The 144179-nt window shown below is 37.5% G+C and overlaps 1 protein-coding gene, 1 non-coding gene and 1 pseudogene across 2 annotated transcripts; 2 read left to right on the top strand and 1 right to left on the bottom strand.

Moving 5' to 3' along the window:
• Positions 1 to 25047: 25047 nt before the first annotated feature.
• CATSPERB (cation channel sperm associated auxiliary subunit beta) lies at positions 25048 to 139215 on the bottom strand. The gene is given in 26 exon segments (XM_036882176.2): positions 25048 to 25275; positions 29259 to 29333; positions 30341 to 30441; positions 31838 to 31973; positions 35391 to 35501; positions 42198 to 42308; positions 43056 to 43253; positions 45363 to 45502; positions 50134 to 50472; positions 52492 to 52682; positions 65518 to 65672; positions 67843 to 67997; positions 78656 to 78800; positions 88828 to 88977; positions 90292 to 90444; positions 90841 to 90887; positions 91158 to 91224; positions 92394 to 92426; positions 101665 to 101783; positions 101922 to 102017; positions 111791 to 111934; positions 113832 to 113927; positions 123838 to 123898; positions 126872 to 127012; positions 128952 to 129040; positions 134115 to 139215. Coding segments are annotated over 26 exon segments (3360 nt in total). The 5' UTR covers positions 134194 to 139215.
• On the top strand, positions 54752 to 54860 carry LOC118910985 (U6 spliceosomal RNA). Its single transcript, XR_005024295.2, has one exon. It is a non-coding gene; the product is annotated as a U6 spliceosomal RNA (small nuclear RNA).
• On the top strand, positions 114759 to 115675 carry LOC118910729 (pyruvate dehydrogenase (acetyl-transferring) kinase isozyme 3, mitochondrial-like; annotated as a pseudogene).
• Positions 139216 to 144179: the final 4964 nt, after the last annotated feature.

Here is a 144179-nt window from a genome sequence, read left to right as displayed (position 1 = left end):
TGTTGATAAGTTGTATGTGAAAATGCTTGGCAGAGAATTGCATTTTTTAAAGGACGCTTGAAATTGAGAATACCTTTACATTTCTAAATGAAGAAGGGGCTGAAGAGCAGAGTCTGTGGTCTAAGACACTGTTGGACCACCAGCGTCAGTCAAGATTCAAATAATCAAGATGCTTCTGATTCCTGCAATTTTTAATCAAGCTTAAGTCCTTCACCAGGAGAACCATTTTATCCTCTGGTTAGAGGTTACAAACTACTAATTTGAAGGATCAAATCCAGTTCACTGACCTATTAAGTTTCCTGCAGTGGGAAACTTTCCATACAAATCTGGATTGCTGACTCTTCTTGAGGAACTGGGAACCTTGGCCACATTGCTCACTTTCCCCCGGGACAACAGTGGGTGGGGATACACTGTGGAAACTAGCTTTGGAGAGGGCATGCCACGCCTGTCAGCTTTCACTTGTCCTGTTTCCTTATTGATGCCTGGCCCATGTAAGCCCTTAAGTTTCTGACTATTCTTAGAAGAATCAGTAGGTGCCATGCTGCCAAGACAGGTGTGCTAAATGGGCTGGCAGAACAGTTGAAAGAAATTCTTTCCCTGTTATAACAGCAAGAAAATTAGGTCCCCAAAATTCAGCAGAAATAAAAAGGGCAAATAATTCTTCTAAGGTTGTATGATTTTATATCACTTTCAAAGTTCCTTAATTTTTTATTAGTTAATTCAGACACCTATCTGTATTTCATTTGCTAAGAACATTAGAAAATTTAACTGAAACTAAAAATTAATCTAAAATCTAGGCAGGCATGTTATCTGATGGTAGAGTTTACTAGAAGCTATTATTTACACAACTGTGGAGTTGTCAGTATCACCCAAATAATTTTTTATTTTTATATAACCACATTTAGATTTCCCACTAACACTCGAATAAATGGCACATGCAACATACCAGCAGCTACTATAGAATCAAGAACAATATTAAGATTCACTTGGTAAGTAATGAAAAAAAAAAGTTAAAAAAAATCAACATTTTACTCAGTGGCAAAATTCTAGACTAGAGACCATAAGCGGCAGTCCTGCCACTTATATCTGGCCTACACACTGTATTAAAAATTCTGAATTAGTTGCAAACAGTGAAAATTGCAATGCTTGTAATAGTTTCCACAAAGGGCCACTTCCAAAACACTCAACTGGGTTAAGTGGCGAGCCTGGCCCCACAGGCATTTGAGTTTGTGACCTATGCTCTATCTTTTCCAAAGTTACTCTTTTTCAGCTCAGAAAGGAGTCTCATTTTCACCACTTTCCCTACTGTTTAAAAAGTACTGATAATATGAAAAAATACAAAAAGTAGCTGTTGGAAATGATGAAACTAAAATATAACATCATTGTATGAGCATAAAAATCCAAAGAAATCAGCAAACTACCAGAATTAATCAGAAGATTTCATAAGATGATTATGAACACGATAAATACAGCTGTTAATAATGCTCAAGTATTTCAGCTTGGAAAACATAAGATAATTTCTCTCTCACCTCATCTTTTAAAAAATATGTATTAAACATAGTCAATTCTCATTATGTATGGTAGTTACATTCTGTAATGCTGCCACAAACACTGAACAGTGAATAGGAAATCATTGCTTCTAAGGAAAACACAGGGCTAGGTTCCTGTGAGCCTCTGGTCACAACATTGTCATCAACTGATCAATCCATAACCTGGTTTTATGTGTGTTTTTGTTTAAGGGTTTTCTAGTGTTCCCAAGTGCAAGGCTGTGATGTACCTTATGGAGGAAACAGCTGTGCTTAAGAGTGCAAAAATCACCAAGAAAAGGCACACAGAAGCCGAAATCATGGCACTAAACAGACCCCAAAAAGGATACTTGTTTACAGTTTGAGAAAAGAAAGAAGGCAGAAACAGGAAGGCAGAGGATCACCTTGTTCTACCTCAGCTGGGAAGTACACATCAGGGCAACTCAAAAATTTACTCTAGTCTGAGCATCTGTATTCGTAAATGACCATAAATGTGCCACACATACTGATTTTTGGAATTACAAATAAACTTAAGTCAGTAGGAAAACTGGAAAATGCAGTTTCTCTAGTTCCTAACCCCACACCATTCTGGCCCCTCACTCTATAGTCATTGACTTATATTCTGCTTTTTTCAGTATACTATTCACCCCAATGCACAATGTCTTCCTGCATTCACATGTACAAATCAACAATATGCATGGACTGTCATGCTCAGTGGTTTACTGAGGCTCTGCCTTATTTCTCTAGGACCCTATGGAAAAATCCATTACCTTTTTCCCTCAGTAAACATAAAAGGGAAGGACATGCTTAACACATTCTCACTTAAGAACACAACAAGCCATCAGTCTTTTTGGTACTTTTAACCTCATTTTAGAAGGCTCAGGCCCTTTCCTCTTATTTGTGAGTGAGGGAAATGCACTCACTGGTCCAAACTTAGTCAAAGAGAACAGCAGAGCGAGGCTTTATGACTGTCTTGCAAGATCAGGTGTTTGATGAGCAGGCTCACTCGGGGCGGTTACAACAGGCAATTTATTCCTTAGCCCGCGAGTCCCTCCTCTAGCTCCTCATTGGCTGAGTACGACAGGGTTCACATTCTTTCCCGGACGTTGCCTAGGAAAATAACATCTATATTAGTCTTTCTTTACATTTGTCTTAGTTTCATTGGCTGGTTTAAAACTTTTCTGCTTTTTTTTTTTACAAAGAGATGCACAGCCCTCACTTTCTTATCTTACTCTCCTTCCCCCTCCCAACCAGAGTGACTCTCTGGTACATGTTCTGACATGTAGGCTTCTTGTTAATACCCTTTTTTTAAACATTTATTCCTCTGGGAATAAATCACATTTAGTTTTATGCCATTTCTAACAGTAAGCAGTCACCAAATTAGTCCACAGCCTCTATAATATTACATGTCATTATAGAGGAAATCTTCAAGGTCTCTTCTGCAAATATTGGTGGGATGTTTCAGCCTCATATTGAACAGGTAGCCTCCATATGTCCCACCTGCCAGAAATACAATCCCAGTAAAACTGTAGAGGCGGAGCAAACACCAGCAAACAGCCAGCTCCCTCTGTTTCCTTTCTCCACTGGCAAATGGATTTGATTAAACTCCCAATGTCTCATGGGTACAAATATGTTCTAAGCATAGTCTACACTCAGAATACAATGGCTAGAAGCTTCTCCCTGAAAACAGGCTACTGCCACAACTCTAGCTAAGCTGCTGCTAGAAAGAATGCTCCTCACATGGAGAATCCCTTTGTTCCTCTCCAATGACAGAGGAACTCACATCATGGCTCAGGTTTTCAAGATATTCAGTGAGTTCTCCCACTCTCATGAAAACTGCCGTGAACTTCCCACCCTATTCCTCAAAGAAGAGATCGGGCCAGTGGTGCTCTTACACTCCAACTAGTCAGACTCTGAGGAACTCAGCCTGACTTGGCCTAAGGTCTTGCCATTAGCTCTGATGACCCTTTGATCCTCACTCTTCTCTTGGCATTGATTGATTATCCCCTTGTGAAATAATTACTAGCAGGCCACTGAAGATTCCTTACTCTTGCTGTACCATGGGAAATTCCAGTTTGACCCAAGCTGATATTATGAAGTACTGCCAAGGTCTTATTCAGTACATTCATATTTATTAGCAACAGTTCAAGTCTGTCTTCCCCCCAGACATCCCACCTCAGCCCTGACCTTCGGGTTGAAGACCTAGCCTTCTGGAAAAGATGCCACCAAAAGACCAATCTTGAACCCACTTAGAAGGAACCTTACACTAACTTCCTAATCACTCATGCTGCTGCTAAACTATAAGGAATGCAAACTTGGTTCCCACTTCACAATTGAAAAAATACAAGTCTTATTTGGAAGTTGGGGACATTCACCCCAACAGGAGACCTTAAACTGAGGTTCTTTAGAGAGCTCCCAGAAGCAGATCATGCCATGAGACACACTGGGTTTTGGAACAAGCAGATGTTATCAGAAGGGGGTCAGTATCCATCCATGCCACCAGAATATAATTCCCTATGATATTCCTATCTAGTCCCCTCCATACTCTTCCTCTATATCCTTCACTCATCATTCTTTTACTCTTTTATTGTCCATTAGTTTCAGGACTTCCTTGAGCCATGGCTGCCCTTTTCCTTTTCATTTCTGACCTCCTTCTATTGTTTCTTTCTCTCTTCCTCATTTACCTACAAGTATTCAGCGACCCCAGTTGTTGCACGTATGTTCTAAATCTCTTTGACCTCTATCTACCTCATAAGCAAGAGCATTTATGATGCTAGCCAGGAAATCCACCATGTCATGCATGATCCTGAACCCATCGTCCCAGGTCCTCTCTGCACCACTTCCCTGGAATCCACCAGGCTGGTCCCCACTGGCCTCATGTCTTGGCTCTGCTCCTGAATACAGCCTCTAGTTATCAATTTTCTGTTCGCTCTTGTAAGTATCCTAATTAAATGCCTCGCCTCCAGAACCCTTTCTCAGCTTCAGGCCACCAGTGGAACTCAACAGATGGTTCAGACAGTGCTCTGAAGAGAGTGCCAACACAAAACCGCTGGCTCTGTGGCCTGTTTTGCTGAGCCTTGACCAAAAACCCCACAGACATTACTCTAATCCCTGAGATGAACGGTGTTTGTCTTGAGCAAAAGGGGGCACCGACAAGGCCAAACACAGAGCTTTCCCCTTTTGCCTGAGCCTGTTGTCCAGGCCAGACACTGACCCTGCAACTTCCTATTCTTTGTCTCATGATCAATGTGCTAAGATTAAAACCATTTGTCCCCTGAAACTATCTAACCACTGAGAAAAACACTTCCTGTTCACACAACTGTCTGGGATTTCTCCCGCTTGAAAAACAACCGTGACTATAAGTCACCCCATCTGCAACTTGTTTTCTCTCTGAAAGTCGAAGCTGACTGAGGCACTCTGATCTTTGCATCCTTGGGTGCTCTCCCTAATGCCTGGAAAACCAGTCTCCTTACTTCTCTGATTTTTGTGTTTGATGTAAATCACATGAAAAAGCGATCAAGCAATACAGTACTAGTGCAAACCCAACAAATGGACCAAGGAACATAAATAAATCCATGTTACATGGGAACTTGATCTATGATAAATAAGGCACCATGATGGAATGGCAAAATTTTGTTTAATTGATGGGATTGGGCAAATTAGCTCACTCTGTAGAGAAAAGTTAAGAAAAGAAAGTTGAATCCCTACCTTATATTTAATAATAAAAGGTTCTCAAACTGAAGTCCTAAATTGAAAAGGTAAAATAACAAATCTAATTAAAGAAAATGTAGGAGAATATCTATATGAACTAGGAGTGGAGGGAATTTAAGTGCATCAAAATTAAACATTTCTGATAAGCCTTGTGCCCATTGGCAAAATTAACAGAGACATGACAGACTGGAAGATATTTGCAAATCTATAACTAACCAGGGATTACATCACAGAGAATTTATTTTAGACTATGATTCATAGACCATTATTGAGTGACAAATTCAATTTAGTGAATTCAAAGAGCACTAAAAAATAGAGTAGGATAGAATAGAAAATATCAGAGGTCATAACAAGTATTAGGGAAATTCACTCATCAACCTTTCTTTACATTATGCAAATAAAACTAAATTAAAAAAATATATATACATATACTGTGTATTAGTGATGAAGATGAATATATATACACACATATATTAATAGATATGAACATATAGTCAAATATTTAGACTTCATATACATTTAATATATGATTATATATCATTGATACAATCAATATATACTATAATTGATAATATATTCATGTGTAATCTTTATATATAATATATTAATATATATAATGTGTATGTATTAGCTGTGATGTTAAAAATACTTCTTACTATCGATTATGATCAAAACAGTGAAAACCACTCAACATTTAAGGGCTGATGCTAATCATTGAGAAAAGAAGTAATGACACTTAACAGAAAATTGGGCAAATCATACCAATATCCAATAAACGGAAAGGGAAGCCTGAATAGCTAACAAGTACTTGAAGAGATGCTCAAACTTACTAGTAGCTAAGCAGATACATTTTTAAACTATAGATACCATGTTACACCAACCAGAATGACAAAAATAAAAAGATGTATGCTACTAAGTGTTGGGAACCTTTGCATGAAAGTATGAATGGTTAGCACATCCTAGAAACAATTATTTGGAAATACTTAGTGAAATTAAGAAGTTAATTCTCTTTGAGCCGGCAAATCTATTTCTAGGTATAGATAGCAGGGACGTTTCATCTCTTGCCCTTAAGGTGGCACATATGGGGAAGCTCGTGGTTGTGGTATTTATGCTTGGGGCAGTTGGAGTCAATCTCAGTTTTATCATTAGGAAAGTGGAAACCTAAAATGTGGTAAATGCCAGTTATAATATGAATTACTATCTACTAGTTAGAAGCGATGGACTGAATGTACACCAAACAAAATGTTGAGAGATAAAGGAAGAAACAGGAGATTTATAGCATAAAACTACTTCAATTAAATATAGATATGCATACACTGTGTATTTTAACAGTTAAAAGTAGTTGTCTTGAGGTAGTAGCAATATGGAATTTTTTCTCTTCTTTTTTCTTTTCTGTATTTTTTAAGTTTTCCACAATTATATATTTATATATATTTAATGGAAATATATATATATTTATTTTTTTTACTATAAAAAATTACCTATGTGAAAGGATAGTCTTTTCAACAAACAGACGTTTTTCCAGAGAAGATATATAGTTGGCCAATAAGCAAATGAAAAGATTCTCAACATCATAGTCATTAGTAAATGTAAATCAAAACTACACTAAGATACTGCTTCACACCCACTAGGATGTCTATGATGAAAAACACAGACAATATAAAGCATTGGCAAGGATGTGGAGAAATCAGAACCCTCTGCATTGATGATGACAATGTAAGACAGTGCAACCACCTTGAACAGCAATCCAGCAGATCCTCCAAATATTAAAACTACAATTCCCATACAACTTAGCAATTCTTCTCCTAGGTATCCACCCAAGAGGAATGAAACATGCCCACACAAAGACTTGAATGCAATATTCATGGCAGCGTTATTCACAACTGCCAAAGGGTTGAAACAACCTAAATATCCATCAACTGATGAATGGATAAACAAAATGTGGCATATATATGAGACTATTATTTAGCAATGAAAGGGAATGAAGTACTGATTCATGCTATGACACGGATGAACTTAAAAACATTACGCTGAGTGAAAGAAGCAAGTGTTAAAATATCACATACTGAAGGATTCAATTTATATGAAATGTCCAGGAAAAGCAACTCTGCTGAGGCAGAAACTAGATTAGTGGTTGCCAAGGGCTGGGAATACAGAATGGGGAGTGATTACTGAAGGGTATGAGGTTTTTTTTGAGGTGATGGTATATTTTAAAATTAGATCATGGTGATGGCTGCCTAACTCTTTAACCATGCTAAAAATAATTGAGTTGTACACTTTAAACAGGTCAGTTTTATGGTATATAAATTATATTTTAGTAAAGCTGTTTTAAAAAGTCACTCATCTATGAAAATAATACTAGCACTTTTATATGAAATAATTTTGAAAATTCAAGAGATTAAGAAAAATCCCTTTCTTTCAGAAGGAATTATATTGGCCAGATCTAATCTAAGATCAACTAAATTTCATTAATTAAAATACAAGCTCATTATAAAATTTATGAAACATAAAAACTTAGAAATAGCTTTTATCCTCTTATCCAGTGTATAACTGTGGTTAATCTTGTTGTCTATCTTCTCAGTTTTTATGTTTTACATTAAAGTTGGATTATATTTTATATTTGGGTCATACAATATGTAGTACTTTATAGTTTTTTTTATTTCTTTAACTTTGCATTAAGATAAGTTTATTCTGTCATTTTTTCCTTAAAAACCTGACTCTATTGCATTCTACCATATGGATATATCAAAATCAATTTAACCAATTTCCTATTGTTGTACATTTAAGTGGTTTCTAATTGGTTACTACTATAAGCAATCCTGCAGTTTATATATGGCCTCATACCCAGGCTGACCTTTGGTTCATATGCACTGGTATGGGAAAAGTGATTAGTCTACAAATTCTGATTAGATAGGTGTTCATGCTGACTGGTTGATTCTATGCCACAGCAGTTTACATTTTTGAGTATCAGCCTTGCTTCTTCCTATGTTAGTGTTTACTTAGAGATAGTTATTAGGATAAATTCCCTGAAGTGGAACTACTGAGACAAAAGGTAGGAACATATTCAAAGCTTTTGAAATACATTGCCAATTATCTTGCTGTGAGATTCTACCAACTTATAGTCAAACAGCTGTTCTCATTAACAGTATGCATTATGTTTTCAATCTTTGCCAATTTCTCATTACGTTTTAATGTTAGCATCCTGTACATCTCAGAACTTTAATAACTCAAAATTATTATTTCCTTTAGCACTTGAAAGATTATTTATTATTCCTTTTAATACACATTTTTTAAATTAAAAAATTTGCTAATAGGTTAAATATTGTTTTCTGAGGGACACCTTGCTCATCCCCTCCACCCCCAGCACCTCACTTAGTTCACCATTCAGGGCCAGGCTGGAGGCAGAGGTTGGCTTTCTATGTAGGTACATGTTAGAAATAACTGGACCAATAAAGATTTTCTTGCTGTGAAATCATTGGTCTAAAATAGCTCCATTCCAGAATCTGTGAGCAAAAGGTAATATTAACCTACTGCCCATTTCTTATCAAAATAAGAGACATTTCTCTAGAGGGCTACTGATCTGCTCTTATAGACATTCTAATTTTAACCTTGGGTTATGTTATAGAATTGCACATGGTAGCACACTTTAGATCACCTGCTTTCACCAAACAACACTTAGTTTCCAGTATTGTACACTGAATGACATTAAACAAATCCCAACCACACCTACCTTCATTAATTACTGGAGGGGTGTTAGTGATATTGTTCCCACATCATACAGGGTTTTCTTAATGAGGATATTTGTATTTGGACTCAAATGATGGCTTATGCTGAGCAAATCACTTACTTTTATTTTAAGGATACTATGTTTAATTTAAGGGGATTTTTTTTTTACTTTCTCAAGGCTACCAGGAAGCTAAGAACCAAATGTGTGGCCCACTTCCCCTCTATCAAAGAACCTTAAGATAGATTTTGGTGCTAATTTAAATCCTGATCCTATTTTTTTTATTCTTGTATTTTCTTTCCTTCTGATCTTCTCACATTAAAACATATTTGGAAACCAGCTCTAACTTTTTTGGTGGATCCCAAATGGTCTGCCTGTAAGATTCCACTGACTTATATTGTAAAAGCTGAGGGTGCAGGTGCCCATTTCACTGCATTTGGATCACTAGTAAGGACTTAGGATTCCCTCCAGGTAATGACACCATGCCTGAAATTCAGCTTTGATCACCAAGAATTTCTTTTTCCCTAATTGGAAGAAATAGCACCAGAAAAGTGGCAAGTTGGCCTTCAGTGCTTCCTAGGCGAGGATAATCCTGAAGACTGCATTCCTAATACAGATCTCTCCCATGAATGGCAACATCAGGTGAGGATGGAGGTGGCAGTTCAGTGCCACTTTAGGCCCTCTTTTTTGGGGATTGGGGGACCACTGGACAAGATCACACTTCTCCAGTATGTTTCTCAGTGGGACTTTGAAGGTGGATAAATGGGCATTAAACATAGTATCCTAGGAAGCTCAAGAACCATTAACTATTTCTGGATTATGACGGTTTGCCTCCCAGTTGTTGATGGCACTGATCTTGATGTTGGCATATGCCTCTTCTTATGGGAAAGTGTGTCCATGATCTGTGGAAAGTGGACCAGAAACTTGATGGTGGTCAGTCTTGTACTTTGGGAATTTGAGAGATGGTTGGTATTGATGAGTCATCCCAAGACAGTTCAGGTACTGTTTATTTTTTTTTGATATAGGGTCCATGGAGTGTATTAAGATGATGGTGAAGTGGATATTGAAGTCCAGAGTAATCACATACTCTCTTCAGAAACTACTGGAAGATTGTCAATGTGTTGAATAGGCCAAAGTTTACTACCATGGACACAAAATTATCTGGGTCTTCTTTAGAAGGATGTCTTCTATTTATCTCACCAAAGAATAGGTATCTAGTGGTAGACATTCATCCAGAAGACTTAGTTTGTAAATATTTAGGCGCTTTGAAGTTGGTCTAGTGTAAGGTTAGTGATAGGTGTACAGAGCTACCTCTTTATGGTTTTAATTTTCATTTCCCTGATAACTTAGGAGGCTGAGTACTTTTCACATGCTTACTGGACATTCTGATAGTGGATTATCAAAAGTGTTTTTTAAAAACTTGCCAATTTTTTGAGTTGTTCTTCATTATTGACTTGTAGCAGTCTTGAAATGGGGCACTGTGAGTCATCCCAATTTGTTTCTCATTTATTAATTTGTTAGAGTTGCTTTGACTAATCTAGTTCCTCTGCTGTTCTATATACATTTTAGAATCAGCTTATCTATATCTATAAAAAAAGTCTGTGGGATTTTGGTTGGAATTGCATTTAATCTATTGATCAAACTGGGGAGAATTGACAGCTTAACGATATTTAGTCTTTAATTCATCAACATGGTATCTCTCTCCATTTATTTAGGTCTTCTTTGACTTCTGTCATCAGGGTTTGTAGTTGTCAGCATACAGATCCTGCATATATATATTTAGATTTGTTTATATATATTCTGTTCTTTGGTAGGGAGTAGAAACGGAAATTAAAATAATAGTACTATTTACAATAGCACCAAAACCATTAAATACTTAGCTATAAATCTTTTAAATTATGTGAAAGTCCTATATGCTGAAAACTATAAAACACTGATGAATAAAATTAAGGAAACCCTAAGTAAATGGAGTGATACAGCAGTTGGAAGACTTGGTACTTTTCCCCTAGTTGAGCTATTGATTCGACACAATCCCAATCAAAATCCCAAAGGACTTTTTTGTAGAAATCACATGAAAAACCTGTATACAATGTTCATAGAAGACTTATCCCTATTTGTCTAAGACCAGAAACAACCAAAATATACTTCTATTGGTAAACAGATAAGCAAACTGGTTTATCTGTATGAAGTAATATTATTCAGCAGTAACAAGGAAAAAACTACTGATCCCAAATATATTCTGCTCAAAGGATCCAAATTTATAAAGTTATATGTGATTCCACTTATGTGACATTCTGGCAAAGAAAAAACTGTGGGGACAAAAAGACAGATCAATGGTTCCTAGGGGCTGCGAGTGGGAGACGTATTAACTATAAAGGGTCAGGAGTGATGGAAATGTCCTACATATTGATTGTGAGAGTGGTTACATGAATCTTTATACATATTTGTCAAAACTCATGGAACTACACACTAAAAAGGGTAAATTTTACTTGAGTATAAATTATGCCTCTCTAACCTTAAAAATAGGAAATACAAAGAGAAATAAAAAGACAATACTACGAAGTGCTGCAGTTACCATTCTTCACACAAAGTAGGTAGAGTACATAAAAGTAAGGTTTAAAAAAATCACATTATTTCATTGTTTGAAAACCTTAGATACTTTTGTGATGTTTTCTTCTTTCAGGAATTCAAAATGAAAGTAAATAATGTCTTTAACAGATTGAAATCTATACACAACCTGAAGTGTTTTGAACACATCCTACCTTAATCTTCCACAATACACAAGACTACTTAATGTTACTTCATTTCTCTGAAGTTTTTCTTCTAGTCCTTTGTTACTGATGTTTCTTCTGCCTGGATTCTGCTTTCTTTTTGGCCCCTCCAAACCTTTATCATCATTCAAGATTGATTCTAAAGTCACTGCACTGTTTCCCCCTCTATGCCTCACTGACACTGGTTTTCACTTTGTTACTACTCTGAGCATAACTGTCTTATATGAAATTATTTTGTGTGAGTCTGAGTCTCCCACTAGATTGTGAGCTCCAGAAGAAAAGGAGTCGTGGTTTATTTATATTTACATCCCAAGTATCTCACTAGTACCCAACACATATTAGGCACTCTATAAATGATTATTGAAATGAATCACTATAGTTCTTTTTATAAGCACTCTTTACCTTACCAAACTGTTCATTAAAAATATCCTTATTGTACATTTGAAAGAATATTCTCAGAGGTAAGGATAAATTATCACAGCATTAGGTTTTTGAAAATAAATACCAAAGTCAAATTAAAATGGAATATACCAGAATAAGTACTGTTCAAGATTCTCAAACCTGGAGCAAATCCTCCTGATGGAAACAGGGTTTTCAGCTTCTCTTCGTTCTTTGAAAATGTACTTTGTCCTAAGAAACAACAATTAATTTTGTGGGGGAGGGAGAGGATAAAAGTTAAAATAATTAGGGAGAAGAGTATAACATATTCATTCTTAAATAAGGGAAAGGTTTTAAAGAACATATAAATAAGAGTCAATTATTACTATTAATAAATCTAATTCAAGTTAATAAAAAATAATATTTATAAGTATAGTTTCAGAATTGCAGATTATATGACTAAAACTGATAGAGTGCAAAGATATCTCTTAGAACAAGGCAATCTTATTTGAATTTTAGCTCTGCAGAACACAGGCTTAGGACCCTAAGATAATGAGTTAACTTTTCCAGTGAAGACTAAAGTTAACAGGTTTTTTTTTAAACATCTTACATGGTGTTTGTAACATGAGGTGTACAATGTCATTGACATTTATATTATGTTATGTAGTTCTCAAAGCATTATCATATGTATTCTAATCTTTTATCCTATCCTAACACCTTGAGTGTTAGCAGGTAGTATTATCCCCAGGTCATATAATAAGTGGGAGAGCTGGTTAAAGGAATTAGAATCTAGATTTTTTTGTGTGGTATTGGAAGGGATAAGATTAGGTGCTGGGTTAGAGTTAGGATGAAGTTATGGTGTGAGTTAGAGTGAGGATTTGGGTTTAGGCTGAGGGTTAGGGTCTAGACTTATGGTTATGGTTAGGATTAGGATTAGCATTAGGTGTAGGGTGAGGATATGGTTATGGTGAGAGTTAGGTTTAGAGTCCAGTGTTAGGGTTTGGGTTAGATTTAAGTTTTGGGTTACAGTTAGGTGTAGTTGAATGTGATGATGAGGGTGAGGGGTTAGGTCAAGGGGCCAGGGTTAAGGTTAGGGTTAAGTGTTGAGTGAGGTAGGGTTATAGTGAGAGTTAGGGCTCAGTTTAATATTAGTATTAGGTTAGGTTTAGCTTTAGGCTTACTGTTAGGAGTGGGTGAAGGTGAGGTTGAGGGTGAGGGCTCAGGGTGAGTGGCCAGGGTTAGGGTTAGGGTTAGGTTTAGGGTTAGGTGTAGGGTGGTATACAGTTACAGATAGACTTAGAGTTCCAGGTTAATATTAGGGTTAGTGCAAGACTTAGGTTTAGGGTTATAGTGAGGTGTGGGTGCCAATGAGGGTGAGGGTGAGGGGTGGTGGTATGTGTAGGGTTAGGTTTAAGTGTTGGGTTAGGTTTAGGATGAAGTTATAGTGTGGGTTAGAGTTAGGACTTTAGTTTAGCTTAAGGGTTAGTGTGAGAGTTAGGTTAAGGGTTACGGTTCCATGTGACTGGGGGTGAGGTTGAAGGTTAGGGGCTAGACTTATGGTTAGGGTTAGCATTAGGTGTAGGGTGAGGATATGGTTATGGTGAGAGTTAGGTTTAGGGTTCAGTGTTAGAGATTGGGTTAGGTTTAGGTTTTGGTTTGTGGTGAGTTGTGGGTAAAGGTGATGATAAGGGTGAGGGGTTAGTTCGAGGGACCAGGGTTAGGGTTGGGTTCAGTGTAGGGTGAGGATACTGTTTTGGTGAGTGTTCGGTTTCAGTGTGAGGGTTAGGGTTCTGTTTAGGGTTTGGGTTATGGTTAGGTGTGGGTGAAGGTTAGGATGAAGGTGAGGGGTTAGGATGTGTGGCCAGAGTTAGGTTTAGGGTTAGTTTCAGGGTTAGGTGTACCAGGAGGATAGGGTTATAGTTATGGTTATGGTTTGGGTTTAATATTAGTGTAAGTATGAGATTGAGGTTTAGGGTTATGGTGAGGTGTGGGTGATAATGAGGGTGAGTTTGAGGGGGTGGGGGTACAGGTATGGTTTGGGCTAGGGTTAGGGGTAGAGTTGGGTTTAGGATGAAGTTATGGTGTGGGTTAGAATTAGGATTTGGGTTTAGACTGAGGGTCACCATGACAGTTTAAGGGTTACTGTTCCATGTGAGTGAGGGTGAGGTTGAGGGTTTGGGGCTAGTCCTATGGTTGGGGCTAGGGTTAGAGTTAGATGTATGGTAATGATACAGTTATGGTGAGAGTTAGGTTAGGGTTCAGTGTTGGGGACTGGGCTAGGTTTAGGTTTTGGTTTACAGTGAGGTGTGGGTGAAGGTGACGATTAGGGTAAAGGGTTAGGCTGATGGGCATGGGTTAGGATTAGGTTTAGGGCTCATTGTAGGGTGAGCATAGGGTTACAGTGAGAGTTAGGGTTCAGTTTCAGTGTGAGGGTTAGGGTTCTGTTTCATGTTTGGGTTATGGTTAAGTGTGGGTGAAGGTAAGGATGAGGGTAAGGGGTTACGGTGAGTGGCCAGGGTTAGGTTTAGGATTAAGATTAGGGTTAGGTTTATGGTGAGGATAGGGTTACATTTAGAGTTAGGATTCAGGGTTAAAGTTAGGGTAAGAGCGAGATTCAGGTTTAGGGTTATGGTGAGGTGTGGGTGACGATGAGGGTGAGGGGGTGAAGGTATGGGTCTTGTTAGGCTTCGGGTTAGGTGTTGGGTTAGGTTTAGGATGAAGTTATGGTGTGGGTTAAAGTTAGGATTTGGGTTTTGACTGAGTGTTAGCATGAGAATTAGGTTACGAGTTATGGTTACATGTGAGTGAAGGTGAGGTTGAGGGTTAGAGGCTACACCAATGGATAGGGTTAGGGTTAGCATTAGTTGTAGGGTGAGGATATGGTTACAGCCAGAGTTAGGTTTAGGATTCACTGTTAGGATTTGGGTTAGGTTTTGGTTTTGGATTTCACTTAGGTGTGGGTTAAAGGGACCATGAAGGTGAGGGGTTAGGTCAAGGGGCCAGGGTTGGGTTTAGGGTTCAGTGTAGGGTGTGGGTAGGGTTATGCTGAGAGTTTGGGTTCAGGTTTAATGTTAGCCTTAGGGTTAGGTTTAGGCTTATGGTTAGGTGTGGTGACGGTGAGGGTGAGGGTGAGGGCTCAGGGTGAGTGGTCAGGGTGAGGGTTAGGATTAGGTTCTGGGTTAGGTGTAGAATGAGTATACAGTGGCATGGGTAGGGTTAGGGTTAGGTATTGGGTTAGGTATAGGATGAAGTTATGGTCTGGGGTAAAGTTAGGATTTGGGTTTAGTCTGAGGGTTAGCCTGAGAGATAGGTTAAGGTTTATGATTCCGTGTGAGTTAAGTCTCTACAAAATGTACAAAACATAGGTGAGGAAGTTGAATCTTCACTTATTTAGACACTATCTTTAAAATAATAGATGACAACTGAAGAAAACATACTCTATAAATTACAAATTCTAGAACTGCAATGCAAAATTTATCCTGTTTCTGTAATTCACATTACTGGAGATACATAACAACTTCATTATTTCTTCCCACTTTTAACATCAGAATAACAGGAAAAGTGTACCTTATTTCCTCCTGAATAACATAAAATCACATATTTTAAAATATTTTTCAAATAACAAATTTAAAAAATGTATACAACCCAAAGAATTGTAATGCACTCTTGTGTTGCAATTCATCTAATGTTTGGTTTAATCTATTAAATATTTTAAAAATGCTAATCCATACAGAAAATGCAGAATTTTCACTGAGTGCATCAGATTTGTAACTCCACCAGTGAACCAGACCCGCTTCGTCCTTTTACATTTTCTTTCCCAGACTCAGAATCTTGAACTTACCTTAGACTTCTTTCTTTCTTCTAACCATATTTTTCTTCCCTCCAGCATTTACTCAGTTCTCACAGGCTTATGAATGTCATATTATTTTTATTTGTCTTTTCCTTACAATTTACTAACAACATGTTTGGGTAAAATTGCAATATTTCTGGGATCTCTCACCTGGCTTTAGTGCATCTGCATATCAATAGGTGTCTCAAGGGGTGGAGAGAATTGGTTCATCTATGTATCAATAGGTAAATATAAGGGCTTGAGAGGTTTGTCTGGACCAGAGAGGTTGGGTGGAGTTTGCTTTTGCTGCAGCCAGGTCAAGAGAGAGATCAAAACGACTGCTTGTAAGAAATAAAAGAGTTTCTTAACTTTATTTCTCCCTTTGACTGATTTCAGTTTTAGAGGTATTTTGCTCTGGGATTTCCCACCCCCGAGCTACACCATGGCACGTAAGGACCTTATCATTTCAGCTCTGGATTGCTACAATAGCATTCTAACAAACATTTCTACTTTGCTCTTGCCTTTCCAAATGTCCTATTCCCACTGGTCAGGTTTGTATTGCAAACATTTACTTTCATCATGTGTTAAGAATTTACCCCCTACTACTGACTCCTCATATTCGTGTATCCCAAGGGCCTAATTATATCTTACTCATCCGTTATACTACTCGGCTCCTCTGCATTCTCCTTGCAGAGAACATTTTTGAAGTCTTATTTAGTGGATACCTAGAGGATAATGGCTGACAGCACAGCAGCCAGAGCACATTCCATAGCAAATGAAAGACTGACATCAGGGAGGACTTAGGACCTGGCCATTTCTTCTTGACCTGAGGCTCCTCTAATGGAAGCCCTTTTTTCCTGGGCTCACGAAGGCCAAGACTTTCCTAGAGCAGCAGCAGGTGGCCTGTAGCTCCGCCTCTCCGCTCCCAGACCTTCCTCTCTTTTTACAGGTGTCTTTGTGGTCTGGAGGCTCTGACGGCTCCTGCTCCCTCTCCCCTTTTTCCTCTCTATTGCACATCTAGTTCCATCTTGGCATCTGCTTCTCAGAGGACACAAGCTACATCAGAGCCCTAAAACAAGCTCTTAGATTTATAAGGAAATCTATACTTTCTTGCAGTTAATTACTTGGGCTCTTGCTTAGTGTAAAAAAGAGTGCCTGAGTGATGAGGGTAGGGACCCCCATCCTAATTCAAGACCAATCATAGGTCACCAATTTGCTCAACAGAATTTTCCATGGACAGTAATTTCTATATATCCAACCTTTTGTCTTTTTTGTGTTCCTTTTAAGTCACTACTACAAAACTATTTACATCCTCTTAGAGCGATCTATGAATCAAACATTGGTCACTGTACTAGAGGCATTACAAAAAAAGTGTGACACTATTTAGCACTGCATCTACTGCAGGGGACAGACAAGTAAATAGCAGAATAAGGTTTGTAAGCATGATGATATAGAAATGTGCACAATTTGTTATGCTAATGAAAGGGAAGAAAAACTAATTATCCAAGGAAGCTGGGAGAGAACTTCTCAATAGAGGAGACACTTCCACTGGGCCTTGAATGATGGGCCAAATGACCCTGGATGAGAAAGGAGGAGGCTGGTAGGGAGAAGAGGATGACAGGGGAGGAGGAGGCTCAGAGGGAAGAGAGATCATAGGGAGGAGGAGGCTGGCAGGGAAGCTCTGTGGGGTGAGCCGGGGACAGTGGGGAGGGATTCCAACTGTAAAGCAGGCAGAGGTTCTAATGACTTTGGCTGGCATCTACCACCAGAGGGGCCTGATGCATGCTTGGGGCAGATTGGCTGGAGCAGTGCCTTGTTTGGGGAGGACTATTTGCCCCGCCTCCCAGCCTCATCCGGTGATTCACCAAAGCCAGCTCCCTCCCCGTCCCTTCCATCTGCAGAGCCCTGCGGTTGACCAGTGTTTCCGGGTTCCCGTCCACGAGACTCACCATGCTCAGTCATCTCTGCTCTCCATAGGCTGCATCCGAGGTTCTGTGCTCCTCACCAGCTGGAGAGATTGCCGACCTAAAAATGATTTTTCCTTTCCTGGGGATGGTTCCAGTGAATAGGAGGGCCTGGTTGAGCTGTGCGACCCTGTTCCCTGGCCATGACTGACTGATCTAGGGATGACCATTTAGACTCCTCCAGCCAGCCAGGAGCTTCGTCAGACAACAGCAGTGTGTGGAAAGGTCTGGCCAGGGGACCAAGAAAGCTGGGAGAGAACTTCTCAATAGAAGGTGCTACAGCCTGGAGCTGCCTGTGTTAGTGCAGGATCACGGGCCCACGGAGTGTGATAGGAGAAGCAGGTGGGCAGGGAGGAGGGGTGGGCTCAGCTGACTGTGAAAGAGGAATGTTGGCACTTCAGGACATGATGGTTGCTTCTGACGGTGCTGAGAGACTCAAATCCCAAAATTATTGATATAGACAAAACAGTCTTGTTCAAAACTATTTTGTGACCCATCTGAATGAAGCTCTCATTATCTGTGGTCAAAAGTTGAGATGATGAAAACCCGGTTCAGAAATGACTTGGGGGATTTATGAGGTAGATTGACAGTTGAGGTTACAGCCCAGTTAGATGTCTTTGATGAACATTAAAATGGCAGATTACATTTCCAAAGATGACTGCAATGATTCCCTGCGGACCCATAGGCTCTTTTGCCATGTCTCCTTGCTATTCAAAAGAGGTGAGGTCTATTTCTCCTCCCTTGGAATCTGGGTTGGCCCTGGAACCACCTTGACCAATGGAATGAAGCAGAAATGACATTCTGAGACTTCAACAGCCAAGTATTAAAGAAAATCTGGCAGCCCCCACTTCTGTGTTCTGCGGGAAGCCAAAAGCCATGTAAGAAGTCCAACTGCCATGATACCACAGGCCTGGGGGTAAGCCTAAGCAAGCTCCATGTGGAGAGACAGATGCTTGGTCAGCCCCCAGCTGTTCCAGCCAACCCAGCAGAGACTTGGATGTGTGAGTCAGGAAGTCATCTCAGATGTTCCAGCCCCAGCACGTAAAGGAGGCTAGACTTGGTGGTGTCTGGTAGTCTGCTGCATGGGCAGCCTTCAAGGAACATCGTCTCTCAGTACTCATGACTGTGCTTAGTTCTCTTCCCTTGAATCTGTGCTAGGCTGGTGACCTGCTTTACATGATGGAATGTGGGTGATATTGTGCCAGTACTAGGCCCAAGTGTTGCAGCTTCCCCTTTTGCATTTTTAGGAGCCCTGGGTTGCCATATAAGAGGTCCTGCAACCTGGGTTGAGAAGTCACATAGAGAGACCACGTGGAGAGATATCTTGAAAAGGGAGAGGCCCTGAGACCACATGGAGAGAGAAGGAAACTCACACATCAGGTAAACCCAGCCGAGCCCAGCCCATAGCCAACCTGCCAGCTGACGGCTGTGCACAAATGACCACTGGCAAGACCAGCAGAACCACCCAAATTCAGCCTGGACTATACCATATTGAGCAAATAAAACAGTTGTTTAGGTCACTAAGTTGGTTGGTTATATAGATAGCAACAGATAACAGAAGCAACCAGGTAAGAGTAGGATCCTAAGACTTGACGTTTAGAAAGAGTAGTGCACATCCCTGTCCTGTTGGTGCTGGGTGTGGCCACACAATCTGGCTTGGTTAGTGGAATATTAGCACACATGACATACATCCCTTGCTTTGGGAGAGCTCAGATGGTTTGGCTGGGTCTTGTGTCTGGACCTGCTATGTTCCAGAATAACAGACATGTGAGGCAGACCTACCTGGAGCAGAACCAGCACAGCCAATCCACATTCATTGCCGTATGCCCCCGAGGGCTGAGATTTAAGCTTTTGCTGCTGCTGTGAAAACCAATGTGCTCAGCCCACCAAGTAGCACCTGAATTCTTCCTTCAGTGAAACCCTTGCCACTTCCTGATGTGCTCCCTTGCAGGCTAAATATCAAAATCCCTCCTGTGCTCCCCTCCTTGTCAAATGGTAGATTCTGATGCAAAATAAACAGGAGGGTCTTAAACACAGCAATCAGAACAGAAAAGAGTTACACCATAGAATTGCAAAGTATAGAAATATGTTCATTTTATTGTCAAAACCCTGGGGAAATTTTTATGGGCCGGGGGTTTCGAGATATTTGACCAGAGATTGAAGAACATAATGTGATTATTCTCAATTCATTGTCACAATGATACTCTATCCAATATGCTAGCTAAGGCTGCTAGCTGGGGCTCTAAGGATTGGACTGACTAATGCACATCTGGCCCAACATCTGCACCATGCTGTGTGACACTAAAGGGCCAGGCGTCACATGACCCAGCAGAGAGAGAAGAATTCAAAGACTGATAACACCCAGATGTCTTTCTCCTCTTTCTCCTCATTAGGTGTGAACTGATAAGGGAAGCATCTGCAACTTTTAAGACATGCTCCCTGACCTTCTCTGTACATAGCTAACACTTCTATGGCACTTTCTGGGTTCCAGGCTTTGTTCTAAGCACTTTATATGCATTAAATCCTTTAATTCCCAAGCAATCCAATGAGGCAAGTTAACATGATTAGCATTATATTGACAAAGAAACTGAGGCACAGAAAAGTTAGATAACTTTCTCAAAAGGACACAGCTAGAAAGGGGCAAAGACAGTATTCCAACCCAGATATTCTTACTCTGGAGTCCAAGCTCTTACCTGCCACACTGCATAGGAGGACTAGCTGAGGGTGTAGACTGATGCAGTTAGAATTGGGTCCCTGGTATTGGTGGAAGTGAGGGGTGCCTAGGACGACCTTGTCCAGTGTGGTCATTATAATGACAGCAGAATAGGCACAGTCACCATAGTACACAGACAGCCAAAGAAGGCCCTGGTCCTTGGCATATTGCTCCATTTCGAGCACAGGCCTTCCCTGTTCTGCACCTCAGGCTCTGAGCCCCAGCCTGGGGCAGAGTGAGATGACTACCTCTCTATGCCATTGAACATTAAATTGCAAGGACCTGAAGAGCATGCAGAGGCAACTTCCTAAGATACTTCGGTAAGACACACATGTGATAGAGTAGAAGATCAAACTCAACAAGAATACACTTCAGCAAAGTTTGGGGTTAATTCAGCATTCTGGAGCCTGTGAGGATCTCCCATTTCAAAGTAAGGGACAAGTTAGAATACATTGCATTCTCTACCACTAAGAAAGATGAGCAATTCCTGGCAGGTCATTTTGGAAATGTGAGGCAGCACATAACACATACCATCAAGAATATTCTGTTGCAATGTACTGTGGTTCAAATGTGGACAGCTCTAAGTGGGATCTAGGCCAGTTCAGTCTGTAGTACAAATCTGGTTATGCTTGTCTCATGACACAGCAGACCTTTAGGTCCTGTTTATGTCAAGAACTGTAAAGGAGCTGAGATCTTATCCTACTTGCAAACTAATAATGTAGTTTCTGAGGATACTAGGTGAAGACACAAGGCACCTGGGACAAGACACAGGACTGTTTATTACTTTCAGCAGTAATAGTAGCCAGACTATTGGCACTTTTTTTTTTTGCAGTTTTGCACCTGGGCCCCAGGGTAACAAAGAGAGGGCGGTGACACGTGCACACATGGTGAATCGCATTACATGAAAGGAGCCCTGAACCTGGGAACTCGAATCTTTTAGAATGGGCAATAAGCATGCCACCTTTTGCTCCAGAGACATGATCTTTATCATACTGTAATCACGCCTGCCCATCGCTCTGAGTGCCTTCTACACTGCCATGGTATTCTTCCATCTCTGCCACAACAAGCAAACAAACAAAAAGTGAGAATAGTAAACTGCCCATGAATTTACTCAGGATTTTTCAATCAGAAAATCTAGAAAAAAATTCTAATCTCCATATATACTTGACGTTTTGTGTTATATCAAAAATTTTAATTACACATGGGAAGAAATGATAATCTTTTCAGCACTTTGGGACCCTCAGATGTTTTGATCCCTCACAATTTGCCTCTGACCCTATCTTCACTAACTTTACAAAAATAAGTGAGGCAATGGGTTGGTGTTTTGCGGATTTTTTTGTATTATTGCCACTCTGTCACCCAGAAACAGGTGGTCTTATTACTTTCAGTAGGAGAAGGCCTATTGAAAATTCATGCACAGTGGTCCTTTGGACCCTGGCCATTTCTCTGGTTGGATGAAATATATGTAAGTAATCTCCAGAACACAGGGATGTTTCCTATGACTAGAACACATTAATTTGGGAAACATAGGGTAGAGAGTGAATGGTTATTTTTAAGATTTCACTTAATAAACCACCAAGAAAACCTTTTGTTCTTTGTGCTCTAAACTTTGGGCTCTGATAATCACTGGTCTAGGTAACTAGTACAGAAAGGCTTCTACCAATGAATGCAGTAATGAGTCCACTGAATTGCAAACAACGCCTGCCATGCAGCCATTTTTGTTCCTGATGTAGTAGAAAAACAGGCAAAAGAGAGGATAATCAATCCTATTGAGGAAAAACAGGGATGCTCAAACACAGTAGGCACCGAGATTGATTTGGGTGGATATTGGGCCACAAACTTCTATTACAAGGACACCCAAGGATAAATATCAATGGGAAATAACTTATACAGTGATAGATATACAATTGCGAAAGGGCAAGTTTACCAAAGGAATGAAGACTACTTATTTCCTTTGCAAAGGAAATCAACTGAGGAGCTGTTCAAAGGCAAGGGAGCACAGAGAATGTGTAGTGGAGTCATAAATCTATCAGCTTTAGTAGTAGTTACAGAAACAAGGGTCATAAACTCTATTCACATTCCTTGTTCTCTGCTAAAGTATAATTATCACCACCATTTTCCCCCTTTTCAAGAAGAAACAAAGAAAAAGTGATAGAACCAAGAGATCCTAGACTCCAAAAACAGTGGCTCTATGACTTTATCTCTGGAGCACATAGTTAGATATATCTTTGGCTAACCTTTAGGGGAAGAAGACAAGGAATGTATAGTTGCATGTAGAGTAGTTGGCTTATCTTAGCAGGTATGTCTTTGAATGTACAGGAAGACAGATGAGTGCACAGCATGTCTACATGCAGAAATAGCCAAAAGGTGATGTGTGGTAGAGCACAGTATAGAATATATGGAGGTTATATAACTTTTCCAAGGTCACATAGCTAGTAAGTGATGGAGCTAGATAAAAGCCAGGCTGTAAGGTGTTCATATCAGGGGCAATAATATCAGTGGGTTATATCTGTATCTTCACAACTTTTGCACTATCTTCATAACTTTTCTATAAATCTAAAACTATTCTAAAACTTAAAAGGTTTATTAAAAGAAAAAAACAGGCTGTTAGGCTCTGGAGCTTAAATTTGCAAGCTCTGTGCCACATTTTATGTCTAGACCCCTAGCGCAAGTAATGCTCTGAAGAGTTGACAAACTTCTGTTTCCTGGGTCTCCAGAATGGTCCTCATTCCTGCGCATGACAAGAACTGGTTGCCCAGATTTTTCTTTATCTGACTTTCTGCAGTACCCTTCCAACAAACTTCCCTTTTTATTATAACTAGACAGAATCACTTTCTATTACTTGCAACCTAACAACAACAGCTGAAACTTCAAAGTATTCATGGAGCCAGGTATGTGTACTGATTCATTTGACTCTCACGGTAACCATATTAGGCAGGTATAAATATTGTCCCCATTTTACAAGTGAAGAGACTCAAGCACAAAGAAGTTAAGTACCTTGGCCAGGTCACACATCTAGGAAGTGGCAAACTCGGAATGTCTGGCTCTTGGGTCTGATTCTTGGATCCATTTACTCACTGCCCTCTCAAAAGAACTTTCCTGCTATGCAGGCACTTTGTTTATAGAACCAAATGAAAATATTAACACTAAAGGTGATGTTTACATTTTTTCTACAGAATTAAATGCTTATTATAAAAAACTGTGGAATAAACTCATGATGCATCTTATTTTACATGCTATGCTCATAATTGTTTCATAAGAATTATTATGAATAATAATTTGCTTTATGTCACTGCAAACAAATTTCAAGTCAACTTTTGAGAATGTAAAAACTTAGTATCATAAATTTGGATATTCTAGGTGCAACCTAGATTCTTGGAGGAGCCCATATTTGGCTGCTCGCAGACTTGGGGTCTTCTGGGCTAGAGGTCTAGCCTCTCCATATGTTGTCAAAGCAGTGTTCTGCTCCTCTTGAGCTTTTCCGGGAGAGTATAACTCTCTCACCTCTGAATGTAGTGGCCACATTCTATTTGGAAACAGGTGCTCTGAGAGAACACACAGAGATATACCTCTTGGAATTCCACATGCAGCCTGTAGGTTTGTAAACCAATATGACACCCAAACCCCATGTGCTTCCAACCTCATGATGGTCACATTTCCCTGCCTTAGGCATTACACTCTGGTTTTGAAGTTGTGTGGAGGGCCAGGAAGTGAGATCACCAGATACAGAAGTGAGAACACCAGAACCGGAAGTGACAGCACCAGACATGAAATCAGCCCGGAAGTGACATCATTGTGAACCTGTGTATATAAGCTGTGCTCAGGAATAAAACTGCACCACTGTTCTGCCACCAGGAAGTGAACCTCCTGATCCCAACTTTGGTTTCTGTGTCCTTCTTGCTATCTCTGGTTTCCTTAATCTCCCACCCACTCTTCTCAGGTTCAGTTGGTTTGTGGAGCTGGTCTCCGCAAAGTTGCCTCAAGAAACCCAGGTGGTTCATCTTTATTTCCCATGAGGTTCTGAAAGTGCACCTACAGATAAGCCTACTTTGGCACCTGTCTTTCCTGGGCATGGCTGAGTTCTACTCACACTCCTACCTGAAAAGAGCAAGGCACAGGTGTTCTGATTCCACACAATGGGCTCAAGCCCATAAAAGCCAAAAAATATAGAAAACCCATTCTACACAGAGATAGTTATCATTTTACATTTTCTAATAACCTCAAGGAAAATCCTTTACACAAGTGTTGACATAACAAGTTTTCTATGTATTTAAAATGAAAGAAGGGAATGGTTAAACATTATTGACAAATAGAAATTTGAGTTACAATGGTAATTCTGTAGTATTTTATCTGGTCTTTATATTAGCATGTAAATATATTGTTCTAGGAATTGTCTAATAAAACTAGGAAGTGAAGAGAAAATTGGGATTATTAATTTGCTTGCAATTCAGATTTTCATCTGTAAGGTGGCTGATTGCAACTGACGTTTGATAACTTAGTGTTGCTTCTTTTAATAAGTTTTTGGTACCTATCCCGTGGGTGGATGTTACGTATTTTAAACATAAATGCTGTAAAAATTAGTCCCCCTAGCACTACAGCTGCTGCAACGGCGATCAGTGTGTGTCCCGGAAATGGCAACGGTACTTCGTCAACATAAATCTGCAACAGAAAAAGCAAATCTTTAAGCTTTCTGAATCTAGTCATTGAAAACACTGAGCTTTATATGCTCTCCACAGGAGACATGATTAATCGTTTAGCAAAATTCTGCCCAAATTTACACAGATATTCAGCATCCATAAAGCTTGAAAACAGTCTCTTGACAATCTGACAAGTAATGATAAATGGGGAATAAGAGTTTTGTTTATTTTCCTATACCTTTGGCCTATGTCTTTAATGGCAGAGGTAAGCAGAGAGAACACAAATGGTGGGAAGATACTCTGTATTCATCTACAGACGAATGGACAAAGTGCTGAGGGAACAGGCAGGGAACACCTAACTGCCTATGGTAATCAGGACACGTGTGTCCTGAGCTGGGTCTTAAAGAATAACTGGGCTCCCAGAAGAGAAGAAAGGACATCCCGGGAGGAGAATAAGCATGTGCTCTTTCAAGCTGTCATCTCTTTAGAAAATCCTCTGCACAAGTGGTGACATAGATATTTCTGTATGTTCAAAACATATCCTGTGCCTGAATGGATAATTAATAAAAACAAGTTCCTAGAGGAGAGGTATGATTATTGACAGAGAGGCATAGAAGTGTCTTTTTCTTCTCTGAGATCTGAGGCAAGGAAGGGGGCCATTTATGTCCAATGTAAAAGTAGGGGTATATGAAGAGTAAGGTGGCTTGAGCCCAGTGGTTTATGTTTTCTCTGTGAAGTGGGAAACAAGATCAAGATCATCTTCTGAGCTAGAAGAAAGTGGAGATGAATGGAAATAGGACAGTAGGAAATGTGGATTGTTAAGGACAAGAAAAGGATTGATAAACTGCTTTAGGTTATAGCTCAGATTAAAGGTACCACCATCCTCTCAGTGACCCAAGGGGGTATCTCTTTTCTTACAAACAGTCCCTTAGAAACAGTGTCAATTCTTCAACAATTCGTCTCAGATTTATTCCTTCCATTCCACTTTTAATACCCCTACTGTGAGCTCTATTACCTCACTTTGTATAAATAAGCAACTCTAATAGTCTCCTTTCCATGCTGTCAATCCATGTTGACATAGTAAAATTGCCAGGTTAAACTTTGTAAAGCACCACTCAGTCTATAACCCCCTCTTTTTTTTTTTAAGTGAGGTTGCTTTATTTACAACTAAAAAAAACTTGGCCATACAGAACTGGAACCAGAAGTGGGGTGTCATAAGCAACAGAATTTAAAAGGTGCACCTTGCCAAGTGGTATGGAAAGCAGTGAGAGACCATTCTTTCCAATGGGGACAGGCAGTTGTCCTCATGGTAATGGATCAGCTGGTTTAACCATCTCCTGTTGTACTTTAGGGCTCAGACTATGTGCCTACCAGTACTGGAATTATTGGGAATTTGATAGGAAAATGTTTGATATTGAATGTGATATGCTATTTGTGGTCTTCAGGATGGTACCAGGCAAAAAAAATCTTCCTTTTATGCTGGACCATCAGAGAAGTTTGAAAAATTAGCTTTAGTTAAGAAAGATCTAGTATGTTTGTGGCCAATGAGAGAGACAATCGTGTGCTACATGCAAATGCAAAAGGGAATTTTCCATGCTAAGTTAGGCAGAGCCACAGGAAACAACACATTGTAATCATAACCTACTTGGTTGTTTCATTTTCTCTTTTTTTCCCCATCTCTCTTCTCTGCTTCAGATAACACCCCCTATAGTCCTCTAAAGCTCTTTAAAACAGTTTTTCTTCAAATGTTTCCCTTTGACTATTCAACTATTCCATGCTGTGTCTAAAAAATTCCTGAAGCTTCGTTTCCCTCTGTTTGCACTTTTTTTTCAGCCTGAAGAACTTCCTTAAGCATTTTAAAAAAGAGAAGTTCTGCCTACAGTGGATTATCTTAGCTTTCCTTTATCTGAGAATGTCTTTTCCCCCCCCCCACTTATGAAGGATGTTTTCTAGATATAGAATTCTGGATTGATAGTCCTTCCCCCCACTTTTACCCCAAATCCCAGAACATTAAAGATGTACAATTTTCTCATAGCTTCCATAGGTTTCTGATGAGAAATCAGTAGTCATTCAGACTGCAGTTCTCTTAAATATAGTGTTGCTTTTTTTTGGATGCTTTCAGGATTTTTTTCTTTATCTTTGATTTTTGGTAGTTCTTGATATGTTTAGGCATGATTTCTTTGAGTTTTTCTTAGTGTAGGATTCATTAAGCATCTTGAATATGTAAATTTATGTCTTCACCAAATGTGAGACATTTTTCAGACTTATATCTTCACATATTTTTTTCTGCACTCTTTCATGGACTTTGGTGACATAAATATTAGGACTTTTGATACTGTCACTTAAGTCCCTGAGGCTATTTAAGATCTTTCTTTTTTTCAGTTAGATTTCTGCTGATTTATTTTCAAATTCACTGATTGCTTTTTCTCTGCCATATCCAGTTAGCTACTGAATCCATCCAGTGATTTTTAGATTTTAAATATTTTCTGTTCTAAAATTTTCACTTGTCATTTTTTAAAGCTTCTATCATCTACTGAAAATTTCTCCCTTTTCATTTGTTTCAAAGATGTTTACGTCTACCTCATGTAGCTTAGTTATAATAGCTGATTAAAATATCTGTCTGATAATCTCATTGTCATTCACTAATTGTGTCATTCACTGATATTTTCTCTTCAGAAAGGAATATATTTTCTTAGTTCTTAGTATGAGTAATTTTGGATTGTTGGATGTTTAAGATATTATGTTGTGAGACTCTGGGTCCTGTTAAAAATCCTCTGGAAAACATTGATTTTCTTTCATTTGTTTTAGCAGTCAATCATACTGATTGAGTTCAGATCACAAGTTATACTTCACTTTCAATGGATGATGGCTCCAATGTCAGTCAGTTTTTAAGGCCTTTGATTGCTATTGTGTATTCTTATTTTCTATGCCACTCAGGGGTTATTCTGGAACTTAAGTGGTGTTTATATTGTAGTTTTATTTTGAAGACTTCATAGGCTTCTTTAGGTTCATATGCTGCTTGGCATTTGTGCTGGTTCATATGCAGTATTAGGAATGTCCTTCTACATCACTCTTCTCTTAGAGATTTCCCCCCAGTCACTATCCCCAGAGGCCTTTTTTCCTAGTCCTCAGGGAAGAAAACTTGGATTCAAGGAGAATTTTAGCCCCTTACTATTGTGCTAGCCCCTGAAATTGGAACTGCCCTTGGGACAAAGAGGGGAGAAAAGAGAGAGAAAAATAATGGTATTTCCTCTCACACTCCCAGTGCTTCCTAGCTCCTCTTTCTAGCAGGATTGATTTTCTCTCAGGGTCTTAGGTGTCTATACTGCTTTCATGGCCATCCACCACTGCAGTAGTGCAGATCTATCGCTGGGGCTAGACTTGGGGCAGAGTAAGGATAGAAAAAGGAGAGGGAAGGAGGTGGGGGTTCAGAGAGAGAGGGAGAGAGATTTTGATAATGTGGTCTCAGTATTTGATAATGAATGAGTCATTAATCAATTTAATCAAATCATTATTCCTTCTCACCCCTTTCAGACAGCAAATGCCATTATATGAATAAGCAAAAACGAACACTGCATATCATGGGGTAATTTGGGAAGACCAATTTTGAGCCCCAATTCTTAGCTTTTTAAGACTCTACGATTACAGTGAACCAGAGGAAGGATAATACTGGAAATTAAAATGTTACAGACATGTCTGCAGGGGAAGGTAGGAGTGAGAGGAATGGCATTACAAGTTAGAAAACTGAGTTACATATGGAAGATGGAGAGGCAACAAAAACAAATACAGGCACTTATTAAAAATTTCCCAGCACACAGGGTTCTGCCATCTGTTACACACTCTAACTTCATCATTACTGACAATGTCACCACATTCCTCCAGGATCCCTGTCTCCAAGCCTCACACAAATTGTGCTGTTTTTTTCTCTTCAGAGTCTCTTGGTCTAACACTTGTCATGGTATGTCCCCAGCATCATCCCATCAAAACTTTGTGCATTCACTATACCTGAAATTCTTCAACTAAGTTACAGAAAGTGACCCCTGGAACAACGGACACTCTGAAGTGAAAAAGCTCAGAGCCCTGTGGAAAAAATATACCTGGTCATTAGCAGCACTGAAACCTAAGATCCTCTATAAATAAAAATATACTCTGGGGTCACCTTCTCTATAGATCCCAATCCCCTTCCTTGGGCTTTTGAGCATATACTTCACATATCAAAGTGAAAAAACAGGGAGAAGGAGAAGAGTTTGAAGCAGAGGACTTTGACAGCTGATACTTGTCTTCAGAGTGAAGAAACAGAAATATAAAACCTAACATGGCCTTGTGGAGTAATTTAGGCTAATTCTCATATTCATAGTTTTGATACATCACCTAATTTTGTTTCCCATCATTTTCAACTTTATTAAGATACAATTTACATATAACACTATGTAAATTTAAGTTGTGCAATGTGTTGATTCGATATGTATTGCAATATGATTACCACTATAGACTTAGCTAACACTTTCAACAGGTCACATATTTCCCATTTCTTTTTTGTGGTAATAAGGACATTTAAGATCTACTCTCTCAGCAATTTTCAAATATATAATAATAGCTTGGTTTACTATAATCACAATGCTGTGCATTAAAATCCCCAGAACTTATTCATCTTCTAGCTGGAGGTTTGTACTCTTTGACCAACAATCTTCCCATTGATAAGTTCCCTAATTTTTATGGCTTTCATGACAATTATCTAGATTTTCTTAATTTAATGTGTTCTATGGGCAGCTGGAACCAGAAAACCTATCTGTGTATATCCCAGTGAAAAATACTGAGCCCATTTTCTCCCCCTAAATTTTGGAAACACCCTTTCTGCTGCTATTACTACTAGTCTTGCCTATCAGCTCAAAAAATAACTTTCAGATACCTTTCGAAACAATAACATCAAGGGAAATAGAGGAAAAGTGAACACACCCAATATATTTAAAGATGCTTCTTCCATTATTCATGGATACTTATCCTTTAAAACTAAAACCAATCTTACTTTAGACAAGGATATTTTCTCTAAAGTCAAAACAGGAAAAACAAAAATGCTGTCAACTCACCTTTATACTTAGGTTGAGGCCTAAAGGATTATACACTGGAGCATGAAGAGTCAATTCAAAGTGTTCTTTCAGTTTTTTTACATTTTCTGGCACACTGTGTTCTAAAAGTACATGAAGTATATTTTAATCACACTTACACTGTTTTTACATTTTGCATAAAATTTGTTACATACATTAAGGTACAATGAAAGATTCTACTCTCTAACATGGCTAAGTTAGCCCACACTTTCAGTTCTGCTTGACTTTGTGGAAGATGTATTTAGCAGAAATTAGGTTTGGTATCTGACATTGCTTCTTCTCAGGGACATTGTCCAGAAGGACAAGGCCTCTGACCACCTTATTCAGGCTGACCTTTTTTCCAAGCCCCATGCTCATGATCAGTTCTGATCTGCAAATATTTTGTCTCTTTGGCAGTGAGATAATTCCAAGACCACCTCTGTGGTTGGTGAATGATTTTCAGTAAGGCGACAGAAACATTTCACAATAGGATCACTTAAATCTTTTCTGAAAGAAGTGATCAGTTCCTCTTGCCTTTCTTATATTTTTTTCTAAAACTAGAGCTGTAGTGTGGGGGTTAGAAATTGCAGTGATGTACATAAGGTCTAAAGGGGGGAAAAAAGCTCTGATAGCATGTGCCAAATCCACAGTATAAACACTCTTACCATGATTAATTTCAAGCTTCTCATGGTTTAGAAACTAGTGCTCAAAATACTTGAATACTTAACAATCAGTCCTCAAAAGCTAATGATAGCAGACTCCATTACACCCCCAAAAATGGAAATGTTAGTTAAAACAAAATATTTCGTGGTTTTCTTTCCTAGGATTTTTATTTCAAAAATGTGTATGTTGGACACAGTAAGATTCACTGTATACCAAGTACATGAATATTTGATAACATATTAATGACTGATCAAAAGTTCATTTAACTATCTATCTGACCAAATACTTCAAAGTATTAATACATGAATAAACACAAAATGTGTAATAAAAAGTTGTATATTTGAGGTAAAACTGAATTATGGTGAATTTCATTTTACTTACTTAAAAATATTTCTGCATCTTTACAATTATTTTACCATAAAATCTTTAAGAAACTTTTCTCATATGATTAGAAGACAGATCCCATAGATTATCTGGTAATATCTTTTATAACTTCCACTGTAGCATTTCATAAGCAGTGAAAGGAGACAACAGACCAATATATGCCATAAATTCAATCATTTTTGCTACTAATCTATAAAATGTCTTTCAAATGCCTTAGAATTCAAATTCTTCAAAAATGCTTTTACACCACAGAATCCAGGTCATTGGAAGTAATGCTGGAATAAAGTGTGAGACAATAGGAGTAGAGGCAATAGCAATATACCCATTGATTCAAATTCTTTTCCAAAGAACTCCTGGCTTTGTCTTGTGTAAATAGGTTTTGTCAAGCACTTATCTAGTTAATAACAACAGTACTCATAAGAGGAAATCATTATAGAAGAAAGCAAACCCTACTTAGTTCCCAGTTTTCCCTCCTATTCACTTCAGTTACGGTAACCAGATATGGATACTGCACTGGGATATGTCCATCCTCACTGTGAATTTCCAAAGAAATTGGATATTGTGTAACTGGAAACTTAAAACGAGGAACCTAAAATGCAAATTATAAGAATGAATGTAAATTTGGAGAACTCAATACCAATTTCATTTCCTAGTAAAGAACATATAGTATATTCCCAGGAGGTTGGCTATTCTAAATGAAATGTGCTTCTTAGGGTTTCTACCTTCCCCAAGCATTAAAAAAATGTCTGTCTAAGGATGCCCACTCTCCCTGCTTTTATTCAACATAGTACAGGAGGTCCTAGCCACGGCAATCAGACAACACAAAGAAATAAAAGCATCCAGATTGGTAAGGAATAAGTTAAACTGTCACTTTTTGCAGACAACATGGTATTGTACATAAAAAAAACAAAGAATCTACCCCAAAACTACTAGAACTAATAACTCAATTCAGCAAAGTTGCAGGACACAAAATTAATACACAGAAATATGCTGCATTCCTATATACTAATGATGAACTAGCAGGAAGAAAAATCAGGAAAACAATTCAATTTACAATTGCATCAAAAAGAATCAAATATCTAGGAATAAACCTAACCAAGGAGGTTAAAGACTTATACCCTGCAAACTACAAGACCTTCATGAGAGAAACTAAAGAAGACACCAATAAGTGGAAATACATCCCACATTCATTGATAGGAAGAGTTAATATTGTCAAAATGGCCATCCTCCTAAAGCAATTTACAGATTCGATGCAATTCCTATCAAAATACCAACAGCATTCTTCAACGAACTAGAACAAATAGTTCTAAAATTCATATGGAACCACAAAAGACCCCAAATAGACAAAGCAATCCTGAGAAGGAAGAATAAAGCTAGGGGAATTACACTCCCCAACTTCAAGCTCTACTACAAAGCCACAGTAAATAAGACAATTTGGTACTGGCACAAGAATAGACCCATACATCAATGGAACAGAATAGAAAGCCCACATATAAACCCACATATATGTGGCCAATTAATATACAATAAAGGAGCCATGGATATACAATGCGGAAATGACAGCCTCTTCAATAACTGGTGTTGGCAAAATGACAGCTACATGTAAGGGAATGAAACTGGATTATTGTCGAACTCCATACACAAAAGTAAAATCGAAATAGATCAAAGACCTGAATGTAAGGTGTGAAACCATAAAACTCTTAGAAGAAAACATAGGCAAACATCTCTTGAATATAAACATAAGCAACTTTTTCCTGAATGCATCTCCTCAGGCAAGGGAAACAAAAGCAAAAATGAACAAATAGGACTACATCAAACTAAAAAAGCTTCTATACAGTAAAGAACGCCATCAGCAGAACAAAAGGCATCCTACAGTAAGGGAGAATATATTCATAAATGACATATCTGACAAGGGGTTAACATCCAAAATATATAAAGAACTCACATGTCTCAACACCCAAAAATCAAATAACCCAATTAAAGAATGGGCAAGGATTTGAACAGACACTTCTCCAAAGAAGAAATTCAGATGGCCAACAGGCACATGAAAAGATGCTCCACATGGCTAATTATCAGAGAAAGGCAGATTAAAACCATAATGAAATATCACCTCACATCAGTTAGGATGGTCAACATAGAAAAGACAAGGAACAACAAATGACGGTGAGGATGTGGAGAATGGGGAACCCTCCTACACTGCTGTTGGGAATGTAAATTAGTTCAACCATTGTGGAATGCAGTATGGAGGTTCCTCAAAAAACTAAAAATAGAAATACCATTTGACCCAGGAATCCCACTTCTCAGAATTTACCCAAAGAAAACAAGATCCCAGATTCAAAAAAGCATATGCACCCCTATGTTTATTGCAGCACCATTTACAATAGCCAAGATATGGAAGCAACTTAAGTGTCCAGCACTAGATGAATGGATAAGAAGATGTGGTACATATACACAATGAATATTATTCAGCCATAAGAAGAAAACAAATCCAATCATTTGCAACATGGATGGAGCTAGAGGGTATTATGCTCAGTGAAATAAGCCAGGTGGAGAAAGACAAGTACTAAATGATTTCCTTTATTTGTGGAGTATAACAACGAAGCTAAACTGAACAACCAAAACAGCAACAGACTCACAGACTCCAAGAAGGGACTAGCAGTTTCCAAAGGGAAAGGGCTGGGGAGGGTATGTGGGGAGGGAGGGAGAAGGGGATTAAGGAGCATTATGTCAGCACACATAATGTAGAGGTGTCACAGGGAAGACAGTATACCACAGAGAAGACCAGTAGTGACTCTATAGCATCTTACTTCTCTGATCCACAGTGACTGCAGTGGGTTGTGGCAGGGGACTTGATAAAATGGGTGAATGTAATAATCATAATGTCGCTCATGTGAAACCTTCGTAAGATTGTATATCAATGATACCGTAATTAAAATAAATAAATAAATTTTAAAATAAAGAAAAATCTGTGAATAGCAGAATTAAAGTGTGCTCCAAAAGTAATATACCAACATTTTGGGAACAAAATTAATAATTTTCTATTGGCATTTTTCACAGGAATTTGCTATGATGGTATTCACACTGATTTGGCTCACTTGTATCTCACAGGTACTGCATGAACAGGATCTTGCTGACCTCCCTTACACCTTTTTCCCTGCTAGTCATGATCATACTCTTTAAACTCAAATCTAGTCCCATGATACATTAATGATGTGATCTTTGGTAAACTACCTGGCTTGTCTTTGCCTCAAATTAAATGAGATAATCATGGAGAATGCTTAGATCAGTGTTTAGGAAATATAGTATACTATTGTGATTCAGCAAAGGAGGTGTTGTAGAGGTATATAATAACAACCTTCATAATTTATTTAGTGTTAACTCTATGCCAATATAAAGATAAAATCACTAAATACAATGCTATATATTCTTACAAGGCCTCTGTAACTTGAAAGTTACACCAAATGCACACTTAACTCAGCTAATGCAAACACCAACAGCCACAAGATACACCTTTGAATGCTGTGAGACTAACAGAAGAAAACATTTGATGCAGAACCCACTCTCTTAACCTACTTACTATACTGTATTCTGTTTTGTCACCCCTACCAGACTGAGCTCCTTGATTACAAGGTCTTCAACTTCTGTCTTCCAAGAAGCTAAATACACATTGGATATATTTTGAATGAATCGCTACTCATCATTACATAGTATATGGCAGGTTACAAATTGTTTTCATATAGACATATGTGCATGCATCTGTGTATATGCATATATCTTAATAAGAATCCTGTGAAATGAACAGGCAGTGCAGGCATTATTCTATGTACAGATGAGGTTGACTAACTTGTCTAGGGACATTTATACCCAGATCTTCTTACTTCTGTGTCATATTTAGTTCTATGTCATAATAAGACATTATTTCTCTTACTTTTCTTGTTTCACCAAAAGTCTTCAAAATCTTACTAATATGAAAGTACTGTCTTCATGTAATTAAAAATTATCTTACCTTTTCTCTGCAATCTGAGAAAGCAACAGCATGTGAAAACTTTTGATCATTTGTGCAATTACACTCTTTCCGAGTAGACACATTAGCACACTGTTTGAATTTACCAGATTTCTGCAAAAAAGAATTGATGTAAGTTAACTTCCTTGTTTTGTGGCAGGATTTCTGCAAACCGAGTAAATGTTCAATAATTACTTGTTTCTTGAATGAATAAAAATCCCTAAGAAGTCAAAAGGGAAAAAAATCCATTAGTAATAAAGTGGAAGTATTTCTGAATTTTGTCTTCTTGCTTGGTAATTTGAACCCATGTACCACTCACCTGCTTGACAGTTAAGTTCAGGGCAGTTGATGGTTAACTTGCATGGGACCTACAAAGCCTCTGTCATTCTGAATGCAGCAGATAGGGAACACCAAACTTGCTTCTTGGCCCACTGAGGGCATGAAAACAGATCTACAACTGTCATGGAGTTGTAGACTCTATGGAACACTCTCCAATCTACTATTTCATACTTGCCTTTCCTCATAGCATTCATTAATGTGATTTAAATCATCCACTAAAACTGACAATTTGTCATTCATTTTTTATTTGATCACTCTTACTAGAAAATGGATTATTTTATTAATTTTTTAAAGAATGGCTTTTGATTTTGGTAATCAACTCTATTTTTTTAAATGTTACCCTTCCTTTTACCTTTTTTTAGGATTACCACCCTCCCAGCTTCTTTTTTTTCTTCTTTTTATTGAGATATAATTCACTATTTTAACCATTTTCAAGTGATACTTCTGTGTTAGTATACTCACAATGTTGTTCATTCCATCACCATTATCTAATTTCAGAGCATTTTTCACAGCAAAAAGAAATCATGTACCCATTAGTAGTTACTCCCCAGGCCTGTCTTCTTACTTTATTTTGTATCTCTATGAATTTTCCTATTCTGGACATTTTGTATAAATGGAAATAAACAGTATAGGGCCCTTTTTGTCCATCTTTTTTCACTTAGCATACTGCTATAGGGATTCATCCGTGTTGTAGCATGTACCAATACTTCATTCCTTTCAATGGCAGAATAATATTCCATTGTACGGATATAGCATGTTTTGTTGATTCATTCATTCATCTTTTAATGAACAACTCATTGTTTCCCCTTTTTGGCTGTTATGAATGATGCTTATATGAAGCTATTGTTCAAACATCATTTTAAGTTCTTGCAGATATATTATCTAGGAGTGGAATTACTGTGTCATATGTTAATTCTATATGATAAACTTTTAAAGAACTGCCAAATGGTTTTCCAATAGTAGCTATGCCATTTTATATTCCCATCAGCAATGTATAAGTGTTCCAATTTCTGTTGTTTCCCATTAAAAAAGTTATTATAAGTATCCTAAAGGGTGTAAAGTGGTATCTCATTGTGGTTTTGATTGCATTTCCCTGACAACTAATGTTGAGCATCTTTTCATGGGCTTGATGGCCATCTGTATATCTTCTTTGGAGAAGTGTCTATTCAGGCTCATCTATTTCTAATTGGTAGTTTGTCTTGTTGAGTTGTAAGAGTTCCTTGTATAGTCTGGATACTAGATCTTTATCAGATATGTGATTTGCTAACATTTTTTCCCATTCCATGGATGGTTGTATTTTTACTTTCTTAGTAGTTTCCTTTCATCCCGTGGGTAAAATTGCAATATTTCCAGAATCTCTTGCTTGGCCTCAGTGCATCTCCATATCAGTAGGTATTCCCACGGGGTGGAGAGGAGTAGTCCACCTCCATATGAAGAGGTAATTACAAGGGGGAGTGAGGGTTTATCTGGACCAGAGAGGTTGGGTGGGGCCTCTTCTTCTGCAGCCAGGTCGTGAGAGACACAGGAGAGCAGAAGTGGACTGCTTGTAAAAAATAAACGGGTTTCTCTCACTTTATTTCTCCTTTTGACTGATTTTGGTTTCAAGGGTATGTGCCCTGGGATTTCTCCCACAGTTACACATTCATACACTAAAGTTTTTAATTTTGATGAAGTCCTTTTTGTCTTTTGTTGCTTGAACTTTTGGTGTCATACTTAAACCCCTGCCTAATTTAAAGTGACAAAGATTTACACTTATATCTCTTTATATTAATTTTATAGTTCTAGCTCTTATGTTTAGGTTCTTGATCCATTTCGAGTTAATTTTTTTTAAATGATGTGAGGTAGGAGTCCAAATTCATCCTATTGATGTAGATATCCAGTTGTCTCAGAACTGTTTGTTGAAAAGCCTAATCTTTCCCCCTTGAAGAGCCTTGGCACCCTTGTCAAAACTCAATTGACTATAGACGTATGGGTTTATTTCTGGAGTCTCAGTTATATTCTGTTTATCTATATGTCTATCCTTATGCCAGTATGATGCTGTTTTGGTTTTGCAGTTTTATAGTAAGTTTTGAAATCGGGAAATGTGAATCCTCCAACTTTGTTCTTTCAATATTGATATTTCACTGATTTTTGTCACATTGCCCTACCTAGACCCTATAGAACAAAATGAAATAGAAGCATTTTAGCATGAATGCTTCCAATATTTAATTTTATATATGATGTTTGTTACAGATTTCTCACAGATAGTTATTAGATTGGGTAGTATCCCTTTGTTTCTGGTTTGCAGAAGCTTAATCAGAAATGAGTGTTAAATTGCATCAAAAATGTTTATGGCCTCTATTGAGGCTATTTTTCCTTTAATCCATTTATAAAGTAAGTTATTTTATATATTATTATATGCTCAAATTTTCTCACATTCTAGGAGAAAATCTAGTCTCCTGATATACTACAGTTAGCATATTGATGAATTTGATTCACTAGTATTTTATTTAGGATTTTTGCAACTATGTTCATAAGTCAGACTAGGCAGAGATTTAGGGCTGGGTGAATTGATGATATGAAAAGTTATAGACTAGGGACTGAACTAAGTCTTTTGGAATTCATTATGACTTTATTACAAAATAAACAGCCGCTTTGTATGAATGTTCCTTGTGGACTGAAAAGAATGTGCATTCTCTGTTTTACACAAAGACACATATGTATATATAATCTGAGTACTAACTATAAAATTCAAATCCTCTATAGTCTTGTTCTTTTGGCTGCTTTGATAGGATCATTTCTGAAAGGATTCTGTTAAAGCCTCTCTCAATATTATTATGTATTTGTCAAATTTTCCTTATATTTCTATCAGTTCAGTTTTACATTCTGAAGCTCTGATATTAGGCATATAGGTCTGTGTTACCAACAGACAATCTGTTTCTGAAATATCTTATTTCTCATCTCACTAATCTTTTCTTTAGTTAGGTCCATTCAGGTATTCAGTCAACCTATTAATCTCTCTGTTTCACATTACAGTTTTAATTTCTAACAGCTTGTGTGTGTGTGTGTGTGTGTGTGTGTGTGTGTGTGTGTGTGTGTGGTATCTTCCATTGTTTTCATAGTTGCAATATGTCCTTGAGTCATTGTGGAATAATTATACTCATTCTAAAGTTTGTTTCTAGCCATGAGAGTAACTCTGTTTTCTGAATCATCAGTTTTTTAAATTGTTGAGATGTATGCCTCTTTTTTTACTGTGTAAATTTTCTTCCAGTGCTTGGCATTTTACAGTCATCTCTCATCCATGAGAGCCCAACTGCTACAATGTATATTTGGATCTAGTAAGGGGATGATGCTGGCGTAACAGGAGTCACAGCATTGGCTCATATGCACTCTTTTCCCAGCATGTGAATATTTTGAAGTGTTTGGAGACAGAGTTACATAAATTTTGAGTGATCTGCTCCAACTTTTGGCCTCCTTGTTCTGATTACCCTAGAATGTCTTCAGCAATTAGGGGAAAGGGGTTGTAAAGAGAAATGTGTTAAGATCTTAGTTTCTGGAAGGGGGGCTTCTATTCCTCTCAGTTGTCAGCAGCTGCCCTGGGGCATGATCTGCCTCTGTGTACCAGGTCTCTGAATGCTCTATCTCAAGGGTGAAACTTCCAGGATCTTGGTACAAGTTGATACTAGTTGGTACAAGGAAGGCCAGCCAGCTTAGCTGTACTTTCTCTCACCAGTGCTCCTGAGAACCTTCCTGTCTCTGTGTATCCTTTGAGTCTAGAGTTGAAATTCTCTTGAACCCTCTCTTTAGGGACCAGGTGTGGTTTTTTGGTTTAGTTTTTTCAGTTTGCTTTGTTTTGTTTTTGCTGCCACTTGTGGTCACAACCACTCTTGTGGTTTCTATCTCTGATTCTGCTTGTTTTCTGTCTTTGGAACTTTCTCAAATTTTCTGGCTCTGCATAGAACTCTTTCTTTTCTTTTTTCCTGCACTGATGTATTGTATTTGGAAATATGTTTACAATGGTCCATGGATTTTTGTCCAGGAGAAAGGTGTAGGTGTTTGTCATATTGGTCTAATCTTATTTTTTGAAATACAAACTTTTATTTTGCACTTAAAAAATACAGTATGTGTGTTTTAAAACACAAATATACAAACATGTCACCCCCTTGCTTAAACCCCTTGGATGGCTCTTGATTTCTCTTAGGACAAAACTCGAAATCCTTTCCCTGACCTGCAAAAGCCCGAGGCCTCAGGGCCTGCTATCTCCAAGCTCATCGAGAGCCCTCTCTTGCTCCCTGTCCTCCAGGCCTACTGGTCTCTGAGTTCTTCAAAGATGCTGAGCCCTTTCCCATCTCGCCCTTGGTGCATGGCATTTCCTCAGCCTAGAGTGCTCTGTCTCCCTCTTCCCCGATTCTTTCTTCCTCTTCCCTCTTCCTTGTCTTGGTTAACCCCTACTCACCTTTCAGCCTGACCCCCTCACGGTGTGTTAGGCATCCCTGATCCACAGTCATACTGCATATTTGGTGTCCACCTCCACTACTTGTCTATCTTATACTTTAAGGTAAATAAGGACTCACCAAGAGATTTTTTTTTAATGCAGATTTCAGGACTGCACCCATAGTTTCTGATTCAGTATCTATTAGATAATATTGAGAAAGCTGCATTGTAAAACTATTCCCTGATGATTCTAGTTCAGGTTATGCAGGGCCATTACTGTTCAGAAACACTGCACTAGATGACACTACTTAATTTGTAAAACATTTTGCTTAATTCTTATTCTCCCCCATTATAGTAAAGATCCATGAAAGTATCATGTTTATCTTGTTTATTACTGTATTCTTAGAGAATGTCTGTCTGTCTGTCTGTACAATGCCTGGTAGAGCTGAAAATGCTGAAATTAACATTTTTGAATGCATAAAATGTACATTAAAAAGCTATTTTTTTACTTAGGTGTAAGTTAGATACAGTTTATAGTCAACTCCCAAGAAAAATTGAAAAAAAAACTAAGGATTTCCTTATAAATATAGAAAAGTCATATTTCAGCAGAGGAGATTCCAATGACACAACAGGGTCTATGTCTGAGAAAAACTGGAACTGAAGAAGAATTATTATAATTGCTTATTGCCTGGAGCAGAGCTTCTTATCCTGAAAGCCAAGATTCGACAAGTCAATTTCCTCCTCTGTGTGTGTGTGTGTGTGTGTGACAATATACGTATAAAGATGTATTATAATGTTTGTTCAACCATTTTAAAGCACTTCCTGTGTCTGGCACTGCTTCTAGATACTAGAGATACAATAGGGATTAAAATAGATTTAAGAAAACAACAACAACCAGTAACAATCCTGTCTTATGTGGCTTAACTTTTGTATGAAATACAATAAATCAATTGAATAAAAATCATATAATTGTAATGAATGTGGTGAAGCTTAATAAGGCAGGGAAGGGTAACAGGGTATGGGTAACAATGGAGGTGGGGGGTTCAAGTACTAAATAGAGGGGTGAAGGCAGGCCTCACAATGATAGTTGATAGTGATGTAGTGAGTCATGTGACATCTGGCAGAAGAGCATTTCACAGAGAGTAACTTTTTGCAGCTGCAAAAGCCCTGAAGAGGAAATATGTCTGGCATACATATTTTTTTTAATCTGGCATATTTTTTTAAAAAGTAAGAAGGCCAATGTGGCCACAGCAGATTGACCTGGAGGAGATCAGGTCAGATGAAGAGGCCAAATCATGGAGGACCTTACTAACCATTGTAAGTCTCTGGCTTTTACTCTGAGATGAGAAGACAATGGAGAGTTCTGAACAAAAGAAGCAACCATTATATGTTTTCATGTATGTGTGCATGTACATGAATCGATGCCCATGTCTGTTTGAATATAGGCAGTTAGAAGTGTTTCCCTGGAGAGAGATTCACAGGCATCTATGAGGTTTCCTTGGGAAGTTGCCCCATAATGTACTCTTCATCTGAATCTAATGGTTTCCCTCTGTTCCGTCTACCTTGTTCACACAGCACTCCAGAGAGTCAGAGGGCTGCTGGACTGTGGTTATTTTCTAGGCAGAACTAGAGTTCTGCAGTTTTAAATGTGCCTGTTTTGGAGCAAACATTCTTCTCTCGTTTTGGATACCATTTCTTCCACAGGGCTAGAGACAAGAGAAGGATCTGGGGCCTCCTTTCATTTGAGAAAAGATGCTCTCATCCCTCCAGTTCCCTCTGAAATCCAATGGGGAGCCAGGACAAGGTCAGCCCAGAAAGGGTCCCTTTAGACTTCTTGGTTCCAAAATCATATCCAGAAGTAGCAGTAAAAGGAGGGGGGAGTACAATAATAGAAGGAGAAACAGGGAAAATAATAGTAAGTGCTGGCTATTAGGGCAGCTGGAATACTGTGCGGAATGCACTTCCCATCTAACCCCTGCAGCTAGGTCCCTCTGTAATTTTATGGAATGAGTTCTTGAATTCAAATAAATACTAGATAATTTGTAGAAAATTATTTACCTTTGACTTGTGAAATAAATTTCTTGGTATGGGTTTGCTGGGATCTGCATGATAAAAATTTTCTGTGAGTGGAATAGCAATTCCCATATTGGATGGAGGCCTATAGTTTATCTGTAAGTAATTAAACAAAGAAAATGTATATTATTTATTAACTCTTAATTTAAATATCTTAATTTCCGAGGAAAGCATTTAAAGCAAGTATTTCATTTTTAGCTCCAGGTATCAAAGTAAATTTCTATTCTCTTTACACTCACTATCTCTTATTATTTGGAATTTTAACAACCTCAACCCCTGGTACTTGGAACTTTAGTATGTGAAAAAAAATAAGCACCTAAAATAGCTGCTATAAACTAAATGCAATAAAGTTTAAATACCTTATAAAGAGCCATAGTGACATATTTAGTAAAGAACTCTTCAAGTTTGGCTGTTTCCTTTTTGTCACGAGTTATAAGTAATGAATTGGTTAGCAAAGAACAATAATTTATATTTTAAAAAAACCCCAGATTCTGACAAGGCAAAAGTTAAAATTGTTACCTCATTAAAATGGGACCAGTAAGATATATCAGCTCAGGACAGGCCAACATAATGGCAAATCACATATCACAAAAGCCCAAGAGTATGCCACCATAATATAACTTGAAATGGTATTAATAATAATGAGACTAAGTTACCAAGAAAAATCATTACTTCAGAAAGTTTTTACATTTAGAAATGAGTAATCCTCAAAATGACAAAGATTGAAAAATAACTGGAGTGTTTAAGCACCTCAGGAAAGAAATTCAAAGATTAAATGGCCAGCCAACTACACAAAAGTAATACATCACTGGCACCCTTAAAACAATCTCCTTCATTGCTTACCGGCAATGTTTTGATCAGATTAAAACCCTGACTGTCTTTGTGAACGCCACTAATCCAGTCTTCCAGTGGGATAATTTTACTAGGAATGTGATGCATAGATTTGAGATAACTACAGCTGCTTTTCAATGTTGGCACGATTGTTGTAACAAAGCACTCAGTTGATGCTCCCCAGACAATTAATGCCAGCGAAGTTGAACCCTAGGAATAGCCAAATAAATGAAGGTTATTTAAATGTTCTAGGCTGAACTGTGTCCACTCAAACTTCATTTGTGGATGTCCTAAGCCCCAGTAACTCAAAATGTGACTGTATTAGAGATAGGGCCTTTAAAAACTTAATTAAGTTAAAAGGGTGGACCTCATGACTTAATTTAAGTCATGAGGGCGGACCCAATTCAGTATAATAGGTGTCCTTATAACAGGAGGAGATTTGAACAGACATACGCAGAGGGAAGTTGGAGAGAAGAAACAGGTAGAAGATGGACATCTATAAGCCAGGGAGGGAGGCCTCAGAAGAAATCAGTCCTGCTAACACCTTAGTCTCAGACTTCTAGCCTCTAAACTATGAGAAAATAAATTTCTGTTGTTTAAGCCACTCAGTCTGTGGTATTTTGTTACAGCAGCCCTAGCAAACTAATACATAAACCAACTAAAGAGTACAGAAAGAAAAAAAGAGAGAGTGATAGAAAGTAGAAGTGGAGTAATAAGTTTGACCACAAAGATCTGTTTGAGAATAAATCATAACAGAAAGCATGTTGTTTTCCAGACAGAATATATTCCAGTCTATTGGTTGTAGGCAGCACTGGAAATGAGCAAGGATCAAGAAGTTCTTATGAAACAAACACCATCCAACTCAGACTGCTGAGGTTTCCACCATTCACTGGTGAGCACCTGGATGTCATTCTGAGGACAGGAATAAACTAACTTCGATTAGTGTACACTCTGAGAAGTTATTCACTTAGCAATCACTGCGTTTCACAAAGATATATTTTCAGTAAAAATTCATGCAAAACACATGTATTTGAACCTTGAACAATATTAAACATTTGACAAAATTAGATAAATTTTTGAAATTTTAAAATATTTTTGGAACTTAAAAAAAATGCAGAAACACTGATAACTGTAGTGATGTCGTAGACCCTGGAACTGGTTGTTTTGCCCCTATCTGTATACTTGGCAACTAGTAAAATGATGTTTTCAGTGAAATTTTGCCAAATACATTGAATCAGAATCCAAGCAGGGTTCTACTATTAAAGGAAATATGAGAAGTGGGGGGAGGCACAAGTTAAATAAGAGACGAGGAAGCAAACAGCAAAGTCCAGAATGTTGGACATTCTCTAACACGACTGGCCCCATTTCTACAATTCAGGAGGAGAAAATGGAGCAGTATCTGCCCTTGATTAAAAGAGACTTAGAGAAAACAACCACATAATGAGTGAGTCTTGTTTGGATTCAAATTCAAACAAACCAAGTATAAAAAACTTGGGAAATTTGATTATGGGCTGGGTTTTATAGGATACCAAAAATTACTTTAAAAGGCTTTAGGCATGATAATGGTGCTGTGGTTGTATGAGATAACAGACATACTTTTTTTAGGGATGGATATTGAAGCATACATGGAATGAAATGGCATGATGTTTACTATTCACTTTAAAATGTCAGATTATAAACAAACAAAAAAATCAGATAAGTATGATAAAACAAGAATAGCAGAGTGTTGACACTACTGTTTAATTTGAGTAATAGGTGTATGGGAAATTCTACTTTTGTCTATATCAGAAAGTCTCTACTATTAAAAAAATTTAGAATATGTAGAAAAATATCTATTGACTCAAAAGGATTAAACCATACAGTTAAGTGGAAGGAGCAAATTTTCAAAAGTGTATATATGATGTTCTCCAGCTATAGGCAAATACTATAAATCCACAGTGATTGAGCATTTCCTAATGCCAGACATTGTTTTAGATGCCCTATTTGAATTATCACAGTTAATTCTCAAAGCCTCCCTATGAGATAGGTATTCTCATTATCATCTCCATTTTACTGATGAGGAAACTTAGCCACAGTAAAGTTAACTTTCCCAAGTTCATGGGCACTGCCAGAAATGAGATGTAAACCAGGCAGCGTTCTCCAAAGCTCACTCTTCAACCTCTATTTGGCACTGCCACGCTGCAATTTCTGTAATACCCACAATTTAAAAATTGCTCAGTCATCCCTTATAAGTAAGATTATGTGTAATTTTCCCTTCTTTTTCTTATATTCTAAATTTTCTATAGTAATAGATTTTTTGGTAATTAAAGAAAATCTTACGTGACGTAAAACTTTGCTAGCTGCAGAAATTTCCACTCGATAACTATCAGTATCATCAAAAGACCCTTCAGCTTTAACTTCCAACAAATTCGGGTTTCCAACAATTACTTTCAGTAATGGAATTTCAAGCATTCGAATACCTTTGGAAACAAGGCCAACAATTAATATTAATTCATGAAAATATTAAACAATTTAATAATGACCGGCTAATCAAGGATTCTAGGACATCTACAGAATCTGTTATGAACACTTCACAAATCTTTTCTTCTATCTTCTTACAGGAATATTTCTCCTCTCCTCATTCCTCAGCCAAGTTCTTAAATACACATAAAAGTCACCTGGATAATACTAGTCACACTGAGTTGAATAACTCAGTAAAGCAACTGAAAACTACATGCTCGACTTAAAGAACTGTCAGTCAATTGTTGCCAAGAAAAAACTCCAAGGCAGTTAGTATAGTCTGTCCTCAGGACAGTTTCTGCCTGCAGGCCATCTGTTTGCAATCTCTCCACACTGAGAAATTTAATGGAAAAGAGATTGGAAATGCCACATAATCCAACAGCAATCTTCACTAATCAATAAATCAGGACTGAGTAGCAGTAAAGGATTTGCATGAAGGGGCATCTGCAGTAGTTACCCTGAAACCACAATTATCTGGCTAGCGCTTCCTAATGAACTGGGTATAGTTGTTAAGAAGATCTGACTTAGCAGATCTGAGGTGGGTGCTGAGATTCCATATTTTCCCCTTCAACTTTATTTAGGCATAACTTACAAATGAAGTTATATATATTTAAGTATATAATGGGATGATTTGATATATGTATATATTTTGAAATGATTACCACATTAACACTTCTACTACCTCACAGTTACCCTTTGTGTGTGTTTATGTGTGTGGTGAGAGCACTTAGGATTTACTGTTAGCAGATTTCAAGTATACAGTATAGTATTATTAACTATAGTCTCCATGCTGTAAGTTTGTACCCTTGACCAATATCTGCATATTTTCCCTCCCCACCAGCCCTGGCAACCAGCATTCTATTCTCTATTTCTGTAAGTCAGACTTTTTTTTAAAGATGAGTGAGATTATGCAGTATTTGCCTTTCTTTGTCTGACTTATTTCACTCAGCATGTCTTCCAGGTTCATCCACGTTGCTATAAATGGCAGAATTTCCTCCTTTTATGGTTGAATAATATTCCATTGCACATATATACCATGTTTTCTTTATCCATTTATCCACCTATGGATACTTAGGTTGTTTCCACATCTTGGCTATTGTGAGTAATGCTGCCGTGAACACAGGATTACAGATATCTCTATGAGATACTGATTTCATTTCCTTCAGATATATACACAGAAGTGAGATTGCTGGATAATGTGGTAGTTCCATTTTTAGTTTTTGGAGAAACTTCCATACTGTTTTCCATAGAGGCCAAACCAATTTACATTCCTACCAACAGTGCACTAGGGTTCCCTTTTCTCCGCATCCTTGCCAGCACTTGTTATCTCTTGCCTTTTTGATAATAGCCATTCTAACAGGTGTGAGGAGATATTTCATTACGGTTTTGATTTGCATTTCCCTGATAATTAATTGATGTTGAACATGTTTTCATTTGCCTGTTGGCCATCTGTATGTCTTCTTTGGAAAAATGTCTATTCAGGTCCTTTGCCTATTTAAAAATTGGATTATTATTATTTGTTTCTATTGAGTTTGATGAGTTCCCTTATATATTTTAGGTATTAACTTATCAGATACATGGTTTGCAAATATTTTCTCCCATTCCATAGGTTGCCTTTTCATTTTGTTGATTGTTTCCTTTGCTGGGTACTAGCTTTTTAGTTTGACATAGTCTCATTTATTTCCTTTTGCTTTTGTTAACTTTAATTTTGGTGTCATTCTAATAATATTGCTAAGGCAAATATTAAAGAGCTTTCCCCCTATGTTTTCTCCTAGTTTTATGGTTTCAGGTCTCACATTTAAGTCTTTAATCCATTTTGAGTTGTTTTTTGTAAGTGGTAAAAACAGGGGTTCAGTTTCATTGTTTTGTATGTGGTTATCCAGCTTTCCCAACACCATTTATTGCAGATACTATCCTTTCCCCATTGTGTTTTGGCTCTCTTGTCAAGGATTAGTTGACTGTTGACTACATATGCATGAGTTCATTATTGGTCTCCCTATTCTGTTCCGCTGTTCTATGTATCTGTTTTTATGCCAGTACCGTAATGTTTTGATTAATACAGTATTAATACTATATAACTTGGTAATATAGTTTGAATCAGTAAGTGTAATGTCTCCAACTTTGTTCTTTCTCAAGATTGCTTTAGCTACTCAGGGTCTCTAATGTAATATACCACATTAATAAAATGAAGGGTAGGAATCATTGATCATCTCAGTAGATGCAGAAAAAGTGCTTAACAGAATTCAACCTCTATTCATGATAAAGACTCTCAACAAATTAGGTATAGAAAGAATGTCCTTCAACACCGTAAAGGCCACGTATGACAAATGCATAGGTAACAGACTCATATGTCATCATACTCAACACACTCAAATCTTAAAACTTTTTCTCTAGGATTAGGAACAAGACAAGGATGACCACTCTTGCCACTTCCAATGAATACAGTATGGAAGTCCTACCCAGAGCAATTAGGCAAGAAAAAGAAGTAAAAGGCATTCAAATCAGAAAGGGGGAAGTAAAATTGCTTTTTTGTAGCAATTTTTGTAAAACTGCTTGTTTGTAGATGATATGATCTTATAAATAGGAAACCTAAAGATCCCACCAAAAATTGTTAGAACTAATAACCAAGTTCAGTAAAATTACAGGATACAAAATCAAAATTCAAAAATCAGTTGCATTTCTATACATTTCTAGTGAATAGAAAGGGAAATTAAGAAAAAATAACAGAACTACCTGAAAGAGAAATTAAGGAAACAAACCCATTTATAAAAGCATTAAAAAATATACCTAGGAATAAATGTAACCAAGGAGGTGAAAGATCACTACATGAGAAAACTATGAGACATCAGCGAAGGAAATTGAAGAAGACACAAATAAATGGAAAGAAATCCATGTTCATGGATTTGTGCTGGGGTTTGTGCTGGAATATAAAGAGATAACAAAGGAACAGAATTTTAAAATCCAGAAATGGTTAAAATAATAGGTAAACTGCCCTAAGATAAAGTTGTATTTTGAAATTAGTTAAGAAAGGAATCTTAAATAAGTGTTGTTGGAACAACTGACAACCACCTACAATAAAATCTAGATCAACACCAAAATAAAACCTAGATCAAAGAATTAGATGGAAAATTAAAACCATGAAAGTAAAACCATAAAATTTTTTGAAGGAAATATGGACAATTAGTCACATAATTGATGAGAAGGGATTCTAAGGATTTCAGAAGTTTTTCCAGAATATTTAGCCCCAATATTGTTGGAAATAGAAATAGACATTCTCCAATTACTTTTCAAAGTCTATCATTTTCTTTTATATAAATTGTATTTGTTTCTGTTTTTCAAATAAGTCTTAAAAAAACAGTGTTTTGTTCTTTCATTGTGATTCATACATCTTCTTTAATATCTTCAGGAGTTTTAAGTATATTTCATAGTGTCCTTCTGATATTTTATTATCACAAGTTCTTGGAGATGAAATTTTTCTGTTCCCTATGCATATTGACTCTTACACTGGGTCATTTCCAAACATACTTCAACAATTCTTTTCCTCAATTCATGTTCAATGGAGATTGATTTTTTCCATGAAAGTCCATGTTATCTGGGTGGTTTTGTGCTTACTTAAACTGGGGCCCAGTTGTTAGAATTATTTATCACCTTGGGATTCCTGCATCTGGTACATAGTTTCTGGGTATTACATAGTCTTAGAGTTTGGATTTTTTATAGAAGATTCTTTTTCCTCACTTTGTGTCCCATGGAAATGGTAATCCCCTGAGCTCCTTCCTTGAGTTGGTCGGCAGAATTTTCCTTATCTCCTCTTTACTATTTGACAGTCCCAGCTATACTAAATGGCCTCAGTTCTAACTTCCTACCACAAAGTATCTTCTGCAGATGCTTGAGCACTTAAACCCATCCCACTGCCTGAATGGGGACTATATCTGGGCCTCGCATCCTTCAGGGAGTCACATATTAGCTTATTTCTTTGGCTTTAAGTTCCCTCTTCATTTCTGGTGACAGGATTTTCTTCTCTTTTCTTCCCTTCCTTCCATCTTTCCTTCCTCTTTTTCAAGCTCAGTTACCTACGAAGAAAACTTTTTTCCAGTGTGCCATTTCTCCATTGTCTTTAATAAGTGTTGTATTACTTTAGTAGTAAATAAATTCCTGGAAAAATGAGGAAAGCATAGAATTCTATTTAAGAGCCATTTGTTGGTTTAAAATGAATACTTGAAATAATTATAACAATACCAAGGTAATTAAAAGGTTTTCTTTTTGGAGGACAGAAAAAAATCTTACCCAAAATCCTGTGTAAACTGGGGCTGGTAACTTAACCTCATTGTTCCCATTTGTAAAATGAGATTTGTAATCTAGACTTTAAGGGTTATAAACATTAAATTAAAAGTATATAAAAATAATTTAATACAGAGCCTTGTGCATAATAAGTGCTCAATAATTATAAGCTAATGCTGTTATTAGTAGTATGTCATTATAAGAGTATTATGTAAACCAAAGATAAAGGAAATATCAAATACCATATTTCAAATTCAAGAAAGGCAGTAACATCTCCTTTCAATGTTTCCAAATTGAAAAAAAAAACACTTGCCTTTTGTATTATGTATGACCTTTACTTTAAAAGCATGGGATTTCCCCAGATCAATGTATTTCAGGACATTAAGGGAGAGTGAGTCATCATGTTGCTGAAAATGGTAATTACACGGTCTTGCGTATATATTCCATGTTCGCCCATTCCTTTGCCCAAAGTCGTATAAGAACCAGGAGTCTTTCAGAAAGGTCATTTTGTCAGGTGCTCTCCCAGGCATGGTGGCAACAGCCAAAGCATTGTCACCGTCTATGATGCTTGTGATGAGGAAGCTGCTGTGACCAGGAATCACCACAGTCTTCTCTATATCCGAATCTTCAAATAAAGAAATAATACCTGGAGCTAAAACAGGAAAGATTTGCTATAAATAAAACAGCCCATGTTTTCTAAGAACATTGGCAGACATAACTGATGAATATACTATGTGAGTTTTTATACTCTGGTCTTAACCAGAGAACACATTTGCCGGATTTCAGGTTATAATTCAAATGATTTTGTAGAAAGTGTATCACGAATATGTCAAGCACAAACCTATATGACACGAATTCTATAAAATTCTTGGCAGGGAAAAAAAAAAATCCCACGTAGGGCTAAGTAATTTTAAGAAAGCTGATTTCTTTCCCAGAGAACTGCAAGGGCCTTAATATCCTAGGGTCTTCATTGCGATTCTACAAGGCAACAATAATGTAAGCCATTACATTATGTTCCCCCAGAGGCGAACAGTCTGCCGATTACATAAATATTGCTGAATGGATGAATAATTGATTGTTTAGGGAGAGTGTGAAGGTTTAGGAGAAAAAGACTCGGGGGCAAGACCATAATGAACACCTTCGTGTGAGGAAAGGGAAGGGAAAAAAAGATTCCACAAAGGAGACAAAGAAGAAATGACGGAAGAGTTCGAGGGAAGCCCGAAGAAGGCGGTTTCAAGGAGAAGGAGGTCATCATTATCAAATGTTTTTGATAAGGTCCTGAAACATAACGAACAATTACGGTACTCATTCTGAAAAAAATAAATAGAAGTAGTAAGAAGAGAACCTCTTAATTCTTGTTATTATGTACATGCACTCTAATTGCTCCCTTAAAAAGAAAACAATAAGATTCCTTTCCTATGACCCCTCTGTTACTTTAGAATTATTTATCTAATAATTTATTTAGTAAATTATTATTTATTATTAAATTATTTATCTAATAGTAAGGTGAACTGCCACATAATTTCTTCACCTTTATAGTGAAACTCTTTGGAAGAGTTGCCTTTATTCATTGTTTTTCAATTCTTCTGCTCTCATAATTTTTTGAACCGAATCCAATTAAGACATGTCTACACTCCACCCAACAGCAGCTTTTTTCAAGGTTCCACACAGATCCACTGGCCTGTTCCTTTACTCACTGACCTGACCTATCTGAGCATCTCAGTAAGGAGCAGGCCCTCGTGGAAACACCTTCCTCACTGGCTTCTCAGGTACACTCTCTCTGAGTTCTTCTCCGAGAAGACCGTCCAGACTCCTTCCTGATTCTTTCCTGTCTCCCTGACCACTCGTTATAATGCCAGGGATTGGATCTCAGGCCTTGCCCTCTCTATATTTACACTCAGTTGCCAGGTGACCTCATCTGGTTTCATAGCATTAACCATCATACATATACTGACTGCTCGGATTGATTTCTCCAGTCCAAGTGTTTTTCCTGAACTCCAAATTTGTCTTTCTAAATATTCACCTCATTTCTCCACTTGAATGAGTAACAGGCATCCCAATCTCTCACCTGATTGTCGCAATTGCCTAACTGATTTCTCTGCTTTCCTTCTCGCCCCCTCTTACCACCTGCCCAGTCTGTGCTCAACACAGGAACCAAAGTGATCTTGTTAAAAAATAAGTCCAATCATGTCACTTTCTGCTCAAAATTCTCCAATGGCTTCCCAATCATCCAGAGTAAAACCCAAATCCTTACAATAAATGATACTGACTTTTGCTATGTATCTATCATATAATCCTTTGAAATAAAAATATCCTACCTAACAGTGATTCAAAATTATTTTACTATTTACAATAAAATTCTATTTTTATATAAAAATGCACAAACTTCCTTTTTCTCCCACTTCTGAATACTGCTTAAGATAAAATAACATCATAGGAATAAACGATATGTGCTACTATTGATGAAATATCAATTAAATTATAGTTAGGTTTTATTATGTTAGAAATAATAAGTTCCTCCAGGAGCCCAAGCATATGTAGACTTCTTTAGATTGCCATTGGACTAAATTTTTGAAGTCTACTTTATATAAATAAGCATGAACAGTCTTCCTAAAAGATAATATTTCATTTTTTTCTAGCCATCAAAAATGTATTATATTATTACACTTACTTTGTAATTGAAGAGTAAGCCTATAGGAGAAATCCCCAGCATGATTAATGGAAAGGGAACTATACAAACAAGAGCTCTCATTCACTTCTTCTACTCCAAAAGGGTTTATAATTTCTGCAATAACAGAGGACAAAAATCCTTCAGGAGTGTTATGTTGCAATATCTTTCTTATGTAAGCTGTTCCAGTTTTCCTAAAAAAAACAAACCAACAAACATCTAGTAATTTGGCTAAGACAGTGGCTTAAATGGCAAATTTATGAACATAAATTTACAAATAAAATATACCACCAATGGCTAACAAATGGACCAAATGGACATTTGACTGCCGTTTGTTCAACCTCACAAGTAAACGGTGAAATGTAACTACAGCAACTGTGTATGATTTTTCACCTATCAAATAAGCAAAGATTTGTAAACAACACTCACTGTACAGGAATGGTAAAACTTGAGTGGAGAGATACATTTATCCCCCACTGATGGGATTGTAAATTGGTACAACCATCCCAGAATGCAAACTGACATTATGTATTAAGAGCTCAGCATTATTCAAATCCCCTACCCTGCAACTCCACAAGTCTACTGATTGGGCTCTATCCTAAAGAAATAACTTGAAACACAGGGGAGAAAAAGGCTTTCCGAGCAAAAATGTTCCTCACAGGAGTATGATAAAAGTTAGAAATGAGAAATGCCAGCAGTAGAGAAATTAAGTAAATGGTAAGACATGATCTACTTAGACCAAATGAGACAATTAAAATTGTATTTGCAAAGAGTTTTTGAAAATATAAGGAAAGTGGTCACATTATAATGTCTAGATGAAAGAAGCAAGGTAAAAAATGTTAGATGCATATTAGAAAGGACTAATTGACAATTCATCAAAGTGTTAAGTCATGATTTCAAATTTCTTCTATTTATCTATTTTTAAAGAAATTTCCACATTGAGCATGCACTTTATAATCAAGTAAAAATATCTACTTTTTAAAACTTAATTTAGGATATCCACATGCAAAGAAGCAAATTTAGACCCACACCTTACACACTTCACAAAAATTGATTCAAAATGGATTATAGACTTTAAAATGCAAAATTATAAAACTTCTAGGAGATAACATAGGAGAAAATCTAGATGATCTTGGGTACAGTGATAACTTTTTAGATAAAGCACCAAAGGTACAAACCATGAAAGTAAAAAACTGGTAAGCCATGTATAACTCCAGGGGCAAACTATTCTCCCAGCCTGGGGCAAAATACTTTTGAAACCAAAATCAGTCAAAGAAGAAATAAAGTGGGAGAAACATGTTTATTGCTTACAAGCAGTCGTCCACTTCTGCTCACTCCTGTCTCTCATGACCTGGCTGCAGAACAAAAAAAAAAAGAAGGGCCCTACCCCACTTCTGTGGCCCAGATATGGCCTGCTCCCCCTTGTAATTACCTTCTGATAGGGAAAGGGACTACTTCTCTCCACCCCTTGGAAACACCTATTGATACGGAGATGCACTAAAGCCAAGTGAGAGATTCTGGAAATGTTGCAATTTTACCCACACCATATTTTATTAAAATTAAAATTTTCTGGTCTGTGGATGACACTGGCAGTATATTTAGAAGATAAGCCAAGGACGAGGAAGAGACTATTTGCAAAAGACGTATCTGAGTATCTGATAAAGGGCTGTTACCAAAATAAACTGTAGGGGAGAAAAGAAACCTCTTTTTGCTCTATCCTCCTCTCCACCTGAGGCCCTGGAAATTAAACTGACAAAAGAGGAAAAACAAATAGTTTTACTAACATGCAGGAGAAACCTCAGTGGTGAGCAACTCAAAGGGGTGGTCAGAACCTGGGGCACATAAAAAAATTTAACAAAGACAGTATATTTCTGGAGAAGTGGCAAGGCAAAGGAAGAACTCAGGCTCCAAGGAAAGGCGAACTGTGGTGATGTCAATGTAGGGGGAAACTAATGGAAGATAAGGGTTGTTTCAGTGAGGTTTGTTAAGTAGATTCTGCTCAGTGTCTGGCTGAGAAGAGTCTCTGGTGATTAAGAATCAGCCTGCCTTTCCTGGTAGAGTGAGAACAACAGAGATTTTTTTCCCTGTGTCTGCCTCTTCTCAATTACCTGAAAATAATACTTAAGCCAAAGTAGCCTATTTGGGGGTGATGTATTCTGAACCCATACAATACAAAGAACTTTCAAAATTCAATAAGTGAACAACCTGATGAAAAAAAATGGGCAAAAGATCTGAACAGATACCTCACTGAAGAAGGTACAGGGCGCTCGCTTTGGCAGCACATATACTAAAATTGGAATGATATACAGAGAAGATTAGCATGGCTGCTGCACAAGGATGACACGCAAGTTCATGAAGTGTTCAGTATTAAAACAGAGAAGAAGATACAGAGATGGCAAATAAACATATGAAAAGATGCTCCACATAGGTCACAGGTAAATGCAAATTAAAACATCAAAGAGATACCATTATACGTTTACTAGAATGGCAAAAGCCCAAAACACTAATACCACCAAATGCCTGTGAGGATGAGGAGCAACAGAAACTTCCATTCATTGCTGGTGGGAATGCAAAATGGTGCAGCCACTTTGGAAGACAGCTTGGCAGTTTCTTACAAAATAAACATTCTCTTAATGTACAGTCTGGCAATCACACTTCTTGGTATTTATCCAAGTGATTTGAAAACTTTAAATCCACATAAAAACCTAACAAGGATGTTTATAGCAGTTTTATTCATAATTGCCAAAACCTTGGAAGCAACCAAGATGTCCTTCAGTGGGTGAATGGATAAATAAACTGTAGTACATCCAGACAATGGATGGTATTCAGACTAAAAAGACAGGAGCTATCAAGCCATAAAAAGACTTGACATGAGAGAAACTTAACTGCATTTTACTAAGTGAAAGAAGCCAGTCTGAAAAAGCTATATATTGTAGGATTCCAACTATACAAAATTCTGGAAAAGATAAAACTATGGAGAGGTTAAAGAAAGCAGTGATTGCTGGGCTTAGTGGGGGAGGGAGGGGTGAATGGGCAGAGCACAGAGGATTTTCAGGGCAGTGAAACTATGATACTATAAAGTGGATTCATGTCCTTACACACTTGTCAAAACCCAGAGAATGTACAATACCAAGGTGAACCCTAATGTAAATTTTGGGTAATAATGTGTCAGTGTAGGTTCAAGTGTACCATTCTGGAGGGGAATGTGGATAGTAGGGGAGGCTGTGTGTAAGAGAGCGGGTGTAGAGAAACTCTGTACTTCTGGCTCAATTTTACTGTTCATCTAAAACTTCTCTAAAAAATAAAGTTATTGATTAAAAAAAAAAAGCTAACCTGTTTGCATCTAATGTCAATGACCAACGGCCAGGTAGCCATCTTAAGTACTGAAGCTGTCTCCCTATTTCTTTCATCCCTGGAGAAATAAATGAGCCTCTGATACCCAAGGGCTTAGGTTTGCTCTTGGGGGTAATGAAGCTCTACTGTTCTGGGAGACGGAAGCTTTTAAAGGAGGAGGGAAGGAAGTGTAGACAATGAAGGACAGGCATAAAACAGGAGTCAGTGAGTTCCTGAGGTGGAGAGGAATACCTGAGTGGGGGGAACCCTGCAAAAAGACGAATGTCATCACACTGAACCCCCTACTCATGCTAAGCTCCCCATGCAGCTTCCCCATCCCACACCACAGCAATGAAATGGCTTTAATCAAAGTTACTACAGCCTGGAATGTTGCCACATTGCCCAAAGGTCACTTCCTTGGTCTCTCAGCAGCATGCACAGTTGTCCATTCCATAATTTCCCAAACACCTGCCTCTTGGCGTACATGTTTCCCGGTTTTTCGTCTGTCTCACCGGCTGCCTCTTCTCAGCCTTCTTGGCTGGACCTCCTTGTCTGCCTGATCTGTCTTCCTGGAGTGCCCAGGTCTTTTCTTCTCTACATATACCCACCAAACCTGAACAATTGCCAAGCGCAGACCTCCCACTCGGACTTCTAAGCTATGAATTCTTCCATCCATCCGACTGCCAACTTCATATCTTCACTTGGGTTCCTGAAACTTAATACTTAATAGTCCCTCATCTTCTCAGAAAATCACAGCATCGTCCACCTAGCTGCAACCCCAAAGCCCAGGTCATTCTTGATTACTCTTGTTCACACCCCCAATGAGCAATCCCTCATCAAATCCTGTCTTCTCTCCCAAGTTCACCTGCTTCAGCCATCTTCTTCTCTCACCTGTTTTACTTCAATATCTTTCTAAGGACCTGGTAACTGCTACTCTCACTCTTTCTCAGTTTCACAGCAGAGTGAGCCTTCAAAAATATGAATTATTTTACTCACCTACATAAAACTCTCCAATGGCTTTCCCTGGAACCAAGAATAAAATTTAGATTCATGCAGCCTACGATACCTTATATGATTTGGCACTTGCCTACCACCTTGCTGACCTTTCCATCATACAACACTCTATGCACCATCCATGCCTGCCTCAAACCTGAATTTCTTCTTGCCTCATTGCATTTGCACTTGCAAGCTCCTTTGCCTGGAAATCTCCTCCCTTTACTCTTTGTTCTTTGCTCTCAGCTCTTTGTTTATCCTTCTCACTCCCTCTATCACCATATTTACTTTCTTCATAGCATATATTAGATCTAAAATTATTTTGTTTTCTGTTTACCTATTTATCACCTGTCTGTCTTTATTAGAATATCCTCTCCATGCAGATAAGGACCTCATCTATCTTACTTACAACTATATTTCCAGTCCTAGAATAATACTTGCCATATGATAGGCACCCAATAAATATGCATTGAATTAATGAATACCTTTGCTAAAAATTTTGAAACATTATGTAAATATTGGCAGTGCTTTCCTTCTGGGCAATTTAGTATGAATATTAACATTAAGTTATCACTTTTAGGATTTTGTGAAGATTCTTAAGAACAATCGACCTTGTAATGAAATGAGAGAAGTTTCCTCTCAATACTTGAGCATTTGTGAAATGACCACACTTCTCCTGTTATCAAGCAGATAGAGTTTTTTAAATCTGTGTGTATTTAATCAATTCCCACTGTGGAAAGGATGTTGATTCACTAACCAGCATCTCATGGCAGGTGGTACCTAAACCTGCTGTTGCGATTCAACAAGGTTTTTGGCCACTATGACCCAGAATCCTTGCTATTAGTTTCTGATTCTTATTTCTCAAACTCTCTTTTGAGACCCAAAGCTACCATTTGCCATTTCTACACGGACTGATCCATCACCAAGAGTCTACCTCTGGTACTTGTCTTCTTAAGCACAAGATGGGAACCTCAGATCCAATCCAGAGATAAGATGTTAGCTGGATGCAGCAAACAGAAGACAAGCACGGGTGGGTTTTACAGGGCAACGAGCCAGGCACTGGGGCAAAGTCATGGAAACCGCTCTGGCTCCATTGTGCTGTTGTGTTTATTTCCCAAATCTCTCTCAAATCCATCCGTTTGTCTCCATTTCTACTATTAAAACCTTTGACTGAAACACCAAAATATTTGGCCTGCAAAAGCGTTCTAATTTATTGAAGTGCATTTGTAATTGTTAGCCTCTAATTCATTGTCTACATCACAGCCAGAGTAGTATTCTAAAAGAAAGCCTTCTCATTTAAGATAGACAAGTTTATGAGTTTAAAGAAGGCTATAGGAATGGTGTGCTGTGCATTCCTCCTCTCATCCCCATGCCACTCTACATGGAGGAGGAGAAAGTGCTTCTCTTCACAGTAAGCCAAGAACGGCTTCAAGGGAGCCACTTTACCAGTTGAAACATGTCTTCAGAGATCTGAGTGACATAGGGACCCATCCTGAGAAATATAAAGAGTGGAGGCAGATCAGACACCTAGAGGTCATGGTTACATAGGCAGTGGGACAGGGATAAAAATATCAATTATTTTAGACCTTAAGTTAATACACATGTAGAAGTCTTGTTTAACACTAAAAAACAAGGAAAAAAACTCCAACCAGAATACAAAAGTCCCAAACCAGTGAAAGAAAAAGAAAAAATGAATGAGGAGAAAAAAGAACCTCAAAATAAGGCAAAGCAAGAAGAGAGATAAAAAAGGAAACACCGAAAACATAGGACAAATAGAAAGTACCAAAGAAGATGGGAGAATGAATTCAAATATATTAATAAAAAACATTAAATGTGATAGGACTAAACTCTCCAATTAAAAGACAGAAATTGTTAGATTGGCTAAAAACACAAAATCCATATGTGGCATTTATGAGGGAAACACAGGCAGGCAGAAGTAAAAGGATTGAAATAATATATCAGGCAAATATTACCCAAAGAAGGCTAGAACAACTATATAGATAAGAGAGCTACCCCCAAAACTCCAAACACTATAACTCAACAACAAACAATGGTCTGATTTGAAAAATGGGCCAACGACTTGAATAGACATTTCTCTTAAGAAGATATAAAATGGCCAATAAGTACATGAAAAGATGCTGAACATCACTAACACTTAGGGAAAAGTGGAACTCAAAACCATAATGAGATGTCACCTTACCTCCATTAGGATGGCTATAATAAAAAAAATTAAACAGAAAATAATAAGAGTTGACCAGCATGTGGAGAAACTGGAACCCACGTGCACTTTTGGTGGGAATGTAAAATGGTGCAGCTGCTGTGTAAACAGGTACGGAGGTTCCTCCAAATATTAAACATAGAATTACCATATTACCCAGCAATTCTGGATATATACCCAAAGAATTAAAAGCAGGAACTCTAAAGGATATTTGTATATCTGTGTTCAAAGCAGCATTATTCACAATAGCCAAAAGATGGAGGCAAACCAAATATCCATCAACAGAAGAATGGATAAGTGAAATGCAGTATATTCATCTACATGTAAAAGTATGTGTGTAGCACATACAATAGAATATTACTCAGCCTTAAAAAGGAAGGGAATCCTTTCATGTGCTACAACATAGATGAACCTTGAGGACATTATGTTAAGTGAAATAAGTCATTCGCAAAAGGACAGATATATTCCACTTATGTGAGGCACCTAGAGCAATCAAATTCATAGAGACAGAAGTTTGCCGGGGCTAGGGAACAGGGAGGTAGTGTGAATGGGCACAAAGTTTCAGTTAGAGAAGATGAGAAAATTCTGGAGATGGGTGGTTGGTGATGGCTGCACAATAATGCAAACATACTTAACTGTACACTTAAAAATGGTTAAAATGGTAAGTTTTATGTATAGTTTACTACAACAAAAAATAAATGAATGCAAAAAAAGCTAAAAATAGTCACCAAACACTGTGTAACTAATCAGGAAGATGAGAAATTCTAAACTTAAGTAATAAGACCCTGAGAAGAATCTCAAAATACATAAGGCAAAATTGACAAATCTAGTGTCACACAAGGAAATCTTAACACAACTCTCAGTAACTGGTAATCAGGAAGAAAAAAAACCAGTAAAGATACAGATTACTGTACAATCACTAGCAACAAGATCAGTCTAACAAATAAATCTTTACATGGCACTCAGCAATAGGAGATTATGTTCTCTATAAGCACATCTTTATAAAACATTGAGCATAATAAATGGACCAGTCCTAGGCTATAAAGAAAGTTTTAACTAATTTAAAAAAATCAAATGTTCAAGAAAATAGAAAATTCCAATCTTAAACAAAACTGTTCCAGAAAATAAAAATTTCACTTATGACATTGTTATAATCTTGTTGATAAAATCATACAAGGACCATATGAAAAAGAGAAAATTACAGACAAATCTCATTCATGAAAATATATTTTAAAATCCTAAATATTAGCAAACTGAATTCAGAAATGTATGGAAATAGATCATACACAATGACCAAAATAGGTTTATTACAAGACTTCATGGGTGGTTCAACATTAAATCCATAATATAATTCACAACATTAAATTAAAAGTTAAAGGGAAAAATTGTATACATAAGCTCAATAGATGTAGAAGAAATACTTAATTTAAAACCCAAAGCTAAAAACCTTTTAAACTAAAAAGAGAGATAATTTCTTTTTAATGAAAAAGGGTTTTCAAAAAAGCTATGGGAAGGATAATATGTGATGCTGAATGTTTACAATATTCTTTTAAAAGAACAAGGAGCTAGAGGGTGTTATGCTCAGTGAAATAAGCCAGGCAGAGAAAGACAAGTACCAAATGATTTCACTCATCTGTGGAGTATAAGAACAAAGCAAAAACTGAAGGAGCAAAACTGCAGCAGACTCACAGAACCCAAGAATGGACTAACAGTTACCAAAGGGAAAGGGACTGGGGAGGGTAGGTGGGAAGGGAGGGATAAGGGGAAAAAGGGGTATTATGATTAGCGCACATAATGCAGGGGGGCACAGGGAAGGCAGTCTAGCACAGAGAAGACAAGCAGTGACTCTACAGCATCTTACTATGCTGATGGACAGTGACTGTAATGCAGTATGTGGGGGGGACTTGATAATAGGGGGAATGTAATAACCACAATGTTGCACATGTGAAACCTGAGCATAAGATTATATATCAATGATTCCTTAGTTAAAAAAAAAAAAAGAACAAGGAAAAAAAAGAACTAGGAAGCCCACTGCTATGGTCTGAATGTGAATGTGTGTGTTCCCCCAAAATTCGTGTCTTGAAAACTAATGCCCGAAGTGATGGTGTCAGGAGGTGAGGCTTTCAGGAGGTGATTTAGGTCATGAGGGTGGAGCTCTCACAAATGCCCCTATAAAAGAGGCTCCAGAGAGACCCCTTGTCCCCTCCCACCATGTGAGGACACAGCAAGAAGTTGGCAGTCTGCAGCCCAGAAGTGGGCCTTCACCAGAAGCTCACCATGCTGGCACCCTGGTCTTGGGCTTCTCATCCCAGAACTGTGAGAAAGACATTTCTGTTGTTTATAAGCCACTCAATCTATGGTATTTTATCATAACAGCCCAGATGGACTAAGACACTCACTCTCTTCCTCTCTGTGTAACAAAGTCCCAGACACTGTAACAGGAAAAGGTATAACAGGCTGAGAAGGTTTGCTGAACATGTTAAGGAAGAAACAAAATTATCTGATTAGAAAAATACTACTACTCAGAAAATCCAAAGAATATACAGAAACAGTACTGGAATTCTTAGAAGAATTTAGCAAATTTGAGAAACTTAAGATTGCTATAAAAAGTCAATTACAAGACTTCTGATTTTGCTTTAGATGCAGAAAGATGCAACCCAACAAGAGAAAACAACAAAACAGATTTAAAAAAGCACAAAGTCATCACTTTCTTTAAGTTCATCAGAGAACTAAGGTCATAAGATCAACAACCAACCTGGACCCAGGAGAAAAAGCCATCCCAAGGGGAGTGTCACCCCAGAACGGTCCCTCCATGGAAGAGGTGGACACACACAAGCAAGAATTAGCTAAAGTCAAACAAACAAAAAACCTGTGAAGGCCTAGTATGTGCTGGCAGAGTCTAGAACTGATGAGGCACCTTTCAAAGGAGAGTCTGCACTCACCTGCAAGCTCCTTCCGGTGGGCTTCCCAGGAGGCTCATGAGAAAGATTAGGGCAGGTCAACAGGCCAGAGAGACCCCTGCTGGTGATGCAGGCAGCCCAGAGGATGGGGGAAACAGACATGAAGCATCCCCCACTTCCCTGAACCTTCCTTCACAGGAAGCAAAAGCCTTAAGCCACGGGAGAGTCGACATGAAACGCTCTTGCACACAGGCCTCAAAAGAGGTGATGGGCAGGGATGAGGTAGGAGGGGGGCTGCTGGGGAGGGGTGCCTCATGGGTGCTCCTCCCTCTCTCACCTTTCTCCCCTCCATAGCAAAAGCTGTAAGTTACTGGGAGAGAGGAAGCAAACCCACTGCACAGGGCACAGGCAAAGCCACGTGACAGGTGAGGGACGGATAAAATAATAACCCTGTGGATATAATACAAATAAATATAAATATAAATATATTTAAATATAAATGAAATATAAATAAAATACATAAAATAATAACCTTATGGAGTGTGAGGAGGCTGTCTTGGGCCTAAACATTCTAAGAGAACAAAGTACAGTTATCTCCTGTGGGAAGAGCCAGACATTTCCACCCAAGATCTCACTGTAGATATAAGGCAGAATTTGGCCACAAATTCAGCCTGTTAATTTCTATTAACAGGTTGCTGTGGGTTCTTTTCCTTAATGGAACTTAACAAGTGAAGTCATTACACTTAAGTGCAAGAGCAAAGGCTAAGGAAAACCAGGATGGGTGCTATTCCCACGTGTTACATGGAGAAACTTAGTCAGTGTGACACAGGGAAGACAAATACAGCAATGAGATAAACCTGCACAGACGAGTATGTATATGAAATCATGATCTATCACAGGGGTGACACAGCAGATCACTGGGGAAAGGAGACACATGGGTGGACCATTTGTTATTATATTTAAAAAAAGAAAGAAAGAAAGAAAGAAATCAGATTCCCACTCCAGATTACATATAACATAAATCCTAGAGAAATTAAAAACTTAAAAATGAAAAGCAAAAGTTTAAAACTATTACAAGAAAACACAGACAAGCTAAATAAATTGTGACATATTCATGTGAGTGAATTACAGATACATACATCAATATCCAGTAACTTAAAAAGCATCATGTATGAAAAAGGCAAGTTGCAGAAGGTAGACACAGCTAAACAATATATTTGGCAAAACTAAACAATATATTTGATACATATGTATGTGTTATAGCTACAAAGAAAACATTTTTTAATGTTCTCACAAAATTCAAGACAATGCTTACTTCTGGGGACTGGCACAGAGATGGGGATAAGAGAGAAGCAGGATAGAAGATAAGCTACCCAGAAGGACTTCAGGGAGGGTGAAGAGACCCAACTGAGCAGAGGACTCCAGAGGACTAGAGGTGACAGGGGCAGCTGTCAGTTGCAGGAGTGGCCTTGCTCCCCCCAGAGGACTCTGGGCTCTCCAGCAGGGACTTCTGGGCCCTCTAACACCTTCTCTCGACCACATCTGGAAGGGCTAGAAGCCATAAGATTGAGGGAGGGGGACATGAGCCAGAAAATAATGAGAAATACTGCCCCTCCCCAAGCTCACCGGTCTGGGTCAGGCCCAAACAGGGGGTGGGAAACTGGATTTAAACTGGGTGAGAGTTTGACTTTTTCTAGAACACTGGACAGGAATGGAGGCATGTGATTTAGATGTTTTTAAGCCAAGAAAATATTTGTTTTCACTTGCCTGATACCTTCATCTAGAAAGGAAGTAAGTCCATAGAGGAGATTTGAAGAGAAAGTAGGAGGATAAATAAATTGGTCTCTCCAGCTTATTCAGGAAACAAATTACACGGAATTAGAAGACTTCCATGTTTCCACCTTTCTTGGAATAACATCCAAATTCCTTACTGGGACTGAAAAGGCCCTACCTGACCTTGCTCCGCCCTCCTGAATGACTTGTCCCCTTTGTTCAGGACACTGGAGTCACTCTGGTTTGCTTTTGGTTTCTCAAACACACATCCTGCTCCTTTTGGCCTGGGGGCCTTCTCCATGTGGCTCTTTCAGTCTGGAATCTTACCCCTGCCCCTTCATCCTCTTACTTCCCAGCTCATCGTAGCATCACTACCTCTGAGAAACCTCCTGAGATCCTCCAAACAAGGGCTCAGCCCCCAGGAAAACACTGTCAGTGCTCTATGCTCCTCTGTTGCAGACTTAATGTCAACTGTAATTACATAACAGTCTACTTCCTGTGCTGGAATACAAGTTCAAGGAGTGCAGGGGCCTGGATGTCTTCTTTGCCTTCTATCACAACCCCTCCCATAGTGCCTTGCATGTAGTGAGTGCTAAGTAGTTGTTTGTGGGGGTGATCAGTGAAGGCTCACCCTGCTTCACCCCCTGACTACCTCAGTATCTGCTTTGGCCTATTGCCGACCTCTTCAGGCTCCCAGATCTTTGACCTGCCTGGTTGAAGTCCCACTCGCCCCCAGTTCTCTCACCCTGCCTCTCTGCTCTGGGGATCCTACTCCCTAGTTTCTGTGAAAGTTGAGTCATTGGATCCGAGCACAGAATGTACTGTTCTGGTTTTCAAATATCCTGATTCTTAAGAGAGCTATGCTTTTAAAAATAATTAGGATAAAATAAATTAATATCAACATTGATATGATATTAAGCACATGTTTATCTTTAAAAAAGCAATTTCTGTATTTTCTACAAGGACATACACACCTGTAGAAATATGAACCGGCTGACTTGGAATGTCACAAATACAAAAGCCATCGAAAACAAAAAATAGCTCTAGAGATCACAGATACTTCTCTTACAGACAGAAACATCTATAGCCCTCATATTAAAACAAAAACAAAAACAAAAACACTACCTCCAGTGTTTGTTATGTTTTGTCTGACACCAGTCTTCATCTCCACCTCCGAGTCAGCTGCCCCGCAGTGCATGGAGGTGTTGGCTATGGGGCAAGATAGGTACTGACAGCCTGATACATTTATAATAAACAGGCTCCAGCCTGGAATAGGGCCATCACACTCGAGACAGCGTGAGTTTCTGGTAATCTGAAATTGTTCCTCTTCTGGTTGTTAGATTTGGGGAGTTGTACAAATCACAGTGTATTTCAAGGAGAGTTTTTAGGCCATTGTAGGTAGCTTTAAGGATCACAGGCTCTTGCTGATAACTTAGAAGCAAGCATTCCTGAGAATTCTGCATACCCTGCCATGCACTATTTCATGCAAGATGGCCTTCTCTATGTCAGATGTGTTTGTCTTTAGGACATAAAAAATTGCCATGTGTGAACACTGTGGATAAGCAGTATCCAGTAAAGCCCTGAGCGTTCTGATACTCAAGATGACAAACACACATTTCTAGAGCATGCCCGTGTTTCTAAACTTGGGGCATCATTCAAGGTCCCCTGGTGATTATAAATCTCTTTGGCCTTGCAAAGTGTCAAAGACTTACATTATTTGACCAAGAAAATTACTCAAAAAAGAAGACTCAAACTTTAGAATTCAGAAACTGGTGCACAATCTAAATACATGTGAAGCAAATCAGTAAGTACCTGGAGTGTATCACTTGTCCGAAGTGCATGTTGTTGAATTTCTTGGTGGATACACTTTCCTCAGGCTCACTCTTGGGTACATATGCATAAAAGATAATTTCATTAAGGGTAATAAACTGTGGAGCAAGTGCAGTCTCGAAGCCCATATCAGGAGCCTGGAATAGGAAAAAAAGAAAACATTGTGCTTATACTATTTCACCCTTCAGTTATGACAAAATGCAAAAAACATGTTTGTTTCCAGTTTACGTTAAAATAATACTGTTTTGTTTATCAAGAGGAGTAATATTTCAACATGCTCTATTTGAATATCCATGTGTGCGCAAGGGAAAATGCATAGTCTGTTGAAGAGGAAAAGATATTCTGAGGAGTAAGATTCAGTTTAAGATTCCTGCGCCCTTTCTAGCAGGTTGGAATCGAGTGTCTTCTGTGGTGTACTGTGTGCGTGTGAGGAGTCTGGAGGTGCCGATTTTAGAACTCTGTTCTTACTCGGCATTTACTTAAGAAAGGGGTCTGTGAAGTGCCGCTCCTCACTGGGAAGCTTGTTCCCAGGGTCACACCAGTGGCGGCACACGGCTACTGCCTGAGTCCCCAGCGCTGGAGGCATGTGCCTTTCTCACGTCCTCTGGTCCATAAGGCTTTCCCTTGGAGCCAGATTTCTGGCCTGTGTGTCTTCTCTTCAGCACACCCTTCAGGTCCTGAGCCTGCCCAGCTTGGGGAGCCTCTGGGGGTGAGACGAGAAGCGGGGTCAGCCCTAAAATGGGCATTGGGGTTGGCCTTGTTGCTATGACACGAGGCGTGGGGGGCAGACTGCAGATTCCTGGCACAGCCATCCAACAGAGCGTCCAAGGCCCATTTCTGCCATGCCTTTTCCCCTAGTCTCTTGAATTTGGGAACCCTCTGAGAAGGGAAGAGAGTGGGAAACAGGTTCCAGAAGAATAAATGCAGGACTGAACAGACGGCTCAAGGATCTGGAAAGGCTGAAAAGGCTTTGGGATTCTGCACAACAGCCGTGCCTGGGGGCGGCAAGGAGAGCCCAGGGAAAGTGCGTGTGCGTCCAACAAAAGCCACCACGGGGACTGAGCACACAGGCCTGGAACATGTTGCCTCAACAGACACATGAGTCCAGCAACTGACCAGTGTTGGGTGCGGTTTGGGATAAGTTATCTAGCCTGCTATGCCTTACTTTTTTCATCAGTATAAGGAGGATAAGTAATCAGTATAAAGATTAAGAGTCACAGCAGTGCCTGGCACATAGAGCTGAAGAATGCGGAGTGATGATTTTTACCCAAGAGATGCATGCGAAGTTCACTCTGCAAACGGAGGTGATAACATTGGGTGTGAGCTTCTTGAAATCATCCTGAGTATGAAAACCCCCACGGGCTTTTGATTTAATAAAATTTAAACTTTCACAGAAGAGAAGTAAGACATTGAAGTTAGTGAAAATTGATGCAACTGCGTTTTTGGTTAGTTCTACCCTCCTGCAGACATCACTGGACCCGTATCGACATGGAGCCCACGCAACAGACTGCAAGCACGCACGGAGTCGTGAGGCAGCATCTTACTGTCCCAAGAAAGCCCCACCTCACTCTCTGCGAATACCTCAGGTGGGGGAAGCTAAAACGCCAGCTCTCAACCACAGTCTTGTCCGGGTAATTTGGAAAGATCTATTAAAACCAGAATCATCCTTTATTCTATTTCCTTTAGGTCAAAGGGCAGGTGTTATTAAACCCTAGCCAAAATACCTGTTGATTCTTTGCTGATATATTGATGAGAGTTCCTTTTCATGACTGTGTGCCCAGGGGTGAGTTCTATACCTTCACACTTGGCACACTGTACGTTAAAATTATTTGAAAAATCTGTTATGTAGCATCATCTGTGGAGAAGGAAACAACTCCTTCCCATGTTAGCATTAGGAAAGGAAGAAATGAGCGGCAGGGTTAATATGAGAGAAGAAACGTGAACCAGTGGGAAAAAGAGCTTGTGCTTCAATGTCAGCTTTGGGAGGAAGAAAACCAAAAATACCATAAACCTGAATTGGAAGTAATGGATAGCTTAGACTATCTGGTGGAGTTTTGCAGTGAAGATACTTGTATGAAGATTTCCTGGATGAAATTAAACCTATATAACCCTGTGTGCTACTTGGAAGAAAGTTTTGGAGATGTTCTCTGGTACATGGAGATCTTTCCTTTAGTAAATAGAGCAAAGTACATCGATAAGAGTTTGTCCCAAGGAAAATACTTCCCCATTTTCCCATTACTCTGTGTTTAGAATGTGGCATCTATTCTTAAAACAAGGCAAACGGTTTCAATGCAAAATATCACTGACCTTTCCAAAAATACCTTTAGAATTTCCAAAGTTTTCAGGTGACCCACCAGCTTCAAAATGATCTGGAGTCAGTTTATGGATAAATCCCATGTGGTCATAGTATAAGGTAAAAATTTTATCAGAAATAGATCCAATTTTACTGTATCTTCCTAATCCTATTAGGAAAGAAAAAGAAGTCTCTTGATATTGGTATACTATAACCAGAAAACTTTCAGTGCTGTATACCTTGTGAAAACTCCTTCATGTATAATAAGGGGTAGGAATAGGGATCGGGGCTCCAGAGTTCATCAAATACATGTTAGTCTTTGTTAATCTTGCAAAGTCTTTTCCAGGCTCCGTATTATAACAGAACCTACTTGCTGAAGTTGGTGAAGGAGAGTGAGAGGGTGTTTAAGAGCTCTGGGGGAAAGAGGTTGCTCCCCCTGCTGGTGGTTTCTCTTCCTAATTCCAGGAAATCAGATTCCTGGACAGGCAGAAGGCAGTGAGAAACTAACCCTCAGGGAGGCAAGGGGATTTGTCGGCAGAGACCACTGGGTCACTAGCTATCCTAGGATTAATGTGTGGAACCATTTGGTGTCACATGTGTCTCTTATGCCTTAGGGCAATATGTTGAGAGGTAGCTTTCAATTAACACACTGATCCAGACAAAGAGAGCACCACCTCCCCTGGCTGAAGTCAGAGTGAATGCTCAGGTCCCAGGATGAGAAAGCTGGTTTCCACGTCCTCTCCCCAATTCCCACCAGCTCCACCAGCCTCTCCTGGTCCATTCTTTTGTCTCTGGCCCTAAATGTTGAGTGCTCCAGAACTCAGCTCTTAGATCCCTTCTCTCACTGTCTCTGGGGGTCTCATCTAGTTTTAGGATTTAAAATCCATCTTTGTGGGGATGATTCCCAAATTTAAACCTCCCATCTTACTCTCTTCCCTGAACTCCAGACTTACATACCTAACTGCCTAATGAGCACTCCAGATTCCTGAAAGTTAGGCATTTCAAACCAAACTCATTCCAAATTGAGCTCCCACCCCTCAGGCAACTTAGCTTTCCTCCTTCCAACAACTGCAGGCAACAGCTTTACTCTTTTTTTTATTAGTTTTATTTTGGTATCATTAATCTACAATTACATGAAGGACATTATGTTTACTAGGCTCCCCCCTTCACTAAGTCCCCCCCACATACCCGTTCACAGTCACTGTCCATCAACAGCTTTACTCTTAATGCTCAGTCCAAAACCTTGGTCTCTTCCTCTCACACCCCATATTGAATCCATCAGCACATTCTACTGACTCTAGTCTCAAAAAATATGCAGACCCTAACCACTTCTCACTACCTTCACCACTATCCCCCCGTACAGGCCAATATGATGCATATAAAGGAAGAATTTTATTGTGGGGAATTAGCTCACACAGTTATGGAGGCTGAGAAGTCCTGTGATCTGCTGTCGAGAGGCTAGAGAACCAAAGGCCTGAGAACAAGGGGAGCTAATGGTATAACTCTCAGTCAGAGTCCAACGGTGTGAGGACTGGAGGGTCACTGGTTTAAGTCCTAGTCCAAGAGCAAAAGACTAGTGAGCCAGCTCAAGCAAGCAGGCAGGAAGCAAAAGGGGGGTGAATTCCTCCTTCCTTCACCTTTTTGTTCTGCTGAGGCCCTAAACTGATTGGATGAGGCCCACCCACATTGGGGAAGGCAGTCTAGGAGTCCAGTGATTCAAATGCTAATCATATCCAGACACACCGTCACAGACACATTCAGAAATATTATTTAGTCTGGGCCCTACCTGGCCCAGTCATGTTGACACATAAAATTAACCTGTACAACTTCTAAGGTTCAATATGTCATATTTCATCTGTAAACATAAGAAATAGTTTTTTCACATTTTAACATCTTGGAAACTGAGATGTTTTATAATTGGTTTGTCTTATGCTGTCCACTAGGTGGCACTCACGCCATAGCAGTCAATTGTCAACACATGGATGTCCCATATCTCAGCTCATTATATTGTCCATCATTTTAATTGAGTTTCTCAATCACTGGTGTAATACACGTTGAGTTGTATTGCTACTTTAAATGCCGTAAAAATATTACATTATAACTTGGCACTGAAACAAAGTTACTGTGTGTACAAGTGAGGAAAACAAGCAAGATATATATTTATAGACAGAGCAAATGTCACTAGAAGAATTACTACAAATCCACATTTTCTTGTAGAATCGCCACCAAGTATCTTATAGGACCTAAGAAAAGAAGAAACCCACAAGTATATGAAATTGCATTATGTTTTACTAGAGAGATACCCTCAAAATAATTGTCTCACACACTAAGCACGCAACTGTAGGCAGAAGAAATGTCAGAGTAATCCTTGTATTACAGTACTGTTAGAGTACTGTATTAAGTTTGATTGGAAGAGGTTTTCTTTGTGTTCATGGAACAAAGTGCATCTTACAATCAAGGAATCTCAGATTTGATGAAATACAGTTTTTACTGATTTTTCTGTTGGCTTTGCATATGAATAACTAGAGGAGTTGGCTCCAAATTCTTAGGTAATATTATTTCTCTCTAATGGTTCTGCAGAAGAATTTGTGCTATTTATTGCTGTGGCAGAAAAATTGAAGGGTGAAACTGATTTTCTGTGCCTTTAAAATTGATTTACATTTTCTATTTCAAACAACTAAGAAGTGTTTTTGCTTTTAGTTTAAAAAAATTAATGTCGTATTACCAATTTTTGTTTCCTTTAATGTTCCAACTTTGAGGGTTCATTCATCCATCCATTCATTCACATCAGAGGGAATGTGCCAGGAGTTGTAGACAGATAAACAGAGCCACCACCTCTGTTCATTACTGTAAATTCCTACAAGTTGCTGTTTCTCAATCTTTAGCCTTTATATTTGTCATTTTAGATTCTTTCCATATATTTATCTATTCATTCTACATGTGGGCATGTTTCTATAATTTATATCTGTAATTTATAATAGTTTATGTTGCCTATTGGATTTCGTTTTCTTAGGTAGTATTTTTACTATTTTGACTTCTGTTTCACAACATGTACTGTATATCCTCTACTTTCCATTCTTCCAGACCCATTCTCAGACCTTCTCTTCCCTGTCTGGTTCACTGTAAGGCTGACCCCTATGAATTGCAATACTGTTTCCAGATACCTTCTGATTGGGTTTGGCCAAAGAAAGACACTAGCAGGAGATAAGAACAAAAGGAGAGAGAGAAGTTAAAGTTTTTACCTTCTTTTTTCCTACATTAATGATGTAGTTCTGGCAGTGGTTGTAAGCCTCCTAGATGATATCTCATACAGGATAAACTTTCCTCCATTCCAGCTTTCACTGGGCTTGGCTAATGTTATCTACCTATCCACCCATCCACCCACCCATCCATCCATCCATTATCTATTTATTTACATTACCCCTTTAATCAAAGGGACCTTCTTCCATTGTTAGTCTCTGCATATTTTATTATCATTGTTGGTTCCTTTAATTCTGTCCACTGCTCTGCAAATAGGCCCCTTATAAAGGCACTTCAAGTGAAACTCGAGTAGAATTACGTTTCCTGCCAGGACCATAACTATACAGTATTTTTACTAGAAACATCCTTAGAAAACAGAATATCAAAGGTGAGATTCTGGGAGCTGCACAGAAGACCTCTTATGTCTGGTAGATACTGTGATACTGGCAACCCAAAGTGAGCATGAGTATCACAAGTGCTCAAATCATTACTGGTAGTGGCATGAGATGGAGGGTCTCTGGAGGGCAAGAGTTGAGGTGATTAAATGGGGTGACTGTACTTGATTACAGTAACAATCACAGATCTTATAAAAATTATGAGGTGGTACAGCCTTTATGGATAATTGGAGAGCTTACACACAAAAAAGTTTGACTTCGAACTCCACCACCTTCATTTTTCTCATTCTTCCTTTTTGGGAGCTAGGCCTTAAAGACTAATATCTTTAGGCTATCATAAAAAAACATAAGAGATAACAAGTGTTGGTAAGGATGTGGATAAAAGAGAACCAGACAATAACAAGTGCTAACAAGGATGTGGAGAAACTATCCTGGTGGTGGAAATGTAAAATGGTACAGTCAACATGAAAAACAGAATTGCAGTTCCTTTAAGAGAATATTTATTATTCTATTAAAAATATAAGACTCCACCCAAAGATGGCGGCATGAGTAGGGTGGTGGAAATCTCCCAAAACCATATATATTTTGAAAATTCAGCAAATACAACTATTCCTAAAAGAGCGACCAGAAGATACAGTACACCAGTCAGGCTACATCTGTGAGAACCCAACATCTCACGGAAAAGGGACCTCACCCAGTGGGACACAAGCACTCCACCCACCCCAACTCACCGGCAGAAGGAAAAGAATCAGAGTAGGGAGGGAGTGGAAGCACAGGACTGCTAAATGACCAGCCCTAGTAATCTGCCCCAGGAGCACAGACACACACTGCATGGTACGCTGGATATTAGAGGAGTGGCAAAGCAAAATCCGAGACTAAGATTACGAACAGGTTCTCACAGCTGGCTGCCATGGGACAAAAGAAAAGGAGGCACTTTAAAAGTCTTAAAGGGACAAGGGTTTAACAGGCAGACAAAATCGTCCTGGCATACTCAGCTCAGCAGGCTGGGAACTTTAAGGAATTTTAGTCATCCCATCCCCCTGGGTAGCAACACAGCTCTGAGGCCCATCATGGCAATAGACAGTGTGCTGCTCTTCTTCCCTGCAAGCACCTGCAAGCAAACCAACTGTTCCCACCATTGCTGCAGACCAGTCAGAGAGCAGCCCCACCTACAGCAACCATGCAGCTTAACACAGAGGCTTCTTCCTGCACACGGCTAACTGGCCCAGACCCAGAGGCTGCTCCCTGCACGTGGTTGCCCAGCACAGAAAGTGGACACAGGCATAGAGTCCGGGAGGCAGGAAGGGGCTTTGTTCTCATGGAAGAACATGTGACACTTGCCTGTAACCCCTGCCAATGCCCTAGGCCATCCCCAGGGCCGCCCTGCCCATGGCAGCTTAGGAGATTAACCTAGAGGCTGCTCCCTGCGTGCGGTTGACCAGCACAGACAGAGGAGATGGGCTCAGAGTCTGGGCTTTTTTCTTGCAGCAGAACACATGCTGCTCACCTGTAGACCCCGCCAGTGCCCTAGGCCATCCTGAGGAATGCCCCACCGATGGCAGCATAGGGGATTCACCTACAGGCTGCTCCCTGTGCATGGTTAACTGGCACAAACACCAAAGACAGGCAAGGTGACCGGCAAGCAGGAAGGGACTTTGTTCTCCCTGTTGACACATGTGACACTTGCCAGTGAACAGTCCTATCACCATGAAAAGGCAGAACCTTGTTCAGTCCAAAATCCCTCAAACATGAGAAAGAGAGCTTGGTGAGACTGAAATCACCAATGTTCCTGAAAAAGAATTCAAAATAAAAATCATATGTATGATGTAGCTACAGAGAAACATTCAAGATCTAAGGGATGAATTCAGGAGGGACATAACAGAAATGAAACAAACAATGGAAGGATTTAAGACCAGACTGGATGAACTGGAAGAGAATGTTAATGGAATAGAAATCAGAGAACAGTAATACAGAGAAGCTGAGGCAGAGAGAGAAAAAAGGACCTCTAGGAATGAAGAACATTAAGAGAACTGTGTGACCAATCCAAACAGAACAATATTTGCATTATAGGGGTACAGAAGAAGAAAGAGAAAAAGGGATAGAAAGTGATTTTGAAGAAATAATTGCTGAAAACTTCCCCAATCAGGGGAAGGAAATAGTCTCTCAGGCCATGGAAGTCCACAGATCTCCCAACATAAGGGACCCAAGGAGGACAACACCAAGACATACAATAATTAAAATGGCAAAATGAAAGACAAGAACAGAGTATCAAAAGCAGCCAGAGAGAAAAAAAAGATCACCTACAAAGGAAAACCCATCAGGCTATAATCAGACTTCTCAGCAGAAACCACACAGGCCAGAAGGGAATGCCATGATATATTCAATGCAATGAGACAGAAGGGACTTGAACCTAGAATACTCTATCCACAACACTATCATTTAAATTTGAAGGAGGGAGTAAAAATTTCCCAGATAAGTGAAAGTTGAGGGAATTTGCCTCCCACAAACCATCTTTACACTGTATTTTAAAGGGACTGCTCTAGAGGAAGTATGCCTTAGGCTAGATAGCTGTCATTAGAGAAAATAAAACCACAGCAAAGGAAGTAGACCAACTAAATACTAACTAATTGCCAAATTAAATCAGCAATCCACAAAATCATTCAAGGGAAACACAAAGAGTACAGGATAAAATACCTAACATATAAAGAGTGGAGGAGGAAGAAAAAGAAACGAGAGAAATAATCATCAGACTGTGTTTATAATAGCATAATAAGTGAGTTAAGTTAGAATGTAAGATAGTAAAGAAGCTGCCCTTAAACCTTTGGTAAACAAGAATCCAAAGCCTACAATGGCAATAAGTATATATCTAACGATAATCACCCTAAATGTAAATGTTCTGAGTGCACCAATCAAAAGACACAGAGTAACAAAATGGATAAAAAAGCAAGACCCGTCTATATGCTGCCTACAAGAGACTCACCTCAAACCCAAAGACATACACAGACTGAAAGTGAAGGGATGGAAAAAGATATTTCATGCAAACAATAGGGAGAAAAAAGCAGGTGTTGCAGAACATGTATCACACAAAAGAGCATTCAAAACAAAGAAAGTAACAAGAGATAAAGAAGGACATTAAGTAATGACAAAGGGGTCAGTCCAACAAGAGAATATAATTATTACAAATATCTATGCACCCAACACAGAATCACCTACATATGTAAAACAAATACTAACAGAATTAAAGGGGGAAATAGAATGCAATGTATTCATTCTAGGAGACTTAAACACATCACTCACTCCAAAGGACACATTAACCAGATACAAAGTAAGTAAGGACACAGAGGCACTGAAGAACACATTAGAACAGATGGACCTAACAGACATCTATAGAACATTCCACCCAAAAGCAGCTTGATACACATTCTTCTCAAGTGCACATGGAGCATTTTTTCAGAATAGACCACATACTAGGCCACAAAAAGAGCCTCATTAAATTCAAAAAGATTGATATTCTGCCAATCAACTTCTCAGATCACAAAGGTATAAAACTAGAAATAAATTGTACAAGGAAAACAAAAAGGCCCACAAACACATGGAGGGTTAAAAACATGCTCCTAAATAATCAATGGATCAATGCCCAAATTAAAACAGAGATCAAGCAATATATGGGGGCAAATGAAAACAACAGCACAATGCCCCAACTTTGTGGGATGCAGCGAAGGCAGTTCTAAGAGGAAAGTATATAGCAATTCAGGCTATTTAAAGAAGGAAGAACAATCCCAAATGAATAGTCTAAAGTCACAATTATTGAAACTGGAAAAAGAAGAACAAATGAGGTCCAATGTCAGGAGAAGAAGAGACATAATAAAGATCAGAGAAGAAATAAATAAAATTGAGAATAAAACATGTGAACATAGATGTAAAAATACTAAACCAAATATTAGCAAACCGAATTTAAAAATACATCACAAGGATCATACACCATGATCAAGTGGGATTCATCCCAAGGATGCAAGGATGGTACAACATTTAAAAAATCCATCAACATCATCCACCACATCAGCAAAAAGAAGGACAAAAACCACAGGATCATCTCTACAGATGCTGAAAAAGCATTTGACAAAATTCAACGTCCATTCATGATAAAAGCTTTCAATAAAATGGGTATAGAGGGCAAATACCTCAACATAATAAAGGCCATATATGACAAACCCACAGCCAATATCATGCTTAACAGCAAGAAGCTGAAAGCTTTTCCTCTAAGATTACAAACAAGACAAGGATGCCCACTCTCCCCACTTCTATTCAATATAGATCTGGAGGTCCTAGCCACAGCAATCAGACAACACAAAAAAATAAAAGGCATCCAGATTGGTAAGAAAGAAGTCAAAATGTTCCTGTTTGCAGATGACATGATATTGTACACAAAATACCCTGAAGAATCCACTGAAAAACTAATAGATCTAATATCCAAATTCAGCAAAGCTGCAGGATACAAAATTAATACTTAGAATTCTGTTGCATTCCTATACACTAACAATGAACTAGCAGTAAGAGAAATCAGGAAAACAATTCCATTTACAATTACATCAAAAAGAATAAAATGCCTAGGAATAAACCTAACAAAGGAAGTGAAAGACCTATACCCTGAAAACTACAAGACACTCTTTAGAGAAATTAAAGAGGACACTAATAAATGGAAACTCATCCCATGCACTTGGCTAGGAAGAATTAATATTTTCAAAATGGCCATCCTGTATAAAGCAATGTACAGATTTAATACAATCCCTATCAAAATACTGACAGCATTCTTCAACCAACTGGAACAAATAGTCCTAAAATTCATGTAGAACCACAAAAGATCCCGAATAGCTAAAGCAATCCTGAAAAGGAAGAATAAAGCAGGGGGGGGATCTCACTTCCCAACTTCAAGCTCTACTAAAAAGCCACAGTAATCAAGATAATTTGTTACTGGCACAAGGACAGACCCATAGACGAGTAGAACAAAATAGGGAGTCCAAATATTAACCCAAGCATATATGGTCAATTAATATATGACAAAGAAGCCATAGATATACAATAGAGAAATGAAAGCCTCTTCAACAACTGGTATTGGCAAAACTGGACAGCTACATATAAGAGAATGAAACTGGATTACTGTCTAACTCCATACATAAAAGTAAACTCGAAATGCATCAAAGACCTGAATGTAAGTCATGAAACCATAAAACTCTTAGAAGAAAACATAGGCAAAACTCTCTTGGACATAAACATGAGCAACTTCTTCATGAACATATCTCCTCAGGCAAGAGAAACAAAGCAAAAATGAACAAGTGGGAATGTATAAAACTAAAAATATTCTGTACAGCAAAGGACACTATCAGTAGAACAAAAAGGCATCCTAAAGTATGGGAGAATATATTCATAAATGACATATCTGATAAGGGGTTGATATTTAAAATATAAAGAGTTCATGTGCCTCAACAAACAAAAAGCAAACAACCCAATTAAAAAAGGGCAGAGGATCTGAACAGACACTTCTCCAAAGAAGAAATTCAGATGGCAAACAAAGCCAAGGATGCTCACATCGCTAACCATCAGGGAAATGAAAATTAAAACCACAATGAGATATCACCTCATACCAGTAAGGATGGCCACCATCCAAAAGACAAACAACAAAAGTCTATGAGGTTGTGGAGAAAGGGGAACCCTCCTACACTGCTGGTGGGAATGTAAACTAGTTCAACCCGTGTGGAAAACAGTATGGAGGTTCGTCAATAAACTAAAAATAGAAATACCATTTGACCCAGGAATTCCACTCCTAGAAATTTACCCTAAGAATGCAGGAGCCCACTTTCAAAAAGACAGATGCACCCCTATGTTTATCACAGCACTATTTACAATAACCAAGAAAATGGAAGCAACCAAGTGTCCATCAGTAGATGAATGGATAAAGAAGATGTGGTACATATACACAATGGAATATTATTCAGCCATAAGAAGAAAATAAATCCTACTATTTGCAACAACATGGATGGAGCTAGAGGATATTATCCTCAGTGAAATAAGCCAGGCAGAGAAAGACAAATACCAAATGATTTCACTCATCTGTGGAGTATAAGAAACAAAACAAAAACTGAAGGAACAAAACTGCAGCAGACTCACAGAACCCAAGAATGGACTAACAGTTACCAAAGGGAAAGGGACTGCGGAGGGTGGGTGGGAAGGGAGGGAGAAGGGGAATAAGGGGCATTATGATTAACACACATAATGTACTGGCAGGGCATGGGGAGGGCAGTATCGCACAGAGAAGATAAGTAGTGACTCTATAGCATCTTACTACACTGATGGACAGTGACTGTAATGGGGTCTGTGGTGGGGACTTGATAATGGGGGGAATCTAGTAACCACAATGTTGCTCATGTAATTGTATATTAATGATACCAAAATATATATATATATATATATATATATATATATATATATATATATATATATATATATATAATCACGATAAGATCCAGCAATTCCACTTCTGGGTATATACCCAAAAGACTTGAAAGCAGGGTCCCAAAGAGATATTTACACACCATATTCATAGCAGCACTATTCACAATAGCTAAAACATGGAAGTAACCTAAGTGTCCATTGATGGATGACTGGATAAGCAAAAATGTGGTATATCCATGCAGTGGAATATTATTCAGCCTTAAAAATGAAAAGGTTTCTGCAATTATTTACAAAAAAGATGAACCAGGGGAATATTATGCTAAGTGAAATAATACAGTCACAAAAGGACAATTATATGACTCCATCTATCTGAGGCCCCTACTGTAGCCAAAATCACAGAGACCGTAGAAAATAGAGTGGTGGTTGCCAAGCACTGTAGGGAGGGAGGAATGGGAAGTTACTGTTTAAAGGACACAGAGTTTCAGTTTTACTAGATGAAAGAATTTAGAGGTGGATGGTGGTGATGGTTGCAGAACATTTTCAATGTATTTCATACCACTGAATTGTACACTTAAAAATGTTTAAGATGGTCAATTTTATGTGTATTTTACCACAATAAATTTTTTAAAATTATCATCTGTAATAGTTAAGATTAGTTGATTAATACAGCAGATTTTCTCCATATGTTTTTTAATCCTTGGCTGAAATGCAGCATTTATACCAGTAAAAATGAATTCCTCACCTGCCTTTGTCAAGTAAGCCTTTCCACTCTGGGAAACAAAAGTTATAGCTGAAGAATAAAAACTGTGGTAAGTATTCTTTATGATATCATCATGAAAGTCAGCTAATAATTCAAAAGTGTTGCCGCCATCAACTGAAAGCCAAACCTAAGGGAATAAAAAGATAATAGCTCACTAAAGAGCTGCCATGTAACAGTCAACAATTACCGATCAGCCCGAGCTTCCTATGTAAGACAAATCATGCAGCATGGTCTTCCCAATACTTCCACATCCATCACACACACACACACACACACACACACACACAAATGCACAGACGTTTTACCTACTTGATCAGCCCTCTATTTCCTTCCTATGGTTTTTTTTTTATTTTTATTGAAGGGTAGTTGACAACAGTATTGCATTACATTAGTTTCAGGTGTACAACACAGTGCTTCAACATTTATATACATGATAATTCTAGGTACCAGGTATCACCATACCAAGTTGTTACAATATTTTGACTATATTCCTTATGCTATACATTACATCCCGGTTACTTATTTATTTTACAATTGGAAGTGTGTTTATATATATATATATTTTTTTTTTGTGAGGGCATCTCTCATATTTATTGATCAAATAGTTGTTAACCACAATAAATTTCTGTATAGGGGGGTCAATACTCAATGCACAATCATTAATCCACCCCAAGCCTAATTTTCGTCAGTCTCCAATCTTCTGATGCATAACGAACAAATTCTTACATGGAGTACAAATTCTTACATAGTGAATAAGTTACATGGTGAACAGTACAAGGGCAGTCATCACAGAAGCTTTCGGTTTTGTTCATGCATTATGAACTATACACAGTCAGTTCAAATATGAATATTCATTTGATTTTTAAACTTGATTTATATGTGGATACCACATTTCTCTATTATTATTATTTTTAATAAAATGCTGAAGTGGTAGGTAGATACGAGATAAAGGTAGAAAACAGAGTTTAGTGTTGTAAGAGAGCAAATGTAGATGATCAGGTGTGTGCCTGTAGACTATGTGTTAATCCGAGCTAGACGAGGGCAATAAACATCCATGTATGCAGAAGATTTCTCTCAGAACATGAGGGGGGAGGTTCTAAGCCTCACCTCTGCTGCTCCCCATTTTCTCACCAGATGGCCCCCTGCGACTGTGCCTGTCTTAGGTTGTTCCTCCCTTGAGGAATCTTACCCGTCTCTGGCTAACCAGTCATCTTCCGGGGCCATACAGGGAAATGTTAAGTTGGTAAGTAAGAGAGAAGCCTTATTGTTTGAAAAGGTTAGCTTTTTACTTCTTTGCATATTTATACCCTGTGGCTTCTATGCCCAGCATTTGTCTTGAGGTGTCTTTACCACTTGGAAGAATTATGATACTCGGTAAATTCGACATGTGGCACGAGTTCTATTTAAAGGTTGTGATTAGGTAGGAAGAAGAAAAGCTATAGAAGTAGCAGGCAGAAGAAAACCTGGGAAGATTGATTATTTCTTTGACATATCTTCTTGTAGAGTAACTTCAGCATGGATAGGTTTTAAACTACTAATTAAATTGTGCACACACATTAACATAATAGGAATATAGTTACCTAACCAAAGCATACCTGTAATTATCAGCCATCTCCTGTGAAACCAAGAAAACCAGTTAGGCACCTTAGGCATTTGTGAAAACTTATCTATGATATGGTGGATATTGTCCGACTGAACTTAAACAGTCTGAGAGAATTCAGATAAACTAGAACAACCCATTCCTGGGGACTGTTCATATCCCGTATGTTCTTTTAACGATAAATAGTCTGTGGTTGTAAGATTTTGGAGTGCTACAATCTTCCTATGGTTTTATGGCTATATCTGACAGTCTCAAGTCTACACCACATGGATGGTGAATGTATAAAAGAACCAAATTATTCTATCCAAACAGAAGCTCCTCATTCACAAAAGGATGACATGCTGGGTGTATTTGGATACGGAGGAGAGAGCATACCTCATATTGACATGAGACTTTATGTTCTAGGCATCTAGCAAATATGTAGGGGAACATGTCTTATGTTGGAAGAGTGTCTTGATATTTGCAAAAGTGTGTCCTGGGACCTTAGTAAATTCTTAATTATACTCCCCACAGCACATAAAAATCTCTATTTCCTCATCTTGCAGTAAGAATTGTTTGAAGATAAATCATATCATGCATTGAGTGAATCCTGCTTGGTACCTCCTTTAGTAGCCTAAGTCTTATTCAAATATAAATGTCTGGATTTTTAAGTTCTTCTTAAAAATTATTTTAATGACAAGGTATACCAGAAAAAAGGCTTTTCTTAAATTTAGAACATTATAAATGTGGCTAAAGTCTCTTTGACTACCATCCCAATAATTCTCCTTTTATACCTCATCTGATATAATCAGGGTCTATTGTACCCCTTTCTAGAGGTAACTAGTTACCAACTTGAAAATTCTACATACTTACACTCATATATATATGTGTGTGTGTGTATATACACACACCCACAGAATACATTCAGTACAGTTTATGGGGAGAAGAGAAGAAGCATATCATATATCTGGGTGCAGCACTACCTTTAGACTTGGGCAAGAGGGACTCGTATCCTAGACTGCATGCTTAGTGGGCCTGTGTATTACAAACACACAGAGAATATTTATTGAATAACATATAGGTGTTTGTATCACTCAGGAATGTAGTGCTCATTGCTGGCATAGCACAATCCATAACCTATACGAGTGATATGGGGGCCTCCAATTTTACTCTTGCTCTGGATCCTGCAAATGTTACCAATGAGCCTGGTTGTGGATGGGGGAGGGTACTCTGAATAATATATTCAAAACAGCAACATATTGTACCTGGGTGTTCCATAAATTACATTTGTCACTCAACAATGTATCTCTGATCATTTTACATTAGCTCTGCAGACCTTCACATTCTTCTACACTGTCTCATAGTATCCAGTGCTACGGATATGCAACACCTGAGATGTTCTACTTTCCTACTAACAGTTAAAGGTTATATTAAAATGTTCACTCTTAAAAACAATACTGCAATGAACATTCACTTACTTTTTGTACTAATGTTGAAGTGTATCTCTAGAGAAGATACTGAAAACCCAGATGTTGAGTCAGAGGTTATGTATGTTTCTATAATTTTAATAGACTGCCACAATGCTCTTCAGTTTTGCTGAACCAGTTAATAGTTTCATCAGTAGTGTATGAGAAAATCCATTTCTCCAAACTTCACCAATACTTGATATTGTTAAAATTTTACTTTTAATCTTTACTGATTACCTGAATGAAAACAATTGCAACTCACAGCATTTTTTCTGTTTTTAGTTACTGATCCTTGCATGGCTCATTTTTATTTTTCTCATGATATTTGATAACATAATGAGAATGTATGAACTGAAAGCCCAACCCAAGAATTAGCAGATTGCTAATACTTTACATTTTCCTATGTTTCTCCCCAATCCTATCACCCTGTCTTTCTCCTCCCTTATATCCCCTATATTGGAGATATCCAATATTCTGAAATTTGTGTTTTTCACTCTCTTGCTACTTTTTCTTTTAGTTTTAGCACATATGTATGTGTGCTTCAATAATACATTACTTGAATTGCCTTTTTTCTTTATAAAAAGGGTGTCATACCCCACTGTTTTCTAGAATGTACTCTTCTTCCTAACATTTTTAACTTATATTCATACATGTTGCATATAACTCAGGTCATTTGCTTTTCTGTTGCCATCTAATAGTCTATTGGATGAACAAACTGTATTTTATTTATTTATTATCCTATTCATGGGCATTTGGATTGATTTGTTATTTAGTGCTATCATTAACAGCATCATGATGAAATTTTTAATTGTTTCCTCATATATGTATTTCCCTTGTGAAAAAGTGAAACTCATAGGTCACAGAAAATGCAAACATTGAAATTTATGGGATAATGATAATGCCAAATTGCCTTCCAAAATAACTGTAGTGATTTACTCTCCCATCAGCGATGTATAAAAGATCTGGTCAATCCACATCCTCTTCAACATTTTACATTGTCAGAATTTTGCCAATTAAATAGCTGAAAATAATATTGTAATGCATTCTTTATTTCCATGATTATTTGTGAATTACACCGTCTCTACACATTTACTCAATGTGTGTTTCTTTCTCTGTGAAATGCCTCTTTGCTTTTTTTGTCAGTTATTAGGTTGTCTTTTTCATATTGCCTTGTAAGAATTCTTCATATACTCTCACTTCTAATTCTTTCTCAGTTAAATGTGTTGCGGATATCATCTTCCAGTTTGCAGTCTGTATTTTCACTTATTACAATCTCTTTAATAAACAGAATTCTCTCCCCCTAAATCTTCTTTGGGAGAATGCAGAGAATTTTATTTAGGTGAACAGAGAAGTTAAGTGACTTATGTGATTTTGTTTGGAAGCCTTACTAATGAGTAAGCTGAGCCTTAAATGACCAAACTTTACGAGCATACAAAAGAGCTCTTGGAGCATAACCCCAGTTTAAATTAGTATCAGTCTGTATTTCCTTTATTTTTTGTTTTGAATGTATTACTTGACTGAAGTTATACATCATTTCCAAATTACTTTGAAAGTATCCTTTGTCTTGATTGTGTTATTATATGTGGATGCTGTTCAAAATTATTAAATTAACTTAGATGTTTTCAATTTTGTGAAGATATGGTGGATACGTTCTAGGTCATAATACAAAAGTGATTTGTGAATCTAGCAACTGGATGCCTTACCATTATTTTTCACCTCTTTTATTCTGTATTGTGGTAAAACACACACACACACATTATGAAACATCATCTTAACTACTTTTAAATGTTTTCTTCTTTAATGTGCAGTCTTTATTTTCTCTAAACACTGAGGTAAAGGGAACTCTTTCAAAAAAAGAGCAACAAAATACCTAGGAGTAAACCTAACTAAGGAAGTGAAAGACCTATACCCTGAAAACTACAGGACATTCTTAAGAGAAATTAAAGAGGACACTAACAAATGGAAACTCATCCCATGCTCTTGGCTAGGAAGAATTAATATTGTCAAAATAGCCATCCTGTCCAAAGCAATCTACAGATTTGATGCAATCCCTATCAAATTACCAACAGCATACTTCAACAAACTGGAACAAATAGTTCTAAAATTCATATGAAATCACCAAAGACCCCGAATAGCCAAAGCAATCCTGAGAAGGAAGAATGAAGTGGGAAGGATATTGCTCCCCAACTTCAAGCTCTACTACAAAGAGACAGTAATCAAGATAATTTGGTACTGGCACAAAAACAGAGCCACAGACCAGTGGAACAGAATAGTCTCCAGACATTAACCCAAACATACATGGTCGATTAATATATGATAAAGGTGCCATGGACATACAATGGGGAAACGACAGCCTCTTCAACAGCTGGTGTTGGCAAAAGTGGACAGCTACATGCAATAGAATGAAACTGGATCATTGTCTAACCCCATACACAAAAGTAAATTTGAAATGGATCAAAGACCTGAACATAAGCCATGAAACCATAAAACTCTTGGAAAAAAACATAGGTAAAAATCTCTTGGACATAAACATGAGCAACCTCTTCATAAACATTTCTCCCTGGGCAAGGGAAACAAAAGCAAAAATGAACAAGTGGAACTATATCAAGCTGAAAAGCTTCTGTACAGCAAAGGACACCATAAATAGAACAAAAAGGCATTCTACAGTATGGGAGAATATATTCATAAATGACAGATCCAATAAAGGGTTGACATCCAAAATATATAAAGAGCTCACACACCTCAACAAACAAAAAGAGAATAATCCAATTCATAAATGGGGAGAGGAGCTGAACAGACACTTCTCCAAAGAAGAAATTCAGATGGCCAACAGACACATGAAAAGATGCTTCACATCGCTAATCATCAGAGAAATGCAAATTAACACCACAATGAGATATCACCTCACACCAGTAAGGATCAACACCATCCAAAAGACAAACAACAAAAAATGTTGGCGAGGCTGTGGAGAAAGGGGAACCCTCCTACACTGCTGGTGGGAATGTAAATTAGTTTAACCATTGTGGAAAGCAGTATGGAGGTTCCTCAAAAAGCTCCAAATAGAAATACCATTTGACCCAGGAATCCCACTTCTAGGAATTTACCCTAAGAATGTAGCAGCTCAATTTGAAAGAAACAGATTCACCCCTATGTTTATTGCAGCACTATTTACAATAGTCAAGAAATGGAAGCAACCTAAGTGTCCATCAGTAGATGAATGGATAAAGAAGATGTGGTACATATATACAATGGAATATTATTCAGCCATAAGAAGAAAACAAATCCTACCATTTGCAAAACATGAATGGAGCTAGAGGGTATTATGATCAGTGAAATAAGCCAGGCAGAGAAAGACAAGTACCAAATGATTTCAGTCATATGTGGAATATAAGAACAAAGGAAAAACTGAAGGAACAAAACAGTAGCAGAATCACAGAACCCAAGAAAGGACTAAAAGTTACCAAAGGGAAAGGGACTGGGGAGGATGGGTGGGAAGGGAGGGAGAAGTGGGGGGAAAAAGAAAGGGGGCCTTACAATTAGCATGTATAATGTGTGGGGTGGGGTGCATGGTGTGGGCTGTGGAACACAGAGAAGACAAGTAGTGATTTTATAGCATCTTACTACGCTGATGGATAGTGACTAATGGAGTATGTGGGGGGGACTCGATGAAGGGGGGAGTCTAGTAAACATAATGTTCCTCATGTAATTGTAGATCAATGATACCAAAATAAATAAATAAATATATATATATATATATATATGTATACATGTGAAAAAAAAACAGCAACATTATTGAAAATGGGAAGGTCCAATCTTACACAATGTTATATGTCAACTATATTTCAATAAACTAGAAAAAATGCATTTTATTTTAAAATAAGAACCAGATAAAGAATATGGGAAGGTTTAGCCTCACATGTAGCTCCAGGATGATTAGGGGAAGGAACCAAAAGGTAAGATTAAACCAAGATTTTCCTGAATTGGACCAGACTTCAGAGTTGTGACTAGTATTTCAGAGTTCATTAATATTAAGCATATTTTGGAACAGATCTCTAGAACTTTTTCTTCTTGCAGAACTGAAACTCTATACCCATTAAACAACAACTCCTATTTTCTCCCCTCTCCCAACCCCTAGCAACCACCATTCTACTTTCTCTTTCTTTGTATCTGATTACTTTAGGTTCCTCGTATAAGTGGAATCATACCGTTTATGTTCTTTTGTGACTGGCTTATTTGACTTAGCATAGTGTCTTCAAAGTTCATCCATGTTGTGGGCTGTGACAGGACTTCATTTCATTTTAGGCTCACAGTATTCCACTGTATGTATGTGTGTATCTCACATTTTCTTTAGCAATTCATCTGTTGATGAACATGTAGGCTGCCTCCTTCCCCTGGCTGTTGTAGACAGTACTGCTCTGAACATGGGTACACAGTATCTCTTTAAGATCCTGTGTTCAGTTCTCTTGGGTTATACCGGTAGTAGGATTTCTGGATCATATGGTAGTTCTACTTATAATTTTTGGAAGAACCACCATGTGGTTTTCCACAGTGGTTGCCTTATTTTACAATCCCACAAATAGTACACAAGAGTTCCAACTTCCCATTCCCACCAAAACTTTTTTTCCAAGTTTGTTTTGGCTATGCAGGGTCCCTTGAACTCCTTATGAATTTTAGGATAGCTTTTTTTGAATTTATGCAAAAAATGCCATTTTGATTTTGATGGGTATTATATTGAATCTGTAGGTTGCTTTTATCTTAAGAATGTTTAGTTTTCTAATCCATGAGCATGGGATATGTTTCCATTTATTTATGTATTCTTTAATTTTTTTAAGCAATGTCTTATAGTTTTCAGTGCACAAGTCTTTCACCTCCTTGGTTAATTCTTAGGTTTTCTATTCTTTTTGATGTTATTTATTTTTATTGATGCTTTAGGTGGAATTGTTTTTTTTCAATTTCCTTTTCGGATTGTTCATTGTTAGTATACCAAAACACAACTAATTTTTGCATTTTGGCTTTGTATCTTGCTACTGTGCTGAGTTCATTTATTAGTTCTAATGGGTTTTCTTGGTAGAAATTTAGAGTTTTCTACATACAAGACAAGATCATATCATCTGTGAACAAAGATAATTTTACTTCTTCCTTTTTAATATGGATGCCTTGTCTAATAGCTCTGGCTAGAACTTCCGGTACTGTACTGAAGAGAAATAGTGAAAGTGGCCATCCTTGCCTTGATCCTGATCTTAGGGGTAAAGCTTTCAGTCTTTCACCACTGAATATGATGTTTGCTGTGGGGTTTTCACATATGGCTTTCTTTATGCTGAGGTAGTTTCCTTCTAGTCCTTGTTTGCTGAGTGTTTTTTTATATTGAAAAGGTATTGAATCTTGTCAAAAGGTTTTTGTGCATCAACTGAGATGATCATGTGGGTTTTGTTCATCATTCTGTTAATGTGTTGTATTACATTAATTGATTTTCATGTGTTGAACCATCCTTGCATTCCAGGCACAAATCCCACTTGCTCTTAGTGTATATAACCTTTTAATGTGTTATTGAATTCAGTTTGTTAGGATTTTGTTGAGTAAGTTTTAAATCAATGTTCTCCAGGGATACTGGCCTCTGGTTTTCTTTTCATATAGTATCTTTGCCTAGCTTTTGTATCAGGGTAATGTTGGCTTCATAAAATGACCTTGGAAGTATTCCTTCTTCAATTTTTTTTGATAAGCATTTGAGGAGGACTGGTGTCATTTCTTCATTAAATATTTGGAACAATTCACCAATAAAGCCATCTTGGATTTCTTTGTTGGAAGGGTTTTGATCACTGATTCAATCTCTTAACTAGTTATTGGTCAGTTCAGATTTTCTATTTATGCATGATCTAGTATTGGTAGGTTGTGTGTTTCTAGGAATTTATCCATTTCTTTTAGATTATCCAGGTTGTTAGCATACAATTATTCATGATATAATCTTTCTTATTTCTGTGGCATCAGTTGTAATGTTGCCTCTTTCGTATTTTAGTTCAGTTGAGTCTTTCCTTTTTTTCTTAGTTAACCTAGCTATGGATTTATCAATTTTGTTGATCTTTAAAGAACCACTTTGTAGTTTTGTTGATTTTTTTCTATTGTTTTTCTTTTCTCTATTGCACTTATCTCTGCTCTAGTCTTTATTATTTGCTTCCATCTGCTAGCTTTGGGTTTGGTTTGTTCTTCATTTTCTAGTTCCTTAAATTGTAAAGTTATGTTGTTAATTTGATATTTTTCTTCTTTTTTAACATATGTGTTTATAGCTATAAACTTCCCTTTTAGTACACTATTGCTGCATTTAAGTTTTGGTATGTTCTATTTTCATTTTAATTTTCTGAAGGTATTTTCTAATTTCCCTTCTTATTATTTATTTGACTCATTGGTTGTTTAAAAATGTGATTAATTTCCAAATATTTGTGGATTTTCCAGAATCACAGTTAATTATTTTAGTCAATTCATTATCCCACCCTCCTGTGCAATTATTTTACTCTGCTTTCTCTTTCTTTAAACCCACAACATTCCCCCTTTTTCCTCATTCTCAAATAACAACGTTGATTTTTGTTGAGACACAAGAAAATAAATTCCCACACCCTTCCATTACCAATATACCCACCTATCACCTTTTGAACCCCAAAACTCTTCCTTCCTCCTTTTGCTATAGAATAATAGTTGATGCTCCTAAGGCCAACCTTTCCACTAATTCAGAGATCTCATCTCCTCTCATCTTTTTAGAAATATCACCCCAGCAATTTCTCCTCCCTGTGCTATTCAACTTCCCCCACTACTGAATAATTCCCATTAGCACACAGCATAATTCCTCCTATCTTTAAAAATAAAAAACAAAAACTCTTCTCTTGACTGCCTTCCTCCCTCAAACATTGCCACATTTCACTGATACATTTTTCAGATCTTTGCAAAAGATATGTTTGAGTTCATTGTCACTAATTCCTTTCCTCTTATTCTCTCTTCACTGGACTTTCCACCTTTTTAATCATCAGAATGACTGTTCTTTGCTTGATGTATAACCACTAGCATAGAGTAAGTAAATGATTTAGAACTATACTAGGGAGTGAAATTTCATGTGTACACACCTGATTACCATAAGCATACAGAAAATGGCTTCGTGGATGGAATATCATTCCAACAGAAGAGAATGATGAAGGAAATGAGAAAAGCGGAAATTTTTGTTTTAATCTTGGTTTGTTATTTTCTAGGATTCTCACAGAGGCAATGGTATTTGTCTAGAAAGAGATAAAGAGTGAGCAAATCATAAGAATTTTTCCATTAGTATTACTAGTATGTATTTTAATTTTTAGAGTTTCTTATTACTTGGATTTTGATTAAGATAGGGACATACTCATTAACACAGCATGGCACTGGAAGGATTAGTAACCATCAGCATCTCCGTTACTCTGCCTCCCCCCATATACGTACATTTTATAGATGTTAACAGAAGTTTAGGAGATGGAATAATTTGTCCAAGGTTGTATAATAAATGACAAAGAGAGATTTATTATGGAATCATCATTGAACTCGACAGACAGACTCCAATGCCCATTCTTACAGCTATCACGTCAAACAACTTTTTAGAAGTGTGGGTTCCTCAGCCACACTCCAATTCTACTGGATCATGACCTTGAAGGGAATCAGAATGTGCCACCACAAAACATGCCACTTTAGTATAAAGATTATTTTAAGCTGAAGACATTTGAGATTCAACAGATACAGATAAAAAGTCTTCCCTATCTGACTAAGAGCAGCAACTTCAGGGAAATAAGGCTGCTATTAATTCCTCTTCACAGCAGATCTAAACTCAGAAGGGAGAATGTGAATAAAACCTACCCAAATCTTTCCTCCAGGAGAGTTTTATGGGGGCCCTGAAGGAGATGAAAGACACTCACACCTGTATAAACAAACATTATCACAAACTTTCCTGTCTCCTGCTTATTCTCCTGTAAACCCATTATCTGTTCATTTTTTGCCCCTTAAGCACCTTTCTTACCACCACCCCCATTAAGCTATAAAGATGGAATATAACTTCCAAATTTTAAACACCTTTTTTAGTTACTCATCACTGATTTTCACCCACATGTATATACACTACATGCATAAATCGTTTCTTTGTCTCCTGTGAGCCTGTCTTTTGTCAGCTTAACTTGAAGAGCCTCAATTTCAGAAACTAAGTAGAAGAAAATATTTTTTCCTCCACTAAAACAATGAGAGTATGTCTAGTTCCATTTTTTTTTTGTTCATATAAACTGACAATTTTATGGAACATAAATTTATACAAACAGTTTATATTCTTCTGCAGAATAAACCAAGAAGAATTACTATGCAAAAATCATCCATTTCCACCAAACTGAATGATAATCAGAGGCAAGATATCTATCTCTAAGGAGTCTTAAACTATATTATTAACCATAAATAATTTGCTGTAGTCAATTTTATCAACTTCTATTGTCAAAGAGAACAAGAATGCTGGAAATAAGTTTTGCTATTGTAAATTTTCCTGTCCATAGTGTCAAGAACAATCACCTTTGGGCTATAAGGCCTACCTGGTTATAGAGGAGGTAGACTCCAGTTCTATGCTCTGGGTCAACAAGAAATGTTTTCACAATTGAAGGAATAGCTTTTATTCCTTTTGAAATCTGAGGTAAGCAAGGTAGCCATTCAAGAAATGGTTCTTTGCCATAAAAACAAGAGCTTGCCTACAAGAGAAAGGAAAAGTTAATGCAGCTCTTGACATTCGAGTTCTAATTAGTTCCCTTTAGCAAATAAACTAATGAGCCATTGTGTTGTCCTGATTGACTACAAATAATAGTGATAAATCTCTAATGCCGTTGCTTCTCTTTTGGGGGATGTGAGTCCAGAAAATATGCTATGCATCCTTTTCTGACATAGATGGTTTTTACTAGAACCATTATGTAGGTTCCAGCTTTAACATAATTAAGTAATCACTATTAAACCCAAGTAGAGGCTCCACTGGAAGCAAAGAATGATTGCTAAGCTTTTCAGTCTGTGGAATTACTATTTTTTAAATTAAAAACAATCCATGAATTGTGCACAATAAAATCTTTTACCTTTCAAAATATTCAATACCATACCTCACTTAGGGTCTTGTTTCTCTCAAAGGTGACAGCAACATAATCAACTATAAAATATAAAGGTGCAGAAATTACAATTAGGATCTATATGACTAAAGGTATCATTAATTAAGCATATTCAAGTACAATTTTCTTGCACTTACAACAATCATGCCAATTGTCTCATATTTAAATGAACTTTTTCCTTCAGTTGTAGGCCATTAACACATAAAAAACAAACCTATCTGTACATTTTTTTCTGTTTTAATGTCATTTTATTTAATCTATATATGCTATGTTGAAAAAAGCCTGTTACTATTTCTTTAACTAAAATTTACCTTCAAAGTGTTCTCTGTTAGCAAAACATCTTTCATTATACCACAATTTTCCTTTGATATAGTCAACCTACATAAAACAAACAAAAATATTACTTAGGCAATATGTAGACTTAAGATATAAAATAGAAAAAAACTTATATAAAAATTTAGAACTGAAAATTATCTCCATTCTCCTTTTATTGTCTGGCGTTTTGGATCTATGCAATTGTTGGGTACAAAATTTGCAACCGTTTTTTCTTCCTAACACCAATAGCATTTTTTGAACAAATATCTACCAAGTGGCTACCTTGTGCCAGGTACTGCTCCAGACATGGATCCTGGAGTCCCACTGGTCTATGGGCATCTCTGGGTGGTAAGCCTACCTAATGTCTATTTGTGCAAATTTGTTTCCCTCACCCTCATTCTTGAGTAATATAGTTCAGCTAGGTTTGGAATCACATTTTGATAGTTATTTCCCTGAGTCCTTTCTAATGGAAATCTGTTACCTATATGGCCAATTCTCTGCTTCACATTTTCTCCAATTAGAATGACAAGAAGTCAGTTCCATTTGTTTGATGAGAAATAAGTGTTCCTGCCTTCTAGATGGTGCGAGCATGCATGTGTGTCCACGTGCGTGTGTGTCCACAGGCATCTATGAAGATGGAATGGGGAAGGGACATGGAAAAAGGCTAAGAATACTCATAACTTTGCTGTGGTTTCCAAACTGAAGCATTCATATATGTTCATGGGAATGACCTAGTTGAATCACAAAATATGACTTTGTAATAGAGAAGGGAGATGGAAGACAATCCCACAAAAAAGACCAGAAGCAAAGCTGTGGTTAGCTTACATGACACTTTTGCGCAAATTGGAGAGTGCCCCTTTCTCCAGGTAGGCATAGATTTACATGGGGGTAGATAGATTAGGGAGTAAAGTATTAGCCAAATTTTAGCCCCTGTTCTTTTGTGAAAAAGGCACCTTTGCACAGAATTCATATGAACAGCCACAGCAATCCTGGAACATATAAAGGAGTTGGGGGTGGCCTCTTAAACTAGGTGGGGCACTTCTTCCTTTGAAGTAGAAGGGAAGATCATTGCTTAAGGGTTGATAGAAATATATTTTTTTGGTTCAAACTGTAAATAATATTATAGTAACAAGATTAATCTATATTGTAAATTATTGTCTTGTTCCTCATTTCTTAAGTTACCAAGAAAACACATATCTTCTAACCAACATTGAAAATTTAAAGCTTCTTACCCTTTCAAAACCACAAAAGTCTGCCCTTGAAAACTAGAAGAAAAAAAGAAACTTTAATTTTTGCTGGCATAGGCATAACAACACATAGTAATATAAATTATACTCAAGGAAATGATGCTTTTCATATCCAAGCAGTTAGGAGTGTCACATGCTAAAACAAGCCTGTAAATAATTTACAAAATATGCTGGAGATTTCCCTTCAGTCTTTGCTTTGTTTCACCATTTTATTAGTTTGTTTATACTTCAACTTAATTCCAGAAGCGATTTGAGGTTTTACAAAAACCATTTAGTGATTTCAATGGAAGAGTTAAGAAGTGTGCAGAAAGATACTAAATCTGCCACCAGTTTGAGATTAGGAAGGCATACCCTTACCCTGTTATTTCCTCTGGGGCCATTGTTTCTTCTGCCCAGTCCAGGGCAGCCCTGCAGGTGCGAGGTCCTCACCATGCCCAGCACATGCCTAATTCTCTGTGCTTGAACCTGAGGTCACTGTTACGGCTTCTGCAACTCTGCGCTAACAATTACATGGTAAGTACATAAAAGGCCAGATCTATTTGTTGCCTGAACAAATGGTACTTTCTCAGAGATGGTGAGGAAAGAGCAAGGCTATGAATATTTCTATACCTGAAGACAGGTAATAATTACCATGTGTAAGAAATACCGTCTTCTCAACCAATACAACTGCCCCTTCTACTTTCCTTTATCATTTCTTCTCCTGTTCTTAAGACTGTTTTTCTGCCCTTATTTCTATTGTGGTCATTTTTGAGAGATGTTTATTAACATGTTTAAGAAATTCATGATATGGAATAAAAATTATTGGGGGAGCCAAGATGGCGGTGTGAGTAGAGCAGCGGAGATCTCCTCCCAAAACCACATATATCTATGAAAATATAACAAAGACAACCCTTCCTAGAATAAAGACCAGAGGACACAGGACAATATCCAGACCACATCCGCACCTGCGAGAACCCAGCGCCTCGCGAAGGGGGTGAGATACAAGCCCCGGCCCCGTGGGAGCCGAGCGCCCCTCCCCCCAGCTCCCGGCGGGAGAAGAGCAGGCAGAGCGGGAGGGAGACGGAGCCCAGGACTGACGAGCACCCAGCCCCAGCCATCCGGGCCAGAGTGCAGGGCCCTCGATACTAGGAAAACAGGGCAGCAAGAACAGTGAGCGGGCACTGGAGGCCGGGCGCCAGAGGACATAAGAAAAGCACGCGACCAATTTTTTTTTTTTTTTGGCGACCGCTTTTTGGAAGTCTTAAAGGGATAGGGACCCCAATACTAGGGAAACAGGGCAGCAAGACCAGTGAGCAGAGGCCTGAGGCTGGCGGTGGGGAATAAAGAAAAACGAGCGGCCACTTTTTTTTAATTTCAGAATTTTTTTTTTTTTTTTGTGGTCGTTTTGTTTTGGCGGGTGCTTTTTGGAACTCTTAAAGGGGCAGGGCGGGACACTTAATCCAGAGGTAGGGAATCCGGGGATCTCTGGGCACCCTAACCCCTGGGCTGCAGGGAGCAGGGAGGCCCCTTACGGAGATAAATAGCCTCCCAGCCGCTCCTGCTCCAACGCGACTCCACCACTTTGGAGTAGCTGCCCGAGCCAGGCCACGCCCACAGCAACAGCGGAGATAAACTCCATAGCAGCCGGGCAGGAAGCAGAAACCCTGTCTGCGCGCAGCTGCGCAGCACAAGCCACTAGAGGTCGCTGTTCTCCCAGGAGAGGAGGGCCACAAACCAACAAGAAAGGAAGTCCTTCCAGCCGTCACTCGTCCCAGTTCTGCAGACTATTCCTATCACCATGAAAAGGCAAAGCTACAGGCAGACAAAGATCACAGAGACAACACCAGAGAAGGAGACAGACCTAACCAGTCTTCCTGACAAAGAATTCAAAATAAGAATCATAAACATGCTGACAGAGATGCAGAGAAATACGCAAGAGATATGGGATGAAGTCCAGAGGGAGATCACAGATGCCAGAAAGGAGATTACAGAAATGAAACAAACTCTGGAAGGGTTTATAAGCAGAATGGATAGGATGCAAGAGGCCATTGATGGAATTGAAACCAGAGAACAGGAACGCATAGAAGCTGACATAGAGTGAGATAAAAGGATCTCCAGAAATGAAACAATATTAAGAGAACTGTGTGACCAATCCAAAAGGAACAATATCCGTATTATAGGGGTCCCAGAAGAAGAAGAGAGAGGAAAAGGGATGGAAAGTATCTTGGAAGAAATAATTGCTGAAAACTTCCCCAAACTGGGGGAGGAAATAATCGAACAGACCACGGAAATACACAGAACCCCCAACAGAAAGGATCCAAGGAGGACACTACCAAGTGCATAATAATTAAAATGGCAAAGATCAAGGACAAGGAAAGAGTTTTAAAGGCAGCTAGAGAGAAAAAGGTCACCTATAAAGGAAAACCCATCAGGATAACGTCAGATTTCTCAACAGAAACCTTACAGGCCAGAAGAGAATGGCATGATATATTTAATACAATGAAACAGAAGGGCCTTGAACCAAGGATACTGTATCCAGCACGACTATCATTCAAATATGACGGTGGGATTAAACAATTCCCAGACAAACAAAAGCTGAGGGAATTTGCTTCCCACAAACCACCTCGACAGGACATCTTACAGGGACTGCTCTAGATGGGAGCACTCCTAGAAAGAGCACAGCACAAAACACCCAACATATGAAGAATCGAGGAGGAGGAATAAGAAGGGAGAGAAGAAAAGAATCTCCAGACAGTGTATATAACAGCTCAATAAGTGAGCTAAGTTAGACAGTAAGATACTAAAGAGGCTAATCTGGAACCTTTGGTAACCATGAATTTAAAGCCTGCAATGGCAATAAGTACATATCTTTCAATACTCACCCTAAATGTTAATGGGCTGAATGCACCAATCAAAAGACACAGAGTAATAGAATGGATAAAAAAGCAAAACCCATCTATATGCTGCTTACAAGAAACTCACCTCAAACCCAAAGACATGTACAGACTAAAAGTCAAGGGATGGAAAAACATATTTCAAGCAAACAACAGCGAGAAGAAAGCAGGGGTTGCAGTACTAATACCAGACAAAATAGACTTCAAAACAAAGAAAGTAACAAGAGATAAAGAAGGACACTACATAATGATAAAGGGCTCAGTCCAACAAGAGGATATAACCATTCAAAATATATGTGCACCCAACACAGGAGCACCAGCATATGTGAAACAAACACTAACAGAACTAAAGGGGGAAATAGACTGCAATGCATTCATTCTAGGAGACTTCAACACACCACTGACCCCAAAGGAGAGATCCACCTGGCAGAAAATAAGTAAGGACATGGAAGCACTGAACAACACAGTAGAGCAGATGGACCTAACCGACATCTATAGAACTCTACATCCAAAAGCAACAGGATATACATTCTTCTCAAGTGCACATGGAACATTCTCCAGAATAGACCACATACGAGGCCACAAAAAGAGCCTCAGAAAATTCCAAAAGATTGAAATCCTACCAACCAACTTTTCAGACCACAAAGGCATAAAACTAGAAATAAACTGTACAAAGAAAGCAAAGAGGCTCACAAACACATGGAGACTTAACAACACGCTCCTAAATAATCAATGGATCAATGACCAAATCAAAATGGAGATCCAGCAATATATGGAAACAAATGACAACAACAACACTAAGCCCCAACTTCTGAGGGACACAGCAAAAGCAGTCTTAAGAGGAAAGTATATAGCAATCCAAGCATATTTAAAAAAGGAAGAGCAATCCCAAATGAATTGTCTAATGTCACAATTATCGAAATTGGAAAAAGAAGAACAGATGAGGCCTAAGGTCAGCAGAAGGAGGGACATAATAAAGATCAGAGAAGAAATAAATAAAATTGAGAAGAATAAAACAATAGCAAAAATCAATGAAACCAAGAGCTGGTTCTTCAAGAAAATAAACAAAATAGATAAGCCTCTAGCCAGACTTATTAAGAAGAAAAGAGAGTCAACACAAATCAACAGTATCAGAAACGAGAAAGGAAAAATCACGACGGACCCCACAGAAATACAAAGAATTATTAGAGAATACTATGAAAAACTATATGCTAACAAGCTGGGAAACCTAGGAGAAATGGACAACTTCCTACAAAAATACAACCTTCCAAAACTGACCCAGAAAGAAACAGAAAATCTAAACAGACCAATTACCAGCAACGAAATTGAAGCGGTAATCAAAAAACTACCAAAGAACAAAACCCCCAGGCCAGATGGATTCACCTCGGAATTTTATCAGACATACAGGGAAGATATAATACCCATTCTCCTTAGAGTTTTCCAAAAAATAGAGGAGGAGGGGATACTCCCAAACTCATTCTATGAAGCTAACATCACCCTAATACCAAAACCTGGCAAAGACCCCACCAAAAAAGAAAACTACAGACCAATATCCCTGATGAACGTAGATGCAAAAATACTCAACAAAATATTAGCAAACTGAATTCAAAAATACATCAAAAGGATCATACACCATGACCAAGTGGGATTCATCCCAGGGATGCAAGGATGGTACAACATTCGAAAGTCCATCAACATCATCCACCACATCAACAAAAAGAAAGACAAAAACCACATGATCATCTCCATAGATGCTGAAAAAGCATTTGACAAAGTTCAACATGCATTCATGATAAAAACTCTCAGCAAAATGGGAAGAGAGGGCAAGAACCTCAACATAATAAAGGCCATATATCATAAACCCACAGCCAACATTATATTCAACAGCAAGAAGCTGAAAGCATTTCCTCTGAGATCGGGAACTAGGCAGGGATGCCCACTCTCCCCACTGTTATTTAACATAGTATTGGAGGTCCTAGCCACGGCAATCAGACAAAACAAAGAAATACAAGGAATCCAGATTGATAAAGAAGAAGTTAAACTGTCACTATTTGCAGATGACATGATACTGTACATAAAAAACCCTAAAGACTCCACCCCAAAACTACTAAAACTGATACCAGAATACAGCAAAGTTGCAGGATACAAAATCAACACACAGAAATCTGTGGCTTTCCTATACACTAACAATGAACCAACAGAAAGAGAAATCAGGAAAACACCTCCATTCACAATTGCATCAAAAAAAATAAAATACCTAGGAATAAACCTAACCAAAGAAGTGAAAGACTTATACTCTGAAAACTACAAGTCACTCTTAAGAGAAATTAAAGGGGACACTAACAGATGGAAACTCATCCCATGCTCGTGGCTAGGAAGAATTAATATCGTCAAAATGGCCATCCTGCCCAAAGCAATATACAGATTTGATGCAATCCCTATGAAACTACCAGCAACATTCTTCAATGAACTGGAACAAATAATTCAAAAATCCATATGGTAACACCAAAGACCCTGAATAGCCAAAGCAATCCTGAGAAAGAAGAATAAAGTAGGGGGGATCTCACTTCCCAACTTCAAGCTCTACTATAAAGCCATAATAATCAAGACAATTTGGTACTGGCACAAGAACAGAGCCACAGACCAATGGAACAGACTAGAGAATCCAGACATTAACCCAGACATATATGGTCAATTAATATTTGACAAAGGAGCCATGGACATACAATGGCGAAATGACAGTCTCTTCAACAGATGGTGCTGGCAAAACTGGGCAGCTACATGTAGGAGAATGAAACTGGACCATTGTCTAACCCCATATACAAAAGTAAACTCAAAATGGATCAAAGACCTGAATGTAAGTCATGAAACCATTAAACTCTTGGAAGAAAACATAGGCAAAAACCTCTTAGACATAAGCATGAGTGACCTCTTCTTGAACATATCTCCCTGGGCAAGGAAAACAACAGCAAAAATGAACAAGTGGGACTATATTAAGCTGAAAAGCTTCTGTACAGCAAAAGATACCATCAATAGAACAAAAAGGAACCCTACAGTATGGGAGAATATACTTGAAAATGACACATCCGATAAAGGCTTGATGTCCCGAATATATAAAGAGCTCGCATGCCTCAACAAACAAAAAACAAATAACCCAATTAAAAAATAGGTAGAGGAACTGAACAGACAGTTCTCCAAAAAAGAAATACAGATGGCCAACAGACACATGAAAAGATGCTCCACATCGCTAATTATCAGAGAAATGCAAATTAAAACTACAATGAGGTATCACCTCACACCAGTAAGGATGGCTGCCATCCAAAAGACAAACAACAACAAATGTTGGCGAGGCTGTGGAGAAAGGGGAACCCTCCTACACTGCTGGTGGGAATGTAAGTTAGTTCAACCATTGTGGAAAGCAGTATGGAGGTACATCAAAATGCTCAAAACAGACCTACCATTTGACCCAGGAATTGCACTCCTAGGAATTTACCCTAAGAATGCAGCAATCAAGTATGAGAAAGATCAGTGCACCCCTATGTTTATCGCATCACTATTTACAGTAGCCAAGAATTGGAAGCAACCTAAATGTCCATCGATAGATGAATGGATAAAGAAGATGTGGTACATATACACAATGGAATATTACTCAGCCATAAGAAAAGGGCAAATCCTACCATTTGCAGCAACATGGATGGAGCTGGAGGGTATTATGCTCAGTGAAACAAGCCAAGTGGAGAAAGAGAAATACCAAATGATTTCACTCATCTGTGGAATATAAGAACAAAGGAAAAACTGAAGGATCAAAACAGCAGCAGAATCACAGAACTCAAGAATGGACTAATGGTACCAAAGGGAAAGGGACTGGGGAGGATGGGTGGGTAGGGAGGGATAAGGGGGGGAGAAGTAGGGGGGTATTAAGATTAGCATGCATGAGAGGGTAGGAGAAAGGGGAGGGCTGTACAACACAAAGAAGGCAAGTAGTGATTCTACAACATTTTGCTATGCTGATGGACAGTGACTGTAAAGGGGTTTATAGGGGGAACCTGGTATAGGGGAGAGCTTAGTAAACATAATATTCTTCATGTAAGTGTAGATTAGTGATACCAAAAAAAAAAAGAAAAAAAGGGCAGTTCCTGTGTGGTAACCTCCAATGAGTTCTACACAAGGGTATAAAGGGCATATAAAAGCATAGGCAAAGGGTCTGTTTGTGTTTATACAGAGGATCAAAGCCTAATCGGGCTACCCTGAAAATGAACTAAGATACGATATGAAAAATAACTTCCAACATCAGCACTCTCTGGAAGAGTCACACCAGAAGATAATCATCAAAAACCCCAACAAAGATCCACGCACTGCTACAGCTGTAGATGCACTCATCCCACCAGTTCCTGGACTTGCCATGGGAATGAAGAAGGAGATATCTAAGCTGGCCTGTGCATACAGTAAAACAACAAATTTGACTGGATCTATACTGTTGGAACTCAACCAAGAATTAGGAGAAGTGAAAATTGTAGCGCTCCAAAATCTTACAACTACAGACTATTTACTGTTAAAAGAACATATGGGATGTGAACAGTCCCCAGGAAGGGGTTGTTTTAATTTGTCTGATTTCTCTCAGACTGTTCAAGTTCAGTTGGACAATATCCACCATATCATAGATAAGTTTTCACAAATGCCTAAGGTGCCTAACTGGTTTTCTTGGTTTCACTGGAGATGGCTGGTAATTACAGGTATGCTTTGGTTATGTAACTATACTCCTATTATGTTAATGTGTGTGCGCAATTTAAGTAGTAGCTTAAAACCTATACATGCTGAAGTTACTCTACAAGAAGATATGTCAAAGAAATAATCAATCTACCCATGTTTTCTTCCGCCTGCTACTTCTATAGCTTTTCTTCTTCCTTCCTAATTACAACCCTTAAATAGAATTCGTGCCTCATATCAAATTTACCAAGTATCATAATTCTTCCAAGTGGTAAAGATTCCTCAAGACAAATGCTGGGCATAGAAGCCACAGGGCATAAATCTTCAAAGAAGTAAAAAGCTAACCTTTTCAAACAATAAGGCTTCTCTCTCACTTACCAACTTTACATTTCCCTGTATGGCCCCGGAAGATGACTGGTTACCCAGAGACAGGTAAGATTCCTCAAGGGAGGAACAACCTAAGACAGGCACAGTCGCAGGGGGGTCATCAGGTGAGAAATTGGGGATCAACAGATGTGAGGCTTAGAACCTCACCCCCCCTGTTCTGAGAGAAATCTTCTGCATACGTGGATGTTTTATTGCCCTTGTCTAGCTTGGATTAACACATAGTCTACAGGCACACACCTGATCATCTACATTTGCTCTCTTACAACACTAAACTATGTTTTCTACCTTTATCTTGTATCTACCTACAACTTCAGCATTTTATTAAAAATAATAATAATAAAGGGAGAAATGATGTATCCACATATAAATCAAGTATAAAAATCAAATGAGTATTCATATTTGAACTGTTTATAGTTCATAATGCATGATCAAAACCGAAAGTTTCTGTGATGACTGCCCTTGTACTGCTCACCATGTAACTTATTCATTATGTAAGAATTTGTTCTCCATTTAAGAACTTGTTTGTTATGCTTCAGAAGATTAGAGACTGACGAAAATTAGGCTTGGGGTGGATTAATGATTGTGCATTGAGCATTGACTCCCCTATACAGAATTTTATTGTTAACAACCATTTGATCAATAAATATGAGAGATGCCCTCACAAAAAAAAAAAAAAAGTACACACTTCCAATTGTAAAATAAATAAGTAACCGGGATGTAATGTATAGCATAAGGAATATAGTCAAAATATTCTAACAACTTGGTACGGTGATAGCTGGTACCTAGAATTATCATGTATATAAATGTTGAATCACTGTGTTGTACACCTGAATCTAATGTAATGTAATACTGTGTGTCAACTACCCTTCAATAAAAAAAAAAAAAAGAATTTCATGATATGCACATAGCATATCCTCACCAAAATGTATATTCCCCTTCTCTCAATCCCAAAAGTTACTTTTAACTTACACTACTTTGTAATACTATATTTAGCTTTATAAATTACTCTAAAAAATTTGGGAACAGATGTAACTATAAATACATAGCTAATTTTCTTTCTGTACATATTAAAACTTACTAAAAATTTGTACGGCAGTAAAACTAACACCATTTCCAAATAGTATATTCAACTCTAAAGGAAAAGGAAAAGTTACTGTATTATGCTTTTAAAAAGGAAGAAGCATTTCAGTTCCAAGCATTCATTTCCACATCTAACCCAAGTATCCAGTATTTGTTCTTTATATCACATAAGATAGTTAAGGTTAATTATTACAAAGCAATTCACATACCGTTAAGACAGGAGATGACGGATACCGAAGATCTCCACTTACAAAAAGACCCAAAGAGGAGAGGATAACTAAAAAATGATTTGTTAAAACCATATCCACCACTGAGAGCCCTGAGTGCCCTAGGGAAGAAATTAGACAATGGGTTAAAAAGTAAGGAAAATGCGAGCTCCTAAGCAAAGCAAAGACATTTCATAAATACTGCTCAAGTATTAATATAAATGAAATGCTGTTGACAGAAGCACCATTAGAAGAATTACCTTCTCCAACCAAGGAATAGATCGTATCTGTCAGGTTATACCACATAGTATCATCATAATTCCAAAATCCAGAAAAACTGAGGCCTATGTACATACCTAACAAGAGAGAAAAGGAAAATTAAGGTAGACAACTTTACAAAGCGAGTCACTCACTTCTGTGACGCTAGGCCTGCAGGGGCCAAAGCCTGCATCTGCTCCACCTTCCACAACAGCCTCTGTCACTTCAACTCCCCTCCCCTCAGCTGGACTCTCACTTTCTTAAGCATTGGAGAGGTGAAGTAACTTCAGGTTACACCACACCACAGGATTTTAGCCAACCATCTGACTTAATTTGAGGGGTTTTGTCTTATACTGAAGGGGATAAGAATATGCCACCCCAAAATATGCCACTTTGATACAAGGGTTTTTTTGAGCTGGAGGCAACTGAGAATCAACAGATTCAGGAAGCGGTTGTCTGCTCTCCCCTTATCAACCTAAAAGCAGGGCATAAATTTCCCCTTGGAAAAGGTGCTTTCCCTAACCCCAACTTTATACCCGGAAGAGAAGAGCACTTTTACCACAAGAGACCCAGAGTCCACACTGAGATGAGCTGCTGTGGGGTAAATGGCAGAATTTCCAGAATCTACCGCCTGGCCTTGGGCCATTTATATATCAGTGGGTGTTTACAGCTGAAGCCTCTGGCAGCCTCGGGTGAATCCAAGGCAAGGGGTAGAGAGAAAACAGCCATTCTCTCCTCCCCTCTGTTCCAGGTACATAATTGGTCTGGCGTCTGCCAATCACCAAGGACTGGCCCATGGAGTTCCTCTCAGAAGGGGCGGGTGGGGAAGTAGAGAGTGGGCTATGGCTGCTGAGAAATGGAGCAGGGAGTGGGTTTTACTAGCGGGGACTGGGGATGTTAGGCAGGAAAATAGATATGAGCAGGGTGGACAGAGAATAAGCTCAGTAAAGCCCACTAGAAAGGACTCAGTTAACCAGTTAAAACTAGAAAGCCTGAAAAGACTCAGAGTTAATGAGTTAATCAGTTAAAGCTCAAAAGGTCAGGAGCAACTTGCCTTTGAATGTTTGAATATTCCCCAGATAAAGAGAAGTATCTCAGCATAACCCATGTCTTCATTGTACCAATTACAATGCCATCGTAAAATTTACTCCAGCCTGCTAAAAGGCCCAGCTATAAACAGCATAATAAAGATAGTAAGATCCCACCTTAAAGCCAAAATTGCATTTTAAGAAATCCAAGAAGTTAAGAAGTAAGATTCTCAACATACTGTTTAGCAAACAAACAATTACTCAGCCCACCCTGGGCAGGGCAGGTGGTCTTAATTGATATGTCCCCAGACCAAAAAGCTGCTATTCTGGGAAGAAATCAGCAGTAAATTTCTTATGTTAATTTTGCAGAATTACCTGGAGAACTAACCAAAAGAAAGATGTAATGACTCATCAAGGATGAACATTCGGGGACCATTGAACAAGTCCACACCCCTTACCCTTTGAAAATCCTCAACCACCTACAAAACCCCAGACCCTAAAACCTTAGGGGTGCCTCTTCTCTGAGGTAGCCCACACTCCCCCTTCTCTGAGTGCCCACCTTTTTGCTTTAAATAAACCTCTCACTGCTCAACTTATAATGTTTTGTCTCTGCACTTTTCCAGTGTAGTGTCTTCATTACTTTGCTTTTTCATTCTAATCACCTTGTACTCTGCCTTCCCTGCCTCTCCGAACCGACCTAGGCCAACAGGGAGAGGGGACTTGCTGGCATGCGCGCCGCAGCTGGACAGATGGACAGAGCCCTGCCGGGCTAGTGAACTCGAGAAAGCTGTGAGCAATAAAAATGGTTTCTCCCAACCTGCCCTTCTGCTTGCCTTACTTTGGTTTCACTGTATTCATAGGGGAATTTGTTCCAGGAGGGGAACCCCCTTCCCACCTCCTGGAGCTACACATGCATAAACAGACCTTACTAACATAACTCTTGTCTTTCATTAGACCTCCACATATTTCCTAGTCACTTCCCAACAATTTATTATTCCTTGAAGATCAAATTCCTTTCCTTTGTTAAAATGGTATATAAGCCCCCAAGTTTAACCACTTCTTGGAGTTCCATTTCTTTTCTGTAAACTCCTGTGAATGTTAATATTAATAGAAATTGTGTGCCTTTTCTCCTGTTAATCTGCCTTTGTGTTCTATGTAAGGAAAGATATAGAAGTTTAATTCACAGGCCTCATTTACTGAATGCAAGAGGGTACAGGAAGAGTTGTTCCTCCCAGACAAGACAGTATCTTCTAAGCATAAATAAGTTACTATTTCGGAAGTGCAGTTTTAGTCAATTATTAAAAAAAAAAACTCTGAAAGAAATTAAAATGTAAACTCCAAGAGGAATACTATGGTTGATTTGTGATTTTAAAAATAGAAAAAATATTTGCTAATCCCTCAGGAGAACCTATTAAAAGAAGAAGACTGAACACTTTGCAAATACTGAAAGCACTTTGTTCCCTGACCTCACCCTTCCTTGGCCATAGCTAGAAACATTGAGAGTCTTGTGTTTTAAATCTGGAATGTTAATCTGAACTCTCATCAACAGGCACAACTAGTGGGGGCAGTGGGAAGTGAGAGGAGCCCAAAGACAGTTGATAATCTAGTGTATATACTCTGTTTCCAAAAAGTGAATGTTGGACTACTCAGATTGTCAAGTGTGTATTTTAACTCACAGCTCTGTTCTGTGTAGGGAAAGATATAGAAGGATGTGTTATTACCATTTACTTTTTCCAGGAAGAGGAAAGCTAAAAACAAGCTTTTCCTTTTCTAAGCACTAAATCTAGTTTGTAGATAACAGTATAATATATTCTAAGTGGGGATGATTTAGGTGTCCAGCATGATATCACATGACCAGACCCCTACGAAGTTTAGAAATATTTAATAGTAAAGCCAGCAGTGAAATACATGCTTTATTTTGGTTAATATTTTTAGACTGAAATTAAGTTACAAGCCATTCTATGACAAATTGGCCAAAATTGTATCCCTGGGTTACAGAAGCTGATGTCTACCTTTGTGAAGAGATTGGATTTTATTCTAATGGCCAAAAGGACACCACTGCAGAATTCGAAGCAGGGAAGTGATGTGATTTGATTTATACTTGAGAAGATCACTGTGGTGGCAGTATGTACAGTGGGCTATACTGGGGCAAGAATAGAAACAAGGGAGACCACTAAGAGGCTTTAAATTAGTTTTATGAAAAAACAATGTTGACTTGACCTAAGACTTTGGCAGGGGAGAGAAGTGGTCATGTGGGGGATGGATACTGGGCACAGCACCATCCTGGAAAGGTCATGAGAGTACGAGCAGTCACAACTGTGTCCTAGATTTCAGTTGTGAGTAATTGGATATTAACTGGGTTGAAGAATACTGGAGAGGATCAGATTTTAGAGAGAGATGAATCAAGATTTCTGGGTTAGACTTGTTATATTTGAGATGCTCATTAGGCATCAAGAGGAAATGCAAAATAGACAACTGAATATAGGAATTTGGTCTCAAAGGAGTGGTCAGCACCAGAAACACAGACTTGGGACTCACCAGCATTACTACCATAGGACTGGACTCAGTTTCCCAGGGAGAAAAAGTGGTTACATAAGGAAGGAGAATCAAGGACAAAGCCCTGAGTTCATCATTTCAGGGGTCACACCAAAGAGGAGCCAGCCTAGGAAACTAAGGAGTGACCAGTGAGGCAAGATGAAAGCAATCAAAGACGATGTCAAGAAAGCCAAGAGAAGAAGTGTTTTGAGGAGACAGTGGTCAAGTCTGTCAAATGCTGCTGGAAAGGGAAGTAGAATGAGGATAAAGAATTAACTGTTGAAATTAGCAATGTGGAAATAACGGGGGATGAAAACATTTCAGTAGAATGATGGGAACAAAAGTCTGGTTTGTAGTGGAAAGACGATAAAATGCGAGGTGGAAAATATAGCATCATCTACAATAAATTCTTCCCATAAATTTTGCTTTGAAGGAGAACAGAGAGTTGCAGGATGGGAGTAAAGTGAGATAAATGAAGATTGTGTTTAAGATGGGACACATTAGGGTTTGTTTATATGCTAATGGATCCAATCCAGTAAGGAGGGCCAGCTGGACAATGCACAGGAGAAAGGTGAGATTTGCAGGATAGTTGCAGAAACAAGATTATCCAGAAGGCTAGTGGGAATGGGATCCAAAACACAACGGGTGAGGGGTGGCTTCTCATGCAGAGACACTTCTCACAGTGCAACAGGCAAAAGGCAAAGCAAGCAAGTACAGCTGCAAGTAGGATGGCAGATTTGCAGGGGCAATGATGGAGTTCCTTGTCATTAATCTCGATTTTCTGTGAAGTGTTAGATAAAGGCTTGGTGGAGAGTAAAAAGGGAAAGAAGGGATGTAGTGGGTTTAAGGTAATGGGAATGGTATGATAAGGTCATTTTGCAAGTAGGAAAATAAACATATCAGGGGAGAGAGTGGGTTTCTGGGTGGTGCTGAGTGCCCACTTAAAATTTGTATTCCTGAATTTATAGTAAGACAGGTCAGTGGAACTTTCAAGTGTAATTTTTTTCCTACCAACATTCTGCAATTGCCGTGCAGAAGTGGAAGTGGTTGTAACCAGAATTGGGATTGTGCACGTAAGGAAAATGGAGGAGGGTGAGGATGTTTCAGAAGAATTTACAAGGATGGACTATGCAAATTATGGTGAAGAAAGGGGGAAAAAGGATGTTAGGTAGTGAAAAATGGTGGTAGGGACACTATTGAGGTTTCAGTGAAATCAAAGACATCTTGGACTGTGAGTACTAGAGTAGACAGAAAGAAGAGGAGATAGTACACAATGTGAGATGCTTACAGTGCACATTTTGGAGATAGTACCATTATTAGAGACAACAAGGTTCAGAATATGACAACAGAAGTAAGATGGGGGAAAGATCATTGAAGGAAAGAAGGCCTTGAAGCTGAGTATGATGTGGGTCATCCAAATGTATGGCAAAGTCACTGAAAATGGTGACAAAAAATAGGTGGGGAGTTGGCAGGGGTCCAGAGGCTAAACTCACCAATGAGTGAATGTGAGTGACAAGAAGGGAACCATATGCTAGGAACCATATGCTAGGAACCAAGGTGAATTAGAGGGAGGTAAAGTCTGAGTTCAAAGGAACTGGAAGTTTTGAAGAAGAAGACAGTAATAATTAAGAGGTAGCCTTAAGAATCAAGGTTGAGCCCTCTGCCCTTGGCCCTGAGACATGGGACATGTGAAAGAGCTGCAGGGGAGAGAATGTTAACGGATAAAGGTCAGGTTGCTTTTCATGGCAAGAAAGCTAAGAGGCCATTAAGAGAAAAGACTAGCTATATAGGGAGTTTGCTGATGACAGATCACAAATTCCAATGACTGGGTCAAATTAAAGCAAGTACAGACAGTATGTGGGATAGAATAGAACTGTAAGTGACCCGGGAAGCTGAGGTTTCTGCTGGTGACTGATAAAACTGGGAGGAGAGGGCAATAAAATTGAATTGGTAATCAAAAATCCGCCTAAGAATAAAATCCCCACACCAGATGGCTTCACCGCTGAATTTTATCAGACATTTAGAGAAGACATAATACCCATTCTCCTTAAGGTTTTCCAAAAAAATAGAAGAGGAGGGAATACTTCCAAACTCATTCTATGAAGCCAGCATCACTCTAATACCAAAACAAGGCAAAAACCCCACAAAAAAAGAAAATTACAGACCAATATCCCTGATGAACACAGATGCAAAAGTACTCAACAAAATACTAGCAAACTGATTTCAAAAATTCACCAAGAGGATCAAACATCATGATCAAGTGGGATTCATTCCAGGGATGCAAGGATGGTACAACATTCAAAAATCTATAAACATCATCCACTATAGTAATAAAAAGAAGGACAAAAATCACATGATCATCTCCATAGATGCTGAAAAAGCATTTGACAAAATTCAACACCAATTCATGATAAAAACTCTCAACAAAATGTGTATACAGGGCAAGTACCTCAACATAATAAAGACCATATATGATAAACCCACAGCCAACATCACACCTAACAGTGAAAAGCAGAAAGCTTTCCTGTAAAAACAAGAACAAGACAAGGATTTCCACTCTCCATGCTTTTATTCACCATAGTACTGGAGGTCCTAGCCACGGCAATCAGACAACACAAAGAAATAAAAGGCATGCAGATTGGTCAGGGAGAAGTCAAACTGTCACTGTTTGCAGATGACATGGTATTGTACATAAAAAACCCTAAAGAATCCACTACAAAATGACTAGAACTAATGTCTGAATTCAGCAAAGTAGCAGGATACAAAATTAATATACAGAAATCTATTGCATTCCTATACACTAACGATGAACAAGCAGAAAGAGAAATCAGGAAAACAATTCCATTCACAATTGCATCAAAAAGAATAAAATACCTAGGAAGAATAAACCTAACCAAGGAAGTGAAAGACCTATACCCTGAAAACTATAAGACATTCTTAAGAGAAACTAAAGAGGACACTAACAAATGGAAACTCATCCCATGTTCTTGGCTAGGAAGAATTATTATTGTCAAAATGGCCATCCTGCCTAAAGTAATCTACAGATTCAATGCAATCCCTATCAAAATACCAACAGCATTCTTCAACCAACTGGAACAAATAGTCCTAAAATTCATGTGGAACCACAAAAGATTCTGAATAGTCAAAGCAATCCTAAGAAGGAAGAATAAAGCAGGGGGGATCTCACTTCCCAACTTCAAGCTCTACTACAAAGCCACAGTGAACAAGACACTTGGTACTGGCACAAGAACAGAGCCACAGACCAGTGGAACAGAATAGAGAGTCCAGACATTAACCCAAACATATATGGTCAATATGATTAAGGAGCCATGGACATAAAATGGGGAAACGACAGCCTCTTCAACAGCTGGTGTTGGCAAAAGTGGACAGCTACATGCAATAGAATGAAACTGAATCATTGTCTAACCCCATACACAAAAGTAAATTCGAACTGGATCAAAGACCTGAATGTAAGTCATGAAATCATAAAACTCTTCGAAAAAAAGATAGTCAAAATTTTCTTGGACATAAACATGAGCAACTTCTTCATGAACATCTCCTCAGGAAAGGAAACAAAAGCAAAAATGAACAAGTAGGAATATATCAAACTAAAAATCTTCTGTTCAGCAAAGGACACCATCAGGAGAACAAAAAGTCATCCTACAGTATGAGAGAATATATTCATAAATGACATATCTGATAAGGGGTTGACATCCAAAATATAAAGAGCTCACACACCTCAACAAACAAAAAGCAAATAACCCGATTAAAAAATGGGCAGAGGATCTGAACAGACACTTCTCCAAAGAAGAAATTCAGACGGTCAACAGGCACATGAAAAGACGCTCCACATCACTAATCATCAGAGAAATGCAAATTAAAACCACAACAGGATATCACCTCACACTAGTTAGGATGGCCAACATCCAAAAGACACACAACAACAAATGCTGGCGAGGATGTGGAGAAAGGGGAGCCCTCCTACAATGCTGGTGGGAATGTAAATTAGTTCAACCATTGTGGAAAGCAGTATGGAGGTTCCTCAAAAAACTAAAAATAGAAATACCATTTGACCCAGGAATTCCACTCCTAGGAATTTACCCTAAGAATGCAGCACTCCAGTTTGAAAAAGACAGATGCACCCCTATGTTTATCACAGCACTATTTACAATAGCCAAGAATTGGAAGCAACCTAAGTGTCCATCAGTAAATGAATGGATAGAGAAGATTGATACATATACACAATGAAATACTATTTAGCCATAACAAGAAAACAAATCCTACCATTTGCAACAATATGGATGGAGCTAGAGGGTATTATGCTCAGTGAAATAAGCCAGGCAGAGAAAGACAAGTACCAAATTATTTCACTCATCTGTGGAGTATAGGAACAAGGAAAGACTGAAGGAACAAAACAGCAGCAGAATCAGAAAACCCAAGAATGGACTAACAGCTACTAAAGGGGAACCGACTGGGGAGGATGGGTGGGAAGGGATGGATAAGGGGATTAAGGGGCATTATGATTAGCACACATAATGTAGGGGGGCACATGGAAGGAAGTATAGCACAGAGAAGACAAGTAGTGACTGTACAGCATCTTACTATGCTGATGGACAGTGGCTGCAATGGGCTATGTGGTGGGGACTTGATAATCGGGGGAGTCTAGTAACCATAATGTTGTTCAAGTGATTGTATATCAATGATACCTTAATTTTAAAAAACTGGGAGGAGGGGCATGATGGGTGTGTTAGGAGCACCACAGATGGGGAAGGTGGGCACCTGGGCTCCTAGATACCTGTTCCCACCATTTAGCTCCATGTGGCTTGATACTGTGGGAACTGTTGCTTCAGTACAGTAATGGACAGCTAGAGAAAAGATTGTTTTATCTACAAAAAACAGGCTGCCAGAGCTATTTCTTTTGTCAAGACGGTGAGGCAGTCTGCAGAGTGAGGTACCAAGTTTTGAGATTCGCCTGCCCTCCTGTAACTTTCAGTGGGTGGCAGGATTGGGCACAAGGAGCTGAGGTGGCTCCTCTCCTGTGGCTCCTGGAGGTAAGGCAGGTTTGGAGAGAGGGGAGGAGAGAGGGAGCTACTAGCCTGGCATCCACAGAACAAAGCCAGAAAAGGAGCTCAGTTTCTTCTGGTTGACAGAGGGGAAAGAGACACAATTTTTAGATAAATTCAGCAGAGGCAGGTGCTCAAAGCTAGAGATAACAAAAGGACTATAAGCCATTAGGATTCAAAGAGATTCGGGGCAAGCCGTTTTGTTTATCCTTACATGAATGCACAGTGTTTGAATCCATTTATTTAAAATAAATCATGGTAGGACAAGTTTTTGTTCTTTTTATTCTTCTTTAAAATGTTTGTTCTTCATGTAGTTTCAATCTCCCCTGTGAATTCTGGGATTGGCTTGCTAATTTCTACAGACACATAAAATGCTGTTGGGATTTTTCGTGGAATTGTATCGAATTTATTGATAGATTTTGGGAGAATTAACATCTTTATAATTCTAGAACTTCCTGTTCATGAACATAAAATATATTATTTATTTTAGTCTTTTTTATGACCTCCATTAAACTTTTATAATTTCTGCAGAACAGGCCTTGCAACCTATTTTTTTGGTTTATTCCTTTTGGTGTTTATTACTTTCTGAATAGGATTTTTAAAGTTATAATCTTTAATTGGTCTTTGATGGAGTGGTATATATATATATATATATATATATATATATATATATATATATATATATATAGTTATTATATCCCTCAACTTTGTAGCCCTCCCATATTCTGATAGTTTGTTAATTATTTTGGATTTTTTATAAATATACATCTTATCTATGGGTAATGAAATTTTGTTTCTTATCTTTTAATTCTTTTTTTTCTTTATATTCATAGTATTTTGGGTCTAGGAGGTCATCAATGACCTAGGAAAAACAACTAGAATAATATGGTTAGCAGTTAAAATGTGTAAGGATGTATTAAAATATTATATATAGTAGTAATGGAAAAATGCATACATAATAAAATAATGTTGTGATACCTTAGAATAATATCTATTATACAGATAATAATCTCTGGTAGAAAGTAACATATTAATGGATGCAGAGAAAAAAATTAAAAGAGACACTGAAGTCACTATTAACATAGCCAAAAGTCACAGAAAAAATAGTATATCACATTTGCAAGTTGACAAGGTGAAATGACAAAGAGTAAATTCTTAGGTATTTTAAGGAAACATTTTTACTCCATTATTTCCATGCATTAACTTGTATGACACCTTCAATTTTCAATGAGACTGTGAACTTACCATCATATGCTGCATTGAAGCCAAGCAATGCTACATCACTGGCACAGGGGCATTTTGTCACTTTGAGATCTACCACATGTGGATATAATCTACTGACACTGTTTTTTGTCATCACAGTCCCAAGCTTCCACTGAAGAATAGGTTCTGTGAAAATCAAGTTCAGGTGTTTAAATTGTGGCAGCATTCTTGGAAACGAAACATCGCTGCTTTCCTTTAAAGGCTTTAAAGGAACTATGGGAAGGAACTATTCCACTGTCAAAAAGGTGGGTGTATTACCTCATTCTGCATCTGTTAAAATTAGGCCAAGAGTATTTTCCAGAGTAGGAGGAATAAAGTCTAATTGCCTCTGCAGGGGGCCTGGCAAAGTCGCACTGTGGAAGAGGGTGTGGGATGGGAGATACTCCCTGGGTCATCTTTGGAAAATATAAATGGCTGCAGGATCTCTCTCGAGGAAGGGAATTGTTGGATCACAGGATATGCACATTTACAATTTAGAGAACAATTTATGCTTCAAGAGCCCACAATTCACTTTTTGTTCTCTTCCCCCAGTCCCACTGAAACAGCAATAGAGATACAAAAAAGAGTAAATCTGGAAAGGCAGAGGAGAACAGGGAAGGTTATGATTAGCAGCAGAGACACTTAGAGGGATTTCTGAATGATACAAAAAAGTGGGGCTGGGAATAACAGGAAAAACCAGTCAGAGGTGTGACAACTTCAACCTTTCCACTCAGCAATCTAGTTTTGGATAAGCAAAGAGTTGGAGCTGGATGGAGTCAAGTTTTAATGACAAAAAAAAAAAAATGGGAGAATTTTTTTTCTTCTGAAAAAATGAGAAGAGAGTACAAAAAGTAAGCCAGGGCAATTTGACAGAATAATACCATCTGAATTTCAAAAATAGTCAAAGGGCTTTTAAGAACAGAGATCTCTAATGATCAATTCTTTAACTGTTTACATTTCTATAATGTAAATTTCCTTCATCTCCCCAAATTTTCAATAAAATCTGCTACAAAACCGAAGACTTTAGGTGATATTTTCCACTTTGCACAAAGCAAGAAATGGGGGTAGATTCCATCTGGGTTGACATAGGATAGCACAGGGATGGTCAAGAAGGGAAACAGACACAATTTATCAGCATACCAATTCACCCTGAAATTCAAAGGATTTGGAACAAGCAGCTGACTTTCCAGGGTATAGCATGTGTGTGTAGGCAATTAATACCTAGATTTTAGAGCACAGGGAGATCTGACCTCACTTCTGGAACATGACTGCATTAAATTGAAAACACCTCTTTACTTATGTACAAGCTCCTTAATCAGATATTGTATTTTAAACATTTTAAGAATGAGGGAGTGATTAAAAGTCTGGACTGCTACTGAGAAACTAAGAAGGACACAGAAAAGTGACCAATATGAAGGCAACTGGTGATTGTGAGTAAGAGTGGTTTTAGTGGAGTGGTCTGAGGTGTGGATTGGAGATTAGGCAGTAGGGATGTTATTTTTAAACCTCTCTTTTGAGTTAGTAGTATATGAACATTTGTAACTGTAACTCTAACCCTAAGCCTTGATTGCCACTGTGTCTTCAACATTTTAGCAAATGATACAATCATCCACTTGATTGTTCAAGTAAGAAATCTGGATTCTTGATGTCTCTCCCTCATCCCAGGTCCACCAAGAAGTCATTATCAGCTTTACTTCCAAAACATATTCTGAAGACTCTTACTTATCATCATCTCCACCCAATCCCACAGCCCAGGTACTCCAGACCATCTCCTGAGTGGACTATGGCAACAGCTGCCAATCAGTTTCCTTTATTCCATTACTGCCACCCTTCCCCCAGAGTCAGTTCTCTACACTGCAGCCAAAGTGATCATTTTTTTTTTAAAGCATAAATCAGAATAATACACTGCTGCTTAAAACACCTCAAGGGTCATGATCGTCTCTTATTTTTTACCTCCAGCACTTAGCACAGGGTCTGGCATATGGTAGGTTATAAGGTATGTGGAAAGAATATTATAAATTCTGTTTTATCTATTAGCATTTACCTCGAATACTATCCAATAGTGTTCCTTCAGTAGTATAAATATCGAATCCCTGTTGTAAAGTGATTCTTACTAACCATTCTTCTACAGCTGCAATATCTGAAACCAAAAGGCAAACAATCAACTATTTTTTTACACCATGTCAGTGAAATTTAAGACTATGTGAACACTACCAACAAGGACTACCTTTCATTTCCCAATTATTTTGGTCACATTTATATATAAGGTTCCCATGTTTTTCCTATAAACATTTTGATGATAAAATAAGGGGGGAAAAAAAGAAATGGTCTTAATACCACAGCCATGAATCCAGACAGTATTTTTTTAATATTTATGAATCCAGATAATAATTTTTCTCCAAGAGCTATTGTGGAATGGTAAAAAGAAAATTACCACACTTCATGCAAAGTGGTATACTATTATTTGAAAGTAGATTGTGATTAATTAAAGTGTATAGTATGAACACTAGGGACAGCACTAAAAAATTTTTAAGTATAATTAATGAGCCAATGGTGGAGATAAAATGGAATCATAAAAAAATAATATGAATTGAAGGCAGAAAAAGAAAAGTGGAACAATGAGAGACGGAAACAATAGAAAACAACTTGATGGTAGATTGAATACAACTGTATCAGTTATTGCATTAAATGTTAATGGTCTAATAACACCAATTAAAAGACGGATTTCCAGAATAGATGTAAAAATCAATACTGAACTATATGTTATCTGTAAGAAACCCACTTTACATACAAAGGCATAGATGAGTTAAAATCAAGGGATGGGTGTGGCCCTGGGAGCCCTGGGTGGTGAACTCAGCCTGGGAGCTGCTGTGATGACGGCACTCATAGGCCAAGGCTGAGTCTGAGGCTAAAACCAGGGTGCGTTCATAAAGAACATGTCTACCCAAATGACTCCACTGCACAGACCCTCATGTCCACCCAGGCATCTAAGTGCACCACTCCAGGGATGATACGGCTCTTCCAGTGGCTGATGAAGTAGCTGGTGCCCAAGTAGATCGAGTATTATTTGTGCTTCTTGCTGTCACTACTTTCTATCAAGCAATTTTTGGACTTTGGGAAGGATAATGATGTGAGAAAACATCATACATGTTTCTACAAAAGGAATGTAATTCCTGCTCATACAATAAGAGGATTCAATTTTCTGATGGATTATTTAACTGCCCTCAATGCCACTTGGTTAAAAATTGATATATGCATAAGTTTCTTTAACTTTTAAAACATGAAGTAAGATCCCTGCAGATCCACAAGTCTTGGATAACTTTCTACAAGTGATTAAAGTCAGAAATAGAAACAATGATGTAGTTCCTATAATGATATGTGGAGGGACTGAGTATAAGAAAAAGTACAGGATTAATCCTTTCATTAACAGTAACATCCAGCATTTTCTGGATTGGTTTTATACCAATTGCATCTCTTGCCACATGCTTGTTAATCAGCACACACTTTTGTTTGGTAGTGATACTAATCCTGCTCACCCTAAACACGTAAGAAGTATTAATCCCATCTGTAATGTGGCTAATGTAGTAAAGATGTGTATGAAACAGCCAAGAGCCTGTGTGAACAGTGCTAACTGGTAGGTCCAGAGCTGGAAGTCGAAGAGTTCAGTGACAAAGAACAAAACAAATCCACGCAGATAGTTTAATGTGTCCTCCCACCTATTTCACCTGCTATTCAAAAACTCAGTGAGAATAGCAATAGAACTGCATGAAGTTATAGAAAAGAGGGCCATCTGGCTATTAAAACTCTTGCTACTTTGTGTGAAGATGATGTATCCATTTGATAAGTGATCAAGGTGATGGTGTCCCTCTCTGAAAAATAGCACCATAGTTACTCCAGTGATTGAATGTTTATTTTCTCTATATAATCTGGATGTTTTCCATGAGTCCTTCCTGTAGTTACTCCAGCTCTTCAGTTAAACTAGTAACTTGAGTCATTTTTCATCCTACCTTGCTGTAGTGTGGTTAGTGCCTGACACAGAAGAACACAGGGTCTCCCTACAGCTCTTGTATCTTCATACCTTCCATTTCATTATTATAGATTTTAGTGTCTACCATCTGCACAGGATTCTGACCTTCCTCCGATACCCACTATTGCTCTTTGCGCCCACATACCATGTTTGTCCCAAATCACCAATTATGGCCTGAGGCATGTGGATGTTAAAGACATCAGCTAAGTCTTTCTTGAGAGTTCAGTCCCAAGGTGCTTCCTCCCTCATATGCATCCCTCCTCCACTTTCTGACTTAGATTTCTGCCTTCCTCCATCTGATTATATTCTCATTGTGAGGCATGGCTGCTTTTGTGTTAGATATTACTAATGCATTGATTTTATTTTAAAATTCATTTGTGTGCTTTCATTCTGTGGATTAATGTATTTTTGAAGTTGTCTTGGGGAAAACAACATAAAAGGATGAAAAAAAAATATTAGACAAACACTAATCAAAAGAAGCAATAGTGGCTGTATCAATACCTGACAAAGATTTCACATCAAGATAAAATCAGGAATAAAGAGGGATAATACATATGCTAAAGGGATTCACCAAAGATAACCCAAAACATATACATGCCTAACAGTAGAGCTTTAAAATACATGAATTAAAAGCTGGTGAAATTGAAAAGAGAAATTAAAAATTCACAATTATAGTTGGATGTTTCAACACTCCTTTCTCAGTAATTGATAAAAATCAGTAAGGATATAAAAAAGCTGAACAAGTATCAACCAACTGACCTAACCAACTGTATAGACCACTCTATTGAAGAACAGCAGAATAAATTTTTTTTTTCAAGTGCACATAGAAGATTCACCAAATAGGCCATAAAAACAATCTTAAATTATCATTCAAAATATGTTCTCAGAACATAATGGAAAAATCAATAACAAAGATATCTGAAAAATCCCCCAATATTTGGAACTTTCACAACATATTTCTAAATGACAGCAGGTCAAAGAGAAAGTGGCATAGGGAATTAGAGAATATTTTAAATGGAAAGAAAATGAAAACACAACATATCAAAATTCAAGAAACTCAGAGCAGTGTTAGAGAGAAATACACACAGTAAAGTATATTTGAAAAGAAAGAGATCTCAAATCAATTATCTGAAGCAGGGATTGAAAGAATATAAAGGCCTTACTTATAAGGAGTCAAATAGTAAGTATTTTGCACTTTGTGGGCCTTATGGTCTCTGTCACAACACTCTGCCATGGTAGTACAAAAGCAGTCTGTCTTGCCAATGGGTTTCAGCCCCAGGCAAGTGCACTATAGATTCAGTGAGACCAAGGAATGACAATGGACCGTTCTTGGGCTAAAAGAGTTTATTACCCAGCTTGTTCTCCTGGCGGCAGGTCAAGCACTAGAATTACGTGTGCATCCAACAGCCCGCAGGTCTGTAATCCTCTCTCGTCTCTGCCCCCATCCAGAGCACTGGGCAGAGTTCTTTATATAGTGACTCAGTCAGTAATAGCTTATTGCCTATGGGTGTGGAAGCGGTAGCCTGGCAGTAGGCCAATTACATCATCAAGTAGTTTAGTTTTAGGTGAGGATCCTGGCCATAGGAACTTTAATTTTCCCCATACAGCCATAGGAAACACATAAATAAATGAATACAGCTCTGTTCCAATAAAACTTTATTTATAGAAACAGGCAGCAGGCCATATTTGGCCTGCAAACTGTAGTTAGCCAACCGCTAATCTAAAGGTGTCCAATTTAAGAAACTAGAAAAAATAAAACAAAAAGCAAATTAAACCCAAGGCAAGTAGAAGAAGAAGACAAAGAGTAGAAACCAATGAAATGAAGAACAAGAAAAGTTCACAGTCAATGAAATCAAAAGATACTTAGAAAGAATCAATAAAAATGATGAACCTCTGCCAGATTAACCAAGAAGGAAAAAAGATACAAATAATTCACATTAAGGATAAAGTAGGGGACATCACTGCATCTCTAGAGATATTCTAAGGATAATAAGAGAGTACCACAAACAACCTTATGTCATAAATTCGACAGTTTTGATGAAATGGATAAGTCCTAAAAAGATACAACTACCAAAGCTCATATAAGAAAAAAACTGAAAATTTGAATACTACCATATTTATTAAGGAAATTGAATTTGTCCTTAAAATCCTTCCCACAAAGTAAACTATAGGCCCAAATATTTTCAATGTCCTGGAGAATCCCACCAAACATTTAATGAAAAGATGATAGCAATTCTATAAAAACCCTTCCATAATATCAGAAGGAATTTCCAACTCACTGTATTCATTTCCCTTTTTAGAAATAAGTTTTGTTTTCAAAGCTGTTTAGTTCTAAAAGCCTGCATACTTACTTTTTCTTCCAACCAGTTTTGTACAAGTTGGGATTTCAAAAACCACAAGTCAAACCACTGTGGGATTCCAGGCAGCAACTACCTGCATTTCATTTGGCAATTAAATCAGGACTCTCTTTCAAAGAAGCTTCTGTGCAAAATTTCCCATTTCCTAGAAAGAGGTTTATTGTTTTTCAGTCTTGAAATCAGGCACTTGAAAAACGGACCCAGAAACCCAAGCTTTAAAAACTCAGTCACAATATCACTACATCATTCTAGCAATTGTACAATTAGTAGCCCCAAAAGTTACTTTATTTAACAGAGGGATTTAAGGCAAGGCAAAATTTCTCAACACACTCTCATCTGCCCCTGCCAACTGTTCTGCACCTGTGTTCTGTGGGAATCTGTAATACTTCACCCTCAAAGTCCTGAGGATGACTTTGCCTAAGCTGCCCCAAGCTGCCAGCAAAGCATACCCAGACTGGGAAGGAATTTGGACACAGGGCCCCTTGCTGGACCCAGCACTGCTGTCAGATTCAGCACCAATGAACTTGTTTGTTATTCATAACACTGCCCAATAAAGAGGTGGTATCAAATTTATAAGCCAACTTTTCTCCTCAGATCCCTAGATTAAAAACAATTTAAAAAAATCTGTGTAGTGTGAACCAAAAGGATGGCTCTTAAAAACAAATGAAGAAATATTCAGAAACAGGTTTCTAGTGAAAGCTTCGTGTTAGAAGGATTCCAACAACATAAAAGAATCTAGACATGTTTTTTTAAAAAATCTGTGAGGAATGCAATGTTATCACAACCCCTCATATAAATCCTCCTGAAATTCCTTAGACAGCATTTCAATTCAGACACCAAAATGAAAATATCTTTGAAAAAAAAAGAGCATCATGGCTGGGAAACTGTATGCATCGTGGTGAACATTTTTCCACCCACCACAAGCTTGGGCTTTCTGGAAAGGTCACCAATATCCCTGTTAAAAATATTTCTTTGAAGTCTTTAAGAATGGAGAAACAGAGACTGGGCATCTGGGCAGGTGTGTTCCTGGTTCTGGAGCTCAAGAGCCAAACAGCCCAATCCAACAGGACATCATGAAGACACTCCCCAGGGTGATGAAGATTTGATAGTATCCAAGGCTCAGTAAGATCTCCTGGGTGTTATCACCTGTGCTGGGCTGCTTGACTCCTCCTCAAAGCCCTGGTTGTCTGCTCTTCCAGCTTACATTTGAGCACCACCCTGGCATTTATCAGCAGCATCCGCAAGAGCCAAGCAACTCATTTTATAATGACAGCATTACTAGATGCCAAAACAAGATAAAGACATTAAAAGATAATAAAGATCCAGATTGATCACCTCAAGAACCTACGTGCCAAATGACTCCAACAATATATAAAAAGGATAACACATCATAATCGAGAATTGCTTATCCTAGGATTGCCAAGGCTAGTTCAAAAATGAAACAATGAAATTCACCATATCAACACACTAAAGAAGAAAAGCCTTATATTCATCTCAATAGTTGCAGAAAGAGCATTTAACAAAATTCAAGACCAATTCATGATAAAAACTCAGTAAACTGGGAATAGAAGGAAACTTCCTTAATGTGATAAAGGACATCTACAAAATACCTACAATTACATATCTAATAATGAAAGTTTGGATTTTTATCCCCCTAAAATTGGAAACAAGCTGAGATGGCCTCTTTTACCATTCCTATTCAACATTAATGTACTGGGGGTCCACCAGTACAATAAGGAAAGGAAAATAAATAAAATAAGTACATATTGGAAAGGAAGAAGTAAAATTATCCCTATGTCTAGATGGGTGATTTATCCATGTAGAAAATCCCAAAGAATATACAAAAGGATACTAGATCCAGTAAGTGAATTTAACAGGGGTGCAAGGATATAAGGTCAATCTACAAAAATCTATCATATTTCTCCTTATTAGCAATGAGCAATTGGAAATTAAAATGTTTAAAATAACCACTTACAATACCACCAAAACATGAAATACATGGGCATAAACTTTTTAAAAATATGCACAATATCTTTATGCTGAAAACATAAAATTCTTATGAAATAAATCAAAAAAGATGTAAATAAATGGAGAGATGTACTGTGTCTATGGATTGGAAAACGAAATATCATTAAGATGTTGATTCTCTCAAAACCATAGGTTTAATGTAATCCAAATAAGAAAATCATGGGAGGATTTTCTTGTACAATTAAACAAGTTGATTTTAAAATTTACATGGAAGGGCAAAAAAGTATATACTAACCAAAACAATTTTGAAAAAGAATATCAAAATTGAAGGATTAACATTACTTATTATAAACCTATTATTTATAAAGCTTGAGTAATCAAGACAGTGTGATATTGGTGCAAAGAGAGAGAAAACAGAAATAGCAACAAATGGAGATAAAAATGCTTTTACAACAATGGTGGATATCTGGAATGACTGGATATCCATATTCCAAAAAAATTAATCTCAGTCCATATAATATACCAAAATTATGTCGAATTGAGTCATAGACCTAAATACAAAATGTAGAACAATAAACTGCCAGAAGTAAATATAGGGCAAAATCTTTGTGAACCTAGGTTAGGCAAAGATTTCTTAGCTATGATGTCGAAAGTATAATCCATAAAACAAAAACTGATAAATTAGATTATATCTAAATAAAAAACTCTGATCTTCAAGAGACATTCTTAAGAGATGAAAAATATAAGCCATAGACTATGAGAAAATATTTGCAAATCATATATTTGATAAGGGACTTGTATCCAGAATATAAAATGAACTTGCAAAGGATTTGATAGGTAATTCACCAGATGGCAAATAAGCACACACAAAAAAGATGCTCAATGTCATTAGTTAAGGAAAATGCAAATTAATACCATTAAATGCCACTATACACCACTAATGTCAGTATTAAGCCAAGTAGCTAGAACAATCCATCATAATACTGATGAGATTTAAGTTAGATTTTTTAAAAAGGAGTGATATATATATATATACATATATAAATATGTATATATATACACACACACACATACTTTAAAAAATAAAGCATATTTTACATATATACATACACACACTTATATATATACTAAGTGCTGGCATGGGTCCAGATATCTGGTAGTGAGAATGTAAAATGATACAGCTACTATGGAAAACAATTTGACCATTTCTTATAAACTTATGCTAACCATATAACACAGTAGTCCTACTACTCGGTATTAGCCAAGTGCAACTGAAATTTATGTTCACATGAACCATATCTGAGAATGCTTTTAGCAGATTTATTCATAATTGCCCAAAAATGAAAAATCTAAATGCCTGTCAACAAAATTAACAATGGTACATCCATATAGAATACTACCCAATAAGAAAACGGAAGAAACTACAACATAGATGAATCTCAAATGAATCTTTCTAAGTAAAAGAAGCCAGACTCAAAAGGTTCCATGTTCCATGATTCCATTTATATGACTCTAGAATGGGCAAAACTAGGAACAGAATTCAGACCCTTGGTGGAGACTGGGAGAGGCCGCCTGTAGATGGGGTAATTTCACTGGGTGATGGAGCTGTTCTAGAGCTTGATCATGGTGATCAACACGATTGTATACATTTGTGCAAACTTACAGAAGTGCGCACTGACAAGGGTATATTATACCAAATGTAAATCATACCTATTTTAAAATGGAAAAAGAACAAATTACAAAGTGTATATCGAAGAGGAACTCTTTTTTTACTTTAAGTAGTTTTATGCAGTTCAAACTTTGAAACTGCCTTCAACACTTTCCAGCTATCACTAGATCTCCACACAGCTCCATGAGCCTCAGTTAAATCATTTTAAAATAGAGATAAAATTAGTACCTACCACATACTGAGGAATAAACAGTTAATATAGGCAAAGTGTTTAGAGTGGTGCTGAAATATAATAAGAATTCAATAAATGCTACCTGCTAATTCTCACTACTACTATGATGACTCTTTGGTCACCTTTGTTGTTGATGTTAGCCAGATTACCCTTCCCAAGATTTTACATACATATAATATTCAAATTCATGACATGAAAATTAGTAAGATATGATTAAGAAGCAAACTGAATGAGCAAATATTTTCCCTCAACATTTTTTCCTGATTTCTAGCATATTACTAATATTAGACCATCCTCTCCTATTACATTACAAACTCAAGTATATTTCTTTTTTATGTACCACAGGGAGTTGTGTCTGGATAGCCAGAGCTCATTTGATCACTTTCCATAAAGTACTTAAGTTCTCAGATCACCTTTATTCCTGTCTGGGTGACCTTAGAATCATTGCATTTCTGAAATTAAAGTTTATAAATAGAAAAAAAGAAGAACTTAGAATAACAAGTTATCTTCACTTCTTTATCTATCAAACTAATGTCAATATTATGCCAAGTAGCTAGAAAAATTCATCATTATATTGAGGAGAAGTAAGATTTCTAAAAAGGAATGCAATTTTCAGAATGAATTTTTTGAAAAATATCACCAAAATCTCCCATTAGATTAATTTGAAAAACTGAGATGAATAGAAGATGAAAAGAGTGATATAATCTATATCAGATGTTACAACACTGGGGCTTCCTTTGCAGAATTTATCTTTGATATTCCCTTATATACAGTCTTTTCTATCATTTCTTCCTTACTCTCAACTTCTGTCCACTCTTTACTCTATAGGACACACAATTTCATACGGCCTTTCCTTACTCCCATACCTAGAGGGGTTGGCCTGTCTGATTCCCCCATCACCTGCCACATTTGATTGACACAAAAGTGGATACTGGATCAACACTAGGCCAAATGAAGATACTGCCCTGTGAGTTTGCAATTGGGCTGGCCCCTAGGAAATATATATATATGACTGCAGTGAGGCAGCTTAGTCTACAAAAAAATAAAATAAATGAAGATTTACAGAAAATGTCATGAAGAGACACAGAATGAAAATATTCTCTGGGTTCTTCTTGGTTTTCCGTTTCTTCTAATTCCTTCCTATTATCTAGCTGCATTTTATGTTTGGGTTCAGTGATAGAAACAAACTTCTTTTTCCTTAAGTGAAGTCAAGTTGGTTTCTGTTTCCTTCACCTACCATATTAAAATAAAAATGCCTCCCATCTTTTTTAAGCTATGGGAATACATCTCATGCCTGAAGATCTACTAGCTCAGTACTCACAACTGCTAGAATTTGACTTTCCTCCTCTTTCTATTTGGGTATTTGCATTAGCATAAAGTTAGGCTGTCACATAATATTTAACAGTAGATTACAAAGTAAAATAATGCATTCCATATTATAGCCTATAACATTTTAAGATGAACAATTCCATTTCAGTAAAGTTCATTGGTACCTGAATTTCTCATACTACAAATTTCAAATTGTAGAAAAGAGTTAACTTGAAATAAAGAATAATATAAATGTCATGCATGTCAGAACACTCTATGTATAATACAATTGCCAGATAAAATACAGGAACCCCTGTTAAATTTGAATTTCAGATGAACCACAAATAATTTTAATAGGTATATCCCAAATACTACATGAGATATTTACATGGGATACCAAATAATTTTTTGACCTAATAAATGTTTTGTATTTGCTAAATTTGGCAATCCAGGCCTATAAGTAAAAGAATTAATTCATATCACTCTTACCTGTATTTTTTGTAATGTTTTCTCTGGGAATATCAATCAACCAGTAAATCTGATCTCTGAACTTGAATAAAGAAGACATCAGAAAACAGCATTTTACATTGTTAATAGCAACACTTATTTTGGCATATTCTATCCTATCATTTAAAAAAGAAAATTAAACAAAAATATCCAATGCATATACACTCTACCCAGTAATTTCACTCAGGAATTTTATCCTACATTTTACTCACTTATGTGTGACAAAAATGTGTTCAAGGATATTTTTCACCATTATTTGTAATAGAAGAAGATTGGAAATAACTAAAATGTTCATCAGTTGCATATAATATAGTCACAAAGTGGAATGCCATACACTGAGCTCAGGTAGTACAAAGCTGAAGCATTAGTGGCTTGATGTGTCAGAGAACAGAGGCTGCTGTTGACAGAGAATTGGGGGAATTTGAAAGGAAAATCTCAGGAGCAAGGGACTGCAAGAATGGTATTCTAAGAGGTAAATATAAACTCTTCCCAAATGCTTGAACAACACAAGTACAGAGGCGGCAAAGAGAAAATATTAAAAGCATCAAAGGAAAATGACACATTACATACAGGGGACAATAATAAAATTAACAGCTGATTTCTCATTCAGAAACAATGGTGTCAACATATTAAAAATGCAGAATGAAATATGCAAAATTCTGAAAAGAAATGAAGTTAACCAGAAATTCTTTATTTGACAAAACTATTATTCAAAAATTAAAGTGATTACTAAAAACCTATTAGAATTCATAAATGAGATACAAGATCAATATATAAAAATTAATTGTATTTCTATATTCTTGCAAAGAGTAATCTGGAAATGAGATTAAGAAAGTAATTCCCTTTACATAGTATTAAAAAGAATAAAATATTAGGAATAAATTTAACGAAAGAAGTATAAAATAGTATCTGAAAACTACAAAATGTTTTTGAAATTAAAGAAAATCTAACTAAATGGAAAGATACCTCATATTCATGTATTGGAAGAGCTAACGTTATTGAAATGGCAATACCCCCCAAACAGATCTACAGACTCAGTACAATTCCTATCAGAATTACAGCTGGATTCTTTGTAAAAACTGACAAACATCTCCTACAATCATATGGAAACTAGCAATATTCATATGGAGGCTAGGCTAAGAGAAAAACAACCAAATAACAAAATTGGAGGACTCATGCTTCTCGATGGCAAACCTTACTACAAAGCAACAGTGACAAGACAACAAGATACTGGCATAAGGATAGATGTATAGGTCAATGCTATAGAATTGAGAATCCAGAAATGTGCCCTCACATTTATAGTCAGTTGATTTGCACAAAACTGGCAAAACAATTCAATAGGGAAAGAATAATGTTATCAACGAAATGGTACTAGGACAGCTCCATATCCACATGCCAAACGATGAATTTGGACCCCTACCTCACACCACACACAAAAATGAAATAAAAATGAATCAAAGACCTAAATGTAAAAGGTAAAACTATGAACCTCTTCGAAAAAACATAGTGGTAAATATCTGTGACCTTGAACTAGGCAATGGTTTCCTACATATGACACCAGAAGAACAAGTAACAACAAAAAAATAGATACATAAAACTTCATTAAAAAACTATGGTTTATCAAAGGACACTATCAAGAAAGTGAAAAGACAATGACAGAGTGGGGAAAATATTTGGAAGTCAAATATCTGATAAAGACTTTATTGAGAATATATAAAGTACTTTCATAACTCAATAATAAAAAGACAACCCAATTAAAAATGGGCAAAGAATCTAAAGAGATAACTCCACATAGAAAATATTCAAATGGCCAATAAACACACAAAAAGATTCCCAACATCATTCATTATTAGGAAAATGCAAATCAAAACCATAATGAGGTAGGCCTTCACACCCACTGGGATGGTTATAACAACAAAGACAGACAATAACAAGTGTCAGTGAGGATGTGGAGAAATTTGAACCCTAATATGCTACTGGTGGAAATAGTACCACCTCTTTGGAAAAACAGTCTGACAGTTCCTCAAAAAGTTCAACATAGAGTTACCATATGACCTAGCAATTCCGTTTTCTAGATATACCCAAGAGAAATAAAAACCTTATTTCCACACAAAAAGTTGTACAAGAATGTTCATAACAGCATTATTCATAATAGCCAAAAAATGGAAACAATCCAAATGTACATCAAACTGATGAACCAATAAACAAAATGTGGTACTGATAACAATGGAATATTTCTTGACAATAAAAAGAAATAAAGTACTGACACCTGAACATCAAGCACATTATGCTAACTGAAAGAAGCCAGTCATAAAAGACTATACAGTATGTGATTTCATTTACATGAAATGTTCAGAATAAGCAAATCTACAGAGACAGAAAGTAGATAAGTGGTTGCTTAAGGTGGGGGAGTAGAGGATGGGCTAAGAAGTGACTGTTAATGGGTACAGGCTTCCTTTCTGGGGTGATGAAAATGTTCTAAAATTAGATAGTAGTGGTGGCTGCACACTCTATGAATGCACTAAAAACCATTTAGTTATACACTTTAAGCCGGTGATGTATATGCTTTGTAAATTATCTTAATAAAGTTTTTACCCCCAAAAAATGAAGGTGAAATAAAGACATTTTCAAGGGGAAAAAAGCTCCCAAAGAATTCATTGCCAGCCGACTTGCACTGTAAGAAATGCTAAAAGAAGTTATTCAAGCTGAAGGAATATAACACCCCATGGCAACTTCTATCTACAGAAAAGAATGAAGAGCAGCGGAAATAGTAAATATGTAGGCAATAAAAAATATGTATTTTATCTTCTCTTAATTAAAAAATATGACTGTTTAAAGCAAAAAGCATAACACTATATTGTTGGGTTTAAAACATTTATAGATACAATATTACTGGAACTGCTATTTTCTAAAAACACATCCTATAAGGAAGAGTATGCTTCAGAATAAAATAAAATGTAATTTTTATAATTTTTAAATGTATTTACAAAATAAGACTAAAGTAAAATGTAATTACCAAGGTCAAATTAAACTGGAAGACACCAGTATATGTACTGTTTATGATTCTCAAACTGGGAGCGAGGCCTCTTGATGTGAACACACTTAGAAATTCCTTTGAAGTAAGCTCACCTTCATGATGTAAAAAACACTGGATTTTCTTTAGGAAAGAAGGAGAAAAATGACAATTTGATGGAGAGAAGCATACATTAACTTAAAAGTGAGGAGAAATCTTTAAAAAGGAGATGCTGCAAAAGACTCTTATCTTTAGTAACTCCAGTCTAAACGAGGGGAAAAAAAATATTTTGAAAAGTACTCTTTCAGACCTAATTAACAGTCTTCAATTCATCTTTACAATAATCTTTTCTCTCATAGAAATGGTCATAAAGCTGTTACATATTATAAACCTAGAATCAAAGCCACATGTGCCACAGGTAGAAATTCCTATTTTATTAAAATCATTATTTTGTGTCTAAATAAAAAAAATAAAATGTATAAAGCAAAAGTCATTTTATTGCATTCTATTGGATCCCCAATTTTGAGGAGGTATATGAAAATGTAGCAATCACAAATGGTGGATTTTACTAAAAACCAATTAAGAGCTTTATCTCAGTTAGTTCACCTACTAGTTAAATGAGTTTGGGCAAGTTACCTGAGTTTCAGTTTCCCTAATTATAAAAACATATGCATTCCAAAAATATTTACCAAGATCTTACTATGAATCAGGCAGTTTATAGGTGCTGGGGAAAACAGAAGTAAACAAAACAGACAAAAATTCCTGCCCTTTTGGAACCTACATTTTGGTGAGAATTAGAAAGAAGATGAACCCAAACCCGTGTTCCTTTGGCTTGTCATTTCTCTACGATTTATTGCCCTTTGTCAATATGGCACATAAAAACTAACCACCCCTTTAAGTTACTCATCACTGAGTTCTCCCACGAGTATACACTTTGCATGTGTAAATGAACTGTTTTTTCCCCTTGTTAATTTGTCTGTCAGCTTATTTTACAGGCCCCAGCACTGAATCTAAAAGAATAGGTTCAGTATTCCTCTACAGTACTTATCTTACACAATAAATGTCATAATCAACAGAAAACACTAAAAAATCCTGGCACACATAAACACTTTAAAAATGTTAGCTATTATTTCTACTAATACTGCTTCTGGCACTATTACATCACAACTATCCCAAAGTAGGTTATGATTCCCTTTTTAAGAAGACAAAAGTGAAGATCAGAATGGTTCAGTAACCCACTCCAGGGCACACAGACCATACATGGCCGGACCAACAACTGATGCCAGTTTTGTAGGTCTCTCTTCCTCTAAAGCCCACTCTTTATCCATGGAAAATTTCCAAAATTCAATTTCTAAAAATCAAATTTTTTGATTCAAAGGGAATACACTTTAAACAAGTTGTAAATAAAAAAATAAATATGTTTGGCATATCAAGAAGCAACTGGGAATTGAGTCAAAGCAGACTTTGGGATAAATGCTTTTGTCCTCATAGGGTGCTTTTCTTTGTTTTTATTATATTTATCATAGATTTTTAGACAATCTGTGCATTTCTTATAAACATGTTTTTGTTAGCATTTGCTGCATGGCAATCTTAACTGTACATTTTATTTTATTTGGGGGGTATGTGTGTCTGTGTGTGTGTGTTTAAAGCCATTATTTGAATCAAAAGAATCAAATCATTTTTTACCCAGAATGACAACTGCAATGTGGTACTTGTTATAAAAGGGAAAGATTCTTTCTCAAGGCCATGTGAGGTAACTCTTTTTCCTCTAATAGACTACATCTGTCAAACTTCAAAAGGCTAAATCATACCCATAAAAAAAAAATGAGGATCATTGCAGCCAAACTTTTAAAAAGGAAAGTTTTTTTAAAAAACAAAGCGAAATCACCCAGGCTGTTCAATAACTAATGAGATATTTTTACCTGATTCAAGTGGAATGGAATAGAAAGGAGAGAAATGGTTATTATTTATATAGAAGTCTGAACATAGTAGAAGGTATTTGAAGAGTGCAGTGCTACTGGTTTTACATATGGAGTTAAAAGTAATGTGAGTGGTTGCAACATATGCTATTAGTGGTCCTTACCAAGTCATCTGAAGAACGATACAACTTTATTATTTCATTATTTTGGGGGAATCCTTGGGTAGCACAACCAAAGTGTTTCTCCTTATCACCTAGATAATACAAAAAATATATATATTTTAGGCCACCAATAGAAGAATTTCCACTAAAAGAAATATTTTCAAAACCAGAAAATATTTTTAAAGAATAAAAATTATAATTGTATATTTTAAATTCACCTTACTCCGGAGAAGATTCAAATTTCCACCATTTTTCATTTTAAAGATACAGTATCAGGACACTAAAAAGGAAGGTTTGACTGAACACTAAAATAAAATGTGTCACATGCTAGGCCACGATGAAATTTTTCAAAGGTTGCCAGTTCTTGACTCAAACCCCTCAACCATGGCGGACATATAGAAGGAACAGGAGTTGGAGACTGGGGAGAGAATTTATGTTTTAATAGAGAGCTATTGATATGAAGGTGACTCCTCTTTCAAACAGGGAGACTGCAAGGAAGATCCCTTCCTATATTGGTATAAATGAATCTCTTGTGGACAACATAGAGTTGGATCATGTGCTGTTATTTATTCTGCCAATCTTCATTTTTGACTGGAGAGTTTAATTACAATTAAAGTAATTACTGATAAGGAGAGACTTACTGCTGCCATTTTCCTGTTAGTTGTCTATATGCCTTCAACTTTTACCCCCTCATTTCCTGCATTACTGCCTTCTTTTGTATTTAGTTGATTTTTTTTTGTCGTGAAACATTTAAATTCCTTTCTAATTTTCTTTTGTGTATATTCTACAGCTAATTTTTCTGTGGGCATTACATTTAACATCCTAAAGGTAAATGTTCTAATTTGAATATACAGCTGCTTAACTCCAAGAACATACGAAAACTGTGCTCCTTTACAGCTCTGTCCCTATCCCGTTTAAGTTGTTGATGTTACAAAATTATATATTTATACATTGTGTGCCCCAATACATAAACTAATAGTTATTTTAAATGCATTAGTCTTTTAAATTATGTAGAAATAAGATTAGGTAATACTAGCTTTTACATTAGTTTTTTTTTTAATGTGTTAGTTTCATAAATCCCATAGGAAATAAAAAGTGGAGTTACAATCCATCATTAAAATAATACTAGTATTTTATAACTGCTCATGTATTTACCTTTATTGAGATCTTTACTTCTCCATATGGCTTCAAGCTACTGTCAGTGTCCTTTCATTTCACCTTGCAGAACTCCCTTGAGCATTTTTTTGCAGAGCAGGTCTAGTGGTCATAAACTCCTTCAACTTTTATCTGGAAATGTTTTAATTTCTTCCTCACTCTTGGATGACTCACTTCTCCCCTACTGCTTTCAAGATTCTCTCTGTTTTTTGAAAGCCTGATTATAATGTGTTTTGGTGTTAGTCTCCAAATTCATCTTACATGGAATTCATTGAGCTTATTAGATATTTATATTCATGTCTTTCATCAAATTTGGGAAGTTTTCAGCCATTATTTCTTCAAATATTATCTCTGTCCCTTTCTCTCTCTCTTCTCCTTCTGTTACTCCCATATGTATGTTGGTCTACTTGACGGTGTCCCACAGGTCTCTTACTCTTCTGTTTACTTTTCTTCAATCCGTTTTCTTTCTATTCCTCATACTTGATAATTTACATTGTTCTATCTTCAAGTTCACCCATTCTTTAGTTTGCCTGCTCAAATCTGTCTTTGAATCTCTCATGAATTTTCCAGTTACTGTACTTTTCAGCTCCTGCAGTCCTTTTCGGTTTCCTTTTAGGTTTTCTTTCTCTTTATTGATATTTCAATTTTGTTCATACATTATTTTCTTGACCTTCTCCACACCTTCCTTTAGTTGTTTTTAAGAAAGATGGTTGTTTTAAAGTATTTGTCTAGCAAGACTGCCACCAGATCTTTTTCAGGGACATTTTCTGTTTATTTTTTCCTTTGTATGGACCATACTTTCCTGTTTATTTGTATGCCTTATGGGTTTTTTTGTTGTTGAAAACCAGACACTTGAATCTAATAGTGTGGTAACTCTGGAAATCAGATTCTTCCATTTCCCAGGGTTTACTTTTTTTGTTATTTTTTGATTGCTGTAGGCTGTTTTCAGGCTGAGGTTCAGCCCAAGGTATAAACTTAGGGTCTTCTCAGATCTTTTGTGAGCCTGTGTCTTTCCCTGGGCATGTGTGGTCACTTTCAAGTTTACCCTATACAGAGTTGTTTTTGAATGCCCTAGTTTTTAATGTCTGGTTCCCAAAAGGGGAAAATGAAAGGGGAGAAAGGGTACTGGCCCTTTAAGTCCCCTGAAAAAATCACTTCAGCAGAGGGAGAGGGGCTTGCAACAATGTGAGGTTGTTGGGGAAATTGACAACAATGGCAGCCTTCCTCTTTGACTCACCTCTGTGATCAGAAGCAGCAACTAGCAATCAAAGTGCAGATTCCTGATGCTTGGAAGACAGGATCCTTTTTGTCCATCCTAGCTTCCACAGCCATGTGTTTCTGCTCCAAGAACACATGCACAGATGCCCACCACAGGGGTGAGGGCAGTTGATGGGTAAATTCTACCGTGTTACAAGTTGATAATGACTAAAATTAATGCAGTTTACTTACCCTTCCCCTGGAAGTTGTAAGCCATCAATAGATTTCAAAGTTCAAATATAGTTACATCAGACATATTCTTCCAGTTCAATTATTGTTTAGGTGGGAGACAGATTGCTGCCATATTCCCATAATCCTTTATTCCTTCCTTCTCCTTATCTTGAGTCTGAGAAAAGAGGCTTTGATGGAACCACTCAAAAATGTAACATGTATTTCTCTAATTTGGGGTATGAACTTATACTCCTGCTTGGAGAAAGGCAAGAAATGATTTTGTGGAGAGGATGGGAGATGGTTTGATGGGAAGGAGGTGGCTATGTTGGGAGACCTGCACAGCCCAAATTTTCTGGGGCTTCCTGTGGGCTACTTAACTAACATCAAGTCATCTAGGATCCTATCCTCAAAGGTCTCTCTGAATGGCAACTGGATCTCAGCAGAAAGAATTTGAAAGCACAGATGGATTTTTAAGATGAAAGAATCAATCATCAAATTTCTGATGAAGAACTCAATGATCACTTGGGATACGAGAAGTTTTTTCCCTTGTTAGAACTGTAGATAAGAGATTCCTGGTAATTAATGGAAGGAAGGAGGCTCTGAAGGACCCAGACAAGTGCTCAGAGATTGAAAGTCAATGTCACATAATTGGATCCAGAGAGGATATAGGCAGTAGGAAATGTTTCCTTTATTATGTGAATCTGTTGCCAGAAATCTGATAAATACATCACCTATAAACACTGTCATATCTAACACACTTTAAAAACTTGAAAACAGATTTTTTACTTGATTTAAATCTTTCAAATGAAGAATGTTAATGAAATTGGAAATCATTTGTTTAAAATGAAAAATATTGATTGACATACAGAAAGATGGAAATTTACTAGAATTTTTTCAATACATATCTTTACAAAGTTCATAGATGGGATTGAAAGATGAGTATCAGGATTACTTGGTTAAGCCAACATGCACTTATCCATTTAGATATACATAAATTTGTGAAGTGCATTTTTGACTTTAAGTCAATTAAAGTCAAATATCAAAACAAATTTAATTAGAACCAGATATCCAAACCTATAAAGTTTCATTCCAAGATTTTAAAACATATATTCAAATCACATTGTTCCCAGTGAAGATCTTAAAACTGGTAAAAAAAAATTTTTAATTAGAGCAAGGAGTTTTGTGATATTGATAAGTATACTTTATAATAATTTAAAAATATTATTTAATCTTTTCTCACCTGCTTTTAATTTTATATAGGTTTCTAAGGTGTACAATATATTAGTACAGCAGTACAAGTACATAATTTTAAAATAAATATGCAAATATTGGAGAAGTAAGCTCCACATATTTTTGCTGATATAATACATGACAAAAAAAGTTAACTTCATGACTGAAGATCTGATGTAAACTACTGTGATTCTCTCTACTTCCTACTTCTCCCTATCACAATTCATTTTACATAATTCTGCCATATTGATCTCCCTAAACCATAGTTATGGTATGGTACTCCCCTACCCAGTCATTTTAAATGGTTTCCCAATGAATATAGACTAAAGCCCAAATTTTTAGCCTAGCTGTCAAGTACCTCCTTGATACAAGCCAGTTTCCTATCTTTCCAAAATATTTTACTTCTATACCTTGATTCTAGTCAAACTGAACTATTTACTGCTCCCCTCACATTATATGGTTTCCTACCTCCATGACTTTATTCACCACTTCCCTTGATGTTGTCTTTGTAGAATACATTTCCCCATGCATGCATAGGCAAATATCACCCACTTTTTTAATAGCAAAATTGACTATCTTTTGTACAAAGCCTTCCTTGACACCTCCCACTCCAGGTGAAAGTAAACTCTCCCTCCTCTGAAATCTCATAACTTTGCCTGTGACTTTCCAACCTTAGATTTTATCCATGCATGTGACATATATTTTCTAGTAGAATAAAGGAATATAGGATATAGGAACTGGCACTGGGTCATCCCAGAACTCAAGCAATTTTGCAACACACCTTTGAACAGAAGATGGCCTGAATCCACCTTTCCATTATTCAGTCAACAATTTTCTTATTGAGTACCTACTATGTTCTAGTAGATCCAGTCCAAGATGATATAAAATCTAAATAATCTATAGAAGGGGAGATAGTCTTATCCCTTTTACAAAATTTTACCACAATAAAAGTCCTACTGATTAATTTAATCCACCTATTACTTTCAGAAAATTCTCTTCAATTTTAATTCAGTTTATAGTTCATACCATTCAAAGAGGAAAAATAAAAAAGATCTATTCAACTAATTAAAATTTGACAAATAGAAAATGCTCCTTAACTTGAAATAGTCCATGATTTATAAATTTTGAGACACCATCACCAAAGAAAACTCTATGTATACAATTTAATAACAATAGATTCACAATGATATTATCAGAAATCTCTGGACCAGAGTACTATAGATAATACATAGGAAAAATGGGAAGATAAGGCAAAGAAGTACTAAAAGAAAATAATTTTATCTGTTAATGAGGAAGAAATATAAAGGGGGACTCCTAAGAAGAAAATAGAGAGTAAGAGAATCTGAAACTTACCTTTATAATATATTTTTCCTGGTGAAAAATCAAATATGTTCCAAAATAAAATTATAACATATGTAAGTGGCAAGTCCATCTATTGAAAGAAATAAGAGTTATTTCCATTCAATTACTCTGAACATGTTTTTGAGTACTTTTTTCTATAAACAACTACACAGTAAAGAAATCATCTATTCCTCTAAGTTAAATATATTTCCCATTATGTTGACAAAAGTAGACAACATAATAGTTGACTAAGCTGCACACTTACTTCCTGACTGGTATTATAAAGATATTTATAAATATAATTATTGCAAACTAAAGAGCTGTGGCTGAGGCTTTCCTCCAGTGTAGAAGACTATTGGAGAGGTGTGATGGATTCTACAGCTGTGTACAACAGAACCCGAGTTGGTAAAGAGTGATGCTGTCACAGTTGCTCCCTGATCTGAGATTTTAACTGCATTGCTTTGAGACAGACAGTCCACATGGGTCCCATACATCCCTGCATGTTCTTGCTGTGTGCCAAGAACGCAAGGCCCTGACGCTCTTTACCCAGGTCTTTTCTCGGAATTGTGTTTTCAGCAAGCAACCTTGAAGGATGAGGTAATATCCCCTCTGAACAAGAGCAGGCTTGTTTCCATGATGCGTCACCCAAGCTCAGTGTTCCTCCACTGTAATGCACCCTACTAGATGTGTAACCACGCATCTGGTAGAAGCTGAATAGTGTTCCACCGAAATTCACGATGAAGTCCTAACCCGCATATACCTCAGAACGTGATCATATTATTTGGAGACAAGGTCTTTACAGAAGTGATTAAGTTAAAATAAGATCATTAGGGTGGACCCTGATCCAAAATGACTGGTATCCTTGTAAGAAGAGGAAATTTAGACACAGGCACACACACAGAGGAGATGATGTGAAGATGCAGGGAGAAGATGGCCATCTACCTACAAGCCAGGAAAAGAGACCAATAACAGATCCTCCCCTCTCAGCTCACAGAGGGATCCAACCCAGCCAACACCTTGATCTTAGACTTCAAGCTTCCAAAACTGAGTCAATAAATTTCTGTTCTTTAAGCCACCCAGCCTGTAACATTTTGTCACAGTAGCCCTAATAAACTAATGCAGCTTGCATGATGGATATCTTCTCCATGGGATTTGCAGGTAGGAGGACAGGGGAATGAGAAAGAGCATCTTGCTGACTCTCTGGCTACCATTTTTGCTGTGAATGATAAAGTCCTTTGTCTCTGACCTAGCAGTCTTGTGTCTTTTGCCTGCATCCAAGAAACAGTAACTGACTGACTTACCAGCTGCAGGTAGAGCAAAATCCAGACCCTGTGTCATTTCTGACAACTGCTGAGTAAATTCAATTTAACTAATGTTTTTTTCCTCCCTCAAAATTGATTTGCTTGGTTCAATACATTTAATTGACAATAAAAGCTAAAACATTTGTTGGATTTTTAAAGTCATCATATTTATCATGTGGATTAAGGGACAACTGCTTTTTTTTCTTTGAGTGCATTTTTTTTTTGGTTATCTGAGAAAATAACTTGTTTTCACAAGGCTAAGATGAAACAAAGAGTACATCAAAACTGTATCAGCATGGTGCTATGCTGAATTATACTTTCTCTGTAAGAATGAACCTAACATTAAATGGATAACTTATCACCGTGAAACTTTGAAAATAGTGCCCTTACCAGGAACATCTTGTATTATTTGGCTTAACATTCACACTAAATGACCTACCACCATTACCAGAACTCCTCAGTTTTGCTCCTCCCTGGAAAACTGAAATGTGGTATGCTCCAGGGCTCCAGTTTGGATGAGCTATTATTAAGTTATCCTCAAAGTTGTTCCAACTCAGTTCTCTCAAATAAATATAAAAAGATCTCTAATTTCATTTGAGTAGTTGTATCTATTTGGTTGTATCCATGTTTGACCAAAAAACTAAAAACCTACTTTAAAAGGCTTTCAATGTTTTCTTTAAGGAAAAGAAACCTGAGAGAGCATAATTCAAGGGAGAGACAGTTAAGGAGCCGTCTCTGGGCTCTCTACGGCTTTGCTATTAGCTGCCCATCCCCTAATTCTAGTAATTCAGCCTATATTTGTTCTTTTTTTTTTTTTAATTTAGAGATGGTATGTACTTTAGAACTGATATAAGGGACATTAAGTAACATGTCCAAAGTCCATTAGTAGCTCGTGACAGAGATGATCTTAGAACCAAAGTCTCCTAATTCAGTAGATGAGTAAGCATACAAAGATGCCCCAGAAGGAAAATTTAAAAACATGACTCTATCAAGGACATGATTAGATTTCACCTCTCACCCAAACTGCCAATGTACACTTCCTAATTCTGCACCAGGCATTTGTTAGTCTGCTACTCATTCTTCAATATTACAACTGTTCTCAGTTTGGTACTACCTTCTTTCAACAATTATCTCATGTTGGAGAAAAAGCATAGACTTTGGCCTAAGATCCATTCTGTCCACTAAAATGTTTGATCTTTGGAAAGGTACTTCTTCTATTCAGTAAAATAGGGATAATAGCCACTTCACAGGGTGGTTGTGAGAATTACATGAATATACTTAAAACCTCTAACAGCTAGTTTGCCCAGAATAACCACTTGATAAAACTAGTTCTGACCCATATCCTACGTATTAAAGCCACTTCTTCTCCCACTCCCTACTCCTCCTGTTAGCAAAGTACCCCCAGTTTTCATTCCCACTTAAGAGTTTTACATAATGTAAGTCACATATCTGGGCATTTCCTCTTCTCTAACACCAAATTGGGAATTGCCCCAGAGAAGGAACCTGCCTCTTCCAGCTTCTGGCTCATTTGAGTTACTCCACTATGAAATAGTGATGATATTGTAAATTCATACTATAATAAGGCGCTTATTTTAATATTTCTTACTGCAATTCCCTCCTAACAGGATGTCCAACAAGTTGCAATTTTCTTTTTTGTGTTTTCCTAAGCTTTCTTCCACGTAGACTGAGAAAGAAGATTGAAAATGAGGAGTTGAGTTTTCAGTTTACTGGTTCAGTAGGCCAGTTAACTTTGGCAGCAGCCAATCACCTGCTAGGAAGTCCAGAAGCATGCTTAGAAAATCTAAAGGGCCGGCAGTTGGAATTTCTGCTTAACTGCCTCTTTGGGGGTACCAAAGGTCATTTTCTTTAAAAATCTATGAGAGGTAGAGTTTCTCCAAACCTATCATCTTTACTACACCCATCTAAAAAGGTTCAGAAACCCATATGTGACTTCCTATAAAATACTTCAATCATCCTGGGATTATTGAATGCTTGGGGGAAAACATAAATGCTAAAAGGAAATGCCAACTACAGACCTGAAGTTTAAGAGAGGACAATCTGTCAAAGAGAGCTTCATATCTGTGTCTTGAAGGAAAATGGAACTTCTAAAAAAACAGAGACCACCTTATTGACAAGGTACACAGATAAGTAATTACACAAAGCACAAAGAAAATGAACTATGTGTGCCTGGGAATCAGTAAGATCAAATGATGTGCCATCTTTTCTCCAGATTCATTGTTGTGTGAACATCCTTTGTCTGGTTCTTTTTACTCCCTCAGGCTGTCTTTGACTAGTGAGCCCAGACTGAGCCTTTCAGGCTTTCTAAGCACCCAACCACTCGTGAATAGTCATAGACACATATTTTTTAAATGATGATACTAAAACCTGTTTTACGCTCACGTTTTCCTTCAGAAGTCTCTCTACTCATGGCTATGTGGAACCTGTTTCACATTCATGTCATGAAAAATAGCTGGTATCTAGGTTTAATCTATTCCTGCAGGAGCCTGTGTAAGAAATATTTCTCTCTTACCTTTTCTGGTGATCTTGACTTAATGAAGAAAGGTCTCCTCAATCTGAAATGATGTGCAGAAGTCAACAAAATATTCTTCCTAATAAACTCAATTTCCAGAAACCTGGGCCTCCCTCTCTTTGTTGCTGATTTCCCACAAGAGGAGCTGGCAATTTTTTGTATGCAAGCAAGCTGCAGTTTTCAGTCTCTGTAGCAACACTCTGATAAGCTTTTTTCCCACACTGAACAAAATAAAAACGTCTGAGCAACGCGGAAGGTACACACTGATGGCCCTAAAGAAAATTATGAAGTAGGTGACATTCACCTTCTTTTCCCCCAGTAACACCTTTGCGTCTTCCCTTCCTCATTTGTCCCCATTGATGCTGCTTCTACAGCTTAGTTGTGCTTTCTTCTCCTGTAAGAGTAGGCATCTGCCTCCCTCATGGTTACTGATGAATTACACTTTAATGGGAGCGAGTACCAAGAGCACTCCCATACAGGCCATTCATCTGCAGCAGTGGAATGAAAGACGTTCCTCCCCTTGAAAAACAAGGCAGGCCCTGGGCATCTAGTTAGGAGGCTTGGACAAGAGAAGGGGGTGGCTGGAAAAAGGACAACTTTGACTTTTCTTGTAATTTTTTTCTGACTTTAAAATTTCTCATTATGCAAAACTTGAAAAAATTCAAGTATATAAGAAATAAACAGAGAAACGAATTACCCATAAACCAATGATCAGATATAAACACTGTTAACATTTTAACATATTTATTCAGTCTGTTGCCTACACCTTTATACATTTCATGTAGGATCCTTCTGTATATAGCTTTAAGTTTTTGTAGTCTAACCATTTTCTCAGATAATTCAAGTATTCTTTAAAATTTTTCACAATTACATATGTAAAATAACTACACACTATTTATTTAAGCATAAGACACTCAGCTCTTTCCTGTGTTTTCCTGTTATGAATAATGTGGTAATGAATAATCCTGAACAAAAATCTTGTCCTGCATTTTAAAATAGTTTCTTAGGATATGAATATGTTTAAGGCTCTTGGTACATGTTGGTAAATCGCTTTCCAGAAAATGCATCATGGAGAATTAGATAAACTCTATAATAATTTGATTAACAAAAAACTATCACACTGTTTTACATATTTTAGTACTATCACAACCAAACACTTAAAATATGCTTGGTGGCCATTTTTTCTCTTGTAAGTTATCTGGACATAGTCTTTATTTATTGTTTATTTGTTTATTTGGGGTTTTTCTTTCTTTCAGGTTACCTTTATTTTTTTTTCATTTTCTTTTTTACTACTGAAAAATACTGAACTTCACCAATGCAACAGAAGAGGATGCTTTTGAATTAAGAAACCTAGATAGACACTCAAATCTTTCCTCCTACCTGCAGGATTGTCCAAAACAAAATATGACATTTCAAAATGAACACAAATGTCAGACAACATCATACAAAGCTATTAGAAAAGAAAATGAAAATTGAAACATTTGAGCAGATGAAAATATTTTCCCTGCCAAAAACAAGAAAGAGACAAAAAAAAAACTATGAAGCATGAAAAATGGTAACACAACACTCTAACCTGAATTAAAATGTTAAAACAAGAATTCGTACATTAAAACAAAAATCACCTTGAATAATTAGTTCAAAATAGCTCAGGATTAGAAACAGAGGAAAAGCAGGTAGGTGCAAAATGAGAGTTGACAGAACTCAGGAACTGAAAAAAAAAGAAAAGAATCTCAGAAATAAAGATAAATGTCAAGATGCCCAAAGGAAAATAGTTTTGAATACAAATATAATAAGGGTCGTGAAGAAAAGGAATGAAAACTATCAAGAGAACAAAATGAAATTATGAAAATGCTAAGAGCATTAGAGAGTAAGTAACAAATACAGACAATGAGCAAAGAAAATCCAACATCTCCTCAGAGCAAAACGAAGAGGCAAATATACAGACTGAAAGGATCCTCAGAAAGCCAACAAAAATGAAAAGAGGCTCATATCTGCTCACACCTCATGAAATTTCAGGATGAAGATAAAGAGTCTTTAAAATTTCCAGGAGAAATTCCCACGAAAGAGACAAGTGTCAGACTGGCATAAGTACTATCAGCAATATTGGATGACAGAAGAAATTGAGCAATGCCTTCAAAGACCTATAGGAAAAAGTAATGATTTTCAACCCAGAATTTTATAATAAATCACACAAGAAAGTACAAGAGCAGAATAGACATTTTTACCCTGGTGAAGTATAATGATATATGCTCTATTTTGCTTAGTATCTATTCCACTACTCCTTGATAATAGTCTTTTACTTTGGGGGACTTACCTTCTCCCTGTAGTCTGGTGAGACTGCTAATCAAGATTCTCTGCCTTTCCATAGCCAAATGGCGAGCACATGACTCAAGCCAGGACAATAATCAGGTTCTCCTTTCCTGGCTTGAGAATCATGAGCAGAGCAACAAAAAGACTGACAATAATAGTAGGAGTCTTTTCTTGAGGTAGGTTTCAAACTAGATCGATGAGCACTTTTGCTGTAATCTCCTCTGAAGCTGACCAGTCTTTATCTTTTCTAAGCCTGGTTCATCAGCCATTGCTTGAGTCTGTAAGCACCCCATTAAACTCCCTTTCGTTAAGTTATGAGTTTATTTGTACTGCAGAATCTAATTGATACAATTCGGACTCATAGATTTATATCCCATGCATCATTCTTGGGAAGTTTCTTGAGGATGTACTTGAGCAAAACAGAAGAAATGGGATCCAGAAAGAACTGGAGTCAATCCAGGAGAAGAGTGAAAGGTGTGGGGAGCAAGCCTAGAGAGTGAGCAGTCCACACTGGAACACGGTGACAAAAGGTCCCTGCTGGAAAAAAAAGTAAGAAAGAAACCCCATGAAGTATAAAGTATGATGGAAAAGATGGAAAACTTGAAGTTACTAAAGGCACATTATTCTCATCTTTATAATCAGCAAACTAGTGTATGTATGTACATACATATATACATGTCTCTATGTGTGATATACATAGATATGTGCAGACATACACAAATAGCTAGCTAGCTATATAGGTGATGGATGATATAGATGATAGGTAGGTAGGTAGGTAGATAGATAGATAGATATAGAAAGAGACAGATAGATGTAGGTAGATATCATCTCCTACTGGTTCTGCCTCTCTGGTTGAACTCTGATACAGTCATATAATGTAAATGCTATTTACTGGTTTCCAACATTTAAATTGAACTTATGACAGACCTTAGGTTGGCAAATCAGGAAATAGAGGAATCAGCATATTTTACAAAGTTATACAATCAGCACTGGAAGAACACAGAAGCTATAAAAAGAGGATGCCTTTGAAGAGGGAGACAAAAGCAAGATCTGATTGAAGCCTGAAACTATTGCTTTTCATTATTCCTCCGGTACTACTTAATTTACTACCACATTTGTATATCTCCAAGTAAGAGAAAGTGAACATTTAGGCAGCTTCTAAAAAATATGTTTTCCTCCCCACTGGAGACTAACTATATAGATTAGTAAAAACTAGGGACTCTGTAGTTAGATTTTCAGGATTCTTATTCCTGGGGTCTTTGTTAACTGTGTTACTTTGAAAATTACCCACCCCTTCTAACTCTCTGTTTCCATTTCTGAAAAAAATGGGTAATCATACTTCTTAGCTCACAGGGTATGTGAGTGTGAGTGCATATTTGTGTATACAGATTGACACCTGATTTCCCTCACTTAAAGTAGCATACTATGTACCTTGTTATGCTCCATACTTTTGAACCTAACAATAATACATCCTGGAGCCCCTTCCTTATACTTGTCCCATTCTTTTCTAGTGGCTGCCTCTTACAACATTGTGTGGATGTACCATATTTTATATAACCAGCCATTCAGAGACATTTCAGTTGTTCCTGATCTTTTTCTATTATAAAGAAAATTCCCATCCACAAGTCATTTCACATGTGTAAATATAAGATAAATTTCTGGGAATGAAGTTGCTGGGTTAAAGGAAAAGTGCCTTTAAAATTTTGCTGTTATTCAATTGCCCATCACTGCTGTTGTGGAAATGTACACATTTCACTATCAGCATGCCTGTGTGAGTTCCTCCACACCCTCACTAATCAAGTGCTATTATGTTGTAGAAAAATACCATACTGTTATTGCATCAACATTTTTCATGTTATATAATGTCTTTTATCTGAACTGTCCTGAACTGTCATAGATTTTGCTCGTTTTTCTGGACTGCTGATCTTTTTCTTATTGATTTGTAAGCATTTTTTGATGTTAAAGGAACTGGCCCTTTATCATGACTTACAAAAAATTCCATCTGTCCTTTGTCTTTTGACTTTTCTATGGTGGTACAACTTTTGTAGTAAAATGATTTCCTCATTTATCTTCTGGTAATTAATGGGTTTTTAAAAATGTGACTTCTTTATCTGCAAATCTGGATATAATCTGTGAAGTAAATATCCAACCTTTTTTTTCAGATGGCTACTCAGTTGTCCCAACACCATTTACTGAATAATCCTTTTTTTCTCCATTGTTTTGAATAAGACTTTCATTTAATTGCTATATATATTTGGGTCTGTTTCTGGGTTTTTCTAATCTGTTCCTTTGAATTGTTAATTCCTTCATATCTTCTTTTCACTATTGCAGAATATACTTTTATATTTAGTAGAGTGAATACTCTTTCATTAATTTCCCTTTTCAAAATTTTCCTGGTAATTGTTACTTCTTTGTCCACAGATTTTCAGAGTCAGTTTGTCCAGTTCCAAACAAAAAAACAAAAATTTCCTGTTGGGGTCAGTCAGATTAACTTAAGGAGAATTGATACTATGATGTTGAATTTTCCTATCTAAATATGGAAATTTCTTTACATTCCTTGAAGTCTTTTTTGTTGAGTGTTTTCTTCATAGATTTGCATGTTTCACACTGGCTATATCCTTTCTGTCTTTTCCAAACCTACACAATAGTATAACATTTTTCTCCATTACTTCTAAGTGGTTGTTGTTTGAATATATGAAGCTCTATTTCTGTGCTTTTTGTCTCAGTGAGCTGAGTGAATTATCCTACCACTTACCACTGTTCAGATACCTAGGCTCTGCAAATATTGGGTTTCTCTCTTTTTAAAATTTTTATTATTACTGTTTATTTCTACTTCAGTCTAATTGCAATGGCCAGTACCTACAGAACTAAGGTAATTATGATGAATGCATCCTTAACTCATTGCTAACTTCAACAGTACTTCTAGTGCTTCTTCATTAAGCATGATTCATCTGTTTGTCTTCTGCAACTTAACGTTTGTTAGATTCTATAGTTACTAGTCTGTTAACATCATTCAATTTGAATAGGCTCACTTCATCTCAGTTCATTACACTCTAGACTACTGACTTTGAATCTAGAGGGGAAGGAGGTTTTGATGGAGAGTCAGCAGCTATGTAGTATGGTGGCAGTAGTATAAGATTTCTGAGTAGACACAAATGCATATGACAGTAAACTTTGAAAACGCGAATAAAAACTTATCAGGATGAAGGACTGATAGAAAGAATCATAGTTAAAGAAAAACTGAACAAGTTTTACAGGTGGGGAAGGATTCTTTGGTTCCTGGGGTTAATAGACTAAAACAAAATGGCTATAGGAAAATTACTGAGCAATATATCTATAGTGATTTCCAGAGCTTCCTAATTAGTTTGATCTTCATCTCCTAAAAAGAACTTAAAAGCAGATGGAAAAAAAAAGGACTGATTACCTACAAAGAAGTCATCAGAAAGACAACTGACTTTTCTTTAAAGATAATTAGGACCAGGAGGCAAAGAAATATACCTTCAATGTGTTGAGAAAAATACTGTCAGCTTGTAATTGTGTACCCAGTAAAACTAACTTTCAATAATGCGAGTGAAATAAAGTCATTTATTAAATTTCTGACATTTAAAGTCAGAAAACATTTACTATCAAGAGTTCCATACTAGGGAGCTTCTAAAGTATGCACTTCAAGAAAGAAAAGGATCCCAGAAAGATGATTAGATATACAGGATGTAAGTGGAAATAAGTAAAGAAAATGTTATTTTCTTAGATGCAACTAACTCTGGCTGATTCCTAAATAGGTATCAACTGAAAGGATATTATCTGACTTATGAAACTGCTGTAAGGCTCACAGAAGTCAAGATCACAGCCAAACGTAATGCCATAGAAAAGTCCAAGAGCACATTTTTGCTACTACAACTAAAACCACTGACCACCTACTGTTTACCACAGAACCTC

The sequence above is a fragment of the Manis pentadactyla genome, chromosome 11 (genome assembly GCF_030020395.1).
Source record: "Manis pentadactyla isolate mManPen7 chromosome 11, mManPen7.hap1, whole genome shotgun sequence".
NCBI lineage: Eukaryota > Metazoa > Chordata > Mammalia > Pholidota > Manidae > Manis > Manis pentadactyla.
The sequence above is the reverse complement of the archived record's forward strand: the minus strand, read 5'-3'. Positions and strand labels throughout refer to the sequence as shown.